A 123,824-nucleotide genomic window follows, 5' to 3' on the forward strand; every position below is an offset into this window, starting at 1 on the left:
ATTACTTAATGGCAGCTGAAGGCTGAAAGCTTAATGGATTAGTTTACCTTGCTTCTCAGTTTAAACAGAAAGTATTTTGGAAGTTCATGTAGAAGATTTTGCTGTGATGTCAGATGTTACAACATGAGAGAAGTTTAATTGCTTTTAAACCTAGCTCTGATAAAGGCCTAGCTAGCCTGTAAGTGTCCCATTCAAAAATGCTTTTGGATTGTTTATGTCTTCTTTCACCAAATTTGTATGAAGGACAATCTTGAGCCATCTGGTGCCTATTTAATTTTTAACCACCTCTCACTTGGAATATTTCTTTCTTTATACTTATTTTGTCTTAACAAATTGGCCATAAGCTAAACTGCACCATCTGTGACTTCCAGTAAATACAACTGTTGCTAATGAAATTACCCAGCTTCATCATTTTGATTTAAATGCATTGCCTGCTTTTTCTATGACCTTTCATTGCTTGCCATCAAATCACAGCTTTCACACATTTAGATACACACTCATGTAGGTCAGGCTTCAGGAATAAATCTTATCTGTGAATCTCAAGAAGCCCGGCCAAGCTTGCTCAGCAGGCTGGCATGAGCTACCCACAGCCAGGGCCATGCTAAGAAATCATTATGGCATTTGTGACCATCCAGCTCAGGGGCTGAACTCAGTGTGTTTCATGCTCCAGGGCAGATCCCCTGCCATGTGACCAATTGGTCACTGTTTCTTTTTCTCTTGCCTCCCATTTGTTTGACTGAATGAATTAATGATTCTGGATGCACTAGCCCAGTCTTTTGGCTATGCTGTCTCTTATTCAATCACAAGACAAATCTGACCAGATTGAACTGAAGGAAGAGTCTGGGACCCTTACCTTAAAGAAAAATAGCAGGAAACTAAGGGAGTCAATGGAAGATCAGTGGTGGAGGTGAGGTATGTCATCACATCCTTATCTACACAGTATTTTAAGTCTAAAAGTAATCTGGTGTGATCAATTTGAGCCCAGAGGAATCCACACCCTTGCCCTCATGTTAAACTGGTAGGTGCTAGGGATTTAAGAACTGCACCTTAATTTAAGGAAAAGATAGAGGTGGAATTTCTTCACTAAGAATGTGATTTACTCACGTATCCTCATCCAGGAGACACGGGCAAGTTCAGTGGTCATTGACATGGTCCCAACGATGATTTCTTAGGAGCACAGTATGTCTGATACCACAAACTCTCTATCCCTTAGAGAGATGCAACTCTGCTGAGATGGAAAAATTAGAAGCATCTATTTCACAAGTGCAAGCATCTATTCTGGAGATTCCTTAGATATTCTGCTAAGCCTTTTGTTCAACATGGATTCCATAGTACTGAAATTGCTGTCCTGGTAAGACATGGCTAAAGACAGCTTTTTCAGCCTCAGATCTAGAGACACCAATGGTATTGTGATACCAGTTACTGATCTGTAAGAACAAGTCTGAGTACAGCACACACCTACTGTATCTTTCCCAAACCTTTTCCTTATACAACAGTAGCATGTACCATGCAAACAACATTCCATTATTTTACTATGTGGTGAGACCACAGAGGTAAAACATGAATACTGCAAGGACCAAGGAATGAGCAGCCAGGTTTCTAGGTGACAAACTGGCTTGTTGTCAAGCCACATGTTTGCACCACTTTGCAATCGCTCTGCCACAGATGAGGAACTCATAATCCAGGTATATTCTGCATTCTAAAATGAACCCTTATTTCCAGTTACCCAGAATAAAGCAAAACAATTTAACATTTAATTACAAAATATGAAACTCAGCAGCTCAGACAAATTTCTGTGGATAAGAAAAAGGAGAAGGCAACAGAAACTTGTAAAGCTCAAACCTCACATTTAGTCATTTCTCAGAAATCTAGTATCTACGTCAACATTAGAAAGACTGTGTGATAAATATACCAATCTCCTCTGTATATTTATGTTCTCCCTAGCAGATGTTAGTCAGGACTATCACAATGGGCCAAGGCAGGCGTGGAGATAGCTTTGGACATGCAAGCCCCTTTCTCCAAACTGTCCACTGCATCCTTTCTAAACATGCACTTCTGTTTGGCTTCCACTCAGTGTCTACTCGGCCTGTCCTTCTCATTGATAGCCACCCTTTGGGTGTGGCCATCAAACCAGTTCTTTATCCACTAAATGGTCCATCCATCAAACCCATTCTGCAGCAGCTTGGAGACCAGGATGTAGTACAGGACAGTGTCCAAGGCTTTGCTCAGGTCCAGTTCAATGATGACAGTTGCTTGGCTTCATCTATTAATGTTATGACCTTGTCATAGAAGGCCACCAGGTTTGTCAGGCAGGATTTGCCCTTGGTGAAGCCATGCTGATTGAGCCCAGTCACCTCTTCATTATTCTTTTGCCTCAGCAGTGCCTCCAGGAGGATCTGCTCCACAATCTTACTGGGCACAGAGACTGACTGGCCTATAGTTCCCTGGGTCATGCCTCTTTCCCTTCTTGAAAATGGGAGTTCTGTTTCCCCTTTTCCAGTCATTGGGGACCTCCCTGGACTGCCATGACTTTTGGAATATGATGGAGAGTGGCCTAGCAACCTCATCTGCCAATTCCCTCAGCACCCATAGACATATCCCATCAGGTCCCATGGACTTGAACACTTTCAGGTTCTTCAGATGGTCACGAATCTGATCTTCACTCACCATGGGCAGTTCCTTCTTCCAGTCCCTGTCATTTTGACCTCATTGCCCTCTACAACTACCTGAAAGGTGGTTCTAGCCAGGAAGGGGTTGGTCTCTTCTCCCAGGCAACCAGCACCAGAACAAGGGGACACAGTCTCAAGCTGTGCCATGGGAAGTTTAGGCTCGAGGTGGGGAGAAAGTTCTTCACGGAGTCATTCATCATTGGAATGGGCTGCCCAGGGAGGTGGTGGAGTCACCATCCCTGGAGGTGTTCAAGGGGAGACTGGACGTGGCACTTGTTGCCATGGTCTAGTCATGAGGTCTGTGGTGACAGGTTGGACTCGATGATCCTCGAGGTCTCTTCCAACCTTAGCGATACTGTGATTATCTTCCATTATTCTGGGAGTGTGGCTGGAGCCCTTGCCAATGAAGTCTGAAGTAAAAAAGTCATTGAGAACCTCAGCCTTCTCTATGTCACTTGTCACCAGCTCACCTGTTCCCTTTCTGAGGGGGCCCACACCTTCCCGAGTCTTCTTTTTACCATTAATATACCTATAGAAATTTTTACTGTTCCACTTCATCTCCCTGGCTAGATTTACTTCTAACTGAGCTTTAACTTTTCTAACCAGGTTGGTATCTGAATGGAAAAGGCAAACAGAAGAAGAACAAATGAGAATTACACTAGCATTTATGATTCAATTTCAAAACCTGGTAATTTTTTTTCAGAAAAAGACAGGACTTCTGTAAATATGCTTGATAACTTCTTCCTGTCAAGGAAGGTGAATTGCCTTTGCAAATAAGCTTACTAGTTTTATTTAAACTTCCAAGAATCCTGGCAGTGCAAGCCAATCCTTGCTGCTCTTTTTTTCTGTTTTCAGCACAAAATCCATTGTTCCATTGCTCCTAGAACTGCTGTCAGTGCAAACTACATGTGAACACACCATTTATTTGCTTACTTCACTGGCACAATCCCAAGAGATGGCCATAAACAGTTAGAAAGCTTAATAATTCATTGACCCAAAAGACTCACTTTTTGGTGTAGACTCAATACAGTAGTTAAGGAGACCAACAAAGGGAAGACACTCATACTTTCAGAACCCATGACTTGGATGACTCTCAGAAGCATTGCAAAGAAAGATAATATTTACTAGAAAATTTCCAGAATTTGGTGTTTTGGCAGCGCAATAATCTTCATGTCGTCTGTCAACATGAAAGTTTCTGTAATATCAAGTTGATACACACAAATGAGAGTGTAAAAGGAAGCAGTATGAACAGCATTGTTCATCAGGGAAGACTTCCAGAAGCTGGCAGAAACTTTAGTGTACAGCCCACAGAAATTGTTAAAATTTCCAAAATACAAGATGCTAGATGGCTGCTGGCAGCTAAGCTGACTTCCTATGTATATCAAGTAGGAAAGAACTGATCTTAATGAGAGAGAAAATGTAATTTTAAAAACCACAAACAAACAAAATAACAATAATAAAAAATAATCCCCACCACCACACACCCCAGAATCCAGAGGCCAATGCTTAGTGCAAACACTAAGTAAAATAGTTTCTTAAACTTCCTTCATTAACTGCCTTCTGCATGCAGGTCTGCTATTGAAGAGATTTTCCCACAAGGCCAGGACTACAAACCCAAGACTTAATAAAGGAAAATGGTACATTTTAGATGGGAAGAAATACAGGAAAAGGAATGTGCCACCTCAATGACTTACTATGAACAGTCACAGAGACAACTAAAACCCTTAACAGCTTGGGTTACACATGTTCTAATCTATATCAGTATGCCAACAACTGATAACAGGAAATCGCAATGTAATCTGGCAGGTCTTGTTTGATGAGACTGGGCTTAATGTAAAAGATAATACTCCGCAAACCAAGGCATACATGCAGTTAAACCTGCCTGATACCAGTTACCCACAATTACATGTTTCACAATATCCTCATGTTATATGGCTAGAACAGGATGACATTTTAACTCACAGTTCATGGCTCTTACAACTACCTCAATTTCTTCAGAAGTGTAATTTTTTTTTACTAGAAAAAAGAGTAATCTAGTTCAGTAACTCTCTACGAGATTTAAAGCTGTCTTGCCCTGCAGCCACAACACTGATATGCATCCAGCTGAACCACAAAATACTGTGTAATCAATTGCATTTTATCTGCACATTTGAGTATCAAACCATTTATCACCATGCCCAAAGAGAACCTCTCCAAACAGAACCCAAGTAATTAGAATCATCCATGGGAAAAATAAATGAAGAAAAAAAATAAAATCAGCAACTCAAACATCCCAAAAGCAATAATGAACAGACACTTTTGTGGCAAAAACTACTCGATGAAAATCACTGTGCAACTGTTGCCACAGTTTATCAACCTCTGTTATTCTGTGTGCGTTTGTATATTCAGACAAGGAAAGAAGCCAGGCTAATTGGAGAGAACTGGATCTAGAAGAATAATTGTAGATAGGAAAGATTTGATGTGTTTTGCAACACTTCTCTGTTGTCAGCCACATAATTTCATGTGCAACAGCACAGCTTCTCAGAGAAATACTGACTTTTCTACAGACACAGTCAACACAGAGCTACGGACAGGTTTTGCTGCAAGTAGGAGAACACAAGATTGAATCTATGTAGAACTTGGATCCAGTAAATTTCTGTATAATGTTTTTAAGAGAAAAACAAGCTTAAGAAGAAAGCTTAGAGAAGGATTAAACTTCTGGTTTGTTATTTAAGGTATTCTTTGAAAAAATGCAGTCCCTCACACTGAAGTTTCTGCAGAAGACAAACTTATTTCTAGTTTTAATAGCAAACACAAAACCAAATATTAGCTGGACATTTTTTAGACAACCATTTTAAAGCAATTGTTGCATTTCATCTCCTGTCCTTTTCTACAACCTCTACCCTATGATTATAGGCAGGGTAACAAACTAAATGCAGGACTCCAGGTGTCAGTTTATGAAGTAGCTTCGCACAGGCAAAATAAACCTTTCCCTTTTAATTTTCTTTGCAGTTGAAAGTACAAAATTAGGGAAAGTGAAGTCTTCTTGAGATACATTTTCCCTACTTAATGAAAGCTTGAAACACTACAACAGTGCCAGAGCTGCCATTTAAAAGGGCAAACACTCTGACCTTTAATTCAGATGGAAAATCTTTCTCTCCAAAACCTGAGGACATGTATCATTCCATTAACATCAATTATTTTTATTAATTCACAACCCCAATATTAAGTTTGGTGTCCTGCTTTTATTAGATGTCTTCTAATTGTCATTTATACTCATCATTTCATGTCTTATGTTACTTCTAACACTGCAGCTTGCCTTCTTTATTACCACATGACCTTATGCCAGCGTATTTGTACAATTATAGATGGAATATAAAAGAGGTTTAAATTCACACTGCAACAAAACATTTTGATCAGTCCTCTGTTTTCTGTCTCTCAGTTGCACCCTCAAAAGATGAATCTGGCTCCATGTTTGTCACTGCAGAACTCTAAAATATATTGTTATGAATATGTGTTAACTCTAGATAGTTAATGATGCTTTTGAAATATATTAGCAAAATCCCAAGAAAACAGACAACTGCTTGAAACTCAAGATTGAGAAACATCAGATCAGCTTAGTTTCACTAGGCCTAGGTGCAAATCAACATCTTAAGAGAGAGTTCTGTGTGTACATCTCAATTATGAGTTCATCTTTATGCTAATTGCTGTCCAGTAGCAATGCACTATTTACAAAATAGAGATATATTAAATGGCTACGTCAACAAAAAGAGTGGGCTTCCTTCCTCTGGGAGGCACAAATACCTGACTGGCAGTTTAGCTCAGCAGATGAGCAGAAAAAAACCAACTTTGTCAGTTCTGACCATCAGTCTGACCTTTCAAGCAATGAGAATGAATTCCAAACTGATTTTATTTAGGATAATCACTTTTTCACACTGTGAAACCATTCCAGTTCTTTTGCTGCATGAAGAATTCTTGACAAACTGATCACAGGCTCTTTGTAAAGTATATGGATCCATCTGCCCTCTTTGTAAAGTGTTACAGGTGATTTCCCAATACATTTTCTCATGGAAAGAATCATCTCCACAACACATGGTACTCTGAAGTGGAACACTACCTCAAACAGCATTCACACAGACAGGATCTAACATGCCTAAACTTTTAGTTACTCTCTTTAGAGTAGAAATTTCTTGCCAGAAATCTTCTCTATGCTAATCACTTTCTTTACAAGTAATAGTGCAACTTAACTGCACACCCTTAAATCCCTACCTTAAAAGAAGGAATTAAAACGGGTGAGAGAGGGAGCACATACTTGCTAAAAAAGTAAGAGAAACCAGACTAACAACTTTTATCTTATACTCAACATTCTGCCCATCTACATCTAAGTAAGACAGAACAGCATGGAGAGTAAAGTCAAAGATGAATGCTGCTCCTGGCTGGATTTCAATCACGGTATCTAGTCTCCACAGTGAAACACGCTCATTTCAGTGTGAAATAAAGAGAAATACCAGAAGCAAATATCTTGCAAGCCTTCCCAGTCTTTCTGAGCCTTGTCTGCATTTGTTACAACTTCCATCACTTCCAGGGGCTTAGGAAGTGACCGTCAACATCACAGAGGCTTTAATCGACCCTCATTTTTCAAAACCAGATGCAACAAATGATATTTTGTTTCATTACAAAGACATCCTTTCATGCCAGATAACAACTTCACTGAAGAATTGTCAAGTGTTTCACTATATTCTGTTTGTAGAAGCAATTTAATAAATAATTTCATCTCTTTTTGAGGCACCAGCTCTGTACTTCATCTAACTTTTCTTTATCTAGGTACTCACTGTTCTGTCAAAGAGCTCTTATTATCTACTTTATTCCCTGAGACTGGGCATTTCTTCAAACTCCCAGGCTGAGAAGTCCCAACATATGCAAGAAGAGTAGCTTTTAGGATGCTTAACACATGCACTGTCCACATTGTCTACATTCTGTATTTCTGCCAGCTAAAAGGCAAAAAGATTATCTTTCCCTCTTTGGTTCAACGTTACTAAGTCAGAGCTGCTCACCAAGACAAAAATAGATATCTAAGGGAGACTTCTAAAGACTATTTTCTCCTTTTATCAGTGTTTACAGACAAGAGTAGGGGAAACAAGCCTCAGTATCTGAAGTAACTTCATTTCAGATGTGTGCATATATACACATACACACACTTTGCCACCAGCTTCCAGATGAAACACACAGTTGATATACATTGGAGTCTTAGACACACCTAAGATGTGATACCAAATTTTACTAAGTAAATAGTCCTATTATCTGCTAAAATGTTTAACTTCAGAAATATTAAGGAAGAGTATTAAGAAATGTTCTCAGTGCTAAGGAATTCACAAGTTTTGTGTCTGTAGTTGCACAGGGACAGTTACCTCAAAAATCTAAGATATCCCCTTTTATACATCTGTTTCACATTCCTGGGAAGTATTTCTGCCTGTGAAGAGAAGCAGCTCTGCAGGTAGAATATACCTATAGATACATTATCTATAGATTAAGGTAGCTGATCTACAGAGACTTCTTCAGGGGAAAAAAAAAAAAAGTGTTTCTAAGGCTACCATATTTTAGATCTTCAAATTGTCATACAATATTCCAATTTTGGGAATGCATAGTTTTACTTGTGACTGACAATTAGATCTAGTAAAACACTATTTCTACTTTAAAAAAATATCACAGAACGTAATCAGAAATGTGTCTGGTGATGCTTTTTTAGAGTATCATTTACTCATTATTTTGTGTAGAACATGTGCTGGAAGACAGTTTGATGTTGAAGTGGGACTTGACTCAGCTTTCAGAAAAATAAGCTTACAGCACTTCATCAAGTCCTTTCAGGGATTAGTTTGTATCAAATATATCCTTATTTGCATTTCAAGTTACCTAAAAGGAACTGCTATCAGGGTTTCAAAGAGGATAAAGCCAGACACTTGGTTCTGAATCAAGCCATTTGATTAAAGGGAAAACATATCCAAGCAATAAAAGGCAGACACACAGTCACAACAACAACCACAACAGACATTTGCTGTGCTACAAGTTACTCTGTTACACCACGGCATGATTTGCCTTACCTACTGAAGGAGATGATAACAGGGACTGAAACCTACAAAACCTAACTCCATGGGACTGAAACCTCAACCAAAGGAAAAAAAAAAAGATCAAAAGAGCATCAGATCTACAAAATAAAGTGCTCAAAGGAAGAAATGCTAAGAATTAGAATACCTGTGCAACTTCAGCAAGCTCACTTTGTGAGTGTACATCATCTGGTGGTCTTTAAATTTAATCACAGGAGCCTTGTTTCACTTAAGGGAGTGAAAAGACAGTGCTCAGGAAATCTACTGAATAGCAGAGGAAAAGAAAGCTGAAGCACAAAGCGTTTCCTTGCCCTGTCTCTCTTTCTGAGACAATCTAGAGAGCTTGGGAAGAAAGATATCATAAGCAAAAGAACAGACTTCATTTCATGCTTTCTACTCTGGATTCTGCTGCTGACTCTGTCCCCACGCACCTGTGAAGCTGTATAAATTACATGAGGCAGGAATTCTGTGGTTTCTGTTTGTTCTTCATTTTATGCAAGTCCAGCTGAAGTAATTTGATTTGCAGAATCTGAGCACTGTTAATCACTAGATGAGTTATCCCTAGAGCCAGGAAAAAAAGTAACACTGATAACTGAGGTTCTAGAAATATCACCATTCAGTAGGGTACTGAACTTCCACCTACCCCAGCTGTCCATTCATAAACTGGAAGAAATGTTTCTACCTTGTCTGCAAGAGGCATTCCAAAAATAAACTCTTAAATCTGAACGACAAACGTCCTCACATAAATCACTATTTCTGTGCTCAGCAGTATTAGTACTGCACAGTAAATAGGACATGAGCCATAGCCTGTACAGCAACAATATAATGCAACACCAAAGAACTGCTCATTTTTGAGAGCTGAGTGTCCCACACAGTGAACGAAATGAGGTCCTGCAGGAAAGGTTTGTAATTACAGAATTTAAAAGCACCTCATAAGTGCATTTGCACCTAAAGAGGCCAAAATGAAGTTGCATGTGAACACCTTCATTTTAATTAACAGTTACTAATTTGAACATTTGGAGAAGATATTAACTCCACTCGTTTACATGAAATGCATTGCACAACTGAAAACATGCCAGCTGCAGAATGTGGACCCAGTCACTGGTTAACACCAACAGCCTGACAGCACTCAATCAGTGGACTGAGTACACCCAAACAGAGCAATCTGACGAAATTCAACTTCATCAAGCAGTCAAAAAGTCAGTATCTACAAAGGGAACAGACTGTTTCTATCCGTTCAGCACTGCTGCAAAAAAAAGTTTAGTTTCAGAAGAATTTATCTAGAAAAAGGAAGTAGATCTGGCAAGAGTTTGACATTGCTTAAGGCAGGCACAGGTGGATGGAACTGCAGGCCAGGTCAAAGGAAAGAAAAGATTTATGTTATGTGCAAAGAAAAGGGCAGAAGAAAAATAGCCGATCGGGCTGGGCTGCACTGAAGTGAATGAAACAGCTGTTCATACAGGGAAGGAATGGTCAGGTAAGACAGGTTGGAAATAATAATCATAGGGCCATCTGCTGCCCTGGGACTTTGCACCCTCAAGGTATGAAACAAATTGTCTCCTAGGAGCTCAAGCAGTGTAGCTGTTACAAGCCTGTCAAGTAAACAATGCCTGAACAGGGCATTAAAGTTATATGAGTTTCATGCAAAAGTTGTTCAACTAGTTTACCTCACAACAGTAAGTGAAAACAGTGCTTCTTACTAGGTTGTTGATTTTAACCAAATGCTCTGTGAACACTTAAGAAATATAGCACAATATGAAGCGCCACTACCATTTTCACCTAACACAGAAGGAGTACCAGCCATTTATTTTGTCATTACTTGAGAAAGACCAATTCTTATTCTGATGCTAACATTCCATTTTCAGCAGGCCTTTGTTTGAATGATTCTGACAAAAAGTTTGAAATAGGTGTAATCCATGACGTAGGTATTTCCTTGACCTCCATCAGTTTAATGCAATTCAAAAGCTACGCTGTGAGACAAAAGGATTTTCTGGATGATTTATTGCTTCCATCCAAATCATACAATATTTACTGCTGTCTTGAGAAGAATGAGAATGCATCTTTCCATCTCTGGAAATTTGTGTAGCTCTGTAAACTGATCCAGATAGTGACCCAGTATTTTCTACCAAAAAGTTATCTAAATCATGTCTCAGATATTTAACTCCAGCCAAGGGTAGCTAACCTACATAATGTCACTTCCATATTCAGTACATTTCCCTTCTTAGGCCACTGCATTGCAATGAATACAGTTGGTCCAATTTAGCAGGACAGAGTAGCTAAAATCATATCTAGTTCTTCACTATGTGTCAAAATACACCCAGAGAGTCTGGTCCATTTAATAACTGTCCCTTCTGCCCTGAGCCCACTGCTAGGCTGTGGGTCACTAGGCAATCCTACCTCCCCAGGCACAGAGCATGCTCCAGTTCCAAAACCTTCCTGCAAGGATGCCACAGCTCCAGCCCAAGGTGGGCTGAAGGGCAATGCATCCTTGAGGAACAGATGCTTTCCTTCTTTGCATTAGTATCAGTTGGATCTCTTAATCAGCTATAAAGGAAACCTAAAGAGACAGCTTCTTGAGCCTAAAATGCCTTCATCAATACCTCCATAAATATCTTTGCATTAGCTCAATGGAAACCATTTTTGTTAGCCAGCAGAATATGTTGCAACACGCACAGCCATTCTGCAGCTTCACTGGAAAGAAGCCTTTGGCTGGTATGCCTTAAGAGACAGACTCCAGGAGAGCAGCTTTTTAAAGAAATGTAGGCAGAGCTGCCCTTATATTCAGATCCCCAGCTGTTTGCAGCCATCGCTTAGAAATGGCACTTATAAAATTACGTAGCATCATGGCACATTAGGTGCAGCTGAAAAAGAAAGATCATTTACTTAATGTAGTTTATTTGTTTGAGTTGACCTGCTGAGGGATGCAGTGGGACAGGAAGAAAAGAATGAAGGAAATGGCAATGACCTTGCATTAATAAAGATAACACTATTGGAAAAATAGGCAGCATTAGTAGGGGCTTTGCTCTGAGGATACCTGCAGCTGCTGAATCTCACTAATGACTATCATTATGCCCATTTGTGTAAGGAAGCCAAATTTCAGACAAACCAATGAAATAGTGGGGGCAGAGAGATTTATGATGTAATCATAGTATGTCAAAATTAAGGCAAAATGTCACCTCAGTGTCTCACTTAAGCAACCACCACTAAAATAGTGCTAAACAGAGCTCAAAGGGAAAATTCCTCAGTTACTGTGATTAAAAGGGGGATGTCAGCTGACTCAACATAGAATCCAACACAATGGCCCAGGTTAGGAAATCAGTGTTGGTTCTGGCTTTTCAGGAGGAGTTGGAGTTGGATTTCAGGGTTTTGAGGTTAGTAGCACTGGACAACATCTGCTAATGGAGCTTTCCAGATAGGAAATTCTCCCTCAGATGATCTGTGCCTGTCAGTTGACACAGAGGCAGATAAAATATCCTAAGTCAAAAGTAACTATGCAAAGACACACCAGTCAGGCTGTGCATCACCATAGTAAGTGTGCAGCCTCACTGACTGGGAAATCCATTTCAGTGTCACTAGGAAAATTCGCTGTTTGTGAGAGTCACAAACAACTCAAGATGTGATCAGCCCAAACACATTGCATACAAATGCTTTAGCATTAACATGGCAAAACCCTTGGAAACGATGCTCTCCTTGAGTAACATCAAATTTTGGACAGTGTTCAAGCTAGAGGCTAAGCCAAAGGCAAACAGATTTGCAGTGGGCATTATTTAATACAATTTTACAGCTTTTCTTAAAGCCAGACCATAGCAGATGTTTAATTTATCATGTCTGAAAATTCAGAACGTATCTGGGAGAAAACTGTATGGTAATGATTACAAAATAGTGACTGAAGTCACAAAGAGTATTTTGACCTAAGATTCTGAATTATGAAGCATAAAGTTTGGGTTAGATGTTTCCTGTTTCCATAAAATTTAATGTATTACCATCACACAGCAGAGAAAAAAAGCTTCTGAGTATTTGACATAAAGAGATAACTGGCAAGATACAAAATCAAAAGTTTTTAAACAAATTGTATATGCTGTATATTCCCACTTGTGAGCAATATTTGTGAAGTCAAGCCACTGACAGAGCTCTTGCTCAGAAATCCTGATTACTCACAAGTAAAAAGTTCCAAGCCACATAGTCAATAAACGTCTTTTCCATTTTACTCCATTTTTACACCACTGGATCCTCACATTAAAGAATGGCATTTCAGATATGAATCCAGTTTGAATCTGAGCCATATTAAGGCTTTTCTTTCACGAACTAATTATTCAACTAATTATTGCATCTTCTTCAATTTTGGTATCTGATCATGTTTTCAATCACTCTTAAAATACAAATATAGCTCTAAATAAATGATAGTTAAATGAACACCTCAAAACTCCAAGTAATACATTGGTAGGTGGCAACAATATTCCTGTATTAGACTGATTTTTAGATCTTGGTCTGATATTCTTGCAAGAATCACAGTTCTGGCACCTTGCAGGTATGTGACCAGTATGTCATGCCTTGCACTTTTTAACTGCAATAAAAAGATGCATTTTAAGTTACTGTTTAACTTTAAAAGCATAAATTCTTTGTGCCACAGCTACCCTGAAGAATTTTTATTTAAATTAATCAGCAAGATTTATTTAAAGTAATCATAAAAGAAAGAAGTAACTATATGGAAAGATAATTCATCCCAGTTCTGAATTACCATTCTGGACCAGTGACTTTCCCTGAAGGACTTCTTAATAATTACTTTCTTGGTTAATTCTCATTCATACCTTTTGCAACTACACCAGTGACAACATTTGACATACTTGACAAATACTTCTGAGCTCATAGGCACACGCCATCTCCTGAGTTTTGTTTCTTTAGTGTATCAGACAATTACAGCCCCTCAGTGTGCTTCCATGATACAAGTGGTAACTTGAACTTGGGACAGTGTTTCTGTCTGCAGAACAGATACCTCCCCAGATCTTCTGGTAATACCTTGACCAGTCGTACTACTGCAGCTGCCTGCCATAAGACAGAAAATAGTAAAGAGCAACTCTAACAGGTCAGAAAAAAGTGTTCTCTCTAAATTCAAAACAGGAGAGGATGAGAATTTCATATCATTCTCTCTACTTCTGGAATGTGATTCTGCTATGTGGGTTAATTCTAATGTGCATGCAAATGCAGCAAGTAGTATCACCTTACACTTTGCCTCTTAGTTTAATTGAATCACTGGTTCATCTGTGTATTAATTGTAACATAGCTCAAGTCCACTTCAATGTCCTTATCAGGCCAGTGCAGCTCCTCAGAAACTTTGCTACTTAGCTTTTCAATCTGGCACAACTAGGAGAAAATTCAGGCTCTAAGACACAGAGTTCTCTTCCCTCATCCACTTCCAGAAACCATCTTTCTCCCTCCAGCTGTGCAACTGAAGTAAGAGAGGTCTTCATGCTTGTGTTTGGAAAGACACTATATTAAATAGCCAACACCAAATACTTCATTTACAACAAACATTATCAGGTTCATCATAATAATGATGAGACACATTATAATTTAATAATAAAAATTTATAATTTTAAGCCACATAATGTGATATAAAATAATATAGAGGGGCACAGCACCAACTATTTGTACCTGTTGATAGTGCATGCAGTCCTTACTGAACTGGATTCCTTTGCTCAAGGCAGTAGGATCGTACAAATTATTTGTAAACAAGCAAGGCCATATCAAAGAAATGTCTGACAGCATTGCTAATTTGTCTTGCTCATTGGAAATAGAAGAAAGAAAGAGAAAAAAAAAAAGAGACTGCATTTTCCTTAAATCTCCATCTAGGGAGAGAAAGAAGGGAAAGCATCAAGACACATGCCTCAGATCTGCACAAAGCAGACTTCCCCTTGTGTTCTATGCCCATTTCTTTTCAGAAAAGGGAACATTCTGTAAAGCTACAATGGAGTGTGAATGCAAGGGCACATCTATTCCTTCCAACTGACCTCTCTAGATTCAAGTGTGCTTCTTTCATATACATGCAGAGAAATAGAATTGAGTTTAGGCTCCAAACTAGGTTTGAAAGATTCATTTGTCTGAGCACTGAGACATCAGAACAACTATTTGCTCCAGCCTTTCTTGTTTTTTCATGTAACTCCTATTAGAAGTAATTGAGAGTGCATGCAGACAAGATACTAAACCACTGCCTGGCTAGTTAAGGTTTAATCTTGGTGTTGCCTGACGCATAAGATGGTAGCATTTATTCCCAGTAAGACCATAAATAGATTACCAGCTCTACACACCAGTAACATATTTGGTCTCACATTGTAAATAGCCACCTTACAGTCCAGAGAGCTCTGCACAAAGCTTTCTGTCACCTAACGTACAAGGGGATTAGCTGTGAAATAAGTCAATTGCTTCAGGACCTTTGGTTTGGGATGGTTGTTCCTTGTTCATGTTTGCAACTGTCTCTAGTCATAGTGACAAATTCCTATCATTCAGTATCCCTAAGGGGGAACAACTTCCACCAAGGATGGATTAAGGTGTGGTGACTGAACAGTAGCTTAACCACAAGTTACAACAACAGTGACAAAATCAATTCTCATTTGGTAAAGTAGTGCTTACCAACATTTCCCCGCTGGACTCTGAAAACAAACTGTCAGTTTGCTTGGTTTCCCACCAGAAACTACACACACAATCTGGACAGCTGAAAAGAGCCTGAGTCACCCTAACAGGTAATTAGCATCTGACACATTACTATAAAACCCTATTAATAAAATAGTTTTGAACAGAGAAAGTAGAATACTGGGTACACTGCATCTTCACTAGCCTTTTTTGGTATGTGTGGCGGCAAGAAGAAAAGGAGCAGAGAGGACGACTGATGACAGTAACTGCTACAGCTTTCTGGGTTTGATTTGCAGCGGAACAGAAACAAAATGATCAGTCTTGGTTTTTCAGTAGATAGTCAAACATGAATTATGGCACAGATATGAGCACGCTGCAAGTCAGCAAGGCTAAAAGTCACTGGGGTCATACCACTGCACAATACCTTCAATACATGTATCAGTTCTGCATACACACAAACAGCTTCTCAAGAATCTGGAATATGAGTTAAATAATAGATTACTACAAGTACATTTCCAAGTTATTGACCTCTGCCACCATAGCAACCTAATTTAATTTTTAAATATGTATTTTATTTTAATCAGAGATCAGACTTGTCTCTTGCCACTTCCCACATCAGATCATGCAACCACTCCCAAAAATCATCTGTGGCAAGCTTCCATAAAGAAACTGTGCTGGACAGGCAGTTTGTGTGCTGTGAGCACAGGTAATTAGTCATCATGCTACTGCCACCTGATGTTCCTCCATCCAGTCAGCTATTCTGTTATGTTTTGTCTTACTTCACAGACCAGTTAGAAGACATTCAGCACTGGTGCTCTTCAGATTTGTTTAGTCTTGTTGGAATTGTCAATACCATTGAAAATTATTTCTGGCATACTCAAGGAAAAAAAATTCACAGCAAGTTCTGCCTATCTCATTCCTTACATTAATGCATATTCATCTCATTTTGCACAGGAATGCATCCATTTGAAGGCACCAGATCTGCATTTCTTTGCCACAAAAAGGTATGCCATATTGCAAATTTTCACACTGCAAAATGTAATATATTTTTGTGGGTGGTATCATCATGGTTCGGCTTGCCTGGTGTGTCTGTCTACTAAAATACTTCCAGTTCATTGGCTAGATCCTTGAATTTCCAGACATATCTTCTGGCTTCTTTATGTAATTAATTTTGAGGGTCTTGCAGTATGCTCCCTCTAATAGAACAAGAAACAAATCTGGTATTTCTCTGAAATATAGCATTGCTTACAAAGAATATACACCGTTCCTGTGTTCCTAATCATGGCAGGTTAGGAAAACAGCTCATCACATACCGAAAAATATTTGTGCTCCCAAAACGTAGTCGAACAGGCCTTGCTTAGCCTATGCTTCCAGATACCATTTCCACAATCACACTGACTTAAGGGGTTCCAACTGGCTGCTTGCTCCTGCCCTCAGGCTGCCCATGTGGTTGTGCTGATACAACTGTCTGCAAGGCCAGGCTGTGAACCAAGGGAAAAAACTGACCCAGGTTAAAAAGTACTTTTGCTTTTTAACATTTACTTGCTTTGTTCACAGGCTAAGTTGCATAAGCAGTGGTGCTGCCACAACCAAACAAATAAGGTGGGAAACCAGTCAGTCAGCACCAGCAGCAGGATTATTACTTATTGAAACACTCATGAGCCTTTACTCATGGGGCCCTTCACATAGCAGCAACTGGCACATTTGGTAACTGCCAGGTACCTGCTATGAATTCAAACTTTACTGCAGTGTTGCTGGTTTTTTAGTGTGTTGCTGCTTCTGACAGCTAGCGGATGAATACTGGTGAAGCCAAAAATGAAGTAGTGTTCAAGGGGCATAGTAAGAAGTAGAGGAGTGGCAAAAACTAATATAAAGCAGAACTGTGCAGCAAAAGCAGCCTGCAAGGACCAGGGAAAGACGATTCCTCACAATTCTATAAGGTACAAAGAACACAGTGATCCAACTCATAGTGACCCACTGCTACTGACACTAAAGCTGCTGCAGATTTTGAAGTTCAGGTTCTGGAAGGCCTCAACTATAACAATACCATCAGATTCCAGTTTAAACATTATGCCTGAGTTCTGTTCTTCCTCTCTACTGTGAAAACAACACTGGTAGTACAGTTTCAGGTCTTAGACTTGGATCAGCTTATGGTAGCTGATGCCAGGGGACAGTGTAGTGGGAGGAAAAAAAAAGGAGTTTGCTTTAGTTGGACAACCTTCAGCATCACTAGGAGGCAGTCAGCCTTATCTAGCCATTGAGCACAGAGCTACAGAACCCTTCAGAATTAAGGAGATGATTCTGAAAACTGCATTGAAGGTATAGCACCCCTTTTCACTTTTATCCAAACCCAAGGCATAAATTCATATCAAATCATAAGCACACAGGGTGTAACCCAAACATGTCAAAGACATGGAACCTGGCCATTGCAATATCTCCCATGTGAGCAGTTTGGAGGTACTCGAAATGGATGAAAATTCTGACCATGCTTTTTTCTGCTGCAATATAGCAGAAAATTCGAAAGTTCTTCCTGAAACAGATGCTGCACCAGCTAATACTAAAAAGTTTTATGACATTTAAGTAGTACTATTTAGCTTAACACTCCAGTCATGTATCTGAGTTAACTTGTAAAGACTTGTATAGTGATGAAAGTCTACTCATACCTAACCTAGTGGAGTATCATGCTCTGATGTGCTTGGTGTATATGCAGGACTTGCCATCTTCCTAGAAAAAATTCCTCTTTCAACTGTCAGAATATCTTGGCCACCAGAAACAGAGGAATTATTTACAAAGAAAGCAACTTTAAATAATGGAAGCTCCAAACTACTGCAGTGTCACATTACACACAATTCAGCTGCCACAACTGTACCAAAACATGGTTTGTAAACTATTCTCATGGAACAGGGAAATTCTTTATGGGCTTTCTAAAGCCCATATTCCTATATGCTTTTCTTAGTCAGTATGCAGTCCTGCTTTCACAGATTTGCTTTAAAATTAAATATTCATTCCACTGAGATTCAAATTGTTACCATGTACTAACTGGGCTTTGTGAAATACACTTTAACATGAAGAAAAAAAGAGAAGACACAACCCTCCCAACACACACAAACAAAAAAACCCAACAACAACAATCACACCACAAACCAAAAATGTAATTCCTTCACCCCTGTAAATGGCACCTCACTGCCAACTCCTCTCCTGCAGCTAAGGCAAGATTCAGCCTGGAAGATATTTTCTACAAACAGATTGTTCCCCGTAGAACATTGTCTCCCTAAGACAGCTTGTGCTGTTACTACTTATAGTCAACTCAAATGCAGACCTTTACAAATAACAGAGTATTTCATATCTCTTGACATTAAATGACCACAAGTATTTCTTAAATCAGCTACAGAGTGCTTTGCCTAAATTCAGTGTGCCAGCTAGCTGCATTCTCTTCATAGAATAACAGAAGATAAGGAATATTACTGTAGCAAACTCAAAACAAGCTGTTCTCCTCAAAAGTTCCATGTAAAGCATACAGCACCTCAAAAATATCAGCAAGTTTGCATGAAAGCTATTGTTTCCACCCTAGCACAATGAAGGATGAACTAAGTAAGCTATAAATTGAATAAGATGCTCTATTAGCCATCATTTCCAGACAAACTCCAGAACAGCCAAGTTAAAATACCTTTTCTAGAAAATTTTGCTATAAATTCAAGAATGGATAAAGAGGAGGGGGGGAAAAAGTAGTGTTTGACTTAAAAAGAATCAAAAAACCCCATCAGTATCTCTGTAATGAAGTTACACTTGTGTAACTTTAGTTGTGTTCTTCAGCATCCCTCTCTCTGACATTACTACTGGACAACAAACTGCAGAAATTATTTCCTGGGCTAATAAGCAGCAACAAAATAGGCTTCAGAGTCAAAACCATGGATATTTATATATGGTTTTCCTCATAATTGCCAAGAAAAGAAATGTGGAATGGCTACATAAGTATTAAGAGAGTATGCCAATAATAGAGCAGTTCTAAAGAGGTCCCAGGAATTAATCCTCCAGAATGAAGAAAGTGTTTACTGTATCTTCATTTAAAAACACAGCAGGTGGCAGTGTCACTGACAGGTAGTACTGAGAAAATTAGTATTAGCAAGAAGGGTAGATTTAGGTCAGACAGAAGGAGGAAGTTCTTTACAATGAGACTGGTAAAATACTGGAACAGACTGCCCAAGGATGGGGTTGAGGCCCTGTCCCTGAAGACATTCAAGATCAGACTCAATGTCTAGGCAGCCTGATCTAGTTGGAGGTGTCCCTGCTCACTTCAGGGGGATTGAACAAAATGACCTTTGAGGGTCCTTTCCAACCCCACACAATCTGTGAACCTACCTAACCAGAACATGGGCCATAGAGTTATAGACCCATTGTTTATTTAAATGTCCTAATTTCAATTCTCACCAGGAAAGAAGTTCCAACAGGAAAAGGTTTTGTTCATTTAGAAGTACTTGTGATGAAATAGATGTTCTTTAGAAAAGGTCAGAGACTATGAGGACTCGATGATCAAACTGCGCATTTTTGCTTTTATTAGATCCAGACAGACACAGAAACATCGCAGGCATAGGGACACAAAAACCTTTTGTTGGACCTCTGTCAGGTGTTTCATGACCATTCACTGATATAATCAAAGTGTGCTCACCCACACACTTGAAATTTCATAAGCACCAGAGAGCAATGCTCCGTTCCAGCCCTGAAGCACCCACCATCAAACAGGTACAAAGCAACGCAAAGCGAGTAGCCAGTGCAGCACTGCTGCCAAGAGCTTCCTGCAGCATTCAGGCCCTGACAGCAGAATGCAAGATTTGCTCTCCAAACAATGCCAATGCTTCTAGCCTGGTTTCTCACACATTCTAGCTCTTCCTAATCATAGACCTCCAGAGATCATCAAGTCCAACCACTTAGGGTAGGTCACACAGGAACATGTCTTCGCATGTTTAGACGACCTCTAGAAAAGGAGATTCTACCACCTCTCTGGGCAGCCTGTTCCAGTGCTCCATCACCCTCAGTAGAAAAAAAAAATTCTCCTGTTGAGGTGGAATATGGTTTAGTTAGTCATGAGGTGCTGGGTGATAGGTTGGACTGGATGATATCTGAAGTCTTTTCCAATCTTATTGATTCTATGATCCACTGCCCCTCGTCCTACCACTGGGTATCACTGAAAAGAGACTGGCTTCATCCCTCTGACTGCCACCCTTCAGATATTTGTAGACATGGAAAAAGTCTTCTCTCAGCCTTCTAATCTCCATCTTCCATGACTATGCCATTGCATTTACCCTGGCAGCTCTTTAAAACTACACAGAGTCAACCATTTTTATATGAATCCTATCACTAACAGGTCTGTACTTGATACAAGTGTGTGTCATGGACCTTTGAAACTGCAGCATGCAATCTCTTCTCTCTTGACACTGACTTTCTGCACACTAAAACTGTTCACTGGATTTACCCAGTGTGTGACTTGAGCCACCATGTTAAAGCAACTGGCCAATCACCTGTGGAGAAGAGGATCTTAAATTTTCAAAATACTCATTTTGATTTGCAGTCCAGAATTATGCAGTTACACAACTGGGTGTTAGCATCCTCTCATAGTCACAGAAACATTAAGGATTTCAACTAAATACTTAGAGAATAAATCAGGAAATGGCAGGTTATAACAGCAGCATAGACCCAAAGGCTGTAGGCATTTTCATAACAATGCCCATCGAAGTTCTACTTCATCTTTTTCCAGAAGGTCCACTAGCAGTGTTCATGTAAGGGCAGATAAACAAGGGAGGAATGAAAGCAAAGCAGCTAAAACGAGGTCACTGCTAACAACCTTATGGAATACTCTCAGTTTTTCATTACAGTCTGTAAACAATGTTTTCTACAAAAAGAAACAGCTGTATGTTAAGCCTACTCATTATCCATCTCTTACTGCTTTAGGCTAGGCAGTTGGTGGAGGTTTTCTAGTTGGGGTTGTGGGGGGAAGGGGATGTGTGTATGTATGGGACATATTATAATGGTAACAATTATTTTGATCTAATTACTAGGTAGGAGAAGGATAAAAAGTGAAATGAAATTAAAAATTACAAGGCCAAAACCACATATAATTAAAAAAGACATATAAATTGAGGGTTTAAGAAACAAGCAGTGAAAATCCTTTCAGAGGAGAAATAAAAGCTTCCAGGTATTGGCATAGACCTCTTATTTAGTTCTACAGATGCAGAAACCTGGACTTTAGAAATCTTAGAGAACACCTGATCTCAAATAGTGATGTAAAACTACTTATGTGGTTGTTCCTCTGCCTAGTTGCTTTCTTCAAATACACAGAATTTACATTCTAAAGAATCTTCTCATCAAAATCATTACGGCAAAAATAACTACTCAGCAGTTGCTTCTCTATGGTACTTCAATTTTAAAAAAGATAGACCAGAAGGAAAGACAACTGTTTGCTTTCTCAATGTTTTTGGATTTCCTTAAATGAGGAGAGGCTGAGGGAGCTGGGATTGTTTAGCCTGGAGAAGAGGAGGCTCAGGGGTGACCTCATTGCCCTCTACAACTACCTGAAAGGTGGTTGTAGCCAGGAAGGGGTTGGTCTCTTCTCCCAGGCAACCACTACCAGAACAAGGGGACACAGTCTCAAGCTGCGCCAGGGAAGGTTTAGACTCGAGGTGAGGAGAAAGTTCTTCACCAAGAGAGTTGTTTGTCATTGGAATGGGCTGCCCAGGGAGGTGGTGGAGTCACCATTCCTGGAGGCGTTCAAGAGGAGATTGGACGTGGCACTTGGTGCCATGGTCTAGTCATGAGGTCTGTGTTGATAGGTTGGACTTGATGATCCTCAAGGTCTCTTCCAACCTTAGTTATACTGTGATACTATGCTGTAAATGAGCCACTGCCAAGACATCATGGTCTAGCCTAGAATACCAAGGATCTTGAGGGGGGCAGATTTTACACCAAACCAAGGAAAACTACTATTTTTTAAAATTTTTTTTTTTAATAATTTCATAATCAAGTATCATTAATGGTATTCCCTTCATAGGCTTGCTTTGGGAAAGAAAGTTCTCATTTCTTGCAAAGTAGTTACAACTTCATATTGTGGCTTCTTCATTAGAACTGCCAGCGCTGATACTTACTGGATTCTCCATCACTGAAAAACACCTAAGTGGGCAACAACAAAAATAAACACTGCCTACAAAATTAGCTGCAGCCCAAAGCAGAGCTGAACCCAGGACTAATTGTTCAGACTCTCATGCACATAACCTGTTTGGGCAAACAAACAATGGCAACTGTCAGCTGCCATCGATCATTTACGTTATGTTTAGAGTGAATCTTAAATCATTGTCTCTTTGGAAAGAAAGAGAAAATTGAGATAGATACTCAACTGTCAAAAGCAGAAAGCTTGGTAATTGAGGGTCTTCCACAAAATCTTTGGAACTTAAGTCAGCCAGTGCTATGCAAGCCATTGAGCTCCTAAGCATGGTGACAACTCACTAATGAGCATGGAGACAACTCACTATCTGGAGAAACTCCGCACAAGACAAATGCTATAAGCTTCACTGTGAACTAGAAATAGGAGTCTTGGGGAATCTATGCCTAATCAGAGCAAAAGCCAATTTCCTGACGGTGTATATGAAATAAACACCTTAGTGAATTTCAGCCAGGAGACAGATCAGAGGTATTATAACCAGTGCTCACTAGTTCAGCACTGACAGTACTGCTGAAAGTTCAAAACAAACGAAGCACACAGAGTGACTGACTTTTGTTTTTCAAAGTTTAAGGTTTTTTCAAACCTTTTGGAAAAACTTTGAGGCATTTTCTTAAAATGGTAGCTCTACAATAGTAACTAACTCAATGCAGACTTCAGAATGCACTAGGTAAATACCTCTCCATTTAAATACAGTCTAAAAATATTCACTGCTTTTATTTACAATCCTTCTAAAGTTCTTAAGAAAATTCTCCAGATTAGCATTATGTCTTTTGTTAAAAAGGAATGGCTAGCCATCTGAACTTCTTCTGCAGATTAGAACTCTGGTTTAACTCTCAGACTGTTACAGAAATATCTCACAAATAAGAAGAAAATGTTTAAGCAGTTCGCTGTCCCTACACATGTCCAATTCAGACATCCACACAACAGAAACACAGCTCCAGCCTCTCTAGAACACTGGTATCTTGAGAAGTCAGAATTGCCTTGAGTTATCCATTCCATAGTATCATGAGAAGACTGATGTACTCAGCAGCCAAATGTTTTCTAAGGCTTGACAGAATGACACACCAGGACCAAGTTAAATTTAAAAACCATCTTTTAAAGGTTTCATGATAAAATCAATGAAAGAAAAAAAGTTTCATCAGCATATGGTTACCTGGAATGTGGGAGACAGGTGCTGTAACTACCATGTTACTATTCTTAGTCGAGGGAAGAAGTGGGATTAAAAAAGGCTCAGTTTGGTTTCAGTTTTTAACTGAGTCTGAGCAATTTGCCTTCAAGTCAGTATGTGTCAATGCATTTATGCTTTTAATTAATCTGTCTCCCCTGCCATTGAAACATTCCATTTATTACAATTTAACAATAACTCTTTCCCAATATTTTTTGCATAACATTATTCATAAGGCTAACAAACCAGTTTCATTTGTGTGTGCTCACAGAGTTTTTTCTCAATGCATTCATTCCATTTTGCAAGAAATCTTACATTGCAAACATTTGTTTTCACTAGGACTAAAACCACTCACATTGAGAAAACATTTCCAAGTGTTATGTGCTACTGGAGTAGGGGACTAGACCTAATCAAACCGAGTTGGATGTCTGGATACCAAAGGATCAGTCTGTCTTTAAACCCATTTCTTGAAAAAACCCCAAAACAAAACACAAACTATAAATTAAGACAAGTTTGATATATCCCAGGAATTTTTAAGATTTCACTGAATTGAAGTATTTTGTTTGAAATATTGTACAGCAACTATTACTGTATTTTCAAGTACCCCACAGGACCTCTCCAAATAATTGTTACTGAAGTGCAGAGCAAGGTGTACAAAGAGGTACAGTTTATTTGGTGTGCTTTGCTTGCAAACATGACCTGAAATGATTGTGTGCAAAGGAATTAATATTTTCTTATTTTTATAAAGCATTGCATTTGATTACTTGACAAATTTAAACAACTACCAGTCACTTACAAAGGGTCTGCAATCCTATTTGTCAGATGGGAAGCATAAATGTTTAAGGGGGAGGCTTTGAGGAGCCCATGACAACTCTGCTGCTAGAAGTCTGGGACAGAAGAAGTAACTGCTCAACAATGCCAAACTAGCATCGCAATTTCCAACTCATCCTTTCTCGGTGAAGAGCAAATGCCTCTATGAACCAGCTGTGAAAGGAAACTTTAAATCATTTTAATCAGTGGCTACAGTATTACCTATCAAGTGGCTAATATACCTTTGAATGGGCATCTCTTCCATGTGTTTTGTTGCACATAGCTGCTACTCTCACAGCATTCCCATGTTCCAAGCAGCAAGTGGTTTCTAGCTCCATAATAGACTATTCTTGTCAGCATTCTTTGGAGATCTCAGCTAATTCATCTTGTATGTCGCTTAGCTTGTACAAGCTGATAAGATAGTAAAAGACAAAACTCAATTTCATATTCTAACACTATCACTCTATTCTAATGCAGACCATACAAAGCACTCACTAGATATGGCACCTTCTGATTTTTAACATTTAAAAGTTCCAGCACAAAGACAATTTCCCCTGTGACCCACTCTTATAAGAGTTATTTTAACTTTACTGAAGAAATGCAAGACTTGGGCTTTTCTTTCTCCTCCCTACCCCACCCCACTTCCAGTCTGGAGGGAATGCTGAAAGCAGGGTTTGCAATTGTCTTAATCATAAAGGTTTTTCCCAAATGGAAATGCATTCCCCCTGAAGACTTTATTTCTAGTCTCTTATCACCTGTAATAGGATAGGCCTGACGGAACAGTTTAACAATATATTATGCATGCATTCACTTGTGCTATGATCTCCACCTGGATGCCTAAAAAGAATCATGTTTTCTTAAGAAAAACCGATAGTAGAAACACTCCTCTGTGTTGAAAAGGCAATGCTATTATTCTACCCTGTACTGCCTTTTATCTCGTGAACTGAATCTATTTCAGGTTCCACTGAAAATGCACAATAAGTCTCTTGACTGAACTGCTAGAAATTCAGGTGGCCCCAGTTCAGACACATGCTGTGCTATCACACCATTTTCCTTGTGTATTTATAAACTTGAAATGCTAAGAGGTCTTTCTTCCCAAAACTCCTTGGAAAGCACTATAATCTCACGGCAAGTGGATAGCTGCCCTGATCCCAAATGTGTAGGTATGCTCACATCTTTGATGGACTTCTTCCTGCAAGGCTTTCATTCCAATTTATCTTCACTAGGTACACTGGTGACTGGATCCTAAATCATGCCCTATTTATTGCACACTGGCATCTGTTTGACTAATATCATTGGGAAGATTTGGAGGTTTAACTGCCTACTTGTTGCTCCTCTGGCATAGGCCTCTGAGAATGTCACACGCTCATGTGTCTGTTGGTAGATTAATCAGTCACTCTGCTAGAGTTTCACATTCCCTTCTTTGCTTCTTGCCTCTGGTTTGGGGACATTTTGTTGACTCCAGTCTGCCAATGTGAGCATTACTCATCTGCCCCAGAAACAGGTGACAGACCTCAGCACACAGAAAGGAACAGAGGCAATGAAGCCAAATGAACAACAATAGCTCCTATCAGACAAAACTGTAACACTTCCAAAATATATTAAAAAAAAAAAAATAATTTTCCCTAGTATTTAATTTGTCAACAACTACAAAAAAGGAATCACTGGAAAGTTGTCATTTTCCAATGAAAAGCTTAGTTCAATTGAAACACCACATCTTCTAATTTCAACTAGTTCTTCAGCACTGCTAACTTTTGGGATGAAGCTGAGCCAAGCTAACAGCTTGCCATCATCCAAAGGGAACATTTACTTCCCTTCTTTCCCTTCTCCTCTCTAGGTACTCAGTTGATTGATAATCTGGCAGAAAGATAATCCATCACACTAAAAGTGAAATATGCCTTTACCAAATTAATCTACTCATTATAATTTTGGTGATTGAATTTAGATGTTGGTATCACAGTACTTAATATATACACAGAGAGTCATATTTAACATGCCTATTTCTCAACCTCCCATTGTTTATCTCGAAGTTAAAACATTTGGTACCATTTTAGATTCTTCCCATCATCAAATCATGCCACTTATTTGAATTTACAAGGAGTCCATAGTTGAGCAGACATCTCTATACTCTACATAATGTAAGAAGCTGAAGAACAGCTAAAGCTGTGTCCCCTGATTAATCAAACACACTTTGTCAAGCACATTAACTTCTCCTGCATTGCAACCACCCAACAGTATACACCATACATATCCACTAGGTAGTAAGAGCTGGATTTTGTGGCAACTGTTGCTGCTGTGAGAAACTCATGCCCACCTTCTATTTTGCTGAACCAAAACAGAGAAAAGCAATCATTTGGGGCTTTGATTGCTGTGAACAATCAAGATGGGGAAGAAAGCTGTCAAGGCATTGCTGAGCTAACTACTGCACCGCAGTAACTAAAACCCCACAGTGTATGGATTAGGAGGTAAATTCCCCAGAATAATAGAATAGATAAACTTTGTATATCTTGTACTTCAGAACAGAAAAAATCTTTAAAAACCTCCAAGTTCTCATTCTGATGTACATAAGAATGACTTTAGAGGAATAAGCACAACACAAGAGCTAAGTCTGTGATTTGACACTACAAATCATTTGGTGGCAATCTCACTGCTTTTTCTGACTGCTCAGTCCCACCACTGTCATGTTTCACTGATGTTACGCCACATGAGTTTCCTGCTCTGATTTAGAATTTGGCTCAACAGACAGTTGGGTTTATTCAACTGAGAGCATGGCACAGAGACAGGAATAAGTGGCTTTGACTGCCTTTGAACTCCACAAATCAATACTGTTGCTAAATGCTTCATATTGTCACACAATGGTCTTTTCCATGTGCCACAGCCCACGGGTAAGACCGTCAGCCTAACTGGCTTTAACATCACTTAAGCCATACTGTTTCATGCTCATTATTTATAAACATGGCCCTAAATGCACCTTCAGCTAAATTTCCCAGGTCACAGAATCACAAGCTTGTCTAAGTCTTTACATAAGGGAATGCTGGAACAGGTTGCCCAAGGAGGTAGTAGCAATCCCATCCCTGGAAGTTTTCAAGGCCAGGCTGGATGGGGCTCTGAGCAACCTGATTTAATGTGAGGTGTCCCTTCCCATGGCAGGAAGGTTGGAAGCAGATGATCGTTGAGGTCCTTTCCAACACTGACAATTCTATGATTCTATATGCCTCTATGTAGGAGGGTATACAGAAGGATAGATGGTTAGCTCTGGAAATTAAGTTCTGTCGTCACAAAAAAACCAGCTCCCAACTATGTTAGTTATCTTGTGAGTAGTTCAACATATTACTGTAAGTTACATCTATTTCCTTAGTCACATGCATAGAAACCTCAAGACTTGAAACATCCTGCACCATCAAGAATGCATGCCCCATATTCAGGTAACAATTTACACTCAAAATGGCAAATACGAAAATAGAAGACAAGCAACTATTGGAGACAGAACATACTATGAGACATCTACAGAAAAAACTTGAAGAAATCTTCCATGCACTCTTACCTACAACAAAAATTAGCATTATCTCGGTATATGGGAACTTTTAAGGAATTTCTTAGGAGTAAACTGTTGTGATAGCTAAATTGTAGTAGGGTTTGAAACACTGTGACTACAGATAACAGGGCGCAAGTACTAGAGTCAGGCCAGGTTTCTCCATTCCAGTTTTTATTCGCCATTCTCCCTTCATTCTAAGCTCCTACATTCACCAAATACCTCTAGCTTCATCAAGCAGGTTCCCCAGAAATTACTACAAAGAGATAAGAAGCCATACAGAATTTGTTACTCAGCATATCTAAAAAATCTCAGTGCCATCCTAGCCAGCATTTTTCCCTTTGAGTAAATGGAAACCATGAAGCTCCCCCTGAAAAAGCATAGGTATTAACCCAGGACATAATGCCTAACAAAATTTCAAGAATAAAAAGGCAAAATGAAACTAGAAAAAAAAAAAACAGCAATCCATGCATTACTTCCTGGCTATGCAGGATATGCTAGATGAGACACAAAGTCACAAGGTCTTGTCTTCTGGATAGAATGAGTAGCTAGGCAGGGATAAGAAAAGAAGTAATACAACAATTTTGTTGCAAGTGCTTTTTCTCCCTTTTTCCTTTCTTTTCCTTAGTTCTGAACCCCTGCCTGCAAGCCCTAAATGCTACAGGGTTATGAAATTGTGAGGGATGGCAGGTGGAACTGAGCAGCCCTTGAAAGCTAGCATAGAGCACTCTATGCCTGGTAATACCAGAAATAATCTGGTTTAAAATGTTCAATTTCCCTACAATGAAAATTCTTTTCTCCCATATGTCCTCCCAGCAAGATTTTCTCTCATTTTTGCCAGTAAAAAGATATGGCCAAATTATTATTTTTAAACATTTAGATAGCTTTACCTAGTTCCTGTTTTAGGTAGAATTGGCAAGAGGCGCTCCTACGACTGAACTACAGCAGTTGAGTGAAGACAGTTCTCTTTAGCAGCAGTTTGCAGTGGCAGTCTCAAAAGTAGGAAGTGGCAGTCATCACTGAAATACAGAATAGTATTGCTGGTTTCCTTTTTTTTTTTTTTGTGAAATAGGTGTAATAGCTATCATGAAGTAATCTCTCTTAAAAATCTGTAAAAATTAGTGTTTTTTTTAACTTGAGCTAAACAGTACACAGAACAAGTACGCAATCCTGTTAAAACAGGTCTGTGGTGGCTTCTTCGGCTGCCTTAGATGTATCTGAACTCATTAGCTACCCACAGGAAGAACTGGACATAGTTTAAATGACACTGTGTGTTACACAGCCATCTTCAGATCAATTCTTGCAACTCAACAGTAGCATTAACAGAATGAGCACTGGAGCAAAAGCCACATGGAAAGGCTTTTACTCAAAAATACCCACTACAGAAATTCATGCACATGAAAGTCTGCATCAGTTCCTATCACGTTATGTAGAAGAAACACATAACATGTAAACAATTACTGTAGTGCATTTTTTCAACAGTTCTAAAACTCCAAGCTCGGATCTACAGTTTGTAAAGCTTCTGACAGCCTCTGATTTATAGCTCCATGCTCTGCACTGGCCATATCAACTACATGATTTTAGCATTATGGTATCCAGGCAGTAGGAGGCTGGGCAGGAAAGCTGTGATGACAGCAGTAGTATAATACAAAGATTCATTCCCCCACCTTGTGGGTAACTACTGCAACAACAATTTACAGCAGCATCTCATTTGCAACCTAGACACATTCATCTATCCAATTTCTCACAAATTTTTACTATACCACACTAAGTTACAATTAAAAAAAAAAATATCTTTGCAATTAACTTAAGCTGATTTAAGGAATGTGCTCTGATTTTGTTGGTTTTATTAATTCCACAAAACCTCAGAGAATGCCTACTCTCTTGATGCTTATCAGCATTAGTAATCAATTACTCAAGGTTGGTGTGCTCTGTTCAAGTGTGAAGAATGTCTTAACACTGTAAAGAAAAAGAAAAGTTAATTGGGGTTGAAATGCAAAAGAAAAGTTTCTCCAGGAATGTCTCCATGACAAGTCTACTGATACTCTTGTAAATCAAAGAATAAAACAGAAAAATCATACAGATGTTTGTTAGATGTCATTATGCTAAACTCTTCTTTTTCTCATTATTTGATTATATACCTTTGAAGACAGGACAAGGTCTACAGCTGGGTTGCTTAAATGTAAGTTACTGACTTAAAGATACTTTCTGTGCTGTTTTCATTGAATATTAACCTGCAGCAGTCCTACGGGATCAGTTATAGGAATCTTTTTCGACTCCTTAGGAGCATCTTAGCCCAATGTCATAGCTCTTTAAAAGTCAACAGCAGGTTTTTTTTCAGCAGGGAAAGAGAAAGCACAGCCAGAGGCAAAGATGACAATAAAGAGGAAGCTTTATAAGCACAATACAGTCCTCATACATCAACCAAGTCAAGGGCAGATTCAGGGCCACATCTATCAGAGCTGAGACTAAGACCTGCACAGCTCAGTGATTTAGTTATAAAGCTTTGATTAAATATGAAAGGAATTTATGTCATACTTGATGGGAAATGTTTCAACCCCTGGAAGTATACTACATTACACAGTGTGTAAGCAGCTTCCTTGTTTGTCAAGTCATTGTTTTCAGAATTACACATTCTTACTGTGCTTACCTTTGATACACAGCAGTGTGCACACACACAAGATGAATGCTGGAATTGGAGCGTTGTCCTATTACCAATAAGGAGAATTTTCAGTGTTCCACCTGCTGACTCCAGTAAAGTGTCTGGGAACAGCAAAATCACTACCACCCCACCCCCCACAAAATCCAAACAAAAAATTAATTTCCTTGTTAAAATTCAACACTTGTTTTCATATAGCACATTTAGTCTTCATAACCAGACAAGGTATATTCCCAGTTATTAATGTAAATGGAATTTGTAGCAGGATTCCAATATCTCAACTTAGTGCTTTTAGCAATTCTTTACCTTGAAGGAATTTGCCATTTCACAGATGTATCACAATCCTGCTCTCATTTTCCTTCACTTCCTACTTACTATGGGGTTCCTCCCACTTCTCTCTGCTCCTGTTCCAATGTAATCAGTATAGACTGAACATTCTTACTTTAAAAATAATTAACAAAGACTGAAGTAGAAGTTCACTTGCTGGCATGTAGGAAGGGCAAGGATACAATGAACTGTATCAAGTTTTAAATGAGCATGGTCCTTTTGATTTATCAACTCTTTCCTTTCAGGAGTTGTTTCCTTCATATTTAAGCTTTTCTCCTGCAGACAAATTAGGTGGCTAGACTAAGCTATGAACTCATTTGATGACAAATATCTAGAAAACTCTAAAACAGGAGGAAAATGCAGCACGGAGATAAATGCTGAAGTCTGGGGACGTGCATTTGCATCATTGTTACTTAGTGATTATGCAAATGAAATGCATAAGCCAAGGAAGGGAATTGCATTAGGATCATTAGTGAACATTCATGTACTTGGAATAAATTTGATTTTACATCTAGACGTCTAATATTTTTTATTTTTGTTTTAAATCTTCAGTCTACACTTGATATGCTATGGGGCATTGTATGTTTAACTGGTAACTGCCCTCTCCCTCACAAGCATACCTTTGTCCAGGAAATTTTAAAGAGACTAAAGCTTTAATTTCTTCAGTGGAATCTGAAGTTGTACATGTTGATTCTCAAATCCCTCCACTTGTTTCTTACATAAAGATTTCTCTTGGTCAGTCCACTGGCATCTATTCCAAATTAAGTCTTCATGCTCGGATTTGACTAAACGCGACTTTATGAGCTGTTGAAATAATATTTTTGTCAAACAGAGGCTAGATAGTTCCTAAAGGTTTCACTAGTCAGCTTTCACTTTAAAATTAAAACTCTTTTATTTCTAAATACTCTGAGTAACCCAAGACCTCCTTATAAAAACAATCCCTGCTGTCGACCAAAGACCAAGATTACAATATACTTAGAGTAATCACTATGTTACCCTACTGCAATAAAAGCATATTTACTGCCAGCAGTAACATAATAATATTGGTACCTTGATTAGTGGTGCACACTTCCCTGATTTGGGGAGGCCATGCTCCCCCACTGCAAAAAGGGCATAAAAGCACCACAACTTCCAGGGTCCAGGTGCTGCATTTACCACAGAAGAACTTTCTGGGATGCACACCCACCACCAAGAATTTGGACTATTGCTGTGAAGACGTCACTGGAGTTCTCAGTGACTCTAACAAACCCAACTCATCTGCTGTTTGGTACTGGTTCACTTCAATTTACACCAAGGAACCTCCTTGCTGCCCAGGGTTGACTCAGGACACCGGGCACTGGGTTGTGATATATGCTAGTACTCCAATATCTTTTTTTAATGCAGTGTCAGTGACAGGTGACAAAAAAAAAAACACACATAACATATTTTAGAAACAACAACATGTAAAATCATACAACAAATAATTGCATATAAAAATTTATTTCATTTGTTTGCTTTGATTTTTTTTTTAATACAGGCTTGAAATACATACAGTTGTAGTTAATGTTTGAGCATAGCTTCCTAGAAAACAGTGGACACAGAATTAAAGGTTGCTATGATGGAAAAAATGTGGTACAAACTGGATTAAGAGCAATGAGCATATATTACCAATAAAATCATGTCTGCAGATGCTCTCTAAAATTTCTGGTTGCCAGCTCACTTTGAAATACCTTAAAGCTTTCTAGTTTTGGTGAGATCATTGGTACAGGTTTAGAATATATTAAGAGAATCAACCATTAGTAAGAAAAGTTTAAAAACCCAGACTTTCTCACAATTGTTCAACTTCTGAATAAATCTATGCAAGAATACTGCCATTTTTATTCATTGACCTTGTATCTACAGTTATTATCCACTACCCCAAAAGAAAAACAAACAAACAAAAACCACAACAGAAATAATCCTTTCCCGGTGAGGTAAGCTGTAAAGAGTAAATTTCATGAGTATGTATGCAAGGACTACATCTTACTCAAGAGCTGAAGGCTGACAGCAAGAGCTCTCAGTTCACTGATCACTGAACTCAAATCTGTTTGCTCATGTAGCCCTTGACCCAGACACTTACTTATGTACGTGCTCAGTGTTAAGAGTGGAACTTGCCAAATGAAGTTCCTGGGATTATACATACCATTAAGAACTAGGCATGCACTTCAAATGTGCTTAAATAGCTTGCTAAATTGAATGCTAACAGTCTTCAGGAAGAGAAAATGCAACAAAAATATTGTATCAAAAGTGACTTTTAGCTTAATGAGATGGCACTCTTCCAGTGGAGTTAACTATACACTGAACTATGGAAAGCTAATTACTTTGATTTAAGCTTTTGACATACAATGTGGTCTAAAACTAGCATGCTGTTCCTCCTGGAGAAGCTACAGTGATACAACCAAAACCATATAGATGCATCTGCCAGGTGCATAATGTTTTCCAATTTTTAAGTGCAGATTTTCATTCACAGGGTAAGCAACAACATTCCACAGTAAGCATTTCCAGACAAGAATAGTCTACTTCTTTCATATTCATTCTTACCTTGCCCTAGTGCAGTATTCTCTAATACTAAAGAGACAGGGATGAAATTATAGTAGCTAAGCTGTGCACACTTTTTTCTGCATGAGATAGGAATTTTTAATTAGATTCAATTGGTACCATAAGTACATTGTGCAAACACTAGAACTACAATTACAACCTGTCTGTAAACCAGAAGCTTCAAGTGCAAATCACAATTTATTTTAGAACCCATTTACAAGAACTCCTGAGACAAAACAGTGCAGAAAACTTCAGAGTGGGGAAACATTTTGGCAGAAGCTGTAATTTTTAAACTTAACTGCAAAATTTAGAATAATGAAATCCATAGTTTTAGAAAGAGACATACCTTCTTAAAATAAAGTGTTCATGGCTGTTAGCCTTGAAGGAAGACCTCAGATACTTTATCTTTACATTCTGCACAATGTTTCCATGTTGCTTCTAATCAATTTTAGTGAAAAATTTCAACCCAAAGGTCAAAGTCAGCAAATCCTGCCATTATCAAGATAATGTCTGTGGTTTCTTCAACTGCAGTGATGCCTGCTTCACCAACTTTTGTTGCTTTCTTGTTGCCTGGGCTTCCCGAATGGCACAACAAATCCTCTGAAAGCAACACATTGAAAGAAAATTAAGGCATGCAATCTGTTTTATTCTTCCATAACATGCTACTAGAAATAGCTAATTCAACAGACATTAAAATCTACATGGGCAGTGGTGAGTTAAAAGTTAGATACACAGCTTCTGATTCACACAGTTAACATGCAACCCAGAAAAAGCTTCTGTTGTCAATCTGCTCCGATGTTTCAAGTAGCAACATCAATGTTAGTCACACTTAACTAGATAAGCCTTCCTCAGAATCAGTCAGCCCCTCCAGCATCAACATGAGCAAATATTTAAGAGGTAAATGGTAGAAAACCTAGGTATGGGGAGGGTGGGGGACTGCAGCAGGGAGGAAGCTAAGTATGCCTTTCTCACACAAGGTACACTTACTGGGTTAGTTCAATGATTTGGAAGTAATGACAGTATCAGAATTCAGAGCTATATTGAATCCTAGAGACTACAGTCAACACAACCTAGTACATTACGCATTTGAATTATTTTCCTCTGATGAGTTCTAATACACAAACCGTATGACAATGCAACTTCAATCTTGTATTATTATTGCATATAATCTCTTGAATGCTTTAGACTAACTTATCTCATCATTCTCCTGGTTAAACACAATTTTCAAAATGGAAATACGGTAAATGGTCCTCAGGCACATCAGCCTATTCCATAAGGGGTCACTGGACATTACTATCTTTTTATGTGCTGAGATCAACAGCTGATAACAATAAGGAAAAAAGATGGAAGAGAAGAAAGAAGACTGTACCTGTGCTGTCATTTCATCCTGAAATTGAACTGTCTTTACACATTCATGACCCAGACTGTCCTTTCTCTGAAACATGCTTTGATCCTGTTGCAGAGTGGAACAAAAATATATGACTCACAAAACAAGAATGCAAAATCTCTGACTTGAATGTCAACTTCAGGTTAAGACTTCAGTGTGACCTCTGTACAAACCAATACTTCCAAGAAATCTTCAGTAAATCTCATAGTCCCATAGTTAGCAACAAGAACCATAAGTAAGTTAAGAGCATGTTTGAACCTCTAAATAATGTTAAATCAAAAGACAGCTTACATGTTTTTCTTACCAAAACAGTTATTTTTAGAACATTTGCTTCACAGAAGGGATGGCGTGTAAAGTCTTCAAATAAGTAATTCCACTCTGTTGTTAAATGGCCTAAGATTTCCACTTCTTTTACATATATCACTCTCCTGTTCAGAAGAAAAAACAACTCCATTTCTCCCTGGGACTAAACTTTGTCAGCAAAAAAACACAAAACAAAATTAAGAATTTGTTTAACAAGCCATTTTCTATATGGATTAAAAGTACCCACTTAGTCAAAGTGGAACCTTATTTCCTTAATATATACTCTGAGAGAATCACTTTGTCATTAGAATTCAGACATGGCCTATGATATCGTACAGTATGCACAGGCCAACTTACTCAAAACCCTAACCCAGCCCTCCAAATCCAAACACTTGGCTTGAATGGGATATTACAGGATCATCAGTTAACGCAATTCAGTTCCTCAAAGTCCCTTTCTAACAGACAAAGGTAGTCAAATAGCTATATACTAGATACATAAAGACACAGTTACTACTAGACCTACTTAATAGTTGCTTCTGCTCATGCTTGCTAGCTACCTGGTCCTTCAAGAACTTCAAAGCGCCAATGTCAACTTGCACACTACTACAAAAGCAGGGGAGTTTTGAATGGAGTTTCCACAAAGGAAACAAAATTCATTTTTAAGAAAATGAAGAAAAATGGATTAAAATAGTACATTTGTAGGGCATAGCAAACAGTTTAAACTTAGCTAGATATCTAATCTCCACTTGAAACCAAGACAAGCCCTTAGAAAGCCTTCAAAACTTCATACCTATTGGTAACAATAATGTTTGCTCTTCGGCCTCTTGGAAGTGCACAGTGGTACCGATAGCTCTCCTTTTCCAGCTTTCTGATGTGCAATTTCTGAAACAGAAATAGAAAATTTTGGGGCTGTAAAAAGAAAACTCAAAGCATTGTTTTCAATTCAAAAGACTTTGAAGAAGTTACCTCACTGAACTGGTTATTAAAAGACAGGCTGTCACAGCATTCTCACTCCTGAAGCTGAGTCACTGAAAAGTCTTATCAGTTCCACTCAAAAGGTGGATCACTCACATTGCAGTATTAGACTATTCCTTCGATCTCCTTTCTGTGCTAATAATTGTCTAGTAATGTTCATTCTGCTACATCCCACACTGCAGACTGGATTCATGAGTGAAAATGCTGCAACAATACCAGGACCCAAACCCTGAAAAACTAGAGTTGGAAATACTCAACACAACTCAGGATGAGGTTTTCAAAGCATTGAGCAGACATTCTTACATAACACCCAAAATATAAAGGTATAGGAAAGTGTAGATCCAACTACTTGTGTTTCTGTTCAACAGCTGCAGCTCTGGTGACAAACTATGAATACAGAGGGTTTGCCTCAGTTAGTTATTTTTTTTCCAAGCAGCTGGTACAATACAGTGTTTTGGATGTAAGATGAGAATAATGATGATAACAATCTGACATTGTAGTTGTTGCTGAGCAGTGCTTACAGTAAGTCAAGGACTTTTCAGCCTCTCATACCACCCCACCAGCAAGTAGACTTGGGAGCACAAGAAGCTGGAAAGAAACACAGCCAGGACAGCTTACCCAAACTGGCCAAAGCGATATTCCCTACCCTATGACATCAGTGTATAAACCAGGGGAAAGCCAGTCAGGGGTAACAGCTTGAGAATTGGCTGGGCATTGGTCAATGCATCACCATTTCACATATCCTACTCCTGTCATCACCATTGTTCTCCTTTCTTTCACTGTCCTATTCATCTGTCTTCATCCTGACCTATGAATTTTGTCTGTTTCCCCAGTTCTCTTCTCCATTATGCTAGGAGGAGGAAGTGCCCAAGCAGCTGTATGGTGTTTAACTGCCTGCAGGGCTAAACCATGAGACAAGTTCTTCATTAATTGTTTTAATTTATGTTTTTCAGGTTTCCTATTCTGTTGTTAAACAGCGTGTCACAAGATCAATGTTATAGCAAACACCTGCAACTGGGTGCCCCAAAACTCATTTAACATTGTTCATAACAATGTAAGATGCCATTCAGTTCATTTTACAGCTGTGACTGTAGAATTCAGCCTCTGTATAACAGTAAATTTTTCAAGTTGTTTCTGACAAACTACTGAGGAAAAAAAAAAAACAGTGAGGGATGATGAAAAACTCAGTAAGCTTAATTATTTTTGTAAGGTCTGTTTCCTTTTGTATTTCCATCACTGGATCTATAAAAATGATAAAATGACAACAGAAGCTAAACTTGACTACCATTTATCTACTTATGATTAACAACACAGGGTAAGAACTCTACACAGTTAAGTAACCAAAATGGAAGGATCTTCTGTCAGCTCAGCTTACATTGGAATCAAAGAAGCTTCAATACTTATTTTTCTGCATTTTATTTTCTTACATTTAAAAGCTCAACAAATGTCTGAAAACATAATCATACACTGCAACTGATATGAAGAACCCTTTAAGGTCAGAAATTAATTAATATTCAAGAGCTTAATCAACAACAGTATTTTCCTGGATTTGCTCCCTAGTGATGTGAAAAACATTTTAATTCAGCATTTTCCAGCAAACAAAAATATAGAGCCCACATCATCTGTTAAAAAAAAAATAAAATCACTTTCTGACCATCTTAGGAATTTCTGAAACTGTAAAATATACATGAAAGGAACAAAACTGCCAGAAAGACTGCTTACCTGAGTCTCTTCAAAACATCAGAAAAAAGATGGCAGTGTATGACTAAAATCCAAATACAAACTCCCATTTGATACCTGAACTACAGCTATTTTAGACACAAGCAAAAATAGTAGAAATACAAACCCCACTGCCACGTAAGACTGTAATTCAAAGGCTGCGATCCATATTCTGAACCCTTTTGCTGCATATGCAGAAATGAGACGTGCCACATATTTAAAGAGATTTATTCATAAGAATGTTCCTTTATTTAAACTCAAAGCTTAGGAGAGAAAGCCTGCTTCTTGTAACTTCAGAAACAATCCTGATAGTATTTTTAGATTTTACATGCAATATCTTATTAGAGCCATAGCTCCTACTGAGCTCTGTGCGCCTAAAAAGATGCAATATTTCTCAGAGCTATTCGCAATACACCTGATAGGCATCGGCACAATGCTGGTGGCGTTATGTAAAAAGAGGGCTGTACTTGATGCAAATTACTCCATGATCTTCAGGCATCTTTATCAAAAGCTTTTATTTTCATGAGAATACTAGAGCACTTTAAAGAAGTTCAACTCATTCTTATTTTATATGGAAATGAAAGAACCAGTGCAAATCTACACAGCAGAACAGTGACTCAACCAGAAATAGAATCTGCAGTTTCTTGAAACCCGGCATAGTATTCTCTCTGCCACACAACACTGTCTCACCACCATGCCTCAATTATTCATGCAGTGCTCTGCATTCTTTATAAAGCTCCATGCTTTAACTGGGAAATGAAACAAAGTAACACCACTGACAGTGAATAATGTATGAATTGCATCATGTCAGACCCTAAGTGCTGGGGTTAGAAGACCGAGCAGGCAATACCTGCATATTAAGAGGTTAAAAAAAATAAAAAGGAAAGGCACCAACTACCTGTTCTTGCAAATCTCATCAGCTGCAAACAATCCTCATCCAAAGACTAAAACTCCCAAGAACTTATTCCTTGGAAAACAATTCTCCTGGTGTTGCCCTATTTGTTGTTTGATTTCTCCAGCTATATATACTGTGTATTATGTTTATCAAAATGCATCCTGTGCACTAAGCTTTGCTGCATGGGCTAGAGACATGGCCTGCAAGGCATCAAGTCTGACTTTCAAGGTTTTGAACTGACTGTGTAGAACCCCATACAGCCCAAGTACATTAGATCCAGCACCTCTGGGAAAACACGTTGCATAAATATACACAACTGAATCGATCTACTCCATCTGGCTACTGACCTCATTCTGCACCACCAAAACTCTCTTCTGAGTGGACTAAAGTAACTTGTCTTCTAAGACCCATGCATATGCTCCTCCTAAGTCAAGCTTCAATGTCTAACGTATACAAGAAGTACTCAAGAGAAGCATTTTTTTGTCCAACCACTGGATACTATTGTGACACCCATTCCTGAAGGCAGCCTTACAAGGTTGCAGCCTCCTAACTGTGGATTTATTTTCTAAGGGAAAGATGCATTGAAGTTAGTTAAAATACATAATAGGGTGAGGGCTCTGGTTAAACTACTTACAATCTGGGTTATAACCGGATTCAAAAACATTAATGTCTAGCATAAGATCCAAAGTCAGTCACTTAAAAAAAAGAGATACCAAAACCAATAAACCCTCCCCGTCAAAAACCCCCAAACAACAAAAAACACACCAAAAAAAACCCAAACAACCTAAACAAAACAAAACCCCCCACCAAACCTAATGCATACAAAACAAACAAAACCCCAACCAAAAACCAAACGAAATTTGTATTCAAGTGACTTCCAGCAAGAAGAATCTGTATCAAGTGAACTAAACAGAGGATTCATTCTCAGTTAGTATACAATTCCAACCCACATCATTTAGCTCTACAAAAAATACAAATAATTAGATGTGCAGGAAATGCATTATGTCCAGTTTTCAGAATGCTGCCTTTTCCCAATAGACAGAAAACATACAGGGCAAAAAGTACAATTTTAAAAATCCCACTATAATTTCAGTTTATCAGCTAAGATTAAAAATTCACTAAATGCTCTAATTTAAAATTGTTCTTTTAAAAGTCATTTTAAAAAGCTGATTACTGACCACTAAATTCTCAAGAGGCATTAGCCACAGAGACATGTCGCTGCTTGTTTTTTCTTTTCACTGTATGATAGGCAAACAATTAGCTCTGAGAATAGCTTAAACTTAGCTTGCTCATTTATGAGATGTGGTATAAGGAATGAAATTCATGGCATCACTTAGTTTAGAAGTATGTATTTTTATTTATGTGTGTGTGTAAACTCATGTTAACAGCTGAAACTTTACATTTAAATATGTTGAACAGCAAAGCTACAGAAGATTCTGGGAATTATACTGAGCTGGCTGTGTTTTTTAACTAATGACATTTCATAAAGATGTAATAGTAGTAACTTGAAGTGTTAGTCGTTCATCAGATGTATATATAACAGGACTATGGCATATTACAGAAACCAAAGTAATTGTAGAGTTTGTATGGAAACAAAATTTCTGTATCATGAAATTTCCAGCATTTTAACAGAATAAAATTTCATTAAATATGACTACTTCAAATTTCACACAAGTATCAAAATGTTGTTTTCTCCCTTCACCCACAGCCCCAACTCTACGAGAATGCCAATAAACAAATCAATTCAGCATCTATCATACCATGATTTTTTTCAAATGCTTTCTATTGTTGCTCTTCATAAAGAGTTAAGCCTGCTTAGAAAAATAAATATACAGGAAGAAAACCCTCCCTGTCTCTTCAATCTTACTCATCTAATCTGAATAACCATCTGAAGATTGTTATTCAAGTTTGTTTTCTTAGCCTGGACAACATGAAACACTATTTTATTCAATTGCCACACAGAGAAGATAGCAATGCAAGAGAAAGGACATGTTAAATGCAATCTTGCCCTTAATCTAAATACTTAAAGCAGATAAAAGGCCATGACAGAAATAGAGAAGAAATATGGAAAATGTTTACTCTGTTATTCCAATTCCTCCTGTGCATGCCATGAGAAAGAGAAAGGAGAAAAACATTAGAAACAGAATAAGAAATAAAGATTAAAAAAACATCTAGTCAGAAGTAGCAAATACACAAGTTTGTCTTCCATATTAATGTAGACAGCTATTTTAGCAACAAAACCAAGAATTTCAAGCTATGTTTTAAGAACATGCAGGCTGAAATACAAATTAGCTGTGTCTCAATTATCTAAGGCTTGAAAACAACTGTTAGTCACCCTCCATGCCAGCCATATCCCGATGTGGAGACAGGCTATAAGTGCACACAAAGCCTGTAGCTACAACATACTCTTATTAAAAACAACATCAGGAAATACCAAAAGGTGATATTTTGAGAATTCATTCATTTTTTTCAACTGCTCATATCACTCAAACCCCAGGGAATTTTCCAAAGTTGCTTACTTTGTAAACCAGTCTCAGCTTTGTTGTTAAGCAGAACATTAGAAATATTGCAACATTCATTTTCACATATTCAAACCTTAATCCTACTAATACTTAACCCTACACCGCTTTCCAATGGCATTACATCAGCAACTACAGAACATAACTTGCAGAAGATCATTTAAGAGCAATGCTGCAGTTTCCTTGCTGCACTCAGTTTACTACAAGCACAGGGTCTTCTCTACTACACAGGTTTGCCCAGCAGCTTTTTTGTAAAATAATCCTTTATCCAATCCCTCTAGGTCAGATAATTTTAGTTGTATTTATAATGGAAACCATACCTCAAATAAATCATAACCCTCAGCTTCCACCCTATCATATGGCCGGATGATGCCGTCTTCATGAATGAAACGTGGAGGACGGAGATTAGATACTTCTTCAGTTGATTCTGCCACCCTGCCACAGAGAGTGGAAAAGTATTCTGGTAAGCTTACCACACTTCTGAGTTTCACCAATAAATATTTCTTTCAATTACCCTTTCTCATGCCACTTATCCCACTTAACTTCCTAGGTACCTTTCAGATGTAAATAGCAAGGGCACACTGCTAGTAAAAAATCCAAAGTAACCTTAGCCAATTCGACAGCTACAGAACAACCTGGAGATGTTTAGTCACCATGGTAGATAGTTTACTGAGGGTTCTTATCTTTATTAATATAATTTGCAAAGGTCTCCTTAAAACAAAAAAGCTCCTAACATGTACTGCTAACCAAATCTCAAACTGGCAAGTTGTTCTTCAAAAATTTCCAGCCTATTTTCTACAGTAAGGTTAAATGATGTTAAGATATCTGCATTCAGCAGTATACCAGCCTACCTCAAAAATAAATTTTATACAAGATCCTTTAATTAATCCCTGATCAAGGGAGGGAGTGAAAGGAGAAAATACAAACTACAACAAATGTATTCTGAAGCAGCAATCTCAAGATCAGCATGAAATACATTGATTTCAGGCTACTGGACATCTCCCAACCCCATATATGCTCTACTGCATACTGTATTTAACAGAAATAATTGTGTGTCTCTTCACCACCTGGTATCCAACATACGGAAAATACTTCAAATTTTCCTCTTGACACTTTACCTTTGGATTCCCTGGAAGGTACTGCTTGCCATATCTACAATGCCACCTGTTGGGCGGGCTACCACTCCTACAAGCCCCTTTCCAATTCCTTTAAAGAATCCAGCTGCACCCTCTTTTTTAGCCCCTTTAAAAGAAAAAAAAGTTTAAATGACCTGAAGACATTAACCACAGAGCTAAACCATTATTGCTCCAAGCTCCACTAAAACTGTTTTATATTGGAAAAAGACCACAACAATTGATTACATACAATCTACTTAAAAATTCACCCATTGCTTCCCTGTGAGTTCATACACCCTTGCTGTTCAATTCACACCTTAACAGCCTTCAAAGCCAGCATAACTGAAATGTTAACTAGATTCTCCTTCTCACACTTTCATTATAGACTGTAGATCAAAACAACAGGTTTTATAGATTGATAGTAATAACCAAATAATCTGAGACTCTAAGATGCACAAGTATAATTAACTTCCAATAGCTAAATCAATTTGACAAGAATTTCAAAAAAAAGCATTTCCTCTTGGGTTTTTCCCATCATCTATCATACTGATAAAACAATAGTCTTCACAAAACCCAAATACTAATCTTAAGGCATAAACCAAAATTTACTTTTTACATTTCCTCCAACCTTTGGCTTTAATAATAAACTGGCTACTACAAAATACATTACAAAGAACCATTCCTTAATTCATGCAAAGGCTGAAATGGTGGTAAGCTAGTAGCAACTGTATTTGAGCAAATCGTTGTGTAAAGTCACATTTAAATGAGAAATACAAAAATAATCTTGCTGCAATTTAGCATTACCACACTTAAACTGACAGTTCTCAAAATCAGAAAATAAACAGTAAATTACTAGGAAAGCATTTAGGCAGTGCAACCTTAGTGCTTACCTTCCACAGGTTTAGTGATTATGCCAGTCACACCTCCAACAACACCCTAAAAGGAAGAACATTTATAAGTTTCTACTTAGAAATAGGAATGCTACTATCCATCTGGGCAACCAGTTCAGCATTGGCTAGATTGTTTTTCATTTGTTTGGTTCTTTATTAACTGTAAATTTTCTTTAAAAAAAATTTAACTGAAGGAAAGAAGAGGAGAAAACATGCAACAGTTGGAGAATCATGTAGGCTGGCAAGAAAGATTAACAAATCTTTTGTACAGTAATCAGCTTTGTAATAACTAAGTCACTACTTGACTTGTACTACTAACAGGAAGCTGCCAGAATTCCCAGTCATGTATGACCAACACTAAGTGGTCAAGATGAATTAAAGATCAAGTAGTTTATTCTTTTGTCTTCAAATCATTAAAAATCAGTCACTAAGGCAACTTCCACATTTTTATCTAACACTATCAGAAACAGCTGCACAATGTTTATTACTTAATTATTTCAAAATACATGACCATTTTTTAGTGGAAATTGATAGAATTTATTAGATTTAATCTTGGTCTCCAACTTAATGTACTACTATTATACACTTTCTACTTAGTTTACATTCACATTCTTTTAAGATAAGAAAACCTAGCATATAAGTAAGACCTCAGCATATAGAAAGCCATTTCTACTATGCAGCATGTGTCCAAATCCCATAATTCACAGCCAGCTGACTTTAATGACAGAATTGACTGCAAGGTAACATAAGGGTTCAGCTACTTAGTTAATTAGATAACACTTTTGTGGAACATGAGTAACTATGGGTTCTTATATAATTCACAAGATAAATTGGTGTTCCATGCTACACTTCCATTTTCTGAGACCTATTCTTCAATTCCTCATGTTGGCCAAAACCACAACCTCAAACAATAAAGCTGCTGTCTCCTATAAACTAACTGCCTGTTTATCTTCTGTGTAGTTCAAGAACTCACAGATGACATCAAATTTATTTGCATATAGTTTTCAAGCATGGATTAAGAGTCAGTGTCACACTCTCAACATCCAATTCATACCCGTAACAAGCCTTTTCCTCCTTTGGCCAGGCTGTCACCAAAGTCTTTTGGCTGCCGACCCATTTCCTCTCTCCGTTTCTGCTGAAATTCTTTATCCATAGTAATAGCAGCCAAGCCTTTTCCAACAGAACCAGTGATCCTGGACACCATCCCTGCTGCACCACCTGATGGAACAGGGCAGAAAGTAAAAGTTACTCTGCCACAATTTAACAGTGGACAACACACAAGAAGCCACAAGCTCATAGTGATTTCCCTTCCTATTAAGTTTCACTATTACGAATTTACAGAGTGACTATCAAACACTGCCCATGAGAAGACTCTGGAATCTGCCTTGAGATCCATAAGGACTGCAAATCATAGAATCACACAATTATTAGGGTTGGAGTGATAACTCTTAAATTGCTTCAGGACACACTATGTAGCATACTGGATGGAATCGTATTTTCTCTAATTAGTGTAACACAACTAAATAAAAATCTAAGCTAAAAATCTAAATCTGGGCTATTCCAAAGAACACTTAGCCTTCTCCAAACATTTTAGAACCATTCAACTTATTTTCCTTATTAATCTACAAGTTACAAATTCAGTTACACATACAATGTTTCTCAGTTTTCTTGCTCAGTCTACAAAACAGATATTTAGATGTTCTCAAGTATGTTCAGTATGATTTGTACCACAAATACTAGCTATATCACCTGACAAATTTAAATACTCATCAAAAAATTGTCATATAGGCATTTTAAAAATACAACTTTCCCTTCAAAATAGGAAAAAAAAGAGCATCTAGAAACAATCAATAAGCTAACAATGTATTAAACCACCAACGTTACATACCCACTGTGTGCCCAAGAAGACTTTTAACACCAATTACAAAGCCCTCAGCAAATTCTTCAGGCCCTTGAACAGCACCCTAAAATAAATGAAGCTTATTATGAATAGCAGAAATTATACATTTATGCATCTCATTCAAGGAAAGATAGCAACTGCTTTACATCAATGATTAAATTGAACATATAATTTCTTTGAAGTTAACATTAAAAAAAAATACTGTTATCTCAAGAGTTCATAATTTTGAGTACTGTAACAACAAAGCTACAACCCTGCCAGTACATTCAAGCAGCCTACTATTCATACACAGGAAATCATACCTGGAATGGCTCATAGAAGAAAGCTTCAACTCCCTCAGACAAACCCCTGATTAAGCCAAATGGATTTCCAAGAACATCTAACCCAAGGACAAGAACATACATCTGTTTCAGGAGCTAAATGGTGAGGGGGGAAAAAAAGCAAAACCATAGGCAGTGTTATTAGCTGTTGTATTCCACAACTCCACATTAGAACCCAAGGCTGGTAAGTCATTTACTACTTAAGTAAGGCATTAGAGCACTCAACTCAGCATTCCTATTAGAATGAAGAAGTCTTAGGCAAAAAAATACAGTATATATATTGATAGCTATTGGAAAACTTTGGTGAAAAAAACATGAATAAAAGAATAGAAGCAAAGAAGCAATCACTTGCACAAACACTAAATAAACTTACTTGTTCACTATAATGTCTAACAACTCTCTTCATCAGTTGGTCTCTCTTGTAGAATTGATATTTTATTTCAAAGAAAGCAAGTCTGAAAGACAAGTAATCACATGTTAGTTCTAGATGCCCTTCCTCCTTCTAAATAGTTGTTTGGTTTTTTCCTTTCAGATAATCCTGAAGCCTTACTTTCTTAAAAAGGAAGCTCAAACCTCATCTTCCCTCCATTCCTCCCTTTCCCCAAAGGCTGTATGCATTTATACTAGTCAACTGACAACATTTACCATGAATGTATAGTACCTTTATTCCAAGTACTACTGAAAAAAGAAAAAAAAAAAGCTTACTTGAAAATAAGATCATCCACGTCGGTTAGAGTAGCTCCAATACTTTTCAAAAGCAAATTCAGAGAATGAATGGCAATCATCTCTTCCCCCTTATCTGATGCTTCTCCACCAGAAGCCAGAGACAGACTCAAATGCAGCTTTCAAGACAATTGGTAAATTAAGAAAAAAGAGGCATACATCAGACAAGTTGTGGGTGAACAGGTGAAGAAGCAGGGATGAAAGAGTGATAAGTGCATTTTTACTCACTTTGAGGAAATGTATAATTTCAACAAACATGTCTGAATTCACAATGATATTACTTTGATAACATATGTATTTATATTTCCTTACAGAGAAAGGCTCAAATTGCCTTAGAAGATTAACTTTCTACACCTCTGAGCTTCTGTGTAAACAATGAAAGAAATAACATGTTACATAGGTGGAGTTTAACTCCCAGTATAAGTTAAATTTTAAACTGATTCAGATAACTAGCCTGCATATATTTCCAAAGTATTAAGTTCTAAAGAACATAAGAAAAATTCCCATTAAAAGGACAGCATGAAAGTTTCCATTACTCAGGTTGATATGAGGATGGATTTACTATTAAGAAAGAGATAGAAATGCTTAGGCTGGAAAAGACCTTTAAGATCATTAAGTCCAATTGCTAACCTAGCCCACTGATGTGACATGTTTTATTGACAAGTATCTCCATTGCATACCTTAATTGGAGAAATATGAAAATGCTCAAAGAAGCTGAGCATTGACAAGTCTGTTAGGGAAGACTCCATTAGTTCAGTGTTAAGTGCATCCACATCTTTCTCAATTAATTTAGACTGATTTAAAGAAGAAAAAAAAAAGATTATATTTGCAAGATATACAACAACGTATATAAAAAAAAACACATACAGCAGAAATAATCATAGTTAAATGTAATAAAATGGTTGAGTAACTAGTTAAATAGTCAACTCCTCCAAAACTCCAAAACTGGAAATAGAACTATTATTTTCATATACCAGATACTTGTACTAATGCATTTCATTAAATCAGGGTAAAAATACCAGTATCTCCCAACACAGCAATTTCTGGGTGACTTTTCCATTTTATGCTATAATGATATTCCCTTCAATTTGTCAATAATCTTAGGGATCCATTCTGTATTAATGAAGAAATATAATTAAAATAACTAATATTCTTAGGCTCTTTTGGTTTTGTACTTCTTCATGAAATCTTTATAGAGCCATGAACATCTGTTCCTTCCACTCTGTAAAGACAAAGGACACTGTACACTGTCAGACAGTTACAAGTCCACTCTGTAAGACCTAAACTTACTTCATCTACCACCTTTAACAACTTGAAGCAGCAGCTGAAACAATTATGTCATCAATTAAAAGAGTGGAAAACAGTTACCCATACCCAAATATCACTCACTTAACCTTATTAATTAGTAATGCTCAAAGTCAATGTTTAACAGAAACACCAATGTTTCACTGAAAATTATCTTACCATGTCCCTTTAATTCACTGTTTTAAAATGTAATAGTCACACATTGAAACTAAAATATTCAGAAAATCACAACACTGCAGCCATAAAGGCCTTGTTTTGGCAAAAATCAGGTTCTCTCATATATTACCCTTTGTCTTTCAGCTTCTGGGTCTGTAGATGGAGTGAAAAGTTCACTAAGTGCTCCTAAAAACCCTTGATCAATTTTCAGTGCCATTTCCTGAATAAGAACCATGAAGTATCTAAAATGGGAAAAACAAACAGTGTATACTTGTAAAAGCTGAATTTAAATATCACATGCATATCCTACGTAACTGCAGTTCACCTATGCAGTGCTGCATATTAAGACTCATGATCTACAATATCAACTATTTACATTTAGGAGGGCTTCCTAGTCTCACAAAGCTATACATTACTGTAGTTATTCATATCTTAACACTTTCAAATTTTACCTAAAAATATTAACCAAATATTTCTCGTATTCATACATAATTCCAGGTGCTCCACCTAAACAAGGTACTTATTCCTCTTATCCAGCTGCCTCTCTCAAAAAGTCATATTAGTGAATATGTAGTTTATTAAAATTCACCACCCTCAAATATTACAGTCATACTAGTTGGGTACAGATACTTGCATTCACAACAATCAGTATAATGTTTTTTTCCCATTTTAGGTACAACAATTCAAGACAGACATATTACCTAAAGAACATATTCCACAATAGAACACACTGCAACAGGCAACAGTAGTGACTGTAAAAGCTGCCTGTTAGAGCGCCAAATAAAGCCAGCAGTGCACAGCAAACAGGCAGACATGCACCTGTGATTGTAGTACAAGAGGGAAAGAATTCTGCTTACTGAAGAGTTTGCACATGGTCATGTGGTCAGTTCTTACTTCCTAACAGTAAATTTCTTTGGGAATGATGCTTTTTCATTGGAGACATGGAAAAATTCAATCCAAAAATCAAGAGGTGTTTAGAGAGAATGTGAACTTTAAACCAAGATTCACCTCTATAATGTGTTCCATCTCTACAACTGTATTACCTCACACAGTTAAACTCACTTGAATTGTAGTACTTTGCTGTATTCGTTGAATCTAGTGATGATACTGATGTCAATGAAGGGTTTTGGTTCTAAACAGAAAGAAAAGTGTATGTAAAAAAAAATAATTGCCAAGTTACTACTTTCAAGGCTGAATAAATCTGGCATTACTAAAGGTTTTTTCTTACCTGAATCCAAAGCAACAGACTTGGGAGGTGCTACAGGATGAAACACAACAGAAAACATAGATCCTGGTAATTGATTATCAACCTAAAAAAACATTGCATGATTACAGGAATATCTTGACAAACACAAGGATTAAGAAACTTATTAAGAAACTCCGTAGATTGTGTTCAAAAAGAACAAACAATCGTGTTTTGGAGAAAGAAGAAAAGAGGAAGAATGTCTTTTCAAAATCTATTATTTTGTAACATCACCCATTTAGATACAAAAGGTCAGATGACTGGAATTATTGCACAAGGGATGCTTGCACAGCTTCACACTCAGGTTTATTTAGAGAGTGTCCAGGTGCTGGCTTACATTGACTGTAGTAACGAAAACTACCTTCAGGCAAAAATAAGTTTTCCCATCAGGGAAAAAGGGTTCTTAGTGCCCCCCCCGGAGAATGCCAAAGGGCAGTAAATGAAGATGACAATGATGCTTATGATTTCCCTGGCTGGCTTGGCTGCTCCTTGGGAGGTGGTGGAGTCCCCATCACTGAGGTGTTTAAGAAGAGACTGGATGGGGCGCTTGGTGTCATGGTTTAGTTGATTAGATGGTGTTGGGTGGTAGGTTGGACTCAATGATCTCGAAGGTCTTTTCCAACCTGGTTAATTCTATTCTATTCCCAACATTTTTTACCTCTAGTACTAAATACTTCTCACTAGTACCTGCTCAAGCTCTCTATTGGTTTCTTTAGTAATACTTGGTACAGACTGGAGTATGCCAAGCAGCAGCAATTGTGGCACAATAATTCACTTGGAAGCTTACACGTAGCTACATCATTGCATACTATTTTTTTTAGTTTTTACATTTACATTATCTGTTTTTCACTGGAGAAGTAGTTTTCATACTAAAGATCTCCGAATCTCTAGATACATTCTCTGGAGGCCAATGGATGCCCCCTCTCTGAAGGTATTTAAGGCCAGACTGGATGGGGCCTTGAGCAACCTAGTCTAGTGGAAGACATCCTTGGGGGATTGGGATTAGATGATCTTCAAAGTCCCTTCCAACCCAAACTATTCTATGAATAATATGTTAAGTAACTATATAAAATTTGTGGCAAAGAAATTTAGGTAAAGGATGAGGTTTTTGTTTGTCTTTAAAGACCAGAAGACTTCTGTAGAAATAATCTTTCCATCATAGCACCCTGCTTTACATAACCCAGTTATGAAAACTTTCCATATTACTTGCAAAACCCTGGAATGGCAGTTCTGCAGTATTTACCCATCAATGGAGCACTCACAGCACTTCTGCCACTGAAACAGTGAACAGAACACCACACAGGCAAGACCCACAGATTCTGCTTCATATAAATTAATAAAATAAGCCTTTAAATGTCTGACTAGTTTACCAAACAAGATTAAAGATGGTACCTGCAGCCAATACAACTGAGCCCGTAAGCTTCTTTGATGAGGTGACTGTTTGAACTCAACCTGAATTCCTGACAGGAAGTTGCGTCGGATGCTACACCTCACTGGGAGACGCATCTCCATTGGAAACTTACTAAAATTCACCTGGCAAGATAAAAAAGCTGAGGTAACATACAGTTTAATTAGAGAAATAATCAAACTAGTAAAGAGACCAGCAAATAAACCCTACATTTTTTTTCTTATTTCATGATGATATGGCTACTGAATTACTCAATCCAATTACCTGCTTGGAAAGTAATGAAAACCTCAAGTTCATCTGGTAAGGACATTACACTGCAACTTCAGTTACACCAAGTGGCAATCTCTCTGTCATCTTTGTAGGTATTTCTTCATGAGTTGTGTATTACACTGGCATAACCAAAGATACCTATATGCAGCTGACTTCTTTCCCAGCTGATGCTGATTCTCAAGTATTTACTTTATGAGAAGCAAAAGGAAAATCTTTTCTTCATCGAGCCAAATGTAATGACTTATGGATACAAGGGTTAGACACCATGTAGTTTAAATGCAGTACCACAGTGTACAAAGCATATGGATTTGCACAGCTGAGGCTATATATGTTTTTCAAAGGGAAAGGTATGACAAAAACCAAGCCCAATTACAATACCATTAAATGTATGCATAGAATACAAGTATTCCATAACTGATGTCTGAAAAAGCTCAGGTGAGTTTATTCTAAGAGTTGAATTCTACAGGCACCTTTATCATATCAAGACATAGGAACTACATCTTAATAAGAGCCAAGACAGATTTCTGCCCAGAATTTAAGTTACATGAATGAGAATACCAGTTTATAACTAATACATAGATACCAAGCAACCTGCTCTACCATTATCTTTGAGATTATTAGTTCACAAGACAAGCCTGGAAAATATAACATAAGAAGTCTGGAGAACAGTCTCAGTATTACCTCAATGTAAAAAAAAAATCTTCCCTGTATAAAATGTCAAATTAGTCCAGAACAAGTTTGCTTTTTGTCTCTTAGCACCTATCCTGGCTTAGCAAGAGAGTATTCTGTTTCACATTCTACAATCATTGAAACACTGTAACCTCAAAACATACCTCAGTATTGCCATCTAGTTTATGCCAACCTGGAGTATGAAAAGCACTTTTAGAAAGATACTTTTGATAGGCTTGTTCCAACACATTTATTTGCTTTTGATTAAATGGCTTCCACTTATGCCTCGGTTTCAGTTCCCAAACAACACCAGAACTGCAAGACAAATAACAAGGTTAACTATTTAGAAGTACTCAAACCTTTCTTATGCATTCAAATCATGTAAAAAGAAACTATTCTAATTTTCCAGGCTCAAAGAACCACCCAAACCATTGTTCACATTTTTAATACAATAAAGGACACAGCTAAATCCTACTCTTTTTCAAATGTATCAACTGGAATACAGGCAAAAATTAGTTTCACTTGAAAAGGTTTCACTTCTATTAATTTCATTTGGAAGATGGCCCATTTGACTCAATTGTATTGCTAAAATCATAATATGCTGCCAAATTTTGATTAATTAAAGGAATGTTTAGGCTTCCACGTGCAGTACCTAGTAATTCCTATGTAAGAGATTTCTTTTTTATTTTCATTGTTAACAAGGGAAAGTCCAAGGCTATGGATGGATAAGTTTATTTCTTGATCAGGTTGTTCCAGCTCCTCTGCTTGGCGTGCTTTAGAAACCAACGCGACATCATCTGTGAAAAGCAGCACTCGCTGGCGTCCATCCAAGAAAGACACCCAGTGTATCTGAGTGTTTGAGTTGTAAGGGAACTGGCCACATTCATCCTGTATTGAGAGAGGGGGAAAAAAGTAAGCATAATACCAGCGTAAATTTATGAGATGATGCAAAAGCAGTGAAGTCTACTGGCACACATACAAATCAGAACTCAGTATTTTTCTTGGCTATTCACTTGGCCACATCACACTGATTTTGTGGGATTGTTTGGGGTTGTGACTCTCTCTTGTTTTTCTTTTAAAAGCAGGCATTCCAGCAATATTTGTGAATCAGAAAAGCATTGGAAATTACTAGGAAACAAAGGCCTTCACAGGAAATGGAAGGACTTTGAATTGTAGAAGATTGGGGAAGAAGGCATTAAATCACATACCACACAACAGTAAAAGCAGACAGTAATTAAGATCTTTCATACAGTTAAAACCCTTTTTTGCTGAAGCCAAATATAATCCAAATGTAACTCAGAATTTTCTGCTTCATGCACACATTTCCTACAGGAAGCAAGACTCACAACAGTCAGAGGTTTTCTCCCTCTTTAGAGAAGATACTTCAGCTGAATGCAGCACCACTGGAAAATTGGAAAATTTATTCAACCTCTGTACTAGCAAGATAGAGCCACAGCTCACACATTTGATCCCTCTTTCATACCCAAGAAAAAGGTGGAGAAAATGCAAGCCGGAATTTGTGTACAATCCTCCAGTTATAATTCTCGAAACACCTAAAATCTTGCTACTTAAGCATAGGTTAAAAAGTCTCTCATGGGACAAGTCAAATGCAGAGTTACTGAAGAAGCTTTCTCTCAGATAATTTTTAATCTTGTTCAAGTCCTAGATTGGTTTAGCATTTGCTTGTAACAGGTTAAAGCGCTGTGGATAGGTTAACCTCCCTGTTTCTCCTCAACACAAATGTGAGGAAAAAGTAACACAAAAACTCCAGGTTGAGATAAAGAGATAAAAAGAGTTTAATATAAATGAAGTAACATAATGCACAACTACCTTAGCCTGCTTGCAGAAAAAGCACAGCAGAATGCAGCAGCAAGCAAAAGCCAGCAAGCCAAACCACTACATCCCTCCCCCTCACACTGCTACACAAAACACATGAGCCACCGCACAACATCAAAACAGGAAGCAACACAACACCCAGCTCTAGAACAAGGAACTGTACAAACTACAGAACACACCACAAGTCTCACAAATTCCAGCAATCCCAACTCCTATCATGCAGCAAGCACTGCTAAGAATGGTGTCAGGTAAACAAACTAGCTTAAACCAATACACTGCTCTCCTGAAATTTACCTTAAGCAGGTCATGTTCACCAAAATTTTGAGAGTAGCCCCAAGTCAGTTTTCTTGGTTTGGTTGGATCTGTCCATGCAAACAGGCATACTTGCTTTGGTTTCAACTCCATTTCCTCTTGTAATCCACTGCAGATAAAAAGGAGTTAAAACCACTTATAAAGATGGTGCAAGCAGATCACAGTGCTATATACTTCACCCCTCCAGCCTCCTGGGATAAGGCTTGAAGGGGCTAAGCTATCCACACCAAACAAGTCCAGCTGTAGCTAGGCTCTTAGGGAACTAATATCTGTATTCACTCTACTTCCTCAAACCATTAAGTCCATTTAAAAGCAGACAAATTGCTTCATTTAATGAACACAATAAATATAAGTTTCTTCTGCTTTTCAAGGTACCAAAAGAACTTCTCTCTTCACAAAAGACATCCCTACCTTAATCAACCAATGGTGAACTGTTTCTTTCATTTACCTCTGTTTGTATCTGAGAGAGTCCCACGAAGTATGGTTAACAATAAGAGCTGGAGCAGCTCCCTCATGGTAATCTGAGAAGCTGATGACAGTAGAATGCTCAGAAACATTTACATCTACCAGTAAGCCCCCATTCTGGAAAGAAAGTTTGCAGAAAGTTCATTATTTGTTCTAGGCAAAAATTCAAGTCAGAACAGACTAAACTGTTGCTATTAGATTAGTCCTTCTCCAGCCTCTTACAACTAGAAAATGGAAATATACCTTACCTAGTAACAGTAAGCTCAAACACACTGGTCACTGACTTAAGACAAATATCAGTAGCATCTAGAAACTACTTGTTGATTTAACTTAATTAAAAATTGCATTTCAACTATACCATTTAAAAGAACTCCTTTTGGCTAACTTGAGTGAGAAGTGCAGCCAAGCACTGTCTTCATTTTGTGTTACAAAACTGAAAGTTGTATTTTAAAACTGCTATTTCCTGCATACTCTTTAAAAATCTGCTTGGCTACTCTAGACGAGCGTAGTAATGTTTTTCATGTTATGACAGACCTAGCAATAGCATGTTCACAAACTGATCACTGAGAAAAAAAGTTTTGCTGAAGGCACCTTAAAGTACAAGTTTTCAATCTTGATGATCCTGGAGAGCTAAGCTTTCCTAAGTTCAACACCATAAGGCTACAATGCACTACCACACAAAGGCAGTCTCACCAATTCTTCCAGCTTCAGCAGAGTACCGTTATCCTGGGTTTTAAACAGGAATGGTTTGGATGAGCTTTCATAACCAACTACTCTGACACAAAGTTCACCAGATGAGTTTTCAGGCCAAAATGGAAGACACTGTGAAACAAAGAATATCCATGACGTCAACTGATCCTTAGATATTGTTCATCAGCAAATATTGGCACAAGGAGAATTGCATTTAGAAGTTATCTAAACTGAACTTTATTCCTTTACCAATATATGCAACCAGTGCTGTGCAAGTTAGTTTGAGGTGTGAAGCATCAATGTCAGGCCACTAGAAGTAGCAGAGCATTTAAAAGAAAATTGCTTTTTCCCTGAGTGACAGCTAGATACCATTTGTTTGTCTACAAAAACACCCAAAGGAAAACATGCTGAAACATTACCTCTGAAGCTGAGACATAATTCCATCTATTAGTTGGAAGAGAACCATTAGGACCAATTTCTCCAACTTCTAACTCCAGAGAAGATTTGTTTGCTATTGTGTAGAATGGAGTGAAGGTAACTATCCTGGTAAGGTTAAAACTGCTCATTTTGATGCTAACTCCAACCTGTTGAACAAGGATAATTTGGGCAAACAATCAACAGAAAAGAGAAAAATCAGGATTGAAATAAAGAAAAGACAATGTGACTGAAATTACAAATCACAACACTCCTGTTCTGGAAGAAAAAAAAAAAAACAAAACAAAACAACCAAAACCAACAAATGAAACACAGTAAGATAGGTGAACTATGCAGCCCGGCTAAAACAACAGCAAAGAGACAGTTCTAGCTGTCACGTTTTTTAGCTGCAGCACTTGTGAAGAAAATGAACAGGAATTCCTCCAAAGTAAATAAAGAAAACCTAGAAGAATCATATCATCAGACACCAGTCAAAAAGTACATGGAAACAAGTCCTCACATCTTTGCATATTAAGTGTGTTTTTTATTGTGCTTAGATGTGGAAATGTAATCTTAGACAAGGCCTACGAATGAAAATACAAATACTTGCTAACAATTCTGAATGTGAACTCTATCTCCACTATGAGTTCACTGCTACATTTTCAAATGGCCCAGTGTTCTCATTTTTTTTATATAAACCACATGCTTATGAATACACTGAAAGGTCTGCTGGTGAAACTTGCTTGTCACCAGGTGCAGACCTGGATAGCTGGGTCATAAAAATTGTTACTTCAGATGTTAAATGTTTCCATTAGTTAAAAGCAGCCAAAGTAGTGAAATCAAGGCCTAAAGAAAAAAAGTAACCGAGCTGAAAGAACCCCAAGAGAGCTCCTCAAAACACACATCTATCTTACCAGATAGTCCATGTTATTAGCTGAACACTTGACACATCCATAGCTTCCTACAGTATCGAGAGAAAAGCCACTGGACCAGGTACTAGTTGAAATACATAACTGGATCTACACACACAAAAAAGAACAACACAAAATGAACTTGTTGAATTGCTTTTCAATTTTATAGTTCAGGTATTATAGATTGCAATTATATCACATGTAGTGGTATAAAGATGACACAAGTGCTTTTAAAATCTTCTGTAAATTAAGCTGCAGCGTGTAGTATCACTCATGATATTCTTACTCCGTGTCTGAGTTCTCTGAAAGATGTTACAGCAAAATGTAGCAAAACAGAGGATCCTTCAGTGACTAGGGTTCATGACAGTGTACACATAGATGGGGAAAAATAGCTAAACCTTTGTGGTGCTTCACAAACTTGAGGACGGGAAGGAAATAAGAGACTAACTTGTCAAAACTGTTTCTTCAACCATTTCTTCAAACATTGTTAGATAAAAAACAGTTACTTAAAAGGAAAGAAGGGCTGCTTTAGAGGAAGTTTCTGCTACAGAACTCACCATTTGACCTTGCAAATGTCACATTAAACCAAAATGTTAAACACAGAACTGGATATGTACATCATGCATTTTAAAGGTCAGAGTATTTAGCAGAGTAAAATGCAGGCCTGTGATTTCTCAGTGGAAAATGCCTCCACAGGAAGCATTCAGAGCAGCCTTCCTTTTGATTATAAAATGGAGTCCACATTCTCACTTTATATATCTACGTTCAAGTTCTGCCCCCAGAGAAAAGTTTTCTGGCAGGGTAGCCAGTGAGTTTTCAGGACCCAGCCACACTATACCATCAGCCAACTTCCAGTTGGCTAACGGGCTGCAGTACAAGATTAGGAAAAGGTTGTGCTAGACTTTTTGTCTATCTGCCTTCCCTTCTTAGTCCAAGAAGTATAATTAACACAAAGAAAGCAGCAGCCAAATGAAAACCCATACATTTAAATACTTCCCAAAAACTTCCTTAGACAAAATGAGTGATTATGTCTGCATGCATGAGAGTGTCTGTGTGTATGTGTGTGTTTCCTCCCTCAGCACAGGATTTTAAAACCACCACCACCACCACAGCCTAAAATACGCATACCTTATTTTTACTAAACATATTTTTCTTTTTAAAGGAGAACAAAACAGTATCTCTGTAGTCTGCTGGATGCTTCACATGAATGTCTTCAGCTTGATACTGAAGAACACGAGAAGTCTTGTTGATTATCCAGTAAGGACTGAACACAGACAAGATCAGACGGCTTCCAATTCGCCTAGTGTGTATGTAAATATCCACTGTCATCGCTGTCGCAGAATTGGATGTGAAGCACACAGGGAAAAATTCAGGCATTCCATCACAAATTTTAAGATGCCCATTCCAATCTTTGCCTTGATATTTTATCAACACAAGCTCCATTATTTCTCCATTGATCCTTGAATGAAAAACATCCGCAGCACTCCCTTCCATCAGTTCACGAGCTTCTGCTGTTCCCTGCAGCAAAATTAAAAGGGGCAAATCAAGATTTTAATAAATAAAATTTAAGTGTTCAAAACCCACTATTTTATTCTCCTGTTGCAAGATACATGCTTTTCGGATCTCAGTCCTACATGTCCAGTCTCCACTCATTTTTATTTGAGCCTGATCCTATGAATAATTTGGGATCATGATCAGTTGCAATTGGCTTGCGGGACAGTGTAGACTGCTATGCTCTGCATTTCAGGAAGACAAACTAGTCCTAATGTATCCCTTGCCTCTGTTCCCTCCCTCTCACCTCCATGATCTCCAATGTATTTTAGCAGTGCATTCTTATCAATATACTTCCAATACTGGACATGATATTGAATTGGGCTGTGCTGCACATGCACAGCCAAGACATTTCACATTAAAGAACTCCCAAAGCAGAAATCCAGTAGTTGTGGTGCAAGGTTTAGTAGCACAGCTTTCCTCAACAACAGCTTTCCTAACTTTTACTGAGAAACAGTAAATTTTACCATATTCTGCAGTGGTGAGGCTTGATTATAGTTGAAGGGTATGAAAATCATCAACATATACCTATCTACAGGTACTACAGCAACTTCAGAAACAGGTTTCAATTACTACTTTTGAGCTCTTCAGTCAAGGCATTAGCACTCTATCCTACATTCTGTGAATCTGAACACTGAAGTACCAATGAAAGTAAGGACAACTGGAAATAGTGCCACTAGGATGCTGGACAGAAGTGAAACAGTTAAATGAATGCCACAGCCAGTTATACAAATAGGACAAAAGAGAATTAACTAAGATGATATTTCTCAATCCTCACATCTTTTCTAGTTACTAAAACCACTCTGTTTTCATGAAGGAATACTAGGTATTGAAAACACTGAAAGAAATCAACACTGTCTGCAGAGCATCCCCCAAAGAAATCTTCCAGTTTGTACAAGGGAGATCTCACAATAGTCCTCAGTAAAGAATTAGTGTCAGAATCATGAGGTACGTTTTCCACAGAGAAGAAAGCTCCAGAAATTTCACTCCCCCTGTGAAACAAAAGATACCTTGCAAAATACAGACTAGATCTCTGAAGAAAAGAGAAAGACCAATCAGGTCCAGGATTCATATTTCAAGGAGCAAGGTGGAACTGGCCAGGTACACCAAAATCAAACCCACTTAAGCACCAAAACTCTCAGAATTCATCCATCAACTGACTCGCTCATTTACAATAGAAAATACAAACGTCAACATTCAGTACCTTCTATACTATATTCACCTCCACTTCTAAGAAAATATAGCCTTACAGAAAATCAAGTAAAGGATTTACAAATAAAACCATAAAATCACCTACCTCAAGTAAATATCTCAAGGCGTATGGTAAAAGATTCCTCACAGTCAGTGTAGGGTGAAGGTGGATAATGTAGGCAGGATCCCATTCCTCTCCAGAAGGTGAAATAAAATTTAGTTCATCAGGCACAGCCGTTGAGCTGACTATTAGAGGCAAGAAATTTGCCACAGTGGCTGGGCACTGTAATAAGCACTTCACTTCATTGCTCCTGTGTAGCTCTTCCCTCCAGGCAATGTAAGTCGTGGACTCCCGAAACTGACCCTCTACCATTCCTGTTGGTCGAACATAGAGACGACACCTATGGGAGAAGAAAGGTAATGGTACACAACAGCTTGACCAAGACAGGGAATTACACCTATTTTCAACTAATTGCTAACATTCTGAAGGACTTCTCCAGCATGCTAATTGCATAAAGGTAGTATTTTGGAGTTTTAGTCCAGTCAGGAAAAGTTCCAAATGCAAATTTAAGCTTCCACAGTAATGCTGTATTTGTGTGGACTATCCCATCTCTCAAAGATTAGCCCCACAGAGAACAGAAAGTGTACCTGTATGAATGTAAAGGAACATGAAATTCCTCTTCTGGCTTGGATATGCCAATTGGCTCCAGTGACTTGGAGTCTACAGCCAGCTTATAGATCATAAATGGAATCGAGAAATGGTTCTTGATCTAGGATCAAAATGCATCATTTTCATTACATTTCCATGGGACAAATTTCTATAGGCAGAAGTATGAACGGCAATAGGGAAAACAGATTCACAGATTCAGAGATTGCATTGGGTTGGAAGGAACCCTACAAGGTCGTCTTGTCCAACAACAGTGAGTAGGGACACCTCCAGCTACATCAGTCTGCTCAGGGCCACATCCCAACATTACTAGAGTTAACTAAACTCCTCTGGAAAATGGACTTCTGTGTGCCATAGTAACAAACAATTCAGAAGCAATAGGCAAGCAAATATGAGAAAATGATACTACTTTGAATTCCATGAATTGAAAAACATGCTTAAAAGGCTAATCCACAGAAGTAGTACACACACAGAGAATACAGAAAGAAAAAAATATTTCACAAATTAAGTAAAAAACTTCATTTGCCTTTAAGTAACTTTTTGGAAAAGCACAACCTCAAAAAAATGCATTAAGGAAGAAAAGTGAAGTCACTCAGAGAAGATCAGATCAAGGCTTCCAGGCTTTCAGTAGCTGTGGTTGTATTTTTACCTGCAGAGGAGATCGTACAGTAACAACCTTGTTTCCTTCTGTAGCATCTATCTGTACAATGATTGAGTCTGAACGATCAGCAAGGTTGGTTCGTACATTGTACAATCGTCGACCTGGTTTGGCTATGGGAACATTTACCACTTCTTTACATGCCTGAAGTTCTAATATAGAAAAATATACAAAGGTCTTAATTAGGCAAATCACATCATCATTTCCCATCTGAATAACACTTCAGCTTCTCTAAACCCAGCAACAACCAGGTCCAAAGCACTCTCTGGCCAAAGCATCTCAAAATGGTATTTGAGCACCACTGAAGGAAAGCTTCAAGGTCAGAACATTCTTCAAGACCATGATTAAGATTTAAACATAGCATGTTAAATATAGCAAATGAAGGTATTTATTCAGTTAGCTAAAAGGCAACACTGAAAATGCATCATGGCCTAGTACCGTCATATCCGATAGGATGGAAAAATAAACACCAGATTATGTATTAGTAGTTAGTTATGCTATCCTATTCCCCTAAGAGTATTCTCCAGCAAAGCTAAAAGCATAGAAAAATCATAACTACTCTCAGCTGAGTAACTACAGAAAGCCAAATGGTAGTAGAGATATAACAAATGAAGATTGTGTTGAGCAGGCATTGGGACCAACAAGCCCACATCCCATGAGGCTGTAAGATGTTTTATCAATGCCTCCACTACAATGCTCTCCATTTCTTCCAAAGGGCTAGGAAAAAAATACTGTACTTTTCACTCTGAGAAACTCGAGAGAAGGAACTTCACATCCTTTTAACAAGTCCAGCAGCTGGCTGAATTCATTTAATTACTATCAGTATTCAGAAGCAGTATCAACACAATAAACTTCAACTGAATATAGATCACACTGAATTTAACCATGTCAACTCCCCCATCTGCCCATTCTCAACATGTCACAATACAAAGCATAATACCTAAAGTTAAAGAGAAGAGTGAACTTTCTTGTCGGTGCAATGTAGACAGCTTTCCTCGTTGGGGTGCTTCATAAAAAGAGTATTCCAGTTCCATGCTCTGACCAACTTCTATAGTATTCATGTTTTCTTTTTCAGCTGAACCAGTTATTCGAAAACTGGCACTCGGAAGCACTTTGAGTGGAACACCTAGGGCATTTTTCACTATGTATGGCGCTGTCTCTTTAAAGGAATAGTCAAATGTGGATGCAGTGCCTTCTGAAAATGCCTGTAATTATCAACATAGTATATGTCACACATACACAGCCAAAACAACATTTATATAAAGGCTTTAAAACTAGGTCCAAGGTGTCTTTTAAAGGGGATGGGTGGGGGAGGGAATGAAGTGCAATATATGCAGCAATATCTATGCTTCGTACAGGAGTATTTCAGGGAAGTAAAAGCTACTTTCAGAAATCTTCATTATTGTTCTGTAATAGGCAGCAAATGTTGATGCTACAGTAAAACTTCATACTCCATAGGGAGTTTTTAACAGTTGTTGGGTTTTAACAGAAAAATGAGATCTGGAACACAGAAATCCCAAGCATATTCACCATGTACATACTTCGTATTTGATGTTAGCTTATACTTACAAACATTTGTTTGATTACTAAAAGCCACAGTAACAGACTGCCAATACAGGCATACAGTGTAAGCAAGTACTAATTTAGAAAATTGTTGCTTGTTTAGGATTAGGCATAAATCACATTGTGAGGAAAATCAGTTTGGCTTAGTAACCATAAATGTCTTTCCTTTATAAAAAAAAAAGTGGGGAAAAGCACAGGCCATTCACAAGAACACCTACTATCACAAGAAAAATAGGGGGGGAAGTATTTTAAACACACTGGACATTATGCTTCCACAGTTAGAAGATCAGTCCTAAACTACACACTTGTCTCAGTATTCAGCTGACAAAAAATGAAAGGGAAGTAAATTTCCATTTCAGAGCAGAAATTGCTTCTTTTGAAAGCTAGCACTACTTTGTTAACCCTAAAATACTAATCAGAGCAAAACTCCTCAGTCTGCTACATAAAATTTGTCACTGGCAGAACAGAAAGTTCTTTTTCTTTACAAGTATTAGGACTTCCTACACACACACAAACAAAACAAAACACACAAAAAAATCATAATGTATCAGAATGTAGCACCTTCTGCTTGTTAGGACTACCTTGGCTAAATTAGTGAAAACAGCAAGACAACATTTGGATATTGTTATATTCATTGTATCCTTTGAAGAGATATGAACTGCAGTTTGTGGCTCAGGAAGAACAATGAAATCATCTCCAGGCATCAAACTTCTCTCTTGGACAGGATTAGTCTTCATCTAAAACAAAAATTTCATTAGGCAGTTATGAACACAGATTTCTCTCTTATACATTACAACAGGTAAAAACTTGACCTGCACTTCACAATTTCAGCAAGCAAAAGAAAACCTACTTTCCTTTGTAAGCAATCTCAAACACCCTACACACCACAAAAATTGCATTGAAGGCAAGTTAGTTCTTTTCTTTCCTCTCAGTTTGTGTGCTTACACATTTTTCCCATGCTCTGGACAATTAACATTACTTAGAAAAAAATTAAGATTTAAGATATCCTAATACTGTTGGGTTTTTTCCCATGTGAAATTGTATAGCTTGGTCAAAGCAACAGCACTCAAAAGGACACACAAAACTTTTAAGAGAAAGCAAACTATGCAAATTCTTCCACATAGTTTCAAGTATGTTTACATACTTCCAGTTTTAAACTCCACTGCTTCTTTCCTCCTTCAATTCGTTCAATAAGCGGCTCCCACACTGCATAGGATTCATTGTAATAATGCATCTAAAGAAAGAATCAAAATCAAATAATGCATGCAAGAAGACAAAGGACTGAGTTCTTTCCAATAGCATTTACCATGAAAAATACCAGTAAGAAAACAATCACTCTTCATGTCACATTTTGGCAGTCTAACATCAACTTCTAATGGCTTCAAAACACTGAACATGCAGAACTGTAATATATCATACATTTTCTGTAAGTGACATCACTTCTGAAGAGCTGACTACCTGGCTTGCTTTTAGTGCAGACAGTCCAGTAACTTATCTTTTTAATGCCATAACTTAACATCTCTCTCCTACTTCCATCCTCTCCCACACCATTTGAGAGAATGATGTTGAGATCAGCAACTTCAATGTCATAATTATTTCATTGCACTATGAAATAATTTGTCTGAGCAAACATCAGTCTCAATCTGGGCCCCTTGAGTCATTTATCTAACTCATAGCCTAAACTACATTTTTACTTCTGTTCAGATTTTCAGTGGCTGAAAGGAAGGTGAGAGCCAAATAGTTCTGGACACTCCATTTCAGCTATCATCTTCATCCCACACCCTCTTCTGGAAACACAGTGACTTCTTCCAGTTACACGTGATTAGGCATATACCTTCCAAACTCATTATGCACTCCTAGCAATTAAAGAAGGTTGCCTGTATACCCAGTCCAGTATGGCATATGACGAATGTTTGGTAAACTGACAAAATAGAACTAAGATGTAGTTAACCTACTGCACAGAGCAGCTGCACATCTAGTTGTATGAGATTAACATGCTGCCTCAGAAAGAGACTTAGATCATCTTGAAAATGACCACATCTTGAGGAAGAGTTGCAATAGTTGGCAAAACAAACATGGTGTGATTACAGAGATGCAGGAAGGACTGAGTTAAGAGTCTAAATTCTATCTTACAAATAAACACAATGCTAGAGAAAAAGAAAATGGTAATCTGTATATTCAACTAAGCTAAACTCATTGTACATACAATAAAAAGAGTATATGCACAAAACAAAGAGAAACTTCTAGGACTAGACTATATCAAAGTAGAAATCGTCATTAAAGTCTACTGTTCATTGCAAAGTTTCTGTAAAAACCACACTATGCTTAGTCCTATCTGCCTGACTACTGAAGACCTAGTAGTAGTACAATTTAGAATAATAGAACAGAATAATAATATAGAATAAACCAGGTTGGAAGAGACCTTCAAGATCCTCACGTCCAACCCATCATCCAACCCTAATCAACTAAACCATGCAACCAAGCACCCCATCAAGGTTCCTTGGACATTAAGAAACGTACAGAAGCAGTTTAAACTGCTAAGAGTTAGATTCTACATACCTCCAATGACATATCAGCAGTGACCTCCATCAGTGAGGACCAGTTTTTAAGAACACCTGAAAACACAGATTCTACTAACAACAGAGGGACAGTCCGATGTCCTAGACCACATTCCAAGGTGATCTGAACTGATTTCACCACAATGTCAAACTTCTCTTGTTTCAGAACATGTTCACGGTCCTTAAAAGTTTCTGTTGCTTCTGTGGCTATATCAACACCAAGAAACCAAGCATTGTACTGATCTAGAGGCTTCACTTGCCACAAATTGTCAGAAACTTCAGTTGATCCTCTAGAACCCTCCTCTGTTGTTTTGGGTTTTATGGCAGCCATGATGGTCATCACAGTGTTCAGAATTATGGGTGAGATCTTGAATCAAGAAAAAAAAAAATTCTTTAGAGCCCCAAACATTTTAAAACTGATCACCATTCAAAATATACAACACATGGAAGGGGCAAATAACTCTTGGGTTCTTCGTATAGGTACGCAACATTAAAGGCCCTTGTATGAGATGCAACTTAAACTCAAGATAACAAAATAATCTATTTGTGGATGTCCTTTTCCTATCCTTTCCTAGAAAATGTCCTAATTCCTACCTCAAAATCTCTCAGGGTCATGAGTGAAACTCTTAGGTTGGGATTCCACCCTTAGTGGTATGTGGTACCCCCATAACTGCAGTCAATGTCCATCTTTTCCCTACTACACTGCAAAATGAGAATTCATTAAGACCTTTAAGATGTTCAAACCAGCATGTTTGCAGAGTTACACATACCACCACCTCAATGAGCAGTACAGTACATCTGCCAAAAGCCTTATACTATATGAAAAATGTACTATTGCTTATGGTTTAAGAGCACATTTTCAGATGATAAATACAAATTTTTGAACTTTGTTAGGTAGCAATGAACAAATTACACTCAAACTTCTACTACAGACAGAATGATTCATTTATTCCACATTGTGCATGATTCTGGAGATCTTTTTAACAGACTGAAGTTCACATGTATTTGTGTATGTGTGTTCCTGCTTATAAAGTTTCTGAAGAGAAAGATAGCAGTGGTGTCTGCAAGAACAAGGGTTGCTTCATAAATTTGCAGGGAATTGGTGACAGAAATCCTAGTATCTGAAGTATTTTTATTAGTCCATTTTTGCTAAGAGATTGCCAAAACAAGAACTGTGTAATTCCTTTTTCCCCCAAACAGAGCAGCTCTAAAAAGAGTAAATGCCTAGTTCTGGAATTAAACTAATGGAGACAATTTTAAATACCCATGTATAAACTTAAAAAGCCCTCAAGCTACAGCTTGTGAAACACACCTCTTCTTCCAAAGGCAGTCTTAATAACAATCTTACCTTTATAGTAAGTTCTTCTATTGTTACTACCACAGTCTGTAACCCTGAGACATGCATCATATTTTCCATGACCAAAGAACACGGCCGCAACACCTGAGCAAAAAATAATTAAGTTAACTTCTGTAGTCGACTCTTTTCAAATGGCCCTGATTTTTTCAATCCTAAAGACTAAAAACCCAACATATTTCATAGTAACTCTATGGAAAGAATGCTGTTGATGTGCTACATTCCAGCACTCAAATTTGCACAAGAGCCATTCCATACTGGAAGGTTCAATATTATTGAAATAAAAGCTTTTGACATAAGTTGTAGAACACAGAACAAAAACCCCACACACAGCAGACTGACACATAGTCAAAAGAACCCAGAATCCTTAACAGAACTAAATGTAGAAGAGATGAACCACACAGGCCAGATTTGTGGCTCAACGCTCCATGCCAAGAATGAGCAGATGAAGTTGCAAACAACATGCTGATCAGCACTCTGCTGCAAGAAGTTAAGCAGTAAGAAAGGTTGCAGTCTTCAAACCCTTCAAATCATTTCTTCACTAAGAAATGTTTTATTTACAAATGAACTACACAGGTTTTAAACTGACCTGTTTGATGAAGTCTAGCACCTACTCATGAACCATTAAATGGCAAACCACAGACCTCCTATCTTCATAATAATCAGCAATACAGAAATTGAATTCTCTGAATGCTGTGGATATGCCAACGGAGGGACACACCTGCTAACATTTCTAGTTAGGTTTTTCTCTATGAAAACAAGCTTTCTTACCGTAGTAACATTCTTGTCTTGCTTATCTTTGAGAAAGGCACAGGCTAACACTTTGAAGGCCTTCACTTGAGCAGTCATCCTTTGTGCAACCTTCCCAGATGTCAGAGAAAAGTCACATTGGAAGGAAACTTTTAAGGCAGGGGCATCAGCATTGGTCAAATTAGCAACAAACACAATTTCTGGATCCATGATCACAGCTTTTACTGTCATATTGGGCCACACAGACATTTCTGTGAAGATAAATTTTAAAACTTCATCAATATTAAAGGTTTACATGTGTTATTATATACGCGTTACCTAAATGATGCCTAAAAACCACCACATAACTTTATCCATAGAAATTGAACACAATGTATCATTTTTTACTCTATTCTTACACAATTTTTTGTTTGTTTCAACACTATAAAAATACAGACATTGTTAGCTCTATACACTTAAGAACTAGCTCTACAAAGCCAGGTTGAAAAGAGTTACCTTCTGACTCCATAGCTGAAGTAACTAACTTCTTCAGGGTGCAGATTTACTACTGGAAACCAAACTAAGTTCTTGTTTGAAAATCTACTCAATCTCCAAATAGGACAAGAGAATTGATTTATATTTATCTCAATTAAAAGAAAGATTTTCTGACTTACTTTATGCAAGTCATTTTGGTTCTCAAAGACAGGCAGCATAGTGTGCCCCTCCTACAAACTGGGACTCATTAAGTGACTTACACCTAACACTTGCTGGATTTATCAGAATATCACACCTCTGCAACAGAGCAGGCATCAGGCTGCAGCCTGGTACACCACAGGAAAAGCAAAGAAAACTAGGCATTGTGAGTTGCACCCTGCAACACATTTGGGTAGTACTGAGCAACCCCTACAAATGCCTTTTGCCTGGAATGTGTTTCCTTCCCTCATCACAGGACTTGTAAGTATCTCCAACAACAGAAGAGAAGAGGAAGGGAACTGCTGGCATTAGTAAGTTAATTCATAAAACCTAAGGTTCACTCCTACCACTCTGCCCAGTTCCCCAAAAGAATGGGAAGGCTGTGGCCATTTTAATCATGGCAAGAAATAAACTAGTTTATTACATTTGACAGCAAAACAGCATCTTAAAAACTTCCATATTATTTATTTTCAGTGTGAAGTCTGTAAATTAGGAGAGGGGGTGAGGAGCTGCAAATCAGTTTTACAGACCTGTTTCTGGCTTGGATTTCCCAGAAGCAATATGCTTTAATTGCATCTGTGCAGATCTTTCAGTTGAGGATGCTGGCATTGAGTTAATGAAAAAATCTGCTACTGCCAACAAGAACTCCATACTGGCACATATGTACAGCTTGTCAAGGACAGCAACAACTTCAGTTCCATTTTTATCCTGCTTGTAGCTTATATCTATCATAGAACTGTCATTTGTGTCATCTTTCTTGTCTATCATTCTGGAAAACAAGTTTAAAAAGAAATATTTCAAACATCATGACACACAGATCTAGAAAAACAAGGATGAGTAAATAGTACTCGTCTTCCTCCCCATGCCATTCATGCAGAAAAATTACAACATCAGGAATCAGTGTTTCCTGCATAAGTAAGAGGGTATAGACTTTTCAGAAGTCGTCAAATTTCCATTTGAAATTTGTGTGCTACAGCTTTGGAACTAAGTCTACAGCATGTAGAAATCAGTGTCAGTATATAGACCTCTAGCTGAGGCTGGTTGCTCTCTACTTACCCACTCTACACAGTTTCCTGCAATACTGAAGCCTCCCAGGTATGCCTTTTGTTTTAGATAATCTAATAAATCAATAAGCAGCTTGCTTATCACTATTAAAATTATCTTGTTTATTGCTTCAGCACATTGCATTAAAGGCAACAACTGACAGCTTTGCTAAGTTTTACCAATCCTACAGAAAATCAATTAAAGAACAACAGAGTCTCTCTCAAGTTGCATGAAGTTTCCTCACTTCTGATGCACTCAAATTTACCTTGCAGTCACATTCTGAATGCCTTCCCTGAGATCATCCAGGGTACACGCCTTGAGTTCAACATGAATATCCATTGAGCCATCTGAAAATATCTTTCCTGATGATACCATAAGATGCAGACGGAGTTCACCAAGGCGTAATTTGTCACTATGCAGCGAAAGCAGAGACTTCTACATGGTGAGAAATAGTAGGACTAGTTACCACAGAACAAAGTAATAAGCACATTTCCATTGCTGCCATCCACGTCAATTTTGATCCATTAACTGAAGGATCTGATTAGCCTGTTGCTGTCCTCAGTCCTCCAATCAAACAAACTAGTCCAAGAAACCCACTGAGAAAACAAAGACTAAATTGAGTTGCAGTAAAATTGTTTCTTCACCACATTTCTAGCAGCTCCTCGGAACATGTGACCAAAGAAGAATCCATCTGAACCTCCTACCAGATTGCTTCACTCCCATCATAGCAGTGGATGGTTTTGGTTTTTCAGTTTATTACCTTTTTTAAGTGTGATTTCTAGAAATGAACTTAAATCCTTCAAGTCAAGAACATTCTCTGTTCTTAACACCACAAAGTTCTGAGATAAGTTACATTAGCTCCATAAGGCAAGTATCACAAAGCAAACACAACCAACAAAACTTTTTTTTTTACTATCCTGCATTCTGTCCATGTGAGAAGCACAAGTTCCCCACCCTCATATGTACGGTAAAAGCTCTATCACGAACCTGACTTTTATCACTATTGTAGAGAGTTACTGAAAGTGACTCAAAATTAAAGTCAAATTTAAGTGTTGCATAGCATTCTTCAGAAGACTGAACTGCAGAAATGGGTTTTTCTCCAAGAGCAAGAGGACCTGTCAAGGAAAAGAAAATATTTTCACATTTCTTTGGAACACTGTGTTTGAAGGGGGGTTTCGGTTCTTCAGGTTTTGGCTCTTTTTTTTTTTTTTGGTGGTGGTGGTTGTTTGGTAGTTTTGGTTTGTTTTAAATTAAAATCAGGAAGTCACAAAAAGAATAAAAGCTCTAAACCTGGAAGACTACTTGGAAAAACTCATATATTTACTCAGTATCAGTGTACTCAGTATCAGTGTAGTCAGGTAGTGATAGGACTAGGGGGAATGGAATGAAGCTGGAGGTGGGGAGATTCAGGCTAGATGTGAGGAGGAGGTTCTTCACCATGAGAGTGGTGAAACCCTGGAATGGGTTGTCCAGGGAGGTGGTCGAGGCCCCGTCCCTGGAGGTGTTTAAGACCAGGCTGGACGAGGCTCTGGCCAGCCTGATCGAGTGTGGAGTGTCCCTGCCCATGGCAGGGGGGTTGGAACTAGATGATCCTTGTGGTCCCTTCCAACCCTGAATGATACTATGATACTCTATTCACTGCATAGAGTGATTTAAGAACCTCAAGAAAATGGCAGTCATTATCTTAGTGCAGTTACTCATTTGCTCTAATTAAGAGCTACAGAAAGTACCAAGACTGCTCAAAGAGTTCGCACTACTCTTCCTTCCAGTTTCTTCACATACTATAGTCATTCGACTATTGATTGAATTGTCATTTTTCTGCATTTAGAATATTAGGATCTTGACAAAAAAAAGATTTTGGTGAAGTCATAATGACTTTTTCATCTACAGATATAAACTGTTTACATTTACACATTCCTTCAATACCAATAACATCCTTGATTTTCTCATAATTGTGCATAAACATTATGGTGCAGTTAGTTCGGCTTTTTTCTTCTTTAAACCACCTGCAACTGATAAGAGTCATTGATACAGGCTGAAGAACATCATACTTTGAAAGCTAAATCACAAAAAAACAGACTACCACAGCTTTTGATCATCAACAATATCACAGTATCACTAAGGCTGGAAGAGACCTCGAGGATCATCGAGTCCAACCTGTCACCACAGACCTCATGACTAGACCATGGCGCCAAGTGTATGTGTCTTGATTCTTATCCATAGCTTTCCATGGACAACATACACATGTGCAACATGTGTAAAATAATTTATTTCCACGTTCTAAGCACATCAGATAAATACAATGCTTGAATTTGCAGACAGTCCTCTCCCTAAACATATTCAGTTTTTGAATTAACGTACCCTCGCAGACATCAGATTCATTTGGAACTTTCCCTTTTCTAATTATCTGCTTATCTCCAATGTTCTCTGGCACAGTATTTGGCTGGGAAGAAGCCCCTCCAAGGTTTTCAAGTAAAATCTTCATGACAACAGTTAGATCATCTTCACTGAGTGCAATCTGTAAAGTGATAAACCCACAACTTGAGTTTTGGTGGCAATATTTCTTTCCAACACTGTACTCTAATGTTGAGAAGAAACAACTTGTCACTTCCACCATAAACAAGCTGTCTAGTCAAAATGGTCCTGGCCAAGACACTCTAAAATATCATTTGTTATGAACAGAAGTTACAAAAAGAACTAACGCTCACGTTAAACACTTCCGGGCCCTTCAAAGGCTCTCTGCCTGCTAAATATAATAATGATGATAAGCCATTCTTAACAATTCAGTAATCCAGAAACATAACCAAATAAGCAAAGACTCACATTGTATGGGCTAAAGCAACTGTTATTCAGTAGGCCTTTAATGAATCTGACTTCAATTGTGACATGACATGATCATGTAAACTGTAATCAGTACTAAGCGACACTTGGCCCTCAATACATCATGCTAGAATAATTTTTCTGCACTTAGCTTTTTTCACTGCTTCTGTATCTTATTTCTCTGTGCTTTACCAATGCTACATCTGGCCACAGCACAGACAAGAACAAAACAGAGGTCATGAACAACTAACAGGTTCCCCAGCCTGTTTTTGTCACCTTAAATCCCACGTAGAAGAAAGCAAATCCCTACCTCTGCAACTATATCAACCAGAATTTGAAACTGAACTGAAATTTTCAATAAATCTCCTAAATACTCAACGAGACTACAGAGTAAGCAATTTAAAATCTGAAATCTAGATTTTAAATCAGTTCAACCTCAATGACTCTACCAGCTGTTGAGTCAAAGGATAGCTCCAACAGACACCCAGGAAAATAAAAATAGGTTTTAATCCATTTAGATGCAGCTGCATCAAACCTATTTAATAATACCCAAACTCTAAGAGATACAAAAACTCAACAGTCAAGCTGGAAGTCTTAACATTCTGTGAAGAATACAAATTGCAATCACTTTCAAAGCTCCCTAACAAGGCTTCAAGCTATACTGAGAATGTAAGTAATTTTTCACATTGCTCTGATTTGCCATTGTATTACCTGCATCGGCTTTAGATCTCCTTTAATACCAATTGTTGGGGTCTCATGATACCAAGCTGCTGCTAAATTTCTCTGGACAAGTAAAGTCAAACTCACAGGACACAGAATTTCAGAATCTCCTTGAGAATCTGTGGATACAATGCACCTACCAAAACAGTGGAAGCAGAAGAAAAATATTTAGTAGTCGCAGAATCACCAAAAACATCCTGAATCAAACAAAATCTCCCTGAATTCTGGGTATGTGTATTATGAAATTTATAATGATGTATGCTTATATGCACACACACCCAGTTACGCACTTTAGATGAACTCTGTTTGTATCCTATCAATCCTTTTTGTCCCTATCTAAAAGTACTCCTACATTTAGTTTGTGGTTGGTTTTCTTTTTTTGTTTCTAGTATGTTTTCATTGCATGTCATCTTTAAATAATGGAACAATGCTGCACATGGAACATCAATCCATTTTTGTTATAAATAATTTTCAAGTTAGAAGAAAATTCCATGTGTACCTTGACAATTTCAAACGCGTTAGCTGCACAAGCATGTTGTCAATGACTGGAGGAAGTAAAGATTCATCCGAAGACACCAGCTTGAATTCATTCTGAACTCTGATTAAGCCAAGATCAGCTACCAAAGCATTACATGAAGTTGAAGATTCAGGAATAACTATAACTGGAGCTTTCAAGTTGACATCCATTAAGAGCCGGAAGCTCTTTTTCGCAAAGTCTTTCATGCTGGAAGCAGCCATTTCTGCTGCCTGGACAGTGACTGTAGTCAGGGTTTCTTGAGCCCTTTGAAAATTGTTTAGGAAGTTCTGTTGAAAAAAGTGAAAAAAGTGGGCATTGTATGAAAGCAATTAAGCCTTGCAAAATAGGTGAGCCCAGACAAAATTTAAGACAAATAGTACAGCTGTGGCACAAATATGAAGCTAGTACTTCAATTATGACATTGCCCATAGTTTGATTGATATCAACATACCTGACGCGACACCACTTCAGCAAAACATTTCTATATTCTTTTACATCAGCTCACCAGTACAGGTCACAAACAGCTGACTACTTAAGAAAAACAAACAAACCAACCACACACACGAAACCAAATCAAGCAACTAACAAAACAAAAACACCCATACAAACAAAAACTTCCCAACACTTAATGTCAAGAAAAGCACTAAAACTAATGTCTTACCAAAAGAGACATAAAGAACTTGTGCAGGTAAATTATTTGGATGCAGCCCACTTTCAGAGACATTTTACCATCCACTCTTGACATATCAGTATAGGCTTCTCCTGAAGTAGCATCTGGATAAAGTGACATGTGAAATCTAAACACTTCATCTCCCATTATGGAGACAGCCTAGAAGATTAAGTTCACATAGTTACTACTCTCAGGCAGTTATCTGCGATAGAATTACAGCTTAAGATTTTAGCAAGAAATATTACCACAAACAAATCAACTGCAACTTATCAGCAATACTTTGACATACATAAGCTAGGCACAAAAGGAAACCAAAACAGTTACTTCACAGTATGCCTCTTCTCACTTGGTTATCTATAGCCCATTTCATATCTAAATCATGTAACTCAGACTTTAACACATTGATGCTAATATGATTAAAACTAAATATTGGATGAAAGCAGGTCTTGCTTCCCTGAGATAAAGAAAATTAACCAATGAAATTTTTCTTAATATTTGGTACATTACATTGTACTTTGCCTTATACAACAGAGCAAATTAACCACAATGCTGCCATTAGATAAAGAACAAGGTACTTCTGTTCATTCATCTGCAAAACACATCACCTTTTTATGGATTGTTTTTGGATCAACATTCGTAATTATAATGTCCTCAAGTCTGGAGAACACATTAATTTCTCTAGGTTTCATGGCTACAGATGCATCCATTCCTGATTTGAGATAAAAAAGACAGGAAGTTGAAGTGCATTTATTAAGTAAACACATTTTTTAGAAAAGAAGCATTACTTATTACTGAATGCAAAGAATAACTATGAATCCAGCATTCCACTACACAAAAAGCTATGCTAAGCACAAGACAGAAGCTATCACCTTACTACACATGACAAACATGCCAACATGAATTGGTCTTGTCTAGAGTAAAAATTCCCCAACAATGTCCAGAATATAGCTATGAAAAAATGGGCTTTTTTGTTATTTATAACATAATGCCTTCATTTCTTCTCATTTTACTCCACATAGAAAATAATTGCCTTCTTTTTCCAAGTCAAACATCATTGCTCACAAGTATTTTGACTCTTAATATACTTAACTATATTTTACAGCGACATCTATAGTGTACACACTAGCCTTTCAAAAGTGAAAGGCTGGAGAGGACTCACATATTTCTTGCTACAACCATATATTCTAATATTTAAACAAAACCCCTTACCTTGTATTCTAATGTCTGCAATTCCACAGGTCTGATCACACACCGCAATGCTGAACGTATTTAGCTTTGCAGTAAGTTTTAATTCACAGACATCATCATGGGCTGCATCACTAGACACTGGGTAGGAAACACAGGAGACATAACTTCATAAATCAATTTTTTAAAACAAATGTTAGATTTCTTTTGTGTGTATATGAAGCATTCAGAAAACAACCTGCAGTTATTCCCTAGAAATCATTGGTAATTATTAGCAAAGATGGGAAACAAATGTTTTTACAACACAGCTTTCTTCTGGCACAAGAACAGTCACCAACTAACACAAGTGAACAGCAATCAAGATGATGTTTTTTCTTCTCATCAATATGTATCTTTCTTTAATCAAGATTTTTTTCTCCCCACAGAGTTATGCATGTGTTGTTTTTCCACCAAATAGACTGTGATGCTTTCACCTGAAATGGTATCTTTTGAAACCAAAAGTTAGATGGTGTTAAGCAACAGAACTACAGACTTTATAGTACCTGGTACAAGAGTACTTCCTTTTTCTTGTTCTTTTATTTGAGGCTTGTGATCTGATGCTTTATCAGTGCTGGGAAGACCACCCAATGGAACACTGAATGTGAGAAAACTCATGATGGATAACAAAGCCTCTGTATGAAGTACTATATCCAAACATGAAAAGATGACCTAAAATGAGGGCAAGAATACAAAGTAACCTTGTTATTTAGTAGCAGTGTATTGCACAACAACTCAGAGGAACTGTCATGTAAGTGAGAAAAATGGCATCTTGTTCAATTTCACAAATATCTCACTCTTCCATCTCCTTCGACTTAACACTATGGAAGGGAAGAGAGATACTTGTGAAATTGAACAATATGTATCTTTTTTTAATCAAGATTTTTTTTGTCCCCACACAGTTATGCATGCCTTGTTTTTCCACCAAATAGACCGTGATGCTTTCACCTGAAATGGTGACATCTTCTGAACCATGTGCATGAATGTTTAGTTCTCCACAATGCTACAAAAGGTGTAAAATTTGCAGCCAGACAGTATACAAGTAGCAACTACTATAGCCAATATTACTTAGTGAAACCTAGCATCAGCTGGCCAACTCTTCCTAGCCCAAAGCAACTCTTGGTTAAATGCTGAGTTTACTGATAAATTAAGATATGTCAGCTTTCCTGACTCTAAAGTAGTTCAGCCACCTCAAATGCTACATACGGCTGTCAAGAAGCAAGCTCCACCCCACACCTAAATACTTGTATAAAAAAAATCAAATCACCTTTCATCCTCCTGAATTTCTCTTTGAAGTCGTTGACTATAGAGCAGTAAATGTTAATGATGAGAGACAGGGGTTTATTTTTGGGGCTGCATTTTGAAGTTTGGTTGGGGTTTTTCTGTTGTTTTGTTTGGTCGGGGGCTTTTGGTTGTTTTTTTAGTTTTTAATGAGAAGATAAAAAGTAGGCAATGAGCAAGTTTACACAGCTATTACTATTTGAAAAGCTTAAAAATTAACTACTTGCAGTACTTACATTGATGTTTTGCTTGGTGCTTTTGTAAGTAGTTACAAAATCTGGGCCATCAGCATCAGCCTAATAGAAAAAAAAAAAAAGGCCCAAGCACACAGTCAGTCTCTGTTGAATTAACTGAATTCATTAAATGAATTAATTTACTTTACCACACACAGGGATTATTCCCAATGCAAAAGAAAACAAAATGAAGTGATGAAGCCTGAGGAAACAAGTTCTCCAAATAAAGCACACAACTGATGCAATGAGAATGAACTATTCACAAGGCTCTACTCAATGACATTTCATAGCATGTATTTTCTCAAAGTTCAGCTGGTCAGTTACAAAATTTTGTCTTACATAAGATCTATATAAACTAGATGAATTTATGCTTACCACTTTGTCAGAACAAACTAACTTGTTTTTCTCTACATAAAAATATAGCATTATAAGATGAATGTATGAGTAGCACATTGGTTCTAAACCCATTAGCTAGTTATGCAGTTTTTGAAGGGCACTATTTTTTTTTAACCGAAAGCTCAAGAGCTCTACCTAGCAACACATCACTCCTCACCTGTAGAGAGCCACCTATCTTATGAAGGGAAAGGCTACATCACCTCTGAAGTTTCACAAAGGTGCTAATCTCTGTTTTTCATGGGGAATAACGAATACAAATTATGTGGGATTGTGGTAACTGCGTTGAATTCAGAAGCAAGCAGTATATGGAAACAGTGGAAAGTGAAGTGAAATGGTAATTTGCAAAACAGGTCTTTGCAACAAGAGGTAGGTAAGTTTTCAAACACAGGCTAAGTATGGAAACCATATTTTACTCCCCATATAATCTCAGTTAAAAGATATTGAAACCTTAATGTATTCCATTTTCAGAAGATGTTCATCAGTCTCACTTGAAGAATTAATGATGCAAAGAGGATCTCCTTTTGAGTCTGTAAATAAAGAAGTAAAACCGAAGTATTTCTCCTCAGAAGCTTTGCTCCACCTAAAGCTACCTCTTAATCAGTTATACACTATTCTTGCTGAATTGTATATACATTTCTTTAAACTAAGAAGCTGCTGATCTTGCAGTAGCTGTATTGACTTTTTTTTAATTAAACTAGCCAAAATTAACTTATTCTTATCTTAAAAAGATGAATGGGATGTTATTTGCATTCCTACAATTCATTTTGCCTTCCTATCTAAGTTGTTATATTCTAAACCATACTTTTCTACTTTGAATCCATGCATGGCAATTTCAATTACTTCAATATCAACTGTTACTTGACCAGTCAAGAAAGCACACTGGACTTCAAAGGTGGCCAGAACTGGTCATATAACAGACTCGGGAGGTCATCAAAATGCTCTGAACAGGCAAAATACTTTTTGGGAATGGCCTTTCCTACTCGAAGCAGACAACTGAGTCAAATTAACTCCAGCAAACTCTAGCAACCGAAGCCTTGCTTTGAGGTGAAACATGCTAACAGAAACTAAATTTCAGAGGATTGCAACCTTCTGCCCCTTTATGCCCCCTATTATTATTTTTTACCAGGCTATCCTGCTGCTACAAAAGCTGACTGCACACACTGTACTGATTGCACATCAGTTTTCTAGAAGACTTACCATTTATTTCAATGCATCTCATCATAATTTTTTTCAGATAAGCTGCTGCAGCCAGTTCATGATTTCTAATCTTGGTTTCAGTTCCAAGCTGTAGCACAGTTAGAACATGTAATGGATGCCTCTCCTCCTGAACCTGCTTCATCAAGGTTATTACAACCTGGAATACAGAAAGGAAAATAAGCTACCCAGGCAATCCCAGACACAAATACAGGCTGGGCAGTGACTGGCTGGAAACCAGCCCTGAGGAGAGAGACTTGGGGGTGCTGATGGACAAGAAGCTCAGTGTGAGCTTTCAACGTGCACTTGCAGCTCAGAAAGCAAATCAGCTCCCGGGCTGCATCAAGAGAAGTGTGGCCAGCAGGTCAAGGGAGGTGATTCTCCCCTTCTACTGAGCTCTGGTGAGACCCCACCTGGAGCACTGCATCCAGTTCTGGAGCCCCTATTACAAGAGGGATGTGGAGGTGCTGGAATGTGTCCAGAGCAGGGCCACAAGGATGAGCACAGGGCTGGAGCACCTCTCCTATGAGGACAGACTGAAGGAGTTGGGGTTGTTCAGTCTGGAGAAAAGAAGGCTCAGAGGTGACCTTACTGTGGCCTTCCAGTATCTGAAGGGGGCCTACAAGAAGGCTGGGGTGGGACTTCTTAGGATATCAAGTAGTGATAGGACTAGGGGGAATGGAATGAAGCTGGAGGTGGGGAGATTCAGGCTAGATGTGAGGAAGAAGTTCTTCATCATGAGAGTGGTGAAGCCATGGAATGGGTTGTCCAGGGAGGTGGTTGAGGCCCCATCCCTGAAGGTGTTTAAGACCAGGCTGGATGAGTCTCTGGCCAGCCTGATCTAGTGTGAGGTGTCCCTGCCCATGGCAGGGGGATTGGAACTAGGTGATCCTTGTGGTCCCTTCCAGCCCTGACTGATACTATTATATTATCATGAACAGGTGTAACTGCATTCTATCTCCTCAGCTAAGGTTCAAAAGTAGTATTTATAGAATAGAATTAACCAGGTTGGAAGAGACCTTTGAGGTCGAGTCCAACCTATCATCCAACACTGTCTAATCAACTAAACCATGGCACCAAGCACCCCATCCAGTCTCTTCCTAAGCACCTAATTTGGCTAGAACTTATTTTTGTTGGCCTAGCAGTTTCTATCCCTTGTCAAGCTATGCTTTAGTTCTGTAGTCAGACTCCATGCTGTGCTACATAGAGAGTTTGATGATGGGAAAAACAATACAAATCACACTGGTCTGGAAGGAAGGGCAGCAGAGAACAGAAAACAACATAAATGAACCTTTGATTCTTTCAAGCTATGCAAATAACAAGGGCACAAATGTTTCAACATAAAAGTTCTTCATTTATAGAAGATTTTAAGCATTACACTGATTAGATATTCCAGAGATGGCAACATACCTCCTTGATTTCAAAATTAAGTAGCATATTGATTACATCTTCATTTAATGTTTGTGGGGTTTTTTCAGACAGTGCTTCTTCTGGAACACCCTTCTCCTGTGTCAGAAGCAGTTTCTCCATTTCTTTGGGTTTACCTGAAGTATTCAATAAATTGGTTAACTTTGAAAATTGCCACCATTTCTTTAGCTCAAGAAACAGATCCAATTCTATCATTTGTTTTAAATGGCTTATGTAGACCTCAGATAGGCTATCAGCATTTCCACAAGCAGATCCTTTTACCTCAGAGTAAAAGACAGAAATAAAAGCAAGTTCTGGCAAAAAGATGACTCTGATTATCTCCAATACCTTGCTAGTTCCCTGACAATTTCACTGACAATTACCAGATTTAGCCTTCTAACATCTCTGCTTTTCTGAAGTGTTAAAGTATGAACACTGTCCTTGACAATTAAGACATGTTTAATCAGTCACACATCACACTCTCAAATCGAAGCTTGCTTTCCAGATAATAAATGCTGTAATTAGTACTGAAAGCTAATACACTTAATATTCATGACAAACAAATTCTGACCTTCCTCTTGCAGTACTGATTTTGCATGTATCTCTTTTTCTTCTGCTTCACCAAGGTTTTCCATCAACACTTTCAGAAAGACATTCAAGTCCTCTTGACTTAACACAACCTATAGAATTGGAGATCACAGTTCTCAAGAAAAAACACATGGTTTATTAAACTTACTACTAGCTAGCAGTGCATAACAATCTTGTCTGGCAAGAAGAGGCTTACTCACCAGAATTCCGTAAACAATGCAATGAAATTCTTTTAACCACTTACTATTAAAAGATCAAGAAATGCAAGGTGGTCATGACTTCTAAAGCTGTGTCACTATATATTGCAGCCTTGCAGTCTATGCTTTTAATGCTTTCCTACAAATAATGTGCTGCTTCATGACACAAATTCCATTTTCATCCAAGAAGTACCAACAGTTATATGAACTTATATATCTAAATGTATATAAGCACATATATGTAAATTTGTATATACACCACAAAAAAACCCACAAAACATGTTGAGGTTATTCAAGGGAGATGGAAAGTTATGAAGCTGGAGTTACTATGGCAGATAGTTGCATGAATTTAAATTTCTCTCAAGAAGATTCAGGCTTTTGTTTTTAAAATGAGGAAAACAAAAAGACTCACTCAGAACTCATCACAAAAACATTTAAGTTGGTCCTGCCTTATAGCGAGAAGTAAACAAGACTCCTTGACATCCCTTTCAGTCTTCTCTTTCTTTTCTCTCAGTTTAAAATATGCACCCAGCAGTACAGGTGGCTTATATCATACTTTCAAGTATCTACATTCTCACAGGTAGGTTAAACCCTGCTGGCACCTCTGAAAGATCACTCTACAATTACTTCATCTTTGCAGCTTGTTGCACATTTATGTCCAGAAATACATACAGCTTTGTCTTACACGAAGTATTATCACAAGCTTCACACCACTTGTTCACAAGACTTACATTCATTGTATCCAGACACCCTGTGATCTCCAAAACTGGTAGTTTGTGAAACCAAGCTGCAGACAGATTTCGTTTCACAGAAAGGCTTAAATTAATAGGGTGAAGTATCTGAATATCTGGATGTAGCAAATCTGTCTCTATAGTGGTCCTTAAAGCAAGACAGGAAAAAAAGCAGAGCACACGGTGAGGAAGTTAGAAATTCAAGTCTTGGATTACATTTTCAAAGTAATATCTTTACATCTCCAGTGTTCTGTCTCTTTGGGCTTCAGCAACTTCCTGACCAGAACAGTATCCTGTTTTACTACTGATTTACTTGCCCCTAAGGTAACAAGTTTACATTTTAATTAAATACTTGACACCGACAGCAACCACGGTTTCTAAGGAACACTGGTTTAATATCCTATGTAGTGTTAATATTACCGATTAGCCAAGATACAACTTAGTGAAGTATGCCTTACCTGGACAGTTTCAGCTTTGTCAGCTGCACATCCATTTTGTCAATGACTGGAGGAAGTGAACTGCCTTCTGGAGACACCAAGCAAAACTGGTTCTGAACCTTAATCAAGCCAAGATCTATTACTATAGCATTGGGGGAAACTGAGGACTGTGGAATGACTATGACTGGTGCTTTCAAGTGAATGTCCATCGCAAGTCTAAAACTCCTTTGAGCCAAGTCTTTCACACTGGTAGCAGCCTTTTCTGCAGCTTGGACTGTAGCAGCACTCAGTGTCTCCTTAGCTGTCTGAAAGTTGTTCAGGAAGGTCTAGAACAAACAGTTGAAGAGAAATGTCTGTAAAGAGCTTTTTAAATATAAATTGCTCTGTCATTTTACAACATCAACCACAACCAACACCAACCACCAATTTTGCTGCCTACTGTGTTAAGTTTTCCCTGGGGAAGGACAACTGAGTGATTTCTGTCATGATCTCCCCAACAGAGGCTCATGTCATACCAACCAGTACAATCCACTCACTTTAAATCTGTCTGCTTTTTCTTTCTTCATTAGCTGTAAGATTCTTTTACCTCACTAGCTTTTGGGGACATTTTAAAAGTTCCTCTTTGACCCCAGTGAACACTAATACCTGCTAAAGCCAGTACTGACTGACAGAAAGCCCACTATTTATTGAAAAAGCCACCACTAGGATTTGCAGTCCTCATGGCATCTAGCCTCACAGGAAGTTTTACCTCTAATATTAGTTCAAAGATGTTTGCAATGAACTCAGCTTTTTGCCAAAATGAAGAGGGCAGTAGTTTTATCAAAGCTTGTTAATAAAACAAGAAAAAATTAAATCTACTTTTCAGAATGTTGTTACCACTAACACTGAGGACACAAAGAAGGAAGAGAACACAGAAGAAACACACAAAGGAAAAGATGACTTACCAGAAGAGACATGAGAAATTTGTGCAGGTACACTATTTGAATACAGCCTACTTTCAGAGACACAGTACCATCCACTTTTGACATGTCAGTGTAGGCTTCTCCCTCAGTAGCATATGGATCTAATGACAGATTGAAACTGAAAACTTCATCTCCTACAATAGACACAGCCTAGAAAGATAAACAGTACATACCAGCCATCAGGAGCTTATTTAAAAGGGCCTTAACACAGAGAAGAACTACATGTATTATCAGCCTACCTGATACTTGAGTTGTACTTCTTAGAAAAAACAAAGACAAACAAAAAAATCCCTAACTAAAGAAAAGCTTTTTAGACATCCATTCTCAAATTAAAATTATGCTTTACCATGTATTGTGTTTGAAAAGAGTTATTTGTGAGAAACCAAGCATGTTGTACAAGATGAAATATGTATTACATTTCACTTGTATACACACCAAACCCACCAAGAACCAAATAAAACTTAAAATCTTGTGGTTCAGTACTTTTTTATGAAGGGTCCTTGAATCAACATCTGTAACAACTATGTCTCTAAGTCGGGCAAAGAATACACTGCGACTTGACTGAAGGAGAAGAGATGAGTCTAGACCTGTAAAACAAAGAGAGAAAGTGTAGTATTGCGCAACATTAGCAAACACTCAGAGTAGAGAGACAAGACACCAGTTTTTGTCTAAATAGTTTGCTAAATTCCTCAAAAATTTTAAGAGATGAATAGAATAGACTAGACCGGACCTTCAAGATCATCATGTCCAACCTATCATCCAACACCACCTAATCAACTAAACCTTGCAACCAAGCACCCTATCAAGTCTCCTCCTGAACACCTCCAGTGATGGTGACTCCACCACTTCCTCGGGCAGCCCATTCCAATGGGCAATCACTCTCTCTGAGTCAAACTTCTCCCTAACCTCCAGCCTAAACCTCCCCGGCACAGCTTGAGACTGTGTCCTCTTGTTCTGGTGCTGGTTGCCTGGGAGAAGAGACCAACCTCTGCCTGTCTACAACCCCCCTTAAGATAGTTGTAGAGAGCAATAAGGTCATCCCTGAGTATCCTCTTCTCCAGGCTAAGCAACCCCAGCTCCCTCAGTCTCTCCTCATAGGGCTTGTGTTCCAAACCCCTCACCAACTTTGTTGCCCTTCTCTGGACACACTCCAGCAACTCAGCATCTTTCCTAAACTGAGGGGCCCAGAACTGGACACAGTACTCGAGGTGTGGCCTAACCAGTGCAGTGTACAGGGGCAGAATGACCTCCCTGCTCCTGCTGGCCACACTTTTCCTGATGAAGGCCAGGATGCCATTGGCCCCCCTGGCCACCTGGGCACACTGCAGGCTTATAATAAATTCTTAAATAATACTTAAGCACTGGATTCTGTCATCTGTTTCCAAAATACAGGAAGTCATAGCACATCCCTTGCTGAAGGGACTGTAAGTAACAGACCTCTATTTGATCCAAGGAATTTCAGTCTTCCCATATCCAAAACAAAATAAATAGAAGTAATTCCTCAAATACCACATAGCATCACCAAAACAAAGTTTCTAAGTTCTGGAAACAGAGACTTTCAAAGCAGTAATTAAAGTACTAGATCAGTCAATACTAACAAAGAATTTAGTACCTTGTATCTTGATCTCCGCAATATTCTTCTTCTCATCACAAATATTTAGACAGAAGGCATCCAGCTTGGCAAAAAGCTTGAAGTCAAAAACATCCTTATCCTTGGAAGGTCTAGCTACTAGAATAAGAGAGGGGGATATTTTAAAAGGTACATGTAATTCATAGTTTTACTTCAACTCCTGAGAGTGTTTGGGGTTTTTCTTTGACATTCAGATGACTTAGTTTTACTTCCCATGATTTGTTTCATCACCACTACCATAATTAAGTCTGTAAACTCTCTTCTTAGAGCAATATACTTCCCTCTCTGAAGACAGCTCTATTGATAAAAGGGCAAAACATACTGGAATTTGTTTTTCTGTGTCTGATATTACACCTATCTAGTGATGACTTTTTATTGGAACAGTTTTATCTTTTTTTAAATTATGGGCAACTGCTGGCTCGAGAGAGAATAAACTGTACAGTATACTTATTTTTAAAACTAAGTCAATAACTGAATAGGTTCACAGTAGTGGGGGTTTTCAGCTTATTCAATATTTCCTATTCAAAGATCCTGATGTACCAAGTTTTCTTTTAAGCTTCAAGTTTATAAGACATGTCAAACCCTGGAAGCCTATTACAGGCAGTCAACACCAAGGTATCAAGAAAGCAAGTATTAAGGCTGGGAAAAGTAAGGTGAAGTCATACACAAGTGATAATACACTGCCTACAACAGAAGACCAGAAGCCATCAGACCTCACTCATGGTCTGCATCTTCACTAACCTAGAGTAGCAAAGTGTTAAATCAAGAGCTCAGGTATTTGTGAGTTCTACTAACTGTCTACAGCAGCAGCCCCTTTTTCAGTGTGCAGATTCCAACCCAGGGTGTTTTAAATTAAGTCATTCAGAACATTCTTCATTAGACACCTCACTTCCAGCTCACTTGATGCTTGAGTTTCACACTTAGTATTTAAAGACAGTGCAGCTGCCTCCCTCTGAGCCTGTTTTGATAGAAATTCATCTTTTCTTTCAGTGCTACAGGAAAATCAACATTTTCATTAGGCTGGCACCTGAAGACACCACTTATGACCATAGTCCTTGTTTCATTTACTGCTTCTTTGAATATCAATCCTTCAGTCTGGTGAACCACAATCACATGAGCTTTGGTTTTTCAACCCATACTACAAAGGTAATGAGATGTCTCTGGATTTGATTGTTTTGTTGGATTTTGTATATTTTGGTTTGGTTTTTTTTTTTCAGAACAATCATTTTGACAAACACAAATGTACCTTTCTTTAATATAGTTTCATCTTGCTTTTCTTCTTTGGCTGGTATATGTCCACTACTTTTATTGCCTGATGGTCTAACAACTGTTAGAAAACTTACTGTAGACATAAGAGCCTCTGTATGCAGTAGAAGGTTCAGTGATGAAAAAGTTACCTGTTGAAAACATGAGAGTCCATAAGACACAGAAAACAAAATAAAGATAACCACAACAACAACAAAAAAACCCACCAAGAAACAAACTTAAATATGTAAAGAGTTGGACTGATGTGCAAAAATACCCAATGGGATCTGACAGTTTCTTGGAACCAGAAAAGCTGCATGTCATACCAGCATCACATCACAAAGGGGAAAAAAAGCTTTTCATAAAGCAGAAAAGTGGCAATCTTAGAGAACAAGAATGCCTAACAATGACTCAAGAGTTCTAACAGTTAACCTACGATCTCAGTATAAAAACGAAGTGATATAAAACTAATTTAAAAGCATTGAGTGAAAAATTCATTATGAGATACTACATCAAATGATTGGAAAACGTGGATGAGTAGGAGATACACCTGGTGCAAGGTAGTCTAACTTAAACCAGGATTCAGTCTTCTCAAGCAATATGCTCTGTCCCAGACTCCCTCTTGAATGCTCTTCAACAACACAATACTACATGAACAGGTAAGTGGCAGTATAAAGGTAGTTCTCAAGAAATCCACTAAGGGAGTCCAAAAGGTGAGCATGGGACTGCTGTGTAGCTTGGTAACAATTATCTGTTTGAATAGGCTTGAAGTTGGAAAAGACCAAATGCAATTCCTCCAGACAGAGAAGTCCCATTGAAGAGTTGTAAGGCAATACTTAATTATGTATAGAAAGTTTAGTTCTCTAATCATCAGCACTGTCCCATAGCATGAAGTCAGTCAACTCAGTACACATATATGTGCCTCAGTAGCACTGTAGTAGTGGAACTGATACGCCCTGCTGCAGCTTCAGGACCCTTTCCTCAGCAAAAGGATTCAAAAACTATTAGATGGCAAGAGAAATAGTTCAGTCTTCACACAAAAAATGGCAGACAAAATAATGCCATAAAGTTATCACATATATGACTCCAAAAAATCCATCATTAGTATAGCAGTCACAAGTTGAGAAGTTAGGTACATGCTGTCTAAAACGGTTTCCCTATCTTGCAATACTTATTATGAAATCAAATTCTCATTCTAGTCTATGACAAAAGTGATAGGAAAATGCAGTACAGCAAGAAGCTCCGGAGTCATATTTCATAGTGAAGAACTGGAACATATTCCCTTGTGCCCTCATCTTACCAAAGAATAATTTAATTGCTCATAAATGGACTTCTTAAATTTAGCTAACAATTTCTAGACCTCACTACATTTTCCCATTCTCAGCATTGTAACTTCATGCTCTCATATGCATAGGAAGATGCATTCTTACATTACTTTGAATTTTATCCAGATGAACTAGCAAGATTGGTTTTGTCATCATTCAGAAATAAGCCATCACACTGCTCCTATATTAAATGAACTCCCTGCTGCAAGGCTGAGGCAGGGAAGGAGGAAACTGGAAAATGAAAAGTATCTTTATTGATTCCTCCCTACTAAGCAAACAAGCAAAAAAAACTAGGCAGTAAGATCTGCAAGCACTCACTTGAATCATCTGTTCAGTGTTGTCAAAAGTTGTCTGGAAGTGTGGCCCATTCCTGTCAGCCTGAAAACAGTGATTTGCATGAAGGTTAATATTAATTCCAACCACTCACTGTGTTCTTCCTAAGATACAAAACAATCCACTAGAACTGAATAGGAGGTTTAAGACTTTTTTCAAGTGCTGCAGAAATAAATTGCAGAAGTTTTATCTATACCTTGATATATTCCACCTTCAGAAGGTCTAGACCAGGTTTATCTGAGGAGCTGATTAGATGAATGGGTGCTTTTTTACCTGCAACATATCACAGAAAATATACAGTAGTTAAGGTAATTACTTTCAGGGAACCAAAGAATTTGTGCCTTGAACATCATAATTAACTTTCAATACCATTAAAATACATTGCACCACCAAATACAAATCATGGGTTTCTCTTCATTAAGTCCAAAATAGCAAGTCTGTACCCCTTCTCCATCCAAAGATGGAGCACTAAGCTATTTATTAATGTCGGAAGCATTGTAGTGGGAGTCCATAGCTTATTGACTCTACCAATGGGACAAACACTGCCAAAAAAACTAGAACATTTGGTCTACAGGGAGCACAAGAGACAGGAGTGCCAGAGCTTCAGACTAACTGCTATATATATACACACACAGAAACCAGTATAATTCTTTCCCATTGCTTATTACCTCCGGTTTCATGGTAATCCAAACTTATTTTCTTTAAATAAGATACAGCTGCTAAATTAAAGGTTTTGACAGTAGCTTCTGTCCCAAGATGCATTACATCAAATACAAGCACCGTTTCCTCAGTTTTCTTTTGCCTGGTGAGTTCTATTAAAACCTGGATGAGCAAGAAAGACAGTTACACCATCTTCTGACATGTACTGTTCTCACTGTTCAAACCAATAATGAAAACAGCACAAAAGTACTGTTTTGTTCCCTTTACTGGAAGTATTATTTTTACTACAATGTTGAAGTGTGAAAATAGAAAAGTAATTAACTGATTAATGGTGAGAGATTATGAATATCACAGCACCATTTTTGGATATGATCTTTCCAAGTCACCTGCCTGGATATTTACTTAATTCTTACAGTACCGATCTCTCACTCCTGTCCCCAAATGACTTGCTCACTATCATTTCTACAAAAATACTCCACTAAGGATCTTTTTTGCTGATTCTTTTAATACAAGCACGTACAGGAAGTATGTATTTATTTTATTTATATGCATATCTAACTCATACATGCAAATATGTACACATACACATGTATTTTTTTTGGTTTGTGGCTATATTATTGCCTCTGCTAAATCTGGAGAACACGGGTAATAAAATATGAGTTTGTTTTTTTTTTTTAATTATTCCTCATGGAGAAGACAAAAATGGAATTAAAGAGATATACCTCTTTAATTTCAAACTTCAGCTGAAGGTCTGTCAGTTCCTCTTTGTCAAGCTCTTGATTTTCTAGTTCTCCTTTAATTAGTGATCTGTCAGTTGGTTCGGAACTTTCCTCAAAATCAAAACATTCTTCTTCCGACTCTACAGAAGAGAGGTCAACTCCTCCTTAGTAAACATTCTCCAGAAACAGAAGTATATATCCCACCCTCTCTTTCCCATTCCAATGAGATTTTAAACTGTATGAACAGTCTAAACCTAATCTGACAAAATACATTTCTTAGATATGTTCTGCTTTCTTACCCTTCGGATGAAAAGGGAAGAAAAGCAAAGCTGTATGAAGGAAGGCACTAGTGTAGCTGTACACATTCAAGAACACATGTAAGGAAAACCAGTTATAAAGTAACCTCCAGGAAACAAGTTTCCCAGGTTCCACTAGAACAGCCACAGAAGTACATGTTCCAATTCACAGGGTCAGTACAGTAATTTGTTGTTATTCTAGCTCTTCATTTTCAGAATGAAGAATGCAAAAATGCAAACCACTCAAAACAACACAAATATGAAACCTGTGACTCTCTATTTTTACAATATATTGTCTGATTACACAAGTGCACACAACCTTTAGGCATACTACTCACCTTTTCTACTTGCCTACTCCAAAGTATACATCCTGAAGTGGCAACAGCCACAGATTTAGTATTTGGCTGAATCCATTTTTGGATTTGAGTCAATTTGGAAGCAACAGGCTCCCCAATACTGTCTAAGAAAAATCAATGAAACCCTAAAGAAGGGTTTGTTTTTTTTTTTTAATCAAATTTATTCTTCTGAGGTAACATTACCATCCTAAATTAACATTCCTAGGCAACTGACATTAAAGATGATCAGTTATTCTTATCTCTATTGTCCTTACAACATGCTTTAAGATCAATAGCAGCCTGCAGCTGTTACATAATTTATGGCCTTCCACTTTTACAAAGGTGTCTCTTTTCTTACCTGACACTATTTCTGCTAAAAACTGAGGTGTATTACACAACACTTTACTAACAGCAGGAATTTTGGGAATAGCTGGTACCTGGAAAGAGAAAAAAAGGAAAAAAAGAAAAAATGTGGGGAGGAAGATAATTTACTGCTTTGAAGTTTGTATAACTTCTTATATTCAATCACATTTTGTTCTGATGATTCATGCTTCACCCTGCCTGGCCCACACTACTTGAGTCAGTTTTGCCAATACCTATATTGAACCAACAGGACAAGGACAAAGGCTAAGATAACCTTGTATAAGAAAGCTCAGCAGATTCTGATTGAAGTCATAATGAAGACACTTTCCCTAATCCAGCTTGGCCACAGATCTCTTATTTCGGGGGGGGGTGGGGGGAAGACAACCACAGATATTACAATGATCATTTTAAGAGTGAATTCCTTCTAGAGATGGTGGTTTGGGTTTTTTTGTTGTTGTGTTGTTGTTGTTTTAAATAATGCGGTCTTCTTACTCACAGTTAGCTTACCTTTGTGCCTGGAACTGACATAGATGATTTCTGAGGCAACGGAATGCTATCAATCAGATCAAAAATTGCCTTGATTTTCTGGTCAGAGAGTCGGACGTGCACCAAAGGAAGGCCTCCTGACACTTTAAACCTTTTTTTCATTAAACAAAACAAATCCAATCAATGAAATTCCACAATAAAAAACTACAAACCAATTCTTGATTTAATTCTTGCCAATATCTATACTCCTACGTAAAGATCATATCACATCGCAGCAACGCGAGTGACTCAGAAAACAGACCAAGGTTTAGTTTAACCAGTAACCAGTGACCATGCCCAGGGAACTATTAGCCAAAACACATTTTGTAAAAAGTAATACAGTGCTTTTTATTTCTTAATTCCTTCAAATCTTTGGGGAAAATACAGTTTTCTTTCAGTACACGCTAACTAAAAAGAAATCTTTTCAACATAATTATATTACTTTGCCATCCTGGTATCTCTTTCCACCATCGATTTTGCCAGCTGTACATGAATATCCATAGGCTGCAATATGTGCAAAGTCGAGGGATGTTGAAAACGAGCCTTCTTCCAGTCTTCACCTGCAGATGTTTAGTACATTTAGATGGAAAGACATCACTTGCTAATTGGTTTAATTAAGGTATAGATAAATAGAAAATAGCAACCCAGCATCCTGTTGACTCATAAATTTAAGTCCAAATGAAGTACTAATGACAATTTTGGCTGTATTCTGCTGCACCTAATGGAAATTCTATGCATTTATGTTGCTTTCCGACATCAAAGTAAAGAGGTGATACAGAAGTCCAAACACAAAAGCAAGCAGTTGTTTGAAGAGAAACTAATGAATACTTTTTTTTTTTCCATTTAATACAAGACATGTATTATAAGTTATCTTTTAGTGAACTACTGGTTTTCATTTGCCTTTTTTCTTTAAAAGCATATTTATTACAGGTAGGTAACCTTCATCAACTTCTTAAGTAAACAGCAACTAAGTTGTTCTGTTACCTGCTTTTCCAAAAAGAAGCTGCACGTTCTTTATTTCCACATCAAACTTGTCATAAGCTTTGTCCATAATCTCCTCTAAAGATGAAAAGCTAGAAGCTTGACTACTGCCTTGATTTATGCTGTTCAGCTAAACACAATGGACAAGATTAGAGTTAAGTCTAAAACATACAAACATATACTGTAAATTGTAGTGAGCATGAAGAAGGTGATCGTAGTTCATGGCTGACATTTGGGCTCTCCATGTCACACGACAATCCACTCAAACGCAAGTTATGCACAAAGTGTTTTTCTTATTGATTTACTGATGGAGTACCACTATAAGAAGTATTTTATTGGGAAGCTTAAAGTCAAGTTTAATTATCATAATATTGAATTTTTTTGAAACAAGACAATCAATTACGACCTCTTTTGTTAATAAAAGGCTATCATTTTACAAAAAAGGGAACAAAACATCATGTGTTTTGCTGAAGAAGGGAAATTCTTTTCACAATCATGACTACAGAAAAAAAATGTTTCCCTGAGGAGATTAAGTACCATGAGTATGTCAAAGACGACAGCTCTGAATACTGGTCAAGTTGCTGATCCAAATTTGTTAAGAAATACAGTAAGCTAAAACACATTCACACAGATGATCACCTTTATCTACTGAAAACAAGATTGTTTCAGATAACAACTACATTAAGATAAATGAGAACTTTCATCTTTGAAGAGAGATCATTCATACCTGAAAGGTACCAAAGTCCAGAATCAGCAAATCTGATTTTTCATGATAGAAACCAGTCTGTGGAACCACAAGGTAGGAAGGTTTCAGGTTAATCTTCAAGTCAAGGACTTTCCGCATTTCAATAATATGAATTAATCCTTTAATAAAAAGGAAGGGATATGAGATTCAAATGCTTGAAGTATTTCTGCCAATCAACATACAAAAGAGATGCTATCTAAAGATAATGTATCTTAAAAGAAGACAATCTTTCTAACACTCTACTGGTATCTCACTAAACTCAATGCTCCTTCCCACAAAACATCCACTAATCCTCCAAGTCACAAACTCATGGGAAAAACACAACCCTACTATTTGGCCAGCAATCAAAGGGTTTAGGAGATCCTACCAAACCATTTTAAGCCACCCAAGCATTCATCTTAAGTGAGATTTGTTATTATCTTACCTGTAGCAGTTCTCTCCTTGATTTCTTCCAGCTTCATTAAAGTGGCTGATGTTAGCCTTTCAAGATCCATACCTTTACTTGTTTGAAAGAATTCTACCATTGCATTTACCGTTCTCTTTTTTTGTTAAAAAAAAAAAAACAAAAACAAAACAACACAGAGAAGAATTATCAATGTATATAGAAGTCACTCAGTAAAAACTCAAAAACAGATCTCAGAGTAAAGAGAATAAGGACAGAGGAAAGAATCGGAAGATATGATAAGAGTTTGGGTTACTACTTACTGCATCATATTTTATTTCCACAGGCTGAGATTCAATAGTAAGACTCTGGTCAGCAGTACTATTCTCTGGGCTAACATTAAACTCTATCCTAAGTAGAGAAGACTTGCTATCTCCTATGGAAGCCACAAGAGACGGTACGATGTTGTCTTGTCTCAGGCCTGTAACATACCAGTTTTCAAGCTTGGCTTCGACCCTAAAGATGATGAATAATTAAACATAATTAATTAAAATACAGAACACAGCTGTTCATGTAGGAGAGGTAAGACAGATAAAGTCTTTGATAAAGCCAAACATGACGAGCTTCACAGGACTAACATACTAGATGGTTAAGAAATTGTTACATGAACTGGAAAAATAAAACAGGAGGTAAGCTGTTTGCAGCAATAGAGTGGATAGATTCTGTTTACCTTCTGTTACCTGCAAGATGGACTGAATATAAATTGTGTGTCATGTTTAAGAGAAACAGTTGCAAGAAAAAAGAAAGGCAGAGTATTATACTACAGGTGAAAAGGAGCAGTAATGTTCATTATTACATATTAATGGCATGTATGAGCTATAGATTTGTTTTGGTGCAAACGGGTGTTCTTTGACAACAGCATTAAGTGGAATCAATATAAAAATGTCTCTGAAATAATGCATCAAACCACACTAACTTCACTCATGCTTAGAAGTACCTATTAGACATGAAAATGGTTTCATGTCCTGGGTCTCCACCATTGGAATCCCTGACTTCAGCATGCAATGCAGTTTGAGCATCAATGCCACAAGCCTGGCTCCACTGTGATAACCAAAGTACATTTTTTCCAGAAACTTAAAAAACAACATATTATCTGTTCTGCTGTTTCTGTCAACTAAATTATATGGCATGCATTTATGTAACATTCTCAAAACTCTTCTTATTTTTGTGCAACATCCAGGCTGCACCTTTAGTATTTGCAAAAACGTCTTTTAGCAAAAACTATTTCAAGAGTCAGTAGCTGAGATGATCCTATGCATTAAGTCAAAACATGAAGGAACTGCAAATGAAAGCATGAAAAGTGCACTGACATTTTCCAGACACTAAAATTCTTCTTAATTTATCATATAATCCAATAATTTGTGTTCACTATTTCTAGTGTGCCCTTTCTGAAAGCACAGGAAGGGGGCCTACAATAAAGCCAGGAAGGGCCTTTTTACAAAGGCTTGTAGTAATAGGACAAGAGGGTGACGATACACTGGTTCCAGGTTGCACAGGGAGGTCATAGGTGCCCCCTCCCTGAAGGTGTCCAAGGCCAGGCTGCATGAGGCCTTGAGCAACCTGGCCTAATGGGAGGTGTCCCTGTCCATGATGAGGGGGTTGGAACTAAATGATCTTTAAGGTCCCTTTCAAACTAAAGCACTCTGAATCTATGAAATGGTATTCCTTTCCTCATTCCATTCCATGTTATTCACCAGTGACTGTAACTTTTCACCACAGTGCAAGTGAAGAATGTCCATAAATTTAGAAGTCAATATGCAACATAATACACTAACCAAGAAAGATTTTAAAAGCCATGAGGGAGAGGAAGAAGATGTTTCTACAAAGAGAACAAAACAATCCATTTACTTAATAGCTTGTGCTCCTGGACGCTGTGATATTTTGGTACTCAGATCAATTATCTGTACTTTAAGAGTTTCTGCCACATTCTTGTCTTCTTTAATTGTAAGAGAAGTGCTTAACAGCTTCAGTGTCACAACATGGGCAACATACTAGTGAGAAGGACAGAGAAAACTGACATTAGTCATCTTGGTACTAATAATTTTTCATAAATCCTAGTATCAACAAGTGAAAAAAAATTGTGGTATTTCATTATTCCAGTTGACTAAGACAAGAAACACATCCCTACACTGGAAGCAAAGTACAGAGCTTTTACTTTTCTTTCAACCCTTATCAGTAATTTCTTTAACAAAAGAGCATATTTCAACAAACACAGAGCAGATACAGTCTGTATCTCTTCTCAGGATTCAGGGAAGGGTTTTTTTTCAACCTTAAAAGCAAGCATAGCTAAACTATGCTCAGTAGGGTACTAGCAAGACAAGCAAAATCATCGTAATTCCATCAAATAACTAGATTTTTAGAAGACACCACATATATGCCTTTGGTTGTCCTTGCTACTGAATGTCATGTCTTGACCTTGTCAAGAGATTTTGGATTCTTGACATATATACCATTTTATTACTGTGTTAACCAGCAACTTAAGAATCAGAAAATACTTCCCATCTGAATTTGAAGCCTATATTCTTCTCCAGGGTACTCAAAGGGATGAAATCACCTTTACATGTCATTTGTCCAAATATAAAATGCAAGTTTTATCAACATGTGTAAGTAAGGAAAGCATGAAAGACAAATTAAAAAGGAAAGCACCAGTACTGAGCTGTTTCTCTCCTCCCTTCTTTGCTCTTTTCAATTTGACAGGAGCAGAAATTCATACAATAGTCTCCATGCTACCATTTAATTCTGACCTTCTCAGTGTAAGGCACATGTAAAATTATATTAATTTAACAATAATATATAAGGTTGAAAAGTTAAAAAGTGTTGAGTTGTGCAGAGGAGAGGCTTTCTGGGAGAAAAGACAACAACTTCCTTGAAGGAAACAATCTTGCTGGAAAAACTGGCTCTGTAAGTGATGAACCACTTTAAGCAGAACCACCAGTCATGTCAAGATTTGAAACAGTGTAATAGTGCTCATACGAAGTAACTATTATGAGAGAAATCTTACCACCTCATTTTCTTAGTTGTCTGCCTTCTACCTTTCTTTCTTTAAGCCCTTAAGAATACTATATCTGCAACGTTTTGTCTTCTATTGCTTTTCTTAAAAAGCAAAGAAAGGTCACACAACTGTGGGTTTGTGTCCATTATTTTATGCTTTCCTTAGTATAGCAGAAAAAAAACACTGCAACTGAAATTGCCTAATATTAATCATTAGAACCAAATTTTTAATAGAAATATAACATGATCCTCCTAACAAAAGCATTTCTGAATGTTATAAATACTGGGTCCAATGTGAGATAATCATGTGATAATGTTCACCTTTATATAAACAACTATTCAGTTACCAGAATCCAACTGACTGCATTTTTTTCCTTTAAGTAGCTTACCTGCTTTGGTAAGGAAAGATGATGGGAGCTGTCACTATATCCAATAGCAGTAAAAAGCTGGGCTTTCTCTTCTGGTGTCATTAATTCATCAATAGCTAGAAACCAAAAAAATCCATAAAAATTTATATGAAACTAGTCTTTGTACATGGCATTACATAAACAGCACAGAAACCAATATTACCTATATTACAAGAGAAGCCATAATTCCCAATGATGGAGCACTACTAGAACAAAACTCCAGCCCAGAGAGCAAGACACTAGAAGACAATATTCCATTTGTCGCCTATTACATTAGAGCTCTGAACTCTAATGCTTATGGCCATTTCTTAGGTATGCATTATTTGCCAGCTCAGCATTCATTAACAGTAACTAATGCTATAAAATGGATCAATATTGCATTGCACTATTTATGTCATATTCTCTACTTCTGTATAGTAGGAAGTAAAACATACTGTAACTTTAGGAATAAAGTGTATAAAAATTTGAAGTCTCCACAGAAGTTCAGCACATTGCAGTCCACACCTACTTTCAGGTACAAGTGATTCCTCATCTTCCTTTTTCCTAGATTCTCTTTTAGCCCAGAAACCACCAAACCATCCGCTCTTTTTTTCTACCTCAGCGGTTTTCTTCTTCAGTAGTTTTTGTCCTGACCTTATTGTCTACAAACCAGACATTAAAAAACAGAGTTAACAGAATTACCATATTTTGTTTTCTGTAAATAGTGTGTGCATGCATGTTGAACAGACATTTAACTGATGGACAGCAACAGCAGCCTGCAGGGGATGAAGAGCACTTTGACTCAACAGACAAGCAAAAAGAAGATCTGAATGGAGGAGCATTTGTATGTTTGTGTGTGTGTAAACAAGCATCTGTTACTTTAGCTTTGGTTGGCCTTTTTCTGCACATTAAATGCTAGCATTTATACTACAAAGAAAAAGGGAGAAAGCACATAAAAATTCATGTATTTAAGAGGATACAAGAAGCAACTACATTCCTTCAGACCAGCAGTAACAATTCCCATGACAGATCCTGTACCATTACACATATTTAAAACCTTTAATTTGTACTCTGGCTTTTACCTGGCATTTTAAAAAACCCAAGGTCTAACCATAAACATCTCAAAAATAAAAACCACCATGACTATATTTTCATCTTCTTTCTACATGCTTTCTGGATGTGCAGACAAACACTGAGGCTATACTAGCATCGACAGGAACTATATGATGTGACTACAAAGGTTCATTTTCATGTTAGGAAAACATCTACCAGTAGCAAGCTCCAAGAGAACTACTCTGAAGATACAAAACTTTTAGCATGCTCAGGGCAACTTAACTGTAGTCAACACTTTTCTTTATGTTGTAACCCAAAGTTCCTTGTTAAGAGCCACCGATTATTTTTTAAAAATAAAACCCAGTGAAAGATATTTGCTTTTAGGAAATTCTCTCAGAATTGCTTTTTAATTAGATTGGCTGCCCCTAAAATGAGAGTATCTGAAGGCAGAAGTAGGATAGGAAAAGCTGTACATATTTGACCATGAATAGCTGCAGAACTGATCTTGAAATAACAGAAGCCAATGGGAAAAAAATAAAAAGAATCATTACATCGTCTCACTTCAACAACTAACTGAATGGTGCAGAGTGGGGCGCAGTAACCATGTGCACACACAGTGGTAGCTTTTTTGAACTGGTTTCCAGTTTGGAAATCCATCTACTCTTTTCCTGGAAGGACAGGAAATTTGCTTTCTTGCCTCCCTATCCTATCATACTCATCAGCACCGATTTTTTTATAAGACACTATCATGACAAATCCACTTTATTTGAAGTTCAACAATACTACTGAACAAAAATTATTTCTTACCTCAACTTGTGCTTGTTGTCTTGCTAAGATTATATTGAAGACATCAAGCTTTTTTTCCAGGTCCTGTGAAAATGCATGATGGAATCATTTACCTCTCAATCATACTTAGGAAAGGTTCACCACTACAAACTCTCTACCAGCTCCTTCATATTTACACTCCAGTTTCTTTCTAGATCTGCTCCTTTTTCTCAAGGGTACACCCCAAGAAGTTCTCCAGAAGATCAAACCCAGTGTTAGGCAGTCCTTTTTCTTTTCTTTTTTTTTTAAATAAGCAAATCTTGTACTTCATTAAATGCATCCAAGTTCAATCAAATAGGGTTTGTTTAAGTAGTGCTTCATTGTTATTTTCTTTATTTCCACAACAGGTTACACTGAAATTCGGATTAAGATGCTGTTTCCACAGAACTCTCGTGCTCTTGTGAAACCACTAACCTGGATTATTGACACATATATTTATGGATTTAACAAAGGGACTAAATCATACATCCTCCAAAAAGAAAACCCACATACCTGAATTTGCCTCTGTGTTTCTTCTGACAGTTTACTCTGCGTCAGCTTGTTCTTGTACAAGTTTTTGTAACTCTTCAGAAGCTGCCTATGTTGTTTTATGTTGCTCCATGACCACATTTGTGTGTATCTTCTGATATGAACTTCAAGAACACTGTTGCCTGCATACTTCCACCTACAAAATCAGTTAACATACATGTCTCCCTCGTAAGATGTTTGCTAATTTTTTCCTTAGGTCTTTCTAAAATTATATTTTCACTTCTAGAGGAAACATCAAAATTTTGTTCAGAGACTGGGGGGTAAGGGTTAGTCAGCTTTGCAAGTCACTTGGTTCTTTCATGTTTTCTCTTCTGCAAGTCTTTTCTACTTGGCTAAGTAAAGCTGTATGGAAATCATAGGGGTATATCTACCTACTTTTAAAACTACATTTAAACACAATGGAGAATGAAGAGACCTGAAATAACTCCAGCATCTCCAAGAATGGACAAACATACATATCTTACCATTGTCTTGCATTTTTATGAAGACATACATTTGGCCTAAATCTTCTGTATGGCGCATTGCGAACCATACAGTCTATGGACTCCAGAAGGTCTATCATGCTGAGATACTAAACAAAGAAAAATAAGTTTCTTAGTAGACATTTATATTTTATTGCACATGGTTCCTAATGTATACATATACCACGGTCTTTAGTATTCCCCAAACCACACAAAAATTTAGGCCTATTCATTTTTATTAGTACGTGAAAGTGGACCAACAATACTCACTGCTCTCAAAGGATACTACTGTATAAATGTCTGCTTTTCCTGCAGAACTAAACCAATTTGTGTTTCTGTTGGCCTGCTCAGCACAAAGCCTCAGGCTGGCGTGGACGGCCAGCCTAGATGGGCAACGAACTTCTGAGCGAATTAAGGGGAGAAAAAAAAGAGGGTGTATCATCTTTGGAAGGAAGGAGAGGTTAACCACGAAATGTATAAGGATGTTGCTAGGCCATGTAGGAAAAATATGAGAGAGGCAAAAGCCTGTTAGACTGGCCACTGCTGTGTAGGACAACAAAAAAATCCTTTTACAAATCTATTAATGGCAAGAGGAGGGGCAAGGACAACCTCCACTCCTCAGTGGACATGGAGGGGAATATTGTAACTGAAGACAAGGAAATGACAGAGGTACTTAACACCTTCTTTGCCTCAATTTTTAATAGCAAGACAGGTTGTCTTCTGGGTAACTGGCCTCCTGAGCTAGCAGACGGTGTCAGGGAGCAGTGTAGCTCCCCTGTAATCCAGGAGGAAGCAGGAAGGGACCTGATGAGACACTTTGACCCCAGAAGTCCATAGGGACCAGATGGGATACATCCTAGGGTTGCTGAGTAGGCAGATGAGGTGGGCAAGCTGCTCTCCATCATTTTTCAACAGTCCTGGCTCACTGGAGAACTCCCTGATGACTGGAAGCTGGCCAACGTGATGGCAATTCACAAGAAGGGACAGAAGGAGGAACCAGAGAACAGACTAGACTAGACCAGACCAGACTGGAATTACAGGCCTGTCAGCCTGACCTCAGTGCCATGCAAGATTATGGGACAGGTCATCTTCAGTGCAATCACACAGCACTTAACAGGATGGCCAAGGGATCAGGCCCAGCTAGCATGGATTTAGGAAGGGCAGGTCCTGCCTGACCAACCTGATCTCCTTCTATGATCAGGTGACTCACCTGGTAGAGGTGGGCAATGCTATGGATGTAGTCTACCTGGACTTCAGCAAGGCCTTTGACACCATGCCCCATAGTATACTCCTGGCCAAGCTATCAGCCCATGGCTTGGACAGCAGCACCCTGGGCTGGATTAGGAACTGGCTGGAGGGCCAGGCCTAGAGAGTGGTGGTGAATGGTGTCACATCTAGCTGGAGGCCAGTCACTAGTGGTGTCCCCCAGGGATCAGTGCTGGGCCCAATCCTGTTCAATATCTTTATTGATGATCTGGATGAGGGGACTGAGTCCATCATCAGTAAATTTGCAGATGACACCAAGTTAGGAGCAGGTGTTGATCTTTTAGAGGGTAGGAGAGCTCTGCAGAGGGACCTTGACAGGCTGGACAGATGGGCAGAGTCCAACGGCATGAGATTTAACACGTCTCAGTGCCGGGTTCTGCACATTGGCCACAACAACCCCATGCAGTGCTACAGGCTGGGGTCAGAGTGGCTGGAGAGTAGCCAGGCAGAGAGGGACCTGGGGGCACTGGTTGAAAGTAGGTTGAACATGAGCCAGCAGTGTGCCCAGGTGGCCAAAAAGGCCAATGGCATCCTGGCCTGCATCGGGAATAGTGTGGCCAGCAGGAGCAGGGAGGTCATTCTGCCCCCTGTACTCAGCACTGGTCAGGCGACACCTCGAGTACTGTGTCTAGTTCTGGGCCCCTCAGTTTAAGAAAGATGTTGACTTGCTGGAACGTGTCCAGAGAAGGGCAACAAAGCTGGTGAGGGGTTTGGAGCACAAGTCCTATGAGGAAAGGCTGAGGGAGCTGGGGTTGCTTAGCCTAGAGAGGAGGAGGCTCAGAGGAGACCTTATTGCTGTCTACAACTACCTGAAAGGAAGGTTGTAGCCAGGTGGGGGTTGATCTTTTCTCCCAGGCAACCAGCACCAGAACAAGAGAACACAGTCTCAAGCTGTGCCAGGGGAGGTTTAGGCTGGATGTTAGGAAGAAGTTCTTCACAGAAAGAGTGATTTGCCATTGGAGTGGGCTGCCCAGGGAGGTGGTGGAGTCACCATCACTGGAAGTGTTTAGGAAGAGACTGAATGGGGTGCTTGGTTACATGGGTTAGTTGATTGGGTGGTGTTGGGTGATGGGTTGGACTCGATCTGGAGGGTCTTTCCCAACCTGGTTATTAACTCTATTCTATTCTATGTATTCTTCATTTGTAAAAAAAAAACAAACAAACAAACAAACATTTCTCCAGTTTTAGAACTGCCTTTGCATTTGTAACCTTACTGTTCAGAACTCTCATATATTCTGACATCAATGAAAGCTAAAAAGCTCTCTAGCAAGCTAACTTCAAATTTTCACTGAATAAATGAAGACATTATAATTGCTAAGGGAGCTATCTTCAGCTGCCTTTGTTGGCAAAACCAGTATACACCATTAATTCCCATTCCTGCTCGAATCTTAGCACATCTACAGCTACAACATTAACTTGTAGTTTTATAGAATAAGGGCTACTCATAGGAATTATTCCATTCTCTGCATGAAAGGAACACTATTGTAAGGGCTGAATACAATTGGTCCACAGAGGGCCCACGAATAACAGGGCCAGAGCATTAGGATCCAGCACCAGGAAGTGACTGTTACACAAAGGGAACGTGATCCTACACTTTTCCTAGTAACTGCTAAACTTGCACATAAGCAAAAAATTCCCAAAGAATGTTTTCTAACCAAAAAAATCCCACACTTAAACAGCTGATATGACATTTCACGTCAGCTTACCTGTGGCTTAGTGAATTCAATGGCAATTCTCTGTACTTCTACACTACAATCAAGCTTGGGAGTTTTTAATTCTGTTTCTGCGTGTGGGTTGAGAAACAGTTTTGCAGAGGCTGATACTGGTCTAAAAACTTAAAAGATATAAAAAAAGATATTAATTTTATGTTTTTAACTACAGTATGGAAAGAGATCTTCAAGCTCTTACCTACACTACCTGACGTATCAAGCACTTAGTACCAATACCACATATGGTCAAGACCCTCAGAATCAGGATGCAATTCTTAGCAAAAATTAAGATAGCCCAGCAGCAGTCAAAAAGCATATACATTCTGATAAGCTCTATTACATTTAGGTATTCATAAAATAAATTTAGTATGGGCATACTTACATGATCAGGTTAGGCTGTTGTACATTAACATGATCAGTGTAGTTTATATGAACCCATTCCCAGCTTACTTACTATACTGGTAGTCTTGAGGCTGATTATCACTACGCGGAATTCCTCTTTTCAGCTGATCCTGTAAAGGAATATGATGCCATCTATCAATCACTGAAGAGCATTACTTGCTTACTTCTCTAACCTTTGAGTAGAACAGCTGAAGTTCACATGTTATTTGCAAAGGCCTTCCGAATGAGAAGAGCTAATAAGCACAAATACTTAAGAGTGAAGGGTTTCAGCGCATGAGGTTAAAATTCAGTTTCTCAAGTGGAAGGTTAGTACAGTTTTTATTCAACTTTCATCTAAATCTTGCAGTAACAACTAAAGTGGGTTAATTTAGAAACATATAGCTCATGTGTGTACTCAAATACGTAAACACAACAGATGAAGCATTTGTTTTTAAACTTCTTGAATGTAGCAGAGGTATCTATTTATATTCCACCCTTTCTCAATTTTTAGCATTTCAAAAGGCCATGTGAACCTTCTGGTATTCCGCAGTCATGAGAAGAATTAAAGATAAGAAACAAAGCAGGAAAACAACAGGACAGTCCAAGAGGCCTAAGAAATAGTGTGCTGGAACAAAGTCTTAATTGCAAATGAGATCTGTCCCACGTTACAATTCTTCGGCAATTTATCGAGAATGCAATGTTCATGCCCAAACATTTTATCTGGTTCCAGAATTACAGTAACACAATCAGTTCAAGCAGGAGCCCTGCTTTTAGGAAGATGCACCTACAAGAAGGCAAATATTCCCATCCTATTTCATAAAGCCAGTCCATATTAACAGCCAGTTTTACAAATAAAATATTTCATAACTACTAATTTCTTCAACCTAATCCTTTAGTCACTTCAGTTCAAATCTGGTTTGCATTTTATGAGGTACTGTTATTGAAAATATTTGTATTTCAATCTACTTCCTGTCAGATATGTAGGAATAAAAGCTAACTTTAAGTGAGATAAAATATAGACCAGCTAATCTGACAACCAGCCATATACCCATATTATTGAAGCGTGAAGACTACTGTGAGAAAGTAGCTACAGAATTCCCTGTTTGTTCTTAACATAGTACAGACCAATGGAATGCTATGATAATTTTAAGAGGCATAGTCACAAAATGAGATTTAAGAATTGCTTTCCCCCAGCACTCAAAGGAAAGTTCACATGCAGGACATACCACAGGGCTTTGGAAAAGGCAACTCCCATTTTACAGTCACGAAAGGCTGTAGAATTCTTTCAGGGAGTACACATTAAAAACTTGCTTGATAATGGAACACAAAGTGGTACTTCCTGATACATAGAACACCTTCACTTAAATTCAGCACCTTCACTTACAGCATAGTTGATAATAACCTGAATTCTTGAAGAGGACTGAGATCTAACTGCCAGACAGTGTCAGGTAAGCCCATAAAGCCACCTGTCCACAAGCATGTCAAGGACTGATTCACAAAGGATCTAATAATACTGGAATGACACATTTGAAGCACCAAGGTTTTTGCTGCAGTCAGTTCAAATTGTGTACTGGGTTGTGTTTACATTTCATTTCAGACTGAGATACAAGAAAAATAGACAGGGAATTCTAAGACATTATCCAGACCTACTATGCATCCCACATACAAAGTCCTAACTATCTTCTGTTTGTCACGCATAGCATAGTCATTCTCTTGTCCATATAACTCATTCTACCAAAGTTCTTGAAAATTTTGCCTAAGCTGCTTTCCATAATAAGCACTGCTACCTTAAAGCAGCACTTTCTTTACACCTAACAATGGACATGTACATACCTAAGTTTTTGTTCATTACAAAGCAAAAATAATTCCTTTTTAACACTTCCTTCTTTTCTCTCTTTTCACTGTATTGGCTCATGTTAACTTAGAGAACCTGCATAACAAGATGTTACTTCCTGTTCTGTGATTTACTTATTTGTTTAAATTCTATGTTTGTTTATTAACTAAATATTGCCTTATTCATTACACTAGCTATGTAACAGCTCACATAGCTCAGCTATTCAAGTAAACAGTACGGGGTAAACAGCACCAAGTGAAGATGAATATGCCAAAAGAACATGATTTAACAGTTTCTACCAGTTTCTAAAATTTACAGGAGCTGATAACATATGAAGTTAACAAAGACATACTATCAATGAGGCAAATCAATTAACACACAACACTGCTATATGAATACTGCTGACAGAAAGTGAGAAGTGGGGTGGAAATCAGTATAGTGCAGTTTTGAGTATAACAACAGCTACAGAATATAGTATTGTTAGATACAGTTTCTTCTACATTACCAGTATTTGCTCACGGGAGCCATGATAATACATTTTGCTGTGTATGTTCCAATAAGCACTGAGGCTGTCCAGGCACAAAAGCTGCACAGGAAAGAAAACATTGAACAGATTCCTAAGTCATTACTCAACTCATTCTATGAGCTTCAATTTCCATTTGCTAGATAGCAAGCCCACCATTATCACTGAGCTGTATTTAATCTTACAATACTATTTTTGAAGTGAAAACTGAATTGCTCAAAAGAGTTAAAGCACAGATCACACACATTTGGTAAACATGACTCTGGACTGCAGGGGCAAGGGTGCATAAAATCCAACATTTGGCCTAATAAAGAAGCCAGCCTAATAAACCCTCCTTATATGGTTATTTGTAGGATCTTCAGATAATCCTTTCAGCAGGGGGTTGGAGAGCAGGGAGAAGAGACTATTTAGGTACCAGAAATCTATTTACATTTGGTATACAATCTAGAGTAGGAAACAGTAAATTGACACTCTATTTGAAATGATGGTTACCAGGCAGACTTGCTGTGTAAAGCATTTAATGAAGGCAGAGTCTACAGTGAAGAGAAATTATTTAAACCACAGAGCTGAAAGTTATGCCTTAGATAAAGACCGTTATTTGTGCTCTATTTCTGTTTCAACACACTGCAAAATTTGGGAGAACATGGAAAATTTGCAATGCAAACTATTTTTTGCAAATTTTGTTTAAAAACCCAGATAATTTCTCTCCAAGATCAGTTGTTCTCTTGAGTCATGCTGGAAAAAAAAAAAACAAAGAAAAAAAGAAAACCACACCCACAAGCAAGCAGCACATTACCTTATATATTATTTTTGCAGCTTCATTCAGAATAGAAGGTTTCCAGTTTTCATTTGTGGTCTAAAAGTTCAAAATGATAGAAGTCATTCTGTGTATCCTACTATCCTACTGAACACATTTCTAGCTTTATCCTATACTTGTGCTACTTGATTACAGTAGCACAAGTGTCTAGACTGCATACACCAAAGTCAAAACTCCCCACGAAATCTGTCAGTTCATTATGATTTTCAATGCCTGTCCTACCCATAAAATCCTTATGTAAGGAAAACAGGGTTTACCCAAATTTTCTTCCCCCTTTTCTCAATGTATCACATTCTTTATCATCATGATGTTAGTCCTAATTTATTTCTGACACCTGGAAATAACCTGCCCTATGGAAGTAAACATACCCAGTTGTAGAGTTGCTCAATCACCTCCCCTTCTGCACAAACTTCAAATAGAATGTGCATGAATTTGCTTTCAGCTGTATGCATGATTTCATTATCTCTACTCCAAAGAACAGTAAATCAAAGAATGGTAAATCAAAAACTTAGGAACACACATGCACACAGGCATTACCAGTAAACTGAGCTCTCCCAATGTCATTCCCAAGGAAATCGGGCACTGTGGATCTGTGATCTACATAAACAGAAAAATAACAGCTATGTATTGCTCTTGCTGCAAACAAGAGGTGTATTATTGAATTGAAGTTGACTGAAATCCTGACTTGTTTTGAGGATCTTCCTCTGATGAATTATTCTAGCTGAAGCATTCTTGGAACCCCCAAGTTGGGACAAACTAATATGTCTGTAGTGTAAAGACCCGGGACTTGAGCTGAAAACTTCCTTTTAACTTCTCAAGTCTCTACACAGGAAAGAATTAAAGAGCGACAGTACACCTCAGTAAACTGTATCATTTTATAGCTTTCATTCCTCCCACCTTTTTTTAATTTAATGTCTCTGAAAATAGTCCCAAAATAGGTTTGAGAAATACTCTCTCTATATCCAATGTTTTCCTTTTACATTCCATTATACCTTATTATTATTTATAAATGTATCGTTTCCCTAAAGGAAGATGGAAACAGGCTAGAGTAATACTAGTTTCATTCATATAAACCTTCTCACTTAGCAGTTCAGTGTTTTCAACTATCTGCTTTCCAATTCATTCATAACTCCATCAGTGGAGGGTATCCAGGACATTGAAAAACTCTGTACATCAACTGCACACACTAATATATGACAAACTGCCACCACTCACATTTAGTGAGCAAAATATTGCTGGTTTTCAGACCTAGCTGAGATATTTTGTTTGAAGAGATGCAGAGAAATTTTCAACTTTTTCAAGGTGATAAGTAATGGTTTCTTTCTATGGACTAGACAATCACAACAGCAGTGCAGTTCAATCTAAAATGAAGACAGTATGTTCCAGATACTTACATCATCTTCATATTTAATATGAATCCCTGTGATTTTGACTTGCACATTCTTTATAACTTGAGTCGCAAGCTTTTCTAAGAAAGTATCTTTCTTCTCTTCCTTCGGTTTGTCTAAAACGATAATTTTAGTAAGTCAGCATTCAGTGGAAGCATCTTCACCTATACCAATGTGAATTTATTGCTTGCTCTAACATTTAATACTTCACTGTTCAATTATTTAGATTACAAATTTGCATTTCTCCCTTTTCTTTATATTCATGACTTAGCTATATGTGCACAACACCATGAGAAAACGTATGTCTAAGTTTCAGCCAAAACAGCTTAGCTTACAGCAAGTTCTTGATTAATATACTTCTCCCCACTCATCCCAAGATAAAAGCTTCTCTCTTAAGAGAGAATTAACTAGGGTTTCAACAAGCAAATAGATATGACTGTGTAATTTAGCATCAAATACTCTTCAAGAACCAGGTGAACATAACGCTTGCACAGGAAGAGACCAGTCCATTACAGCCTTTCATACAACACTCCCTGAGAAAGTTAAAAAGCTGTCACACCATAAGTGAAAACAAATAGTTACTCTGAAATATTCCATTTCTTCTATATAGGATTTACACTGTGACTACTAAAGCTAGGTCAGTATTGGATACTTTGCTATGCCATGTAGTGATACATGAACTTAGGCTGAACAAGATAGAGTAGCAGAAGCTGCACATCTAGGGAAGTTCAGCACCCTACACAGGATGAATGTACAAGTGTAGAGGTGTGGCATTGGGGGATGGGGTGTAATACTTACAATCCCTCATTCTTTAATGACATAACTCTAAAAATATTATCTCAGACTGAAATATGGCTAGATGAGATGCCTGACCTCTAGCTATCTCAATACAGGCTACCTTATTTTGCTCAGCATCCACCTTACAGAGTGGCTATCCCAGTGTGCACCACTAATCAGCCTACCAAGCTCCTACATTTTCATTGGGAATTCTACAGATGGCTCATGCTGAAGAAACAGTCATGGCTATCCAAATAGAAATAAGGGCTACAAGTTTTGACTGAACTCAGAGTGGCACTCCAAGTTTGACTTCTCAGCTTACTTTAACCATTTGTAACTTTTTTTATATGCAATGCATGCTGAACATCACAGATACAACTTTCTACATCTTGCTATAAAGATAAGGTATTCTTAGGTTTTTTAAGCTCTTGGAAAGATTCAGGCAATTCCTTAAAAATGAAAGGACTTTGGTAGTAAACGTGATATAACACTGTTTTAGCATTTGATTTCAAGCAAAGAGTTAGAAACTCATAAGAAACAAAACCATTATACCACTTTACATGCAACTCACATTTCCTCCTATTAATCATTTTCTCACAACTCCCACTCCCCATTAACAGAAACCAACAAAATACGGATTTAAAAAAAGGCAAAAAAAAAAAAAAAGGCAGAAGTGCTTATCAAAGTTTCATGACCTTCAAGTACACACAGACAACTCCTTAACATTTTTTCAGCCAGATACAGCTACCAGCAGCCATAGAAGTTTGATGCCTAACAAAGCTTATCTAGGGTCCCCACAAAGTTTTCACTCCAAGTCTGCGCTGCCAAGATCAAACACGCAACAATACAACTCCGTGGGATGTGGCAACCCATTCTTAATCACATGCTCATACCAAAGACCTGCAGTTTAGTACTTATGGACAAAGATTATCCTCTTGGGGAAAAAACATCTATTTCATTGCTTTAAAGTATCCATTAAAACACTATGCCAGTTATTTAGAACAGAAGCTAAAACATGCTTAAAAAGACTGATCACTGCTATATCATCTGTACAGTATCAGATTTACTTTACATGGCTGTTACTGAACATTATATAAGTTAGACAGACATCTCTTCCCCATGTACTTTTTCCAACAGTCACAGTTAAGTGCCACTCATCAGCCTACTGAGTGTATACATTTTGGTTGGAAATGCTACAGATAACTCTCTTCAGAGAATGAATAAATAACAAAAGAGCCTCCTGAAACTTTCCTTCTGTTGGGAAGAAGGGATGTAAGAAAAAAAGTATCTGTGGATGCCCATCTAAGACTAAGAAAAACTAACTGAAACATAAAGCAAAACAAGTATTTATAGAAGTTAAAAGCTATCTCTTTTACCCACCTTTTGAGTGATCATGACTTTTAAAGGGTCTCTTAAAATGCTTTTTATACTTTTTACGCTTACGTCCTTTTTCAGTGAAAGCTTTTTTTGGGGAAAAGGATAAAATTCCTGTTAGCAAAGCAGAAATGTTAGAAAGCAGAAGAAGAGATAGAAGGCAGCAGAAAGTTTAGTTGGTCTTAAAGCAGAACATATTAGTAAGATCTCACTAAAAGCTTTTAAAGTATTTCAGATCTGTTAAGGAAGCAGTTACTTCTCATAGCACAGAATCTTATTTTTCATAATTTACATATATCTAAACTCACTTTCAATGAAGCAACTGAAGCCTTGCCTCTTTTTCATTGTGTTTTCTTTTTTGTTTTGGTTTGGATTTGTTTTGGTTTGGATTTGTTTTGGTTTGGATTTGTTTTGGTTTGGATTTGTTTTGGTGGGGTTGAAGGGTTTGGTTTTTTCAGATGTCATTGAAGTTCAAGGCCCAAGTAGACTAAGCAGACAGTAAAACATTTGATGAAGTATCCAAATTTCTGTGGGATTAATTGTCCCACCAACTGTTAGGTTAAGGTATATAATACAACTACCTTCAGTTCAATATATTTCTTATGTAACATTTCAAGAGTTTGAGGAATTGCAAATAATTGCCAGGTTTCTCAGCAAGCATATACTCAGATGTCTTCATGAGTGCACTGCATAACCTAATTCCAGATCAGGGATACACATGAGAGCTAAAAACAGAGCCACAACTGCTTATCAGAAACTGTGGTAAGTAATTTTTTCTGTAATCCAGGTGTTTGGGTTTTTTTGTTTGTTTTTTTGTTTGTTGTTGTTTGTTTGCTTGTTTTTTGTTTTCAGTTAGTTACTTCAAAGACATAATTGCCACAACCAAATAGTTAATATACATACAGGGGAAGAAATAAAAAACCCCATAGATGTTTAAATCCAGAAGAAGCTTCTATCATACAAGGTCATAACTTGCAGGTTAAGATCTTTGAGGTGTACATGGAAACCCCCAGAAGCACTTTGAAATAAGATTCTTGTGCTGGTAAGAAGGTGATGTGAAAGATCAATAGAAGTATCTGCAGAAGGGGCACACATAAACGATGACTCTTTAAAAGCTTTGTATGAAATTAAATTCTACTATCTACACACAAATTATGACCCACACAATCACAACCATTTCATGAACTAAAATTCCACATTTCTCAAGAACACCAGTTTGCTGAGTTGCATTGTTTCTTTCCCTCCTCTGGACACACACAGTAAAAACTTAGCAGTAGGGCTGCCTGTACATAAGTTTAAGAGGTTGTAGCATAAGAAGGGTCTATCTCATTAAAGCAAGGAGGAGAGAAATGCAACATTGTGCTTAACTATGGGGAACAACTTTATTTTTATGTAACTTGTGTGCCTGTTCAAACAAAGGCAGAGAAAGGACCTGCCAGGATTTCAACCTGTCTTGCAGGTAAGGTGATCACCCCACCATCAAATAACAAAAAGGCAAAACTATGCCAACAAAGCTTCCTTTTTTATAATTCCTTTTAACAGTACAAGTCACCCTCTATAAAAGATTTTTAAAAGACTGCTTCCTTTACTTAGTATTGAGTTTGCAATTCTCAGGCTTCCACTCCCATGTATGACATAACTATGGTAATATGATTTTCCTTTTGATTACCCACATCCTTTACTATGGAGAGACTAAATGTATAACTTTAAGCTCATTTTAAACCTGCACTCAGATAAATGCTCACTAAGTAATTTTGGCTAAGGATGAAACTTCTGACAATCTGGTTTGTGGAGAGAAAAAGTACAGCAAGAACAACATAGTAACAGTTCCTTTGACCTTCAGTGGAAACAGTCCTTGTCTAACCTGACAGCAGTCCAAATAAAGACACCAAAAGACGATGTGTTAAAACTACAGAAGATCATTATCAGCACTTTGTAACATTCTTGAGCTCAACACGGCTGAAGGAAATCTTTCCAAATGGGCTGAACAGCTATTCAATTAAGAAAAGGACTAGTCATTTCAAGTTTCCACTTGAATCATTTAAATAATATTTCTAGAACCACCAATATGTGGATGCTTACCAAACAAGTGTTGTTCATCATTTGGCAGCTTTGGGAAGTGTTTTTTAAAATGTAAGCTGCATGCCCATCGAACACATGCAAAATGGAACTAACCATGCATACCCACCAGGCTTGGGGTCCTTGTAAATCAGACTCTCCAACCCATACAAGGAATCTTGTGAATGAGTGCCTTGGTCCACGTGGCAGCAAATAACCAAAAATAATACATTTTGTTTAGAAGAAGAAAATCAGCTCCTGACTTAATTTCAAGTGTAGAAAACTCATATGACAATAGTATTTCCATTAAATATCTGACAGCCAGAGTTATTTTTATGTACCTAGGGAAATTATGCAACTTCAATTTACTTACAACCAGCAAAATAAGAGAGCTGCAAACTTTAGTCTCCACATACAAGTTTTGATACTGACAGATTTTAATAGTTTAGAAAACAGAAAAGAAACAGAATCGTGGAATATCTGGGGTTTAAAAGAACCTTTAAAATTTATCCAGTCCAAGCCCACCCTGCAGCTAGCAGGTGCATCTTTAATTGGATCAGCTTGCTCCAAGCCTCATTCAACCTGACCTTAAATGTTTCCAGGAATGAAGCATCTATCACCTATCCAGGCAACCTGTGTCAGCATTTCACCACCCTCATTGTAAAACACTTTTCCCTTGTATCTAGTCTGAATCTACCCTCTTTCAGTTTAAAATTATTATCCCTTAGTCTTATCACTAAAAGGACTTGTTTTTTCAGCTCGTTATTACTTGCACATCACTCTATGCTAACCACACAGTGACATCACCATTTTGCTCAATATTACAATATGATGTCTAAACCAAAATATTGCTAGAACAGCTTATGCTCAAAGACTCTTAAATGAAAGTATGAAATCAAGAGAGGTATTAAAAGTAAATATGACTGAGAATTCTGGAACCCTGTTAACTTTCTATTCAATATATTGCCTAGATTTTTACCAGGTCATGTGTGTTCTTAAAAGCCTACAGAAAGAACAGAATTTCATAGAAGTTTATGGTGCACTAAAGCACCATAGGCCCTAAGGCTTATGTACCCAGAAAAAACCAGAAATCTCTTTGTACAAGAATGATACAGGTCCTCCCAAGTATGATACTCTAGTACAAGATCAGAAACACAAATAACTACCACTGAGATATGATCACAGAATCACAGTATCTCAAGTTGGGAAGCATCCAGAAGGACCACGGTGCAGTATGACTGACAAGATAAAGTTTAAACCAATCCATTTTGAATGTTCCTCTAGCTTTCCCTTAACAAGTCTGAGAGTTTAAAACTGCATAACATAGATATAATTCTAGTTATTGTAGTTCTTCATACAAGACATTGAGCCACATATAAATATGTTTTTTTCTTTTTTTCTTTCCAAAAGCCTTACAAATGCTGGAGATGCAGTAAGTTTCTTTGGAGGGAAAAAAAAACCACAAACCACCAAACCACAGCTGTCTCAGGTGTGCAGACACACTCTTAATTCTATGAAGTTCCAGAACTGAAATTTCTCAAGCAGTGTCCATCAGATTAAATCCTTCTTGGTATAATATCACTTCGTCCTACTGCTAGTGGTACAAAGAATAAAGCCTCAAACACTGCTGCTTTACAACCAAGCCCTACATAACCTTTGTACTTAAACCTATAAGAATATTCCTTTGCCCCAGTATGAATTAATGGCCACACAATTCATTCACATTGGTTGTCTTAGTTCTCATAACAGTTTTTGGCATATTGAAGGCAAGAAATGAAGCAAGGCTTCTTCCTTCATCTTTGGAAAAAAGAGGAGATATCCCAGGAAGAGTTTAAGGACATTGCTAGGTCATGCAGAAAAAAATTAGAGAGGCAAAAGCCTATTTAGAACTTACACTGGCCACTGTTTTAAAGGAGAATAAAAAAAGTTTCTATATATATATATATATTAACGGCAAAAGAAGAGGCAAGGACAACCTCCACTCTTTACTGGATGTAGGGGGGAATACAGTAAGAAAAGATGAGGAAAAGGCAGAGGTACTTAACACCTTTTTTGTCTCAATCTTCAATAGTGGGACAGGTTGTCTTCACAACCAGTTGCTTCCCAAACTGGCAGATGGAGCCAGGGACCAGTATAGTTGCCTTGTAATCCAGGAGGAAGCAGGAAGGGACCTGCTGAGACACTTGGATCCTCTCAAGTCCACGGGACCAGATAGGATCCATCCTAGGGTGCTGAGAGAGCTGGCAGATGAGCTGGCCAAGCCACTCTCCAACATTTATCAACAGTCCTGGCTCACAGGAGAGGTCCATGATGACTAGAAGCTGGCCAATGTGATGCCCATCCACAAGAAAGGCCAGAAGGAGGAACCAGGAAATTACAGACCTGTCAGCCTGACCTCAGTGCCAGGCAAGGTTATGGTTATCTTCAGTGCCATCACAGCACTTACAGGATGGCCAAGGGATCAGGCACAGCCAGCATGGATTTAGGAGGGCAGGTTCTGCCTGAACAACCTGATCTCCTTCTGTGATCAGGTGACCCACCTGGTGAATGGTGGGAAGGCTGGCCTTCACCAAGGCTTTTGACACTGTCTGCCACAACAAACTCCTGGCAAGGCTGGAAGCTCATGGCTTCAACAGATGCACTCTGAAATGGGTCAAGAACTGGCTGGAGGGCCGAGCCCAGAGTGTGGTGGTGAATGGTGCCACATCCAGTTGGCAGCTAGTCGCTAGTGGTGAACCCCAGGGATCAGTTATAGGCCATTGTGATCCTGTTCAATATTTTTATTGATGATCTGGACGAGGGGATTGAGTCCATCATCAGTAAGTTTGCAGATGACACCAAGTTAGGAGCAGGTGTTGATCTTTTAGAGGGTAGGAGGGCAGAGGGACCTTGACAGGCTGGACAGATGGGCAGAGGCCAATGGGATGAGATTTAACAAGGCTAAATGCTGGGTTCTACACTTTGGCCACAACAACCCCAAGTAGTGATATAGGCTGGGGACAGAGTGGCTGGAGAGCAGCCAAGCAGAAAGGGACCTGGGGGTGCTGGTAGATAGTAGGCTGAACATGAGACAGCAGTGTGTCCAGGGAGCCAGGAGAGCCAATGACATCCTGGCCTGTATCAGGAATAGTGTGGCCAGCAGGACAAGGGAGGTTACTCTTCCCCTGTACTCAGCACTGGTCAGGCCACACCTTGAGTACTGTGTCCGGTTCTGGGCCATCCAATTCAAGAGAGATGCTGAGGTACTGGAACATGTCCAGAGAAGGGTGATAAAACTGGTGAGGGGCCTGGAACACAAGCCCTGTGAGGAAAGGCTGAGGGAGGTGGGGTTGTTTAGCATGGAGAAGAGAAGGCTCAGGGGAGACCTTATTGCTCTCTACAACTACCTGAAGGGTGGTTGTAGCCAGGTGGGGGTTGGTCTGTTCTCCCAGGCAACCAGCAATGGAAAAAGGGGACACAGTCTCAAGTTGTGCCAGGGGAGGTCCAGGCTGGATATTAGGAAGTTCTTCACAGAGAGAGTGATCTGCCATTGGAATGGGCTGCCCAGGGAGGTGGTGGAGTTGCCGTCCCTGGAGATCTTCAAGAAAAAAACTGGATGAGGCACTTAGTGCCATGGTCCAGTTGACTGGATAGGGCTGGGTGATAGGTTGGATTGGATGATCTTGGAGGTCTCTTCCAGCCTAGTGGATTCTACGATTCTAGAAAATGGATTGCCTGATTGCCATTTCAAGGAAATGGCAAGAGTACCTCTGAAACAAGCAAAATAGCAACAAGGCAGTAGAGAGTTCTCTATGGGGACAGTTAAGCAAGCAACGACTCTACAATAAAAGTATCTTTTTCCAAGCCTAAGCATTATTTCATTTTCAGTAACTTTTCCAAGGTAAATGACATGCAGCATTTACAGGTATCCTAGAGAAGCATATTCACCATTATACCACTCAACTAACAGGTCTCACTTCAGTCAGAAACTTCAGTTAATAGCTTTTTTCCCTACCAGGTACAGTTGGTTCTGCACAAACAAGCCTAACCTATAGCATAGTTTTATTGAAAGTAGTTTTTATGGGGAATAAAAATACCAAACAAAAACCCACAAAGCCTAAATCAAGTTAACTGGACTGAAATGACCAATTATTTTAACTTTGAATCAAAAGCTTAAACACTTTTAATGATCAAAAGCATAAATAAAGTCTCCTATACTCAAGTTCAATTGCTTCCTTGTGTCATGCATTATTTCCTGATCAGGAGAGTCACATTTCTCAAACCAGTAAAAATGCAGAACATCATGAAAGGACAGCAGAAACTGAGAAGGAACCATTAGTATTGAAGTTAAAGTTTACAAACCTTACCACTCTCCTTAAAGCTTCCTTTAAGCAAAGGACTACCTGTCACACACACCTCTAAACCACTGTTGAATATCTATTACTGAAGCTCTAAAGCAAGGTAACACTTGCCTCATGCAACACCATTTTCCTTTGGTCCTGTTACCCTAAAGCTTTAAGAGGAAAAATAAAAACAAAAAAAGACAAAGACATACCAGATTATCAAATTCTCATTTCCAGTTGAACCTGAATGGATAATCAAATGCTAAACAAAACAAGCAACATATCTTTCAAGCTTTAGAGGAAAATACTCCAGTACAGTCTGTCAGACACTTAAAAAGCCAAAATGCATTAGGCCCTGTTTTGTGACTGACTTGTTTTTTCATAGCACAGTCAAACTCTCAAATTCCAGTGGAGGAATAATATTAAGTCAGTACCTTTTTCTGCTGCTTTCTGCAAGGCTTCCTCAATTCTTGCCAGTTCTTTTTGTTTATTATCCTGCAAGTATTTTTCTTCCTTCTCTGCATCATATTTAATGCCTGTAAACCAAGTTGGGACAGTATTAATCCTGAATGTCAAGTCAAGAATGTATAATGAAGCACTACACACCATATTAAGCATTATGCTGCAAAACACCTTGTTTGACACAAAGGTTGCTCCAGGTTTAATTGCTGAAAGCTGCAACCAACCTCTCAAATGGTTATTTTTACACAGTAAGACACAGAAGGACCATTCCAAGATTTAGGTATTACTTGACAGAAGAATCTTTCCATTTGGGCCATTAAGCACGGTCTGTGCGGTATAATGCAGAGTTCTAAGCTGCACATGTATTTGACACTCTAGAAACTTGCAAGTTTTCTTACTGTATCAGAGGTTCTGATTTCTGAAAGGGGGAAACCGCAGTTCCAATGGAATTACTACTTCTGATTGACACAAGTTAGAAACAAATGAACTGCACCATGCAGCTGCTAAAAGATCTAAACCATGCCAGAAAAGCAGACTCAAGAACACTTCAGAGGAAATCTGACGAGTTGAACTTGAAATGGATAGAGCCAAAGATTTCCATAAAATCAACAGGTGTGGTTTTCTCCTACCATTCTTCCACTAACTTGATAGCATTTGTCTAGAAATTTCCCTGAGGGACAAAATGTAAAAATGTCAGCTCACTACTTGCTATTAGATCTTCGTTTACATGGTACCCTTAGACATTTTTCTTTTCCCGTATTTAACTGAGTTGTTGATAAGTTTACATACTTGCTCCAGGAACTATTAGAAGATACAAGCCTTCCAGAGTTGCAACAACTGCCTCTCCATAGAGATTCTTCCAAGGAATCTTCAGAGTGAGTTTATCTAGATAAAGCAGATTAAGAATTACATCCACACAAAAGTCTACATTATGCTTACTTCAAACACCTGAAGCATCAGAGTATTAGCCCTACACTTTGATGTCTAAACACCTTAGAAGGTAAGGAGAAAGCATATGAGACCAACATTTTACAAAGCCCTTGAAATGATAAAATACATGCAGAGAAAATATATTTAAGGAAGAAGATGAAGTTTGAGTCAGAAGACTTCAGATCAAAACCTGAGATCACGACTGTAGTTCAGTTCACTGGGATGAACATGATTTTCTCTGGGAAGCAGAGAAGACACACTTGTCGCCAACAATTGTTTCATGTGAAAAAAAGCAATGCTGGCCACTAAGGAAAGGAATTCTTAAAAAAAAAAGGTACACCCAACCATAGTTCCTGAACCCTTGGCAACTTTGTCAGTTTCAGGAGTCCTATTTAAATTCTTCCTATCTCTATTTATCCTTTAAAGAGCTATGCATATTCTGCCTATATCAAACAGCCCCCTTGATCATGCATGTATCAGGGAAGAAACTCTCAGACACGTTCTTCGTACCAGCCTGTGAAGTTACACAAACAGGACTTGCCAGAAAACATTTTAAAATTTATCCACTGCAGTCACATTAGACTTCTGTGGCAGTCTCAACAGCGAATGCAATCATAGGGGATCATTTTAGAAAGCTTGATAAAAGAAATTCAAATGCATGACTGGCCTTAAGGGATTTTAACACTCACAGTGACACAAAACAGCAAAAACACATGCCACACACAAAACACCTTACCTATCTGACCAACTTTTATCCTAAAAGGTACATCCAGTTCACTCTGTAAAGAAAAAAAGTGTTAAACAGATCCACATATTTTAAAGATAAGCTGGGGTATAGAGCAAAATTATTATCTTGACTTATGTTAAAACTCTTTTTCCAAAACTGAACTTCTAGAACAGAAATAGTTCTTCATATGACAGAGGTTTCATTAATTCACAATATTCACACAAACTCAAGAATCCATAAATACAGTTAGGCTTGTAGAAAGCCTTAAAACATTTGCATACCTCTGACAACTCTCCACTTTAAGTAGAAAAATACCTCACTCCAATGGTGACTAAACCATGATACTTTATACATGAATTAATTTTACATTTTTATTCATTTGCTACACAGATCATTTCTTTTTGAGAACAACAATTAGCATTTACAAACATACAAAAAGTCTCACTAATGATGCTGAAACGTTCTCTGCAAAATGCCTGACAAACATCAAGAACATGATTCATGAAGATGAGTAACAAGTTGCAAGGGAACAATTATTACCATCAACTAAAACCTCACAGAGTATCTCGCCTAGATACTGTACAGCAAACCCAGGAATATAACCACAGGAATACTAAAGATAGTCCATGTTGATATAAGTAAAGGGGAGAAGGAAAAAATTAAATAAGAGGAAAAGTTAAAAAATCAGTTAAAACATCAAGATTCCAAAACTGCTCCATTTCAGTATTCTTTTCAAATAATTTAAGCAGAATTCAAAGACCTGAAGTCTTACTCTCAAAGATTATAAAAAGCAAATCAATCTTCCCAAATGAGATGGATATTAACCAAGTCTCTCTTCTGTTTTTATTTTCCATAGTTTTAGTAGTATGTTTGGTTCAGTTTTTAGCAGACACCTCTGCTCTTCATGGAGCCAAGAGCAGTCATGTAGGTGGATACCAGCAACTAAATACACCTCATTTAATACTGTGTTTATGACCCCCAACTCAATTCTGCAGTGGACTAGCTCTGTTTGGCCTGCTGAAAGGACAGGACCATGAGTCTGAGCCTGAAAATTTAGTTTTCAGGAGAAGGAGAGGCTAGAAATGTTTTAAAGATGTTGAATAAAGACAACAGATTAACACAAATTAAAAGGCATGAGAGTACTGCAGTTTGATATTAACATGAAAATTGTTTACTTAAAACACTTCCAGATTCTAACTTAGAAGAAACAGGCAGTACTAGGTTTGAAGATGCTAAGAGTTGTGATCAACTGCATACAAATTGACAGGAAGCTCAGAGTGCAAGCCTTTTGATGGCAACAACTGATAATATGAGAAACATTACAAGTTGCTACAAATCTTAGGCCAATTTGTCACCATTCATTTTTTATTATGATTGATAAACAGAATCCAGAATAAAAGAGAAATCCATCAAGAAATTAATTAGATTTTTTTTAATACTAGTTCTTAAAGTAATAAAGGATCATTAATAAGAACTGACCCATTATAATCCTGTATTTTTATAGCTGAAGTCACACAAAACAAAGTCTCAAAAGGTAAAAGCATGTATTGGTCTCCAATATATTTTGGGAGGAAAAATAAGTTTATTTTCTCAAGGAGACAAAGAATTACTTTGGAAATAATTATGAGCTAATTTTATTTTAGAAATCTTACATTCATCTTCTGAAGCTGACTTTGCATATGACAAAGCCTAAGTTTTAGCTGAGGTCTAAAAAAACTTCCATTGTAATGAAATGCTCTTTTACTGTGAGCAAGAAAAAATAACATAACATATAAAAATGTTCTCAGCAAGCAAGTAGTTAAATATTGCAACTGTAAAGCAGGCAGAAGCACCCTTGAATTTGTCTTATCTCCCTCGCAGCTCTGTCAGCCACATATGTGACTGTGGATTTTTTTAAGTCTGAACTGCTAGAAATGTAGTCAACCTTGCTGCCATCATGAAAGACAAGACTTTGGAAAAACAGATAAGACCTTCTTCCTTCCTTTGTAACTACCAGATTAAAAAGATACCTGTATCAAGAGTTTTAAAGTAGAGTTATCAGGAATGAATGGAACGGACAGGTAAATATGAAACTTCAGAATAATGAAGATAAACCAGCCATAAAAATCAAACACGTTTTCAACTCGCAGAAGTGAGTTCCGGACTCTTTTCCAGACAAGAATATGGGTACTTTCTTGGGTTTCATTCACTCTGTCATTAGTATTTTAGAAGGAGCAGATTGAATCATTTGGATAACTGTATTTACTTTCTGGGGATACACATCTCAATATCTGATAATTTTAATAAGCATAGAAAGCTTCAATCTTATCAGTTAACGTAGAAGCATGAACTTTTTCTCCCTTCACTCCCACACCAAAAACTGAGAAAGGAACCAGTGCCTTTCATAAGACTTCAATTAGATCAATCAATCTGCAGAAGTCAGGCCTTGAAAATCCACCTATTCAACCAAAGCTAGGGGGTGTGGCGGGTGGTGATGTGGAACGCACAAGCCTATGCAAACCTATTAGATCTACTAAACCATTCAGAAACATACAAACATGTGGGTGGACATACAAGTAAGGAAAAAATTCCACAACTTAATAGAATTATGATTATACAGCAGCACTCACAGTAGAAATTAAATCCTTTATGTTGTACTGGATGACCAAAATCGTAACAGAAACACAGAAATAACTTGTCTAAAGTTTTATCATTTCAAGCTTCAAATACCAGAACAGGCCCTATAGGTATGCATGAATAAAACACTGGGAAATTTACTTCAAAAATCTCTGTTGACAACTTGGACGTTATTTTTCCCTTCTGAAGGAACACACTTACCTTTCCACCAACAGCCTCTTTCTTTTTCTCTTCCCATAACACAAGCAGAATCAGAAGCAGTTAACCAAAGATTTGTTTCAGATAGCCAATTGAGGTGATCTATTGTGCAACATGAGACTACAGTAATACATTATCCTATGACATTTTTTAGACACATAACAAGTTCAAAACTATTAGAATACTCACTAATGCATTCTCCTTTATCTGCAAATTGTCAAGTGCCACATTACCTATTTAGAAGAAAAGGAAGTACAGAATAAGGGACTTGAACTATTATGTAAATTAGAACAAGAAACACTCCTACAACCCTCCCAAGTACACATGGTTAAAATCTGAAAACCTTGCTCCAGTTACAGAATAGTAGAATAAATGTGGGTGTGTTTTTAAGAGTCATTAAACATTGGTTATTCAAAAATTCATGGTGGAAGAAATGACAGAAATATCACCAATTTAGATGTCTGCATGTTTCCACTCTACTAAATGTACTTACAATAAGAAGAAATCTTTCTTATTATTTGTTATGAATGATAATTACAGCTCTTTCAAAGTAGGGTAGTCTAGGCAAATTGTACCTTGTTTTGATGAGTTTTACATAGCAGAAAAATCATGAACCACAGAGCCACAAAAATGCATGCTTGTCTTCTCAAGTGCATTAATTTTTCCTGACACAAGCAACATAACAAGATTTCCAGAAGGAACACTGGCACACAGAATTACATCTGAGAAAAGCACAAATAAGATACCTCTTTATGATTTAATGCTACAATTCTCAGAGCTATATTATCTTTTTAATAATTCATAAATTTTAAAATACTACATGGCTAGAACGAAAGTAAGATGATAAGAAAAGGCTCATTTCATATATATGGAGGGCACCTAAAAAGACCAGCCTTCTCTAGACAATACTTCAGCTGGGTGTTTTGCATGCCTACAGCACAGCTAACTGCAATGTTTGATTCTATTCACTGAGAGCAAGTGAAAGGTGAAGGAGAGCTCCCTCCTCTCTTCCTGGGGCCGCCATGCATGAGCCACCCCACACTCCAGTGTGCGGCTGACAGACCCAAGAGCACATTCACGCTTCCACACAGTATATTCTCAAGAAAGAGAAGAAAGAAAATGGTGTGTTTTTCTGCTTTCCGATGGTTGCCTGCCTCAGAGCACTCAGAGGCGAGGGACGTGTGCTCACGCTGGACTTCAGCCTCTTGGCACAGCTGCCCCAGCTGGGAAGCTACTCAAGTACCCAAGCCCAGACGGGAGTCCCTAATGTTGCTCTTTCTCCCCACGCAACTCGGTGTCCTGTAACTGCACATGACTCTCACCCACCTTCTCCACAGGCTGCCCCCGACCCTCACAGCCGCTCACAGCCCGAGCCTCCGGCCGCCACCTCGGGGTGCCGCAGACTCACTGACCGACCCGACTACCCAACCCTCCCGAGGAGAGAGGGAAGAAGGGAGGAACAGGGGGACAGCGGCCATGGGCACAGCGACCGACGGTCCGTCACGGGGAGTCATGGCCACAGAGTGACCAACCGTCTCTCTCAAGGGACCGACGGCTCCTCACGGTGGGAAAGGGGAGGAGGAGGTAGGGCCGCGACCACAGACTGACCGACCGTATGTCACGGAGGGCCACGGCTCCGCAGCTCGCCCTCTCTTCACAGAGAACCTCAAACCCACAGACCGACCACCCCTCAGTGGGGACCGCGGCTCCACAGCCCATCAGTCCCTCACGGGAGAACCGCAGACAGAGAGACTCCCCGACACGATACGAGGAAGCGCCCGGCGACAGCCCCGCAGTGCGGCGGCGAAAAAGGGAAGGGGCTCCTTACCCCCCCAAATGCCCAGCTTGAGCTGAGACTTGTTCAGGTTCTCCACATAGTCGCCCAGGAAGCGGTTCAGCAGATCCGCCACGACCGACTCCAGCACCATGGCGGAGGCGGACCCCACCACACGCCAGCCGCGGCCCACCGGCAGGGGAGGGGAGTAGGGAGCCGAGGAAGGGGCGGCGGGGCGCGGCGTAAACCAGCGCCGGGAGCGGCCCCAGCAGTCAGGTGACAGGGGTGGGGGCGTGGCGCGGCCCAGCGCCTGCCAGGCTGGCGGGGCGGCGGGGAATGGAGGTGGTGGCGCGTTCGCTGAGGGCTTGAGGGGTCTGTGGTGTATACCCTAAGCATCAACTGCCCTGTGGGCGCGTTTCCCGAGGCCAGAGCTCAGGCAGGGGAGCTGGGCTAGGAAAGGCCGGGCTGGGCGAGCTGGAGGCGCCTCACAGCCACGGTGGTGACCGCGCGCGTGGTGGCGGCGGGAAGGGAAAGGCACTTCGGCAGACGGCGCTCCCTGGCGGAGTGGCACTGTAGTTCCGTGGTACCCCAGTGCCCCGTGCAGCTTTCGGCGGGACGCGCGTGCGGCACGGCCTAGCGCCTTGTGTGCAGGCGCTGGGCCTCGCTGCGGCAGTGCCGGCGGCCCTGGTCAGCTAGCATACATGCGCATGACGAACGTCGCCTCCAGGGTGGACACCTGCGCCGCTTCAGCTGGGATTAGACGGAACTTGGCTTGTGCTTAACTTTCATAAGAAAACTCATTTATCTTATCTACCTATTCGACTGACATGAAAACTGAAAGAGGAAAGGAACACAAGAATATCGATGGTAAAATTAAGATTTTTTAGAGTTACTAGTACTGCAAGTAAGAGCATGCTACTCTGTGGTGATACTGCAGGTAGCGATGTTACCACAAGTTCTAAATCTCCAGGGGACTATCTCATAACGTTCTTCATGGAAAACCAGCACCTTGGAGCTCAAAATTACACATTCAGTCTAAAAATGCGTAACAGAGAGAAGAAATATTACCAGTGAAGATGATCAGACTGAACAGGGTGAGACATACTGCTTTAAGCAGCATACAAATATATTGCAGAACTCCGTGCAAGAGAATGTTACAAAATCACAAACAGTTTAAGGAAAATAAAATTAAGGAAAGGTCCATCAGCAACTGTTACCCCTCTGATTCTGTTGCAGCCTAGAGAATGTTACAAAATCACAAAGAGTTTAATCAAGGAAAAGTCCACCAGTGACTGTTGCCCCTCTCTTACAGCCTATATTGCTGTCATTGAGGTAAATGCCAAGAGCTCTGCTCGGATCTGTTGAATAGTGAACGCATACATAAGACCTCTTGCAACTAATGATGTGTCAGGCACATTTTCAGCTTGCTAAATATGTGGTAGAACACAGAGGCCAGCCCAGAGCATCCATGCAACAAATGATTTATTATCTAGCACTTTTTTCCCCATGATAAGAGACGAATATGCGTACTCTAACAACTTGTGGGATAGCAACACACGCGACCTCTCTGTGACTGCAGAGGTCGCTAAGCTCTCTATGTATCTAGCTGTAGCCTTAGCATATTCTAGGCTGTGACTTAGCAATAATGTTGGAAGGTCTGTTTCTTTCCATTACAAGAAGAGGCTGCACTGACCGTAGACTAAAGCAACTCTGACTAAAGCACTTCCTGCAAGACTTATACAGCACAGCGTTAATTTGATTGATTTCATGCCTTGTTTAGTTTTGGTTTTCAAAGTCAAATTCCTGATGTTTTTTTAACGTTAGGTAGAATGTTAATACAACTTCCATAATGCCTTAAAAGATCTTCACCACCTGATTTCTGCATATGCTAGTGCTTGAAGAAGAGGAGAGAATTTTAGTCAATAATTACTGAATTCTCACTTTATGATCTGTTTAGCTTCAGATAGGAAGACAAATTGCTAATTAGGTAAACTATCAAAACTACAGAAAAATGGCAATTTACAAATTTTTAAAAATTATTATTATGTTTACTTATTTTATGCAGTGTTGGCTCTTCAAAGCCATTGCTATCATGGGGAAGATGCAAGAAAACTGAAAATTGTGAACCGCTGCTGCTCTGTTAGGTAACAAATTTTCATTTGTGACTTTTTTAGGATAAAGTTTTAACATGCTTTAACTTACTCTGCTTTTGTATATACAAACCACAGCTGAATAACTAAAGTTTGATCAAAAGTACTGGCTAAACAGTGGCAGCTCATGTTCTTAGTGTATGTAAATATAAGAACAATTGTGCAAATCGATGTTGTTGAAGAGTTCTCTGTAACAATTACACAATATACCCAAGACAATGTTTTCTGCTTTGCTTATCATAATGATCATAACAATTTCTATACAGAAAACAAACAAACAAACAAGAGAAGTTAATTGTTACTATAAAGGGTGTTCAAAACCAAGATAGTTTGTATGTGGTTAAATAACTTTCTATCTGACCAAAGTGTTTACCTAAAGTATCTGAAGCACTCTGAACTTTAAAATCATCTTGTTACAGCATATGTTTGAGTAAATTAAATTTCTACTGCTACTTACAAACATGCTTTGCTGACAAACATCAATATGTGACTTAGCAGATCAAAAAATTGTTCCTGAAGTAATGTGATTTTACCTGGAAAGAATCCCAGCAAGCCACATCTGTGTTGTATCTCCTGTGTCAGCAAAACCTGCAGAGATTTTGAAAAATAATAGGACATTGAAGGGAAATAAGAATGTAAAAACCATGAAGGCAGCAGTTTTAACAGAAATTTTATTAACCCTGCGTGTGATTACTTGAAGTATTGATACATTACTGAAAACCAAAGATATCCCTTTTTGCACCTCTATTATCAAACAATCCTGTTAGTCTTCCTGAGCCTCCCTTGGCAGTAAGATGCCACTCAAAAATTACACTGCAGCTCTGTCTGTTGGTAGGTGCCATTCCTTGTGTGTTCTCAATGAAAAAGGTGAACAGCCCAAAATGGGGGGGGAGCCAAACAACTAAACCTCAAATATGGTTCAATTACATATGAGTTCTGTAGCTAGAACAGAGAGAGGACAAACAGAAATGTTGGTATTTGTTTACCATTCATTGAATACACAGATAATGTTCATTCGCTTCAGGGAAAAGACCATGCATTCTGCCCATTTTTTTCTGAATACCATCATTGAATAGACATGGTTTGATAAATATTAATGGAACTGACAGCTTCACTTGCTGAAATTCATGAAAAACAACATCATCTGGTTGATGTATAGAGGCTCCTTGTGTATTATTGTAGCACTTCAATGAAGAGGAGGATTTGATGATTCCATCACTTCATAATTACTAA

The 123,824-nt window shown here is 38.2% G+C and overlaps 1 protein-coding gene across 2 annotated transcripts; it reads right to left on the bottom strand.

Moving 5' to 3' along the window:
• Positions 1-32,542: 32,542 nt before the first annotated feature.
• VPS13C (vacuolar protein sorting 13 homolog C) lies at positions 32,543-120,692 on the bottom strand. 2 transcript variants are annotated; one of them, XM_068144029.1, is made up of 85 exons: positions 120,496-120,692; positions 118,857-118,900; positions 115,863-115,905; positions 114,986-115,081; positions 114,169-114,270; positions 109,543-109,605; positions 107,361-107,468; positions 105,210-105,319; positions 104,353-104,412; positions 103,795-103,854; positions 102,981-103,061; positions 100,715-100,772; positions 100,258-100,385; positions 97,289-97,395; positions 96,789-96,960; positions 96,279-96,341; positions 94,948-95,080; positions 94,422-94,516; positions 92,890-93,032; positions 91,305-91,497; positions 91,024-91,138; positions 90,582-90,718; positions 89,858-89,984; positions 89,316-89,433; positions 88,856-88,985; positions 88,344-88,422; positions 87,358-87,494; positions 86,644-86,797; positions 86,172-86,248; positions 85,961-86,020; positions 84,319-84,469; positions 83,055-83,171; positions 81,926-82,029; positions 81,425-81,592; positions 80,502-80,806; positions 80,044-80,191; positions 79,099-79,207; positions 78,531-78,664; positions 77,124-77,280; positions 76,374-76,453; positions 75,534-75,593; positions 74,523-74,688; positions 74,005-74,121; positions 73,401-73,504; positions 72,787-72,954; positions 72,108-72,412; positions 71,600-71,744; positions 70,430-70,586; positions 69,056-69,183; positions 68,334-68,503; positions 67,555-67,793; positions 66,374-66,603; positions 65,597-65,689; positions 64,250-64,615; positions 62,835-62,924; positions 62,272-62,427; positions 61,068-61,332; positions 60,119-60,279; positions 59,451-59,572; positions 58,909-59,203; positions 57,189-57,578; positions 56,064-56,168; positions 55,155-55,319; positions 54,739-54,867; positions 54,029-54,162; positions 53,563-53,689; positions 52,085-52,320; positions 51,597-51,747; positions 50,478-50,618; positions 49,071-49,152; positions 48,905-48,974; positions 47,973-48,084; positions 47,062-47,175; positions 46,364-46,500; positions 46,032-46,113; positions 45,641-45,754; positions 45,327-45,402; positions 44,493-44,656; positions 43,439-43,484; positions 42,552-42,675; positions 41,754-41,868; positions 36,116-36,207; positions 35,327-35,450; positions 35,005-35,088; positions 32,543-34,235 (listed from the first exon to the last, which is right to left on the bottom strand). In XM_068144029.1, the coding sequence occupies exons 1-85, from the start codon at positions 120,593-120,595 to the stop codon at positions 34,134-34,136; spliced, it is 11,319 nt and encodes a 3,772-aa protein (XP_068000130.1). In that variant the 5' UTR covers positions 120,596-120,692; the 3' UTR covers positions 32,543-34,133. The 2 variants fall into 2 exon arrangements, with proteins under 2 accessions (XP_068000130.1, XP_068000131.1); XM_068144030.1 differs by lacking the exons at positions 107,361-107,468; positions 109,543-109,605.
• Positions 120,693-123,824: the final 3,132 nt, after the last annotated feature.

The sequence above is a fragment of the Melanerpes formicivorus genome, unplaced genomic scaffold, assembly GCF_026170545.1.
Source record: "Melanerpes formicivorus ecotype bairdi unplaced genomic scaffold, bMelFor1.0.p_v2 SCAF_10, whole genome shotgun sequence".
NCBI lineage: Eukaryota > Metazoa > Chordata > Aves > Piciformes > Picidae > Melanerpes > Melanerpes formicivorus.

Coding starts and splice junctions, on each gene's coding strand:
- VPS13C (XM_068144029.1), bottom strand. CDS start 120,595: ATGGTGCTGGAGTCGGTCGTGGCGGATCTGCTGAACCGCTTCCTGGGC. Junction 114,271..114,985: donor TCTAATAGTTCCTGGAGCAA/GTATGTAAACTT, acceptor CTTGGTTTACAG/GCATTAAATATGATGCAGAG. Junction 74,689..75,533: donor GCACCAAGCAAAACATCAAT/GTAAGTACTGCA, acceptor CCCTCATTTTAG/GTCATCTTTTCATGTTTGGA.